Source organism: Bubalus bubalis, chromosome 1, assembly GCF_019923935.1.
Source record: "Bubalus bubalis isolate 160015118507 breed Murrah chromosome 1, NDDB_SH_1, whole genome shotgun sequence".
NCBI lineage: Eukaryota > Metazoa > Chordata > Mammalia > Artiodactyla > Bovidae > Bubalus > Bubalus bubalis.
The window spans coordinates 10,458,573-10,602,751 of NC_059157.1; the positions used below are offsets into that span (position 1 = coordinate 10,458,573).

At 42.1% G+C, this 144,179-nt stretch overlaps 2 protein-coding genes across 10 annotated transcripts; both read right to left on the reverse strand.

Annotated features, from left to right (window-relative positions):
* Positions 1-45,201: 45,201 nt before the first annotated feature.
* On the reverse strand, positions 45,202-112,672 carry IDO2 (indoleamine 2,3-dioxygenase 2). Of its 9 annotated transcripts, XM_044929517.2 has the most exons (11): positions 112,392-112,668; positions 96,326-96,470; positions 88,095-88,190; positions 81,190-81,309; positions 77,738-77,856; positions 76,479-76,493; positions 74,458-74,557; positions 72,925-73,042; positions 56,360-56,411; positions 48,535-48,683; positions 45,202-45,922 (listed from the first exon to the last, which is right to left on the reverse strand). In XM_044929517.2, exons 3-11 carry the CDS (start codon positions 88,158-88,160, stop codon positions 45,567-45,569), a joined length of 1,095 nt encoding a protein of 364 aa, XP_044785452.2. In that variant the 5' UTR covers positions 88,161-88,190; positions 96,326-96,470; positions 112,392-112,668; the 3' UTR covers positions 45,202-45,566. The 9 variants fall into 9 exon arrangements, with proteins under 9 accessions (XP_044785452.2, XP_025133887.3, XP_025133922.3 ...); XM_025278102.3 differs by lacking the exon at positions 96,326-96,470 and having other exon boundaries at positions 112,392-112,667; XM_025278137.3 differs by lacking the exons at positions 48,535-48,683; positions 96,326-96,470 and having other exon boundaries at positions 45,202-45,876; positions 112,392-112,672.
* Positions 112,673-120,117: 7,445 nt separating this feature from the next.
* Positions 120,118-133,478, reverse strand: IDO1 (indoleamine 2,3-dioxygenase 1). The gene is made up of 10 exons (XM_006078617.4): positions 133,314-133,478; positions 128,660-128,755; positions 128,425-128,544; positions 127,840-127,958; positions 127,108-127,122; positions 124,466-124,565; positions 123,808-123,925; positions 122,527-122,578; positions 121,926-122,074; positions 120,118-120,914 (listed from the first exon to the last, which is right to left on the reverse strand). The coding sequence occupies exons 1-10, from the start codon at positions 133,410-133,412 to the stop codon at positions 120,562-120,564; spliced, it is 1,221 nt and encodes a 406-aa protein (XP_006078679.2). The 5' UTR covers positions 133,413-133,478; the 3' UTR covers positions 120,118-120,561.
* Positions 133,479-144,179: the final 10,701 nt, after the last annotated feature.

Consider the following 144,179-nt stretch of genomic DNA (forward strand, 5'->3'; position numbering starts at 1 on the left):
CTTTTCACCTTCTGCCATTAGAGTGGTATCATCTTCATGTCTCAGGTTGCTGATATTTCTCCTGTCAATCTTGATTCCAGCTTGTGATTCTTATAACCTGGCATTTCACATGATATACTCTGCACAGAAAGTAAATGAGAAATTAAATTAAATATATAGCCTTGACTTACTCCTTTCCCAATTCTGAACCAGTCAATTGTTCCATGTCCAGTTCTAACTGCTGCTTCTTGACCTGCATACAAGTTTCTCAGGAGACAGGTAAGATGATCTGGTATTCCCATGTCTTTAAGAATTTTCCACATTTGGTTGTATCCACACAGTCAAAGGCTTTAGCATAGTCAACGAAGCAGAAGTAGATATTTTTCTGGAATTTCCTTGCTTTCTCTATGATCCAGCTAGTGTGACAATTTGATCTCTGGTTCCTCTGCCTTTCCTAAGCCCAGCTTGTACATCTAGAAGTTCTTGGTTCACATACTGCTAAAGCCTAGCTTGAAGGATTTTGAGTATAATCTTACTAGCATGTGAAAATAGTGCAATTGTACCGTGGTTTGAACATTCTTTGGCATTTCCTTCTTTGGGATTGAAATGAAAACTGGCTTTTTCCAGTTCTGTGGCCACTGCTGAGTTTTCCAAATTTGCTGAAGTATTGAGTGCAGCATTTAACGGTATCATCTTTTAGGATTTGAAATAGCTCAGCTCGAATTCCATCATGTCCACTAGCTTTGTCTGTATAATACCTCCTAAGGACCACTTGGCTTCACACTCCAGGATGCCCTTCTCTAGCTGGGTGACCATACCATTGTGGTTAGCTGGGGCATTAAGACTTTTTTCGCATAGCTCTTCTGTGTATCCTTGCCACCTTTTCTTAATCTCTTCTGCTTCTGTTAGATCCTTATTGTTCCTGTTCTTTATCATGCCCATCCTTGCATGAAATATTCCCTTGATATCTCCAATTTTCATAAAGTGATCTCTAGACTTTCCCATTCTGTTGCTTTCCTCTTTTTCCCTTTCCTGGATCATAATCTTGCCATTGCAGAGGGCTTACATAATTGAATATTACCTTTATGGCTATTTCTTTGATTAATTAATTTATTGAATATTTACTCTTGCCTGTGTCAGGCTATAGTTGCTGCATGCAGGCTTACCTCTATTGTGTTCGTAGACTCCAGCTGTGGCATGCCGGGGTGCGCTGTGGCATGTGAGATCTTAGTTCCCTGACTGGGGATCAAACAGGTGTCCCCTGCATTGGAAATCAGATTCTTAACCTCTGGATTACCAGGGAAGTCCCTGTAGTTACTTTTTCTTTTTTTTTTTAAAGAGAAGATCAGAGAGATGTCTTGGGGTTCCCAGGTGGTGCTAGTGGTTAAGAATCCACCTATCAATGCAGGAGGCATAATTGGAAAGATCCCCTGGAGGAGGACACGGCAACCCACTTCAGTATTCTCGCCTGGAGAATCCCATGGACAGAGGAATCTGGTGGGCTATAGTCCATAGGGTCGTACAGAATGGGATGTGACTGAAGCGACTTAGCAGGGGCACACACAGAGTGATGTCTAGGAGAAGTGAATTAGAAGGAGAAAATGCAGGTGATGGCTATCCGTGGGAGCTTGTCTAGGGAAGGACCTGGCAATATGGGATTTAGCTCAAGCTGCTCTGTGACATTTTCATGGTCATCCAAAAATAACTAATTTAGCCTTCTGTGCAGCAGGTCATGTGCACAGGGACTTCCTATAACCCACTGAGCTGGGAAGATAGGGAAAGCAAAACACTAGTCAAATCTCAAAATAACAAGGGTGAGTTCTTGGACTTTTTCTGACTTAACAAGTCTTTTTGGTTCAACATTAGAAAAATGGATTTTCTCTCTTTTCTCACTATCAGCAAAAAATTCTGGGAGACGGGAGTGAACAAAATCTTACTTTTACATTCCTCTGCCAGTAATGTCAATAAATTGTTATTAATTGGAAAAACAAATGTGAAAGGGCTGATAATTAAATGAAATCTGTATCAATAGTTTGGACTAAAGACATACCATTTAGAGTATGTGTAACTAAACTTTCTTGGTAGCCAGGTGGAGGATATCCTGTACACACATATGTGTAGGCATTTAGTTCTTTCAGAAGGCTACTGATTCCATCACTTACACACCTCACACTCACCTATTGTCCAATTCTGGGGGCTTAATTTGGAAACTCATTATCTCTTGCTTAGACAATGTCCATCGCTGGCTAAGGACTACAAATCTCTTCCTTTACCTTGCAATCTGTCTCTTACAGCCCAATGCATGCAAAGCAGACTAAGCTGCTTTCCTACTAAAAAACATTTTCAGTTTCAGTAAAACAATCAACTTTGACTCCTCAGCAGGCTAAAGGAAACTTTGTCTGTGTCTACTTACATTGTTCAGTGAAATTTTAACTCATTCTGGGCCATGCACTAAATTTACCGCCTCACTTACTGCTTTTTCTTCAGCATGTTGTAAATGTGTGTGAACTCTGTCACTGGAAATACTATTGCTTTAGCAAAGACCTATCCTGAAGCTGTCCTGTGTGTGCTGTGTTAAGTTGCTTCAGTCGTGTCTGACTCTGCAACCCTATGGACTGTAGCCCCCTGGGCTCCTCTGTCCATGGGGATTTTCCAGGCAAGAACATTGGAGTGGGTTGCCATGCCCTCCTCCAGAGGATCTTCTGGATCCAGGCATCAAACCCTAGTCTCATGTCTCCTGCGTCAGCAGGTGGATTCTTTACCACTGGTGCCACCTGGGGCACCTGGAAGGTACCCTACCTACGACAAAACAGAATGTCAGCCCACTACAGCTATTTATGAAGTGTCTACTATGTCCCAGGCAATGTGCTATATGATACATATATATTCTATTTTTTAATTCCCACAACCTTCTGAAACAAATATCATTAAGGGAATTGGACAGTGAAGAAACTGATGCTTAGAGATAAGGAATAAACTCACCTAGCATCACACAGCTATTAATAATAGATCTGAGACGTCACGTAGGCCCTGTGCTGACTCTAAGTCCATTAACCACTATGTGGTACTACCTCATACCAAGCTCAGATGCTAACTCCTGTCTCTATACTGCCTTTCTTGGCACCTAGAGGCAAAGTCCAGGGGTCGCTAAGAGTCGGACACGACTGAGCAACTTCACTTTCACTTTTCCCTTTCATGCATTGGAGAAGGAAATGGCAACCCACTCCAGTGTTCTTGCCTGGAGAATCCCAGGGATGGTGGAGCCTGGTGGGCTGCCATCTATGGGGTTGTACAGAGTCGGACATGACTGAAGTGACTTAGCAGAGGCAAAGTTAGCCATACATTTTGACCAAAATTCTCTTATTGAATGTAATGCTGCTGCTGCTGCTAAGTCACTTCAGTCGTGTCTGACTCTGTGCAACCCCATAGACGGCAGCCCACCAGGCTCCCCCATCCCTGGGATTCTCCAGGCAAGACCACTGGAGTGGGTTGCCATTGCCTTCTCCAATGCAGGAAAGTGAAAAGTGAAAGTGAAGTCACTGAGTCTTGTCTGACTCTTAGCGACCCCATGGACTGTGGCCCACCAGGCTCCGATACATTATAGCTATTTGTTACACATCTCTCTCTCTCTCTCTAAGTAGACTATGAGTTCTTGAAAGTAGGTAATACATTGTGTTAAACTTTGAAATTTCTTTTTGGACATCACCATTGAGTATCGTGGTTAGGCAAGAGAACATAACAAGTGCTTGGGAAAAGAAAAGTGGAGAAAGTGTGAGAGCAGAAGTCTGTTTGCAACACACAGAGAGAAAAAGAAATATGCACAATTTCAAAAAAATTGTACAAGCACTATAAATCTTTGGGTATGAAGACAGTGTTTTATAGGGACACTCTGTGTTCTCAAAGGAAGAAGATGTAATGTAGAGATGAGAAATGACAATATAGGAAGTTACAGAGTTGACACACTTGGGCATTCTTTGACTTGGACTCTTTTTAAAAATATTTATTTTTATTTATTTGTCTGCACTGGGTCATAGATAGAGCATGAAGGATCTTTGGTTGTGGCATGCGGGATCATTAGGTGCTGCATGTGGAATCTATTTATAGTCCCCTGACGGGGGTATGAACCTGGATCCCCTACATTGGGAGCACTGAGTCTTAGCACTGGACTCTTTTTATAAATACATCTTTGCAGATGGTATAGCCTTCAATGGTTGCCACTTTAATGGAGTTCTGCTAGTCAAAATCATAAGTAGATTCAAAACAGGTATAAACAGAAGAGTCATGGACTCATTCCAGTAGTTATATATGGATATGAGAATTGGACCATAAAGAAAACTGAACATCAAAGAATTGATGCTTTTGAACTGTGGTGTTGGAAAAGACTCTTGAGAGTCCCTTGGACTGCAAGGAGATCAGTCTATCCTAAAGGAAATCAGTCCTGAATATTCATTGGAAGAACTGATGCTGAAGCTGAAGCTCCAATACTTTGGCCACCTGATGCGAAGAACTGACCCCATGGAAAAGATCCTGATGCTGGAAAGATTGGAGACAGGAGGAGAAGGGGATGACAGAGGATGAAATGGTTGGATGGCATCACCGACTCGATGGACATGAATTTGAGCAAGCTCCGGGAGTTGGTGATGGACAGGGAGGCCTGGCGTGCTGCAGTCCATGGGGTCACAAACAATCGGACACGAATGAGCAACTGACCTAAACTGAACTGAAACAGAAGAGATTGCCAATGAAGCAAGTCAAACAGGAGAACATAAATTTAAGATTCAGAACTAAGGGTGCCAATAACTCGCAGAGGGAAATAAATAATAACATATTGATTCCTAGCAAAGTTTCTTTGGATAAATCATTAGTCAAGAGAGCAATTCGAGTAATTTAAGGATGACATTAGATACCTCAGGAATGTCTGTGTGTGTGTGTTAGTCACTCAGTCGTGTCCAACTCTTTGTGACCCCATGGACTGTAGCCTGCCAGGCTTCTCTGTCCATGGAATTCTCCAGGCAAGAATACTAGAGTGGATTGCCCTTCCCTTCTCCAGAGGAACTTCCCAACCCAGGGATCGAACCCTGGTTGCCCAAGGAGTGTTTTCACAACTGGAAGTCTTTCCGTCACTGAATTGTTGTTTATTTGCTGACTCACATCCAGCTCTTTGCAACCCCATGGGCTGCACCAGGCTTCCCTGTCCTTCGCTGTCTCCTGGAGCTTGCTCAAACTCATGTCCATTGAGTCGGTGAGGCCATCCAACCATTGCATACTCCGCCTCCCCTTTTCATCCCACCTTCAATCTTTTGGGTCTTTTCCAATGAATCGGCTCTTTGCATCAGGTGGCCAAAGATTCAGCATCAGTTCTTCCAATGAATATTCAGAGTTGATTTCCTTTAGGATTGACAGATTGGATCTCTTTGCTGTCAAGGGACTCTCAAGAGTCTTCTCCAACATCACAGTTCAAAAGCATCAATTCTTCAGTGCTCAGCCTTCTTTATAATCCAACTCTTGCATCCATATATGATTACTGGAAAAATCATAGCTTTGACTATACGGACCTCTGTCGGCAAAGTGATATCTCTGCTTTTTAATATGCTGTCTAGGTAATGACACCCCACTCCAGTACTCTTGCCTGGAAAATCCCATGGATGGAGGAACCTGGTAGGCTGCAGTCCATGGGGTCGCTAAGAGTCAGACACGACTGAGAGAATTCACTTTCACTTTTCACTTTCATGCACTGGGAGAAGGAAATGGCAACCCACTCCAGTGTTCTTGCCTGGAGAATCCCAGGGACGGGGAAGCCTAGTGGGCTGCCGTCTATGGGGTCACACAGAGTCGGACACAACTGAAGCGACTTAGCATGTTTGTCAGAGCTTTCCTTCCAAGGAGAGAGTCTTTTGATTTTATGGCTGCAGTAGCCATCCACAGTGATTTTGGAACCAAGAAAACAAAATATGTCACTGTTTCCACTTTTCCCCCTTCTGTTTGCTATGAAATGATGGTACTGGATGCCATGATCTTAGTTTTTTGAATGTTGACTTTTTTTTTTTTAATTTAATTTTATTTTTAAACTTTACAAAATTGTATTAGTTTTGCCAAATATCAAAATGAATCCGCCACAGGTATACCTGTGTTCCCCATCCTGAACCCTCCTCCCTCCTCCCTCCCCATACCATCCCTCTGGGTCATCCCAGTGCACTAGCCTCAAGCATCCAGTATCGTGCATCGAACCTGGACTGGCAACTCATTTCATACATGATATTATACATGTTTCAATGCCATTCTCCCAAATCTCTCCACCCTCTCCCTCTCCCACAGAGTCCATAAGACTGTTCTATACATCAGTGTCTCTTTTGCTGTCTCGTACACAGGGTTATTGTTACCATCTTTCTAAATTCCATATATATGCATTAGTATACTGTATTGGTGTTTTTCTTTCTGGCTTACTTCACTCTGTATAATAGGCTCCAGTTTCATCCACCTCATTAGAACTGATTCAAATGTATTCTTTTTAATGGCTGAGTAATACTCCATTGTGTATATGTACCACAGCTTTCTTATCCATTCATCTGCGGATGGACATCTAGGTTGCTTCCATGTCCTGGCTATTATAAACAGTGCTGCGATGAACATTGGGGTACACGTGTCTCTTTCCCTTCTGGTTTCCTCAGTGTGTATGCCCAGCAGTGGGATTGCTGGATCATAAGGCGATTCTATTTCCAGTTTTTTAAGGAATCTCCACACTGTTCTCCATAGTGGCTGTACTAGTTTGCATTCCCACCAACAGTGTAAGAGGGTTCCCTTTTCTCCACATCCTCTCCAGCATTTATTGCTTGTAGACTTTTGGATCGCAGCCATTCTGAATGGTGTGAAATGGTACCTCATAGTGGTTTTGATTTGCATTTCTCTGATAATAAGTGATGTTGAGCATCTTTTCATGTGTTTGTTAGCCATCTGTATGTCTTCTTTGGAGAAATGTCTATTTAGTTCTTTGGCCCATTTTTTGATTGGGTCATTTATTTTTCTGGAGTTGAGCTGTAGGAGTTGCTTGTATATTTTTGAGATTAGTTGTTTGTCAGTTGCTTCATTTGCTATTATTCTCTCCCATTCTGAAGGCTGTCTTTTCACCTTGCTAATAGTTTCCTTTGATGTGCAGAAGCTTTTAAGTTTAATTAGGTCCCATTTGTTTATTTTTACTTTTATTTCCAATATTCTGGGAGGTGGGTCATAGAGGATCCTGCTGTGATGTATGTCAGAGAGTGTTTTGCCTATGTTCTCCTCTAGGAATTTTATAGTTTCTGGTCTTAAATTTAGATCTTTAATCCATTTTGAGTTTATTTTTGTGTATGACTTTTAAGCCAGCTTTTTCACTCTCCTCTTTCAGCCTCATCAAGAGGATCTTTAGTTCTCTTGGCTTTCTGCCATAAGGGTGGTGTCATCTGCATATCTGAGGTTTTTGATATTTCTCCCAACAATCTTGATTTCAGCTTATGATTGATCCAGCTTGTCATTTTGTATGATGTACTCTGCATGTAAGTTAAATAAGCAGGGTGACAATATACAGCCTTGATGTACCCCTTTCTTAGTTTTGAACCAGTCCGTTGTTCCATGTCCAATTCTAACTGTTGCTTTTGATTCGAATACAGGTCAAACATCAAGAAGAGAGACTAAATAGAATATTCATTAATTTAAAGACATCCTAGCAGTGAGAGTATGTACCAAAGCACACCTAACATGGAAAGCTAGGGCAGAGGTATCCTCTATACAATTTGCTGAAAGATTCCAACTAGAAAGTTGGCACTTGCTGTGGGCATTTGCCTTCTACCTCTACAAGAATTCAGTTAGGTGCCTCTGAAGTTGCTGACCTTCAATGTCCCTGAAAGCAATTCAGGGTGGAGAGCAGAAAGGAGGCACTCTGTGCTCCGGGAAAAACTGGCAGAACAGGGCTTTAGATAGTCAGATATTTTCAGGAGCTGATTTTATGAGCCCAATCCTTGTATCTCCTCATATCTAGAAAAGCATTAAAATCCTTCACAGTGATGACTGTTCGTTGTGACTAACAGGAGGCCTCACGAGAAGAGCAGAAACTTTCTGGAAAAACATGTGCTTGATTGCATGTACTTTCCCTTCACGAAAATCACATATATACTGTCCTTTCCCCCTGTCTCTTTGGAGCCGTTTCTCAGAGCTATCTGCGGTGTTGTCTCTCAGGCTGCAGTCCTCATTTTGCCCCAAGGAAAACTTAACCGGCAACTCTCATGTTGTGCACTTTTTTCACGTTGAGAGACAAACCAACAATAAAGCCAGAATCATCTGGTGCATCCACCCAGTCTGGTTCCAGGAAATTAACCAAATGTGATGGAAACAGTTAAAAGCAGGAAGCATCTCCAATCCAAGTGTTTTCAACCCAGTTCACTTTCAAATAATCATGACTCTACAAGTGAAAAAGAGAAGCAGGAAGATGTCTTTGTTTTGTGCAGACTGGCTTCAGGGACCATGGAATACCCCCCAAGAAGGCAAATGGCATCACTGTGAGGATCAGACAGCTACTTTAAGCGGTAGGGACCATTTCAGAAGCCCTGGGTTATGCTTGAAAAGGAAATTTTGCTTTGTGGAATTCTCCGCAGGGGGAAAGACGTCCAAGGTTAGGCAGAGCCGGTTGGAGAGAAATATTAGCTGAGCATGTGAGGAGAGAGAGAAATGCCTAGAGTCAGCAAACATCCCAGACTTTTCAAAGGAAGCTTTTTTAAAGCTCAATTTGTGCAAACTTTCTCATCTGTTTTGCTACCAAGTAGAGTGAAAAGAGAAGGCAATGGCACCCCACTCCAGTACTCTTGCCTGGAAAATCCCATGGACGGAGGAGCCTGGTAGGCTGCAGTTCATGGGGTCGCTAAGAGTTGGACACGACTGAGCGACTTCACTTTCACTTTTCACTTTCACTCATTGGAGAAGGAAATGACAACCCACTCCAGTATTCTTGCCTAGAGAATCCCAGGGACGGGGGAGCCTGGTGGGCTGCCGTCTATGGTGTTGCACAGAGTCGGACACAACTGAAGTGATTTAGCACAGTGAAAAGAGGGCTTCCCAGGTGGCGCTAGTGGTAAAGAATCCCTCTGTCAATGCAAGAGATGTGAGACACTGGTTCGATCTCTGGGTTGGGAAGATCCCTTGAAGGAAGGCATGGAAACCCATCCAGTATTCTTTCCTGGAGAATCCCTTGGATGAGGAGCCTGGTGGGCTACACACTTCTAGGGTCACAAAGAGTCAGACCTAACTGGGGTGACTCAGCACACATGCATGCAGAGTGAAATGAAGGCCACCAGCTTTCTTTTCCTAATGCAACACCCAGGAAATCAATTTTGTAACTAAAGGAACACCTGTTAGGCATTTTCTGAATTAATACAGTTTGATTTGGTTGATTATGCTTTAACACCAGATTGTAAATGGCTCAATAAAACGTATTTACTGAAGAGGACCCACAATGCACAATCAGTAGGTGCCTGCAGTAAGAGCCAGAGTTTGATGTGCATGTTTAAGAATATGTTGTGGTGGGTAATTTTATCACATTACCGGGCGTATTAGTCTTTCTTCAGAAGAAGTAAAATGTGAATGTTAGGTTGTAAAGGAACTTTTCTAGTTCTCAACCTCCTGCAGCCTCATTAAAAAACACACAAACACTTCTGTAGTGTGTTTTCTTGCTGACTTTACTTCCTCATCTCCAACTTATTCTTTTTTTTTTTCAACTTTTCTTTTATCTTTATTTTATGATAGAGTATAGTTGATTTAGGGCCTCCCAGGTGGTTCAGCTGTAAAAAATTTTCCTGTTAATGCAGAAGACATAGGAGATGCATGTTCAATCCCTGGGTGTGGAAGATCCCCTGGAGGAGGGCATGGCAACCCACTCCAGTATTCTTGCCTAGAAAATTCCATGGACAGAGGAGCTTGGCAGGTTACAGTCCATGGGGTCACAAAGAGTCATACATAACTGAGCACAAATGTTTTTACTCAGTTTTTCCCTTATTTTTTTCTTCTAGAGTTCTTATTAGATACAATTACTTTTATTCTACCTGCCATGGCATTCAATCTTTACTTTTTCCATATCCCACTGAGTTATTATTTCCTGTAGTAATTGCTGCAGACTATTTTTTCAGTTCACTGATTCTTTAATCATTTGTGTGCAAGATTCTTTATTTAATTGTGTTCAACATGATGTTTAACCAAAATTTTGGACATCTAATTTTGCTGATTATATTTTTGTTTCTTAAAATTAGTTTTGTTTTTCTTTCAGAAAATATTATTTTTAAAATGTTGACCTTTATTATAATTTTATTATATCTTTAAATCTTTAACAATTTTAAGCATACTTTATGGTTTTTCTGTTTCTTGTAGCTCTTGAAAATTTATTCCTAGTATTACCTTTTAAGCAGATTCCCTCTCAGGATAGATTATTTTCTTGAGTGGTTTGTAATTTTTGTGTGTTCCTATATATTTAGCTGACATGTGTATATGTGTGTGTGTGTATGTGTGTGTGTGTGTGTGTGTGTGTGCGCGCGTTTGCATATTCATGCTGGGAGAAAAATCCTCCCAAATAACAGTTGGTTTAGTTATCTGCTTTAGCTACCTTTTGGGGCCAAAGTTAGCTCAGACGGTAAAACGTCTGCCTACAATGCGGGAGACCTGGGTTAGATCCCTGGGTTGGAAAGATCCCCTGGAGAAGGAAATAGCAACCCACTCCAGTATTCTTGCCTGGAGAATCCCATGGACTGAGGAGCCTGGTGGGCTATAATCCATGGGGTTGCAAAGAGTCAGACAGGACCGAGGGACTTCACTTTCACTTTAGTTATCTACTTAAATCAGGATCTTAGTACATCTTTATGGGACCAATATTTATGCCAGCTTTTTCTCCCATTTTTCCTAGAGCATAGACTGGGGCTTCCATTTCCCAAAGAGTATTTTTTCCCAGTTATATTTCCAGGAAGAAGTCAAGATCTTTGCTCCTTTAAGGATGGATATGTTTTCATTTTCCTTTCAGTCAGTGAGCAGTCAGTCAGTCCTCCCCTGTTCTGGACTTTGCTCAGGAGTCTGAAAGACATACTGCTTTTTCAAACATGCCTGAAGTCAGGAACCCCTCGGCCAGGCGGGCGCCATTGTCCCAGCACCAAGATTGACTCAACTCTGCATTGCGTTCCCTCCCGGCCGCCAGAGCGGCACTCACGTGCTTTGCCTTTGTTGACCCCACCCCCAGCCTCTCCTCCTCTCCCCAGATTTACAGTAAGGCTGCTATTCTCACATCACTCCAGTCTTCTTTCAGGTTCTCATGCTTTTTCCTTCCTCCAGGTCCTCAGGATGTGGGTTCCTGGGTCTGGAATGCTTTTCCCTCCTTCCTTTGCCCACTAACTCCCACTTAGTTCTCCAATATCCGCTTCACCATACCTTCTTCAGAGATGCCATCTCCGATCTGATGAAGGAACTACAAAACCTGTATCTTCATTGTGTATCACACAATGGGCAACTCTTGTGTCTCCTTTCTTTTTAAAATGTCAGTCCCATTTATTAGGGGAAATGTCTACTTCATGCATCATTATTTACTCAGAGCCCAACATGTATTAGGTACTTAATAAATACATATGGCCAGATGAATGGCAAAATAATTTAATACATAAGATAGCTGACTTCAAGAGTCGAGTTGAACCATTAAACTGCTGATTATCTAGCTTTTCATTTCTAGAAACCCTGCTTTATCACCCTTACTTTTGAACCTGTCACTTTGATCTTTAATGATGGTCTGGGATGTGCACACCAGAAATCATTCTTAATCTTGTGTTATTCTGATATATATTGTCCTAGAGAGAGCTCTCAGAGGAGTCTAGGGGATAACTTCCAGATTCTAGGACTCTACTGCTGACCAAGGGTGAATGACATTATAAAACTGAAGAGATGGAATGTCCCTGGTGGTCCAGTGGTTAAGACTCTGCCTTGCAAAGCAGGGGATGCAGATTGGATCCTTGGTCCCACATGCCATGGGGCAACTTAGCTCATAGCAACTAAGCCCCAACTACTGAGCTCGAGGACCACAACTAGAGACTTGATGTGCTGCAACGAAGATCCCGCACGCTGCTACAAGACCTGAAACAGCCAAATCAATTCAATAAAGAACTGTTGAAAACCAAAAAAGCTTAAAAGATCACAACAAATTATACTTCAGATCAGCAAGCCCAGGGAGGCTGTGCTGCTGCTGCTAATACCAACAACATCTTCATGTATTGAGCACTGCCCATGTATCAGTCATTTTCTGTATAATTTCATGCACTTCTTTTATTTCATCCCCTTACTTCAGCTAACTGTGAGTTAAATAGTGTGCTGGAGGTTTTTGTTTTCAGTGTTACTATCTGAAAAAATGAGGAAAACAATACCAGATGATACAGCTGAGCTTCAGAGCAGCTGATTGCATGGTAGGATTTGAACAGAGAGGGATCTGACTCAAAGGTTCATGACCCTTGACTTTAGGACACTGTCCAGTATTCTAATCCAGGTCCTGCCCTAGCTGCCTACACAGTCACACAATATATACACGTATGACAAGCATCTAAAAAAGGCTTGCAAAATAAAATTCATATCTTTTAGCAAAACAAGAAGAAGTCAAACATAAAAAAAGATCTCTGGCCTTTGGTCTCCTCTCTCACCCTACTGCACATCATATATCCATATTAGGCATCACCAAACCTCACCCTTTGGCAGAAATATTTGGTCAATCATAAAGAGCAACATTCTCCTGCCATCAACAAGACAACTCCTTAAAGATAACATTCCTTCTTGAGCTTGTAAGGAGGGGGGTCACATGACCCACCACCACGCTGCTTAGGTCTATATTATGTGAACCATCAATCATACATCGTTTGATGTACAGCCCTCTGTCTCAGAACACTTGCATAATGGGCAGAAGAGTTCTCAGAGCCTTCTGAGATGCTCTCCCTGGGTTATAATCCTCAAATTTGGCTCCAGTAAAATTTCTCATTTCTTTCTTAGATCAGCTGATTAATCTTTCATCCACAGGCTACAACCTAGGGGATATCATAAACTCTCTAACATATGACTTGTCACATCTGTTACTAAAAGAAGCCTCATCTGGAATTGTGGGAGGAGAAAATCATTTCTAAGTCTCACCACTCTTTGTTCTTCCTAACCTGGCTCCTTTTCAGAGCCTGGAACTATTGACATGCTTCATTGCATGTTGTATATTGCAGCAATATATTACGATTCTGTGCTCAGAAGAGGGAATTTTGAGGGAATGGAGCATTTTCCTTTTGGAGACTTCAGGAAGATATCTGACATTCATTTTCCCTTTCTAAGTGTCTCTACTGAGGTCTGGGAACGGAAAGCCCCATGCTTCCCTGAACGAATATCACAGTTAGCTGGCCCTTCCTGAAGCGAAAGGCACTCCGGTGGAAGAATCACCAGGCTGAGTCACCTGCTATTTGCACTTTCTAAAAGCAAGTAAGTGACTGCAGACAAGTGCCTTCATTTGCAGAAACCTTTGATGTTTGTTTTGGAGACTTCTTGCTCTCGAAACTTTGAAGAAAATACGCCTTGGACTAAACACTCTAATGACCTGTTACAGTTTCTGCTACACTGACTTCTGGATCTGAGGGCTGTGGTTTTGATGTGTGGTTTTTTTTTTTTTTTTTTTTTTTTTTTAATGTTGAAGTTGGAGTGACAAAGTGGCCACATGTTTCCGCCTTGCAAAGTTATTTCCCAAGAGTTGAACAAAGCTCCCCTTGATTTGTTTCTTACCTTAGAGACTAAGATTTGCTAACCTTTCGAGAAAGTTCATTAACCCACACATTTTGGTTGTGTGATGGTGATTTCTGGTTCCATCAAACATTGACAGAAAGTAGACTAATGTTTTCTAGAGCCTGAAAGTATTTTTAAACTATTGCATCGAGTTTGCAGGATGCCCATCTCCAAATAAAATCATGTATTTTATATTCTGACAACCAAGTACTATGTTTAAATGCCTCATTCCATGAAAGATTCAAGCCATTTGCCAAATTGCAAGGGAAAGTTTTGATAGGAATATAAGATTGAGCTTGTGGGGAGAGTTAAAAGACAGTCTTGTGGGTTATGGGAGAGGTGAATGTGTTTTGGCTAAAAAGCCTGTACAGAAATGAGGCAGGATCTCTGAAAAACCCTCCCCAGGCTTTACTGGACTAAGGCAGGACTATGGGAAGGGTCACCTTCTTTTTCTCTTCCTCTGCACCCCAAATGTGTGTCCCAAATTAATGAGATGACTTTAGGAGCCTGTGTCAAGGGGCCACATGAGTCCTGAGTCACCCAGACCTGGGCTATGCCTGCAGCAAGGTGGGTGGAGCCCCCTTCATAGCCTTCTCTGCCTCAGGTCAGGGGCGTCAGGATGCCCCCAGTTGGCTCAGTCCTGATGTCCCAGCCACCTCACTCATTCCCTTGCTGACTCCTAGACCTGTGAATTCAAAATAACTCACTAAACGCCTATAAGAGTAATAGCCACTATTTTTTTTTTAACATCACTGTTTAGGTGTTGAGTTCCTAAACTACGTTGGTTATAAACATATTGCATAATTACTGTTGTGTACCTGTGCTGCATGCTAAGCCACTCAGTCATGTCCGACTCTGTGTGGCGTTATGGTATGGACTGCAGGCCACCAGGCTCCTCTGTCCATGGCATTCTCCAGACAAGAACAATGGAATGGGTTGCCATGCCCTCCTCCAGGGAACCTCCCTGACCCAGGGATGGAACCCATGTCTTATTTCTCCTGTATTGGCAGGAGGATCCTTTATCACTAGCGCCACCTGGGAAGCCACGTCACACTTAGTTCCTCATTTCAGTTCAGTTCAGTTGCTCAGTCGTGTCCGACTCTTTGTGACCCCATGGACTGCAGCACACCAGGCCTCCCTGTCTATCACCAACTCCCAGAGTTTACCCAAACTCATGTCCATTGAGTCAATGATGCCATCCAACCATCTCATCCTCTGTCATTCCCTTCTCCACTTGCACTCATTCTTTCCCAGCATCAGGGTCTTTTCAAATGAGTCAGCTCTTCGCATCAGGTGGCCAAAGTATTGGAGTTTCATCTTCAACATCAGTCCTTCCAAGAATATTCAGGACCGATTTCCTTTAGGATGGACTGGTTGGATCTCCTTGCAGTCCAAGAGGCTCTCAAGAGTCTTCTCCAACACCACAGTTCAAAAACATCAATTCTTCGGCACTCAGTTTTCTTCACAGTCCAACTCTCACATCCATACACAACCACTGGAAAAACCATAGCCTTGACCAGATGGACCTTTGTTGGCAAAGTAATGTCTCTGCTTTTGAATATGCTATCTAGGTTGGTCATAACTTTCCTTCCAAGGAGTAAGCGTTTTTAAATTTCATGGCTGCAATCACCATCTGCAGTGATTTTGGAGCCCCCCAAAACAAAGTCAACCACTGTTTCCCCACCTATTTGCCATGAAGTTATGGGACCGGATGCCATGGTCTTAGTTTTCTGAATGTTGAGCTTTAAGCCAAATTTTTCACTCTCCTCTTTCATTTTCATCAAGAGGCCCTTTAGTTCTTCCTCACTTTCTGCCATAAGGGTTTTGTCATCTGCATATCTGAGGTTATTAACATTTCTCCTGGCAATCTTGATTCCGTCTTTTGCTTCATCCAACTCAGCATTTCTCATGATGTACTCTGCATAGAAGTTAAATAAGCAGGGTGACAATATACAGCCTTGATGTACTCCTTTTCCTATTTGGAACCAGTCTTTTGTTCCATGTCCAGTTCTAACTGTTGCTTCCTGACCTGCATACAGGTTTCTCAAGAGGCAGGTCATGTGGTCTGGTATTCCCATCTCTTTCAGAATTTTCACAGTTTATTGTCATCCACACAGTCAAAGGCTTTGGCATAGTCAATAAAGCAGAAATAGATGTTTATCTGGAACTCTCTTGCTTTTTCAATGATCCAGTGGATGTTGGCACTTTGGTGTCTGGTTCCTCTGCCTTTTCTAAAACCAGCTTGAACATCTGCAAGTTCATGGTTCACGTATTGCTGAAGCCTGGCTTGGAGAATTTTGAGCATTACTTTACTAGCATGTGAGATGAGTGCAATTGTGCGGTAGTTTGAGCCTTCTTTGGCATTGCCTTTCTTTGGTATTGGAATGAAAACTGACCTTTTCCAGTCCTGTGGTTACAGCCTCTTTATTTTAAAGAACAATAAGCTAAGACTTCCCAGGTGGCTCTGGGCTTCTCTGGTGGCTCAGATGGTAAAGAATCTGCCTGCAATGCAGGAGACCTAGGTTCGATCCCTGGGTCTGGAAGATCCCCTGGAGAATGGAATGGCTACCCACTCCAGTATTCTTGCTTGAAAAATTCCACAGACAGAGGAGCTGGGCAGGCTTCAGTCCATGTGGTCACACAGAGCCGGAGAGGACTGAGTGACTAGGAAGCTGAGACTTAAAGAGTAAGATGACTTTTTGAAGTGAAATGAAGTTGCTCAGTCATATCCAACTCTTTTCGACCCCATGAATCGCAGCACGCCAGGCCTCCCTGTCCATCACCAACTCCCGGAGTTAACTGAGACTCACATCCATTGAGTCAGTGATGCCATCCAGCCATCTCATCCTCTGTTGTCCCCTTCTCCTCCTGCCCCCAATCCCTCCCAGCATCAGAATCTTTTCCAATGAGTCAACTCTTCGCATGAGGTGGCCAAAATACTGGAGTTTCAGCTTCAGCATCAGTTCTTCCAAAGAAATCCCAGGGCTGATCTCCTTCAGAATGGACTATCTCCTTGCAGTCCAAGGGACTCTCAAGAGTCTTCTCCAACACCACAGTTCAAAAGCATCAAATCTTTGGCACTCAGCCTTCTTCACAGTCCAACTCTCACATCCATACATGACCCCTGGAAAAACCATAGCCTTGACTAGAAGGACCTTTGTTGGCAAAGTAATGTCTCTGCTTTTGAATATGCTATCTAGGATGGTCATAACTTTCCTTCCAAGGAGTAAGCGTCTTTTAATTTCATGGCTGCAGTCACCATCTGTAGTGATTTTGGAGCCCCAAAAAATAAAGTCTGACATGCTTTCCACGGTTTCCCCATCTATTTCCCATGAAGTGATGGGACCAGATGCCATGATCTTCGTTTTCTGAATGTTGAGCTTTAAGCCAACTTTTTCACTCTCCACTTTCACTTTCATCAAGAGGCTTTTGAGTTCCTCTTCACTTTCTGCTATAAGGGTGGTGTCATCTGCATATCTGAGGTTATTGATATTTCTCCTGGCAATCTTGATTCCAGCTTGTATTTCTTCCAGTCCAGCATTTCTCATGATGTACATGTCCATTGAGTCGGTGATGCCATCCAACCATCTCATCCTCTGTCATCCCCTTCCCTTCCTGCCCTCAATCCCTCCCAGCATCAGGGTCTTTTCAAATGAGTCAGCTCTTTGCATCAGGTGGCCAAAATATTGGAGTTTCAGCTTCAACATCAGTCCTTCCAATAAGCAATCAGGAGCGATTTCTTAAGCCTCCTTTATGCTCCTATTTGCATTCCTATAGCACCTTGTACTTATCCCTTGATGGTGGCTACACTCCCATTATCACTACTCTTCATTAAACTTGCTCTTTTTTTTTCTATATCCCTCAATAGACTATTAGATTTGTGAGAACAGGAACATCATTGGTCTTATTCACTTTGCTATCTTTAATGCTTGAGACTTCCCTGGTGGTTGAGCATAGGTCTTGACCTCCAGTATGCAGGCATCTGATAATATTGGTGGAATAAAGAAATTCAGGGTATAATACTCTTTTCATGTTAGTTTCTCAGTTGTGTCTGGCACTTTTCGACCCCATGGACTGCAGCCCATCAGGCTCCTCTATCCATGGGGTTTTCCAGGCAAGAATACTGGAGTAGACTGCCATGCCTTCCTCCAGGGAATCTTCCCAACCCAGGGATCCTCCTGCATTGCAGTCAGATTCTTTACCATGAGTCAACATTTGCTTCTATGCAAATATCTGCACAAGCACTTTCTCATTTTGCTCTCTTAAAACTTCTGCCAGCAAGATGGAACCGATCTTGCAGATTTGGTTTCACAAATATGCAGATTGAGATCTCTAAAAATTCAGGCAACCGTGGGGGGCCACAAAGAAAGTGATGGGGTGACCTCTTATTGGAGCCTTTGTTGATGTCACAAGGCCTCACGTCTTGGCTTCCTCTTTCATATAAAGGAGATTCCTTCTCTCTAGGCATGTCTTCATTGATTTCTCTCTAAATGCAAACACTGTGTCTGTTGACTGCGCCTGACACGGCTGATGCCCTACCCCTTGTCCGCATGGTCCACCCCTGAGTCTGCCTGTGGCGCCAATAGACAGCTTCCAGAATGTGGGGAACTTCCCACCTCAAGCCCCTCCAGGAGGGTGGGGTGAATCAGGAGATCGGGATTGACATGTATATACTGCTATGTATAAAACAGATAACTAATAAGAACCTACTCTACGGAACACAAAACTCGACTCAGTTATCTGCAGAGACTTACAAAGGAAGGAAATCCAAAAAGAAGGGGATATAAATACATGTATAGGCTTCCCAGGTGACTCTAGCGGTAAAGAACCTGCCTGCCAATGCAGGAGACATGAGAGATGTGGGTTCAACCCCTGGGTTGGGAAGATTCCCAGGAGGAGGACACGGCAACCTGCTTCAGCATTCTTGCCTGGAGAATCCCCATGAACAGAGGAGCCTGGTGCGTTACAGTTCGTGGGGTCGCAAAGAGTCGGACATGACTGAGGCAACGTAGCGCGGCTCGGCATAAATATATATACTTCCTGTGATTCACTTTGCTGTACTGCAGAAACTAACACATTGTAGAGCAACTATACTGCAATAAAAATTAATTTAAAAAAGAAAAGCCCCCAATGCCTCTTCCCCTCTGCTCCGGGTTTTCCCAGAACAACCTGTACCTGCTCCCCTGCACGCCAGTGCAACCCAGCAGTGTGGGGAGGGGGTTTTGATGACCTGGGAAGCAGTCCCTGATGAATGGGAACGGAGGTTGCCGGATGAGTCACACCACACTCTCCAGTAGCACAGGTATGAGGTAGGTTCCCTCCTCACGGTTCCTCGCAGGGTCTCCATTACTGGGGAGCCCCAGCTTCCTGCAGAGCTGGGCTGCTCAAGAGCACAGCTTGGAATGGATTTCCTCCCTCCCTGATCCGCTGTCATCACTCTCTCATTTGTGCATGGAGAGACAGTATCACAGGTAAATTGCTCCCACCCCAGTCTTTGTCTCGGGAACTTCTTTTGGAGAAGATATTGACAAACCCATAACAAGTAGGAAAAGCCAGGGAAAGGAGGCCACTCTCCTGCCCTGTTCCCCACTTGCCTCCTCACCCAATGATCCTTTAAGGTCCCTTTCATCTTCAAGAAGTCTCCCATGCTACCTTGGGGCCTCCCCACTTTGTCCACCAAATGCCAAACTTGGAGAAAACTGTCCTTCCCAATGCCGGGTTCTTATAGCTGCTCAGGGCACTGACCTGCAGCAGCCTGGTAACTGGCACTGAGCAAGCAATTTCCAACCTTTGTGCCAGTTCCCTGTATCCTTTGTTTATCAGAACTGGCTGGAATTACTGCCTAGAAGCCATGAAGGGAGGATAGACATTGCAAATAACCTCGGCCATCACCAGTTCATGAGCTGGGGCAGACAGAGCCAGCAGCACAAGACAGCGTTAACTTCCAGACATGCACATTTAATCGCAGACAGTCTGTGAACAAGAGTGGAGACTGTACAGGAGAAAAAACCATCCCACACGGCAAAACGCCCAGGAACGGCACACCAACCGCCCCAGGTCAACTCTTGCACAACGGGTTTCTGAAACCCGTTCTCCCAGAGTTGCTGAAATGTTTGTTTGTTTAAGGGGCATTTCTCTAAATTCCAAAGGTCAGTTCCACTGATGCATGTCGGTGCTACCTCTACCCTGATATGTGTGCTTCTGATTCCAGTCCTCTCAGCTCTCCCCCAGGAGAAGGGTGGCTCCATGCTTAGTGTCCCTGGGCAAGACTTAACTCTTTTCCTCATTCTCTATGACCTTAGCCCGACCCCCAGAATCCTTTCCCACCACCCCATCAGGAAGAACTCACAGGTGCCAAAAAGCAAATATGTTTCACAGGCAGTAGGTTACATTGGATCAAACTTTGGGCATCTGAGTAACTTTCTCTTATTTATCTTCATATCCCTTTCCTAAGTAGAGGGTCTGGCTCTTAGGAGATGCTCATTAAATTCGCATTGAGTCTGTGGATGCACACAGGAATGGATTCATGAATGTATGCCTAATTCTTTCAGTTTGAAGGATTGAGGCTAATGCAAAGCATATCTTTCCTGAATAATTAGCTTTGTGCATAGTGGATGCTCTATAAATGTGAATTAATGGATCAATAATGTGCCTAGAAAAGAATAAATCTCTATGGAAGCCAGAGGATCTGCCTCCTACCTTGCTGTTGGTAGATTTTATGCTGTAATCCCTGAGTGAGTGTAGTCTTGTAGAAGTGATTTTTGTGGCAGTTTGCACTCCTGAGGCTGGTAAGACATCATTTTAATTGTGCTTTTGCTTTTGGCATATGCCCTTTTCCCATATTCTGTTTTATATTAGTCTTTTGATGCATCTAGGAAGAATTAGGTAGTGGGGGAGAAGATCAGAGTTATAATTAGGTTCCAGATAAATTCCATAATTGAGTAAGAGTTTGTCTGTGATCTTAAGTGTAGGCAAATAGTCCCCATGGGCAAGTACCAGCTCTGTTATCTATAGTACACTGTGGGCATGCAATACATTTTATAAGACCATAATAGAGTAATAGGGACAATCAGTCATTGTTATCTTTATCCATTTAAAGCTGTTTAAAAGCGCTATATCAAATAAAGCTTATTTTTTCACTTTAGAATCATATTGTAGAACTGAGACAAATTTTCCTACTCTCATATAGCACTGACTATTTCCAGAAAGTTGTATAGCTTGAGTCAACATCTCTTATGTAATAATAATAATAATATAATAATAGTGGGAATAGTTACCATCTTTGAGCATTTTCTATATGTTAGTGTGCATACGTGCATGCATGCTCCATCATGTTGGACTCTTTGTCATCCAGTAGTCTATATATAGTCTGCCAGGTTTCTCTGTCCATGGGATTTCCCAGGCAAGAATATTGGAGTGGGTTGCCATTTACTACTCCAGCGGATCTTCCCGAACCAGGGATGAAACCCATGTCTCCTGCATTGGTGGCAGATTCTTCACCACCGCACTACCTGGGAAGACTTCTAAGTCTTAGACTCTGTACTAAATGCTTTATATGCGTAATCTTATTTATTCCTTGAATTAAGTTTCTGAAGCATTTGTTATTTTCAGTTCATGTTCAAAGAATGGGAATTTAGAGAGGTAAGTAATTTGATCAATGTCTTATAGATGGTAAATAGAAGTCTGTTTGATTCACATCCTTTGCTCTTAATTACTTTACTAGCATGCATGAAGGAATACTCTACAGAAGGCTGAAATTAGGACCCTCATTTAAAAAACTGAGACTTGGACTAATAGCAGCTACCTTAAGATGCTATGTTGTAATATAAGTTGTCTCATGTAAAATTTAGGCTGTGTACCTAATAAGTTAGGTATGCTAGCTCCTTTATACAGATGAGAAAATCGGAGCTCCTAAAGGTCGTGTGATTTGCTATAGACAATCAGCAGCTAGGTGGTAGAACTCTGACCAACACCCACTCTGTCTGAGCTTGCAGCCAGCTGCACAACACACTGCTTACACTCTACTGCATCTAATAAGGTGGAAACTCCCAGGGCTAATACAAGTCTACCATTACCTTGTCTGCAAGGCATCTGTTTCCCCCTTCTTATCAGCATCTTGATTTGGCATTATTTGGGAGGGGAGTTTTGGGAGGGATTACCTCTTCTCTTGTGTCTGGAGTTGGGATAGTGAACCCCATGGTTCTACCTTTTACTAAAGAGACTACAGGGATCAGATTTTACCTTCAGTTGACTCATGTTGACAAAATGCAGACCAACCATCTAACTTGACAATTAGATTTTATTTATTTTTTCCATAACTTGAATCTTTTTTATAATTTTTTTTAATTGGAGGATAATTGCTTTACAATATTGTGTTGGTTTTTTCCATACAACAGCATGAATCCACCATAAGTATTCATGTGTCCCCTCCCTCCTGAGCCTCCTTCCCACCCCCCACCCCATCCCATCTCACTTCTCTAGGTTGTCACTTGAATGCTGACGATCTGAGGCAGGTGGTGGAGATATGATTAGAATCTGTTAATCTCAGTCTCTTCCATCAGGTTCTCTTGCTATGAGATTATACTTGTAATTCCCACATCACTCTAACCTCACTCAGGCATAGTCCTGAATCGTAATGAAGAAAGAAACTTCTTTCATGAGCCAAATTCTAAAGAGTGCATTTCACCACCTTTGCATAGGAGAGATGGTCAGAGACAAGACCTTCCCTTCATCCTGGGCAGCAGCAGATAGTCAGCTTAGATGATGAGGATCTTAGAAGAATCCTGATGAAGGAATTGATGACAAGGATGTTTAGAGAAGTATGTGGCTGGATCCTGATGAATGGATCCTCATATATACATATTTAGGATAAGTTTCAGCTTACTACAACAGAAAATCCTACAGAACAGTAACTAAACAGGATGCAAAGTTGTTTTTCGGTTTGCTTTGTTTTCTTTTCACGTGTAAAGAAGTTGTAGCTGTGTATGCAGGACTGATAGAACTACTCCATGGTCGTCCTGGTTACTTCCTGGTCCAAGATGTCTGCTGGAACTCCACCTATCATGTCAGAAAGGAAGAAGACAGGAAGACAGAAGCAAAAAGTGGAGCACCTCTCAGCTAAGTCAGAAATCTTCTTGAACATTCCATATGGTACTTCCATTTACAACTCTTTGGCCAGAATTTAGTTACATGGCTGTGATTAGATACAATGCCAGCTAGGAAGTAGAGCTTTATTTTTTTTAGGTAGATGATTTGATACTCTAAATAAACTCAACCTTCTATTTCATATACAATATCACCAGCAGTTCAAAAGGGAATCTTAATAATCAGGTGGACAAACATGTCTGGTACTAAAGAGAGTTACAGAAAAACATCTATTTCTGCTTTATTGACTATGCCAAAGTCTTTGACTGTGTGGATCACAGTAAACTGTGGAAAATTCTGAAAGAGATGGGAATACCAGACCACCTGACCTGCCTCTTGAGAAACCTGTATGCAGGTCAGGAAGCAACAGTTAGAACTGGACATGGAACAACAGACTGGTTGCAAATAGGAAAAGGAGTACGTCAAGGCTGTATATTGTCACCCTGCTTATTTAACTTATATGCAGAGTATATCATGAGAAACGCTGGGCTGGAAGAAGCACAAGCTGGAATCAAGATTGCCAGGAGAAATATCAATAACCTCAGATATACAGATGACACCACCCTTATGGCAGAAAGTGAAGAGGAACTAAAAAGCCTCTTGATGAAAGTGAAAGAGGAGAGTGAAAAAATTGGCTTAAAGCTCAACATTCAGAAAATGAAGATCATGGCATTTGGTCCCATCACTTCATAGGAAATAGATGGGGAAACAGTGGAAACAGTGTCAGACTTTATTTTTCTGGGCTCCAAAATCACTGCAGATGGTGACTGCAGCCATGAAATTAAAAGACGCTTACTCCTTGGAAGGAAAGTTTTGACCAACCTAGATAGCATATTCAAAAGCAGAGACATTACTTTGCCAACAAAGGTCCGTCTAGTCAAGGTTATGGTTTTTCCAGGGGTCATGTATGGATGTGAGAGTTGGACTGTGAAGAAAGCTGAGTGCCGAAGAATTGATGTTTTTGAACTGTGGTGTTGGAGAAGACTCTTGAGAGTCCCCTGGACTGCAAGGAGATCCAACCAGTCCATTCTAATGGAGATCAGTCCTGGGTGTTCTTTGGAAGGACTGATGCTAAAGCTGAAACTCCAGTACTTTGGCCACCTTATGCGAAGAGTTGACTCATTGGAAAAGACTCTGATGCTGGGAGGGATTGGGGGCAGGAGGAGAAGGGGACGACAGAGGATGAGATGGCTGGATGGCATCACCAACTCAATGGACATGAGTTTGGGTGAACTCTGGGAGTTGGTGATGGACAGGGAGGCCTGGCGTGCTGCAACTCATGGGGTTGCAAAGAGTCGGACATGACTGAGCGACTGAACTGAACTGAAGCCAGGTTGTGTTAAATTTGACTTGTGTTCTTTTTGCTGAATACAATGATACATTTTACACACACCCCCTCACTACCAAACCCCATCAAGTGCCGCCCTTCTTCATCTGTTCTGAAAATCAGAGTCATCTTTACATTTGGTAAGGAGACACTACGCTTCCCCCCCCCACACACACTAATTTTATAGCACTTGCTGAACATATTAATACATGGTTGCCCAGGGCAGAAAGTCACCAAGCCAGGTAAGCACCAGGAGTTTAGTTGGGAATATTAATTTCTTTCTTGTAGAGTAGTTTGAGAAAAGGGCTTTCCATAATTATTCAAAATCAGGATCTACAAACTGCATGTTTTGACTCAAAGTGGTTTTTCATGGACTTTCTTTGAAATAGTCCAGTGTTCCTCCTTCAGCCTGAATCAACTGTTGAAAATGCAGGTGTTTCTCCCTGGCTTTTTTGCGGTCGCCTGTTTGACTCTGGCTCCCAAGAGGACAGAGTAACACAGTATAAAACATGCCCCATTGGTAGTGGGGATTGTAGGTGGAGCAGATTTCCTTAGAAGGGGATGTGAACTGAACAGGAAATGACCAACATTGTGAGTGTGGCTTTGCCCAGAGGAGCCTGGGAAAGCTTCCAAATCCGCTGACCTGTCTCACGGCTTGATATCTCATCGGCACTCCTTTCCAGTGTAACACATCTTGGGTTTCAGAATGCAGACGTCTGGCTAAAGTACTAATATGGACATGCTCCTTCCATTAGGGTATTTTCTTTTCAAGGGTTACCTGATACTCTGAATGGGGGTTCAATCCCATCTGTCTATACATAGATATGATCTGTGTGCTTTCAAGACAAGTAAGAAAAGCAAAGACAATTAAGATGAGGCAGAATGTGGATACACTGGTGGGCTTAAATGGGCTGAGGTCACGGGGACGAGTGAGACTGTAAAACTTACTTATGAAGCAAAATCAAAGCCAAGGGCATGGTCAGCAGGAGAATCCTGCTTACCTCAAGTTCAGTTCAGTTCAGTCACTCAGTTGTGTGTGACTCTTTGTGACCCCATGGACTGCAGCACGCCGGGCTTTCCTGTCCATCACCAACTCCAGGAGCTTATTCAAACTCATGTCCATGGAGTCAGTGATGCCACTCAACCATCTCATCCTCTGTCGTTCCCTTCTCGGCCTGCCTTCAATCTTTCCCAGCATCAGGGTCTTTTCAAATGAGTCAATTCTTTGCATCAGGTGGCCAAAGTAATAGAATCAAAGTAACAGCATCAGCCCTTCCAGTGAATATTCAGGACTGATTTCCTTTAGGATGGACTGGTTGGATCTCCTTGCAGTCCAAGGGACTCTCAAGAGCCTTCTCCAACACATTTCAAAACCATCAGTTCCTCGGTGTTCAGCTTTCTTTATGGTCCAACTCTCACATCCACACCTGACTACTGGAAAAACCATAGCTTTGACCAGATGGACCTTTGTTGGCAAAGCAATGTCTCTGATTTTTAATATGCTATCTAGGTTGGTCATAGCTTTTCTTCCAAGGAGCAAGTGTCTTTTAATTTCATGGCTGCAGTCACCATCTGCAGTGATTTTGGAGCCCCCAAAAATAGAGTCTCTCACTTGTTTCCACTGTTTCCCCATCTATTTGCCATGAAGTGATGGGACTGAATGCCATGATCTTAGTTTTCTAATGTTGAGTTTTAAGCCAGCTTTTTCACTCTCCTCTTTCACCTTCATCAACAGGCTCTTTAGTTCCTCTTCGCCTTCCGCCAGGGAGGGCATGAGATCTTATCTGTAAATCTGTGAGTGTGAAATTCTGTTGATAGCTTTGAGGTCACATCTAGCCAGGTTCACATTCCAGAACAGGTAACACGATGAGGACAAATGGTCATAGACAACAGTTCATTGTGTCTAGGCTCTTTTTAAAAAAAAAAAAAAAATGAATGTACTTTATTGGCTTAGGTAACAGGAAAGCCCAATGGCAGAGTTCGCCTCAGTGGCTCTGTCTTGGAAGGTGTTTTCTCAGCTGGTTCTCTTACCCTGCCCTGTCTTTCACGCCCCATCTCTCCCACTCTCGACTCCGCTCCCTTTTTCTGTTGGTTTTGTCCTCAGATTAGACTCTTTACACAGTCATCCCTAAACAGACTTTCCCATGGATTTCTCTCAGCACCCAGATATCTGAAATAAGAGTCCATTGACCCGATGGTCCCTTGTTTATCCCTATGGCGAGGGTAACAAAGCACTCTGTTTAAATGCGATGATGTCACCTACTCACCTTGTGAACAGAAGAATTGGAACTGGACCCACTGCAATATCTGAAATGGAAAAAAAGCCATTCTCACCTTGACCCTAAAGGACTCAGAGGACTGGAAGGTACTCTTACAGGTAAAATGAGCTAGGCATGTGAGGAATTAGGACTTGGGCATAAAAGCATTTGCATGCTTGAAGGATGGCATAAAAGTAAACATAGATTCAGGAGGGTGGTGCAGACAAGAAGCATTTACTTCAGAGTTTTGTCAGAAAAAATGTGCCTGGGAGGAGATCACACATGGAACAATTTTAACATACAGATGCCACATTGGCATAGCGACATGGAAGGTCAAAGGAGGAAACATGGGAGCTTCTGAATTTCCCTGTATCTACACCAGGCTGTCTATGCACTTAACAGTTGTCCCTGCTGCTGCTAAGTCACTTCAGTCATGTCTGACTCTGTGCAACCCCGTAGACAGCAGCCCATCAGGCTCCCCCATCCCTAGGATTCTCCAGGCAAGAACACTGGAGTGGGTTGCCATTTCCTTCTCCCAATGCATGAAAATGAAAAGTGAAAGTGAAGTCGCTCAGTCGTGTCTGACTCTTAGCAACCCAATGGACTGCAGGCTCCTCCGTCCATGGGATTTTCCAGGCAAAAGTACTGGAGTGGGGTGCCATTGCCTTCTAGGGAGTGCTTAAGTGGAGTAAAAGTCATATAACTCAGGAAGAAATGGAAAATGGATGTGCTAAGCCAGTCTGGAATCCTCCTCAGCACTTGAATGAAAAAAATGGAAAATCTGGGCCCTGGAATAGCTTTTGGTGTTGGTGGTTTAGTTGCTAAGTTGTGTCAGATTCTTGCAAGCCCATGGACTGTAGCCTGCCAGGCTCCTCTGTCCATGGGATTATCCAGGCAAGAATATCAGAGTGGTTGGCTATTTCCTTATCTAGGGGATCTTCCTGACCCAGGAATCAAACCTGAGTCTCCTGCATTGCAGGCAGATGATTTACCAACTGAGCTATGAGGGAAGCCCCAATTCAGTTCAGTTTAGTTGCTCAGTCATGTCTGACTCTTTGAGACCCCCTGGACTGCAGCATGCCAGACCTCCCTGTCCATCACCACCTCAAACCTGGGTCTCCTGAATTGCAGACAGATGATTTATCAACTGAGCTATGAGGGAAGCCCCAATAGCTTTTGGCTATACTTAAAACACAAGGAGAAATAGCATAGCAACAGTCCAGGGATATAGCTCATAGAGCAAGTCCTATTGAAATACTTAAGTATTCATAGACTGATGGATGTTTTGAAGCTTTTCATCTGGTAGCAGCACCATAGGCTAAAATATCATTTTATGCCTGAAACTCATGGTCTTTAGATACCAGGAAAAGGACAGAGTTAGTTCTTATGTTTTGAAAGGTGCCCCATAACACTTGCAGTTGATCCACACTCTTCATCTGACTTTCTGGTAGGATCACAGTGCTTTGAAGACATGCCTTGAGACCATTGTATATGTATAGAGTATAGAATGTATATAATCTAGTGCTTGACATATAAAATTTTCTCTAAAATTTATCATAAGATGGTTTAGAAGTGAATACTCTAAAGACAGGAATCTGAAGTATGTCCTTGGTTTGGAAGCATAAAATCTAGTGTCTATTGCTTTTATCCCATTTTGAAATCACTAAATGATTTTGCTGGCTCTCTATGAAAGATTATATGCAGTCACTTAGCTGTAAGCAGAACCCACATCAGACAGCTCTTTGACTGTTGCTGAGAATTCTGTCTAGGATCTATTCTTCTATGCTCAGGACAGGAAATCAGATGTTCTTTCCTCTCTGGACAAAAAAATCAAGGTATATAGCTTTTCAAAAACACTTTTGAAAAGTATTTCAAAACTAACTAATACATTAGGGTTTCAGAAATGAGCACTAAATGAAACCAAGCAGGACCCTGTGGGGCTTCTGGGCACGGAAGCCTTTCAAGCTGTTGCTAATCAGAGAAGGGAGGGGATGCAGAGACAAAGGAGGGGCAGCCAAGAAACAGCAGTGCAGCCTGAATATTCACTGGAAGGACTGATACTGAAGCTGAAGCTCCAATACTTTGGCCAGCTGATTCGAAGAACTGACTCATTGGAAAAGCCCCTGATGCTGGGAAAGATTGAAGGCAGGAAGAGAATGGGACGACAGAGGATGAGATGGTTGGATGGCATCACTGACTCAATGGACATGAGTTTGAGCAAGCTGGGAGTTAGTGATGGACAGGGAGGCCTGGCGTGCTGTGGTCCATGGGGTCACAAAGAGTTGAACACAACTGAGCAACTGAATTGAACTTAAAGGGTGTCCCTAGTGGCTCAGACGGTAAAGAATCTGCCTGCCAAGGAGACCTGGGTTCGATCCCTGGGTCCGGAAGATCCCCTGGAGGAGGGCATGGCAACCCACTCAAGTGTTCTTGCCTGAGGAATCCCCTGGATGGAGGAGCCTGGCAGCCACAGTCCGTGGGATGGCAAAGAGTTGGACATTACTGATAAACGAATGGAAGATGTTTCAGAGAGAAGGTCATAGTTTGTTAACCTCAAGGGATGCTTCAGGAGACCACGTGAGGCTGGATAAAAGGGCTATCAGCCTTGTGCACCCAGATCCCTGTCAGCAACCTGTCCTTGAAGCATTGCTATTATTATATGTATCAGTGAAGTCGCTTAGTCGGGTCCTACTCTTTTGTGACCCCAGGACTGTAGCCCGCCAGGTTCCTCTGTCCATGGGATTTTCCAGGCAAGGGTACTGGAGTGGGTTGCCATTTCCACCTCCAGGGGATCTTCCTGACTCAGGGATCGAACTCAAGTCTCCCTCATTGCAGGCAGACTCTCTACCATCGGATCCACCACTGCTACAGATCTCACCACATCCTCCTGGGCTTGGAGGCACACGGTTTTGAGAGGCACCACCCCACCGTGTCCCCCTTTGCCTGGCAAAACGTTAAAGCTGTTCTTTTCTGCTTCACCCAAAACTCTGTCTCCAAGATTCAATTTGGCACCGGTGTGCAGAGGCTGAGTCTTTGGCATTATAAAGAAGCCTCAAACCAGATCATCTTCTGCTTTCTCTACTCAGGGCAGCTCTGCTGAAAGCTGGGGAAGATATTTCAAAGCCACATCCGTGGAATTCCTCTATCCTTGCTTCAATAAAGGGTGACTGATGAGGATCCCTGCCCCTGGGTACATCCCAGAGCCAGGAGGACAGACTGCAAATGCATTTTGTATTACTCCTTCTCTCACCATCGAGAAGTCCTGGAGGCAATTGTGAGGATGGGCATGATGGAGAAGATGCTATATTAACGGTGATCTTCAGTGAGAACAAAAAGGAACCTCTGCATCCATTTCCTGTTCTCTTTTCTCTCTGTGAGGGGACTTCTGGCAATTGGTGTTGCCATTGCTCCTGGCTTTGCTCTTGCCGTCGTTGCTGGCTTTTTAATGAAAGACTTCCGAAGTGACTGGCGCTGTTTATGGAACATGAATTAGAGATGGAGTTGAGTGGCCTGACTCACTGGTGATTGACAGGAGGCTCACTGCAGGGGACTCACTCCCCAAAGCGCTTGGTGCAGAATCATCAATTAGGGCCATCACGTTGAGACCTGTGTCTTTGTGCTTCTGCAGCCAAAGCAGCAGACTCTCAGGGATGGACACTGGGACAGGAGAAAGCTCCAGAAAGCTGAGGCTAAAGGACTGAGTCTGGTGACCACTTGGGAGGGAAGGAGTCAGACTGGTTTACAGCTTGCTCTTCCTTCAACCTCCTCCAACCCCCAGGCAACATACATCCAGTTTTTGAAATCACTTATCTTTCATGAAAGAACTACTCCATGAAAGAACCATACAGAGACCATTGCATTTGGAGCCAAAAAATCTGGGTTGAACTTCCGGTTCAATCAGAGCTTGAAAAGTGAAACTGTTAGTTGCTCAGTTATGTCCGACTCTTTGAAACCCCATCAATTGTAGCCTGCCAGGCTCCTCTGTCCATGTGATTCTCCAGGTAAGAATACTGGAGTAGACTGACATTTCCTTCTCCAGCGGATCTTCCCAACCCAGGGACTGCCTGGGTCTCCTGCATTGCAGGTGGGTTCTTTATTGTGAGCCATCAAGGTAGCTTGATTAACTTCTTTGAGTGGCCTTTTCCTTACTAGCCCAAACTGGGAAAACAGTAGCATCCACCTTACCAGTCTGTGGTCAAATCTCAGTGAAAGAATGTTTGTGAGGGCATCTCAGGAATCACATCCGGTTATCATCATTGTTGTACACCCTGAACACTTCTAACCTAAGCCCTCACAGTGTTGGTACAAATTCAAGTACGATTTGATGGGTTTGAACGTGTATTGAGAGAAAGACTCACAAAGTAATTTGCCCCAAGATACAGATTCTAGAATGATAAGTAGACTCCTATTTCTGGGAAGGGCATTTTCCCCCTTAGACCAGATGTTCAGACTGTGTTTGCATCACTGGCTGCCTCGAGTGGGCTCTCTCTACAGTCTCTCTGAGCTTCTTCATTCATTCCTTCATTCATTCCAAGAATATGGGCATGAGGGACACAGAGGTGAATTCAGGGGGCTCATAGTGGAGTGGAGGATATGGTCTCAGGTGGCCTTGGCTTGAAGCAGGGCTTGGGTTCTCAGCCAGATATTGAGAACCCAGTCAATTTGGTGAGAACACCAAATCCTGGCCATGAGACCAGTGGTCAGTGACGAGCCCCAGCCCTTGGGCTTTGCAGAAAAGAATTTCCACAGAGATGGAAGGTAGTGAAGCAAGTAAAGCATTTATTAGGAGGAGAAAGAGTACAGTACCTGTGGATAGGCACATGGCAGACTCAGAGAGAGTCCCTGAGTCACACCCCCGTGGCGGTTTAAATCACTTACATGGGGTACATCTTCCAGGTTTCCTTTGGCAAATCACTTTGATTTGCCTGGTTCATAATCTGTATTTAGCATCTCTCAGGACCTTCCATGTATGTGTGTGTGCGTGCATGCCTCTCTTAGACAAGATGGGTTCTACCACAAAGGCCTATGGGTAGCCTGGCATTAGTTAACATCACTCGCCTTTGACCGCTGTGGAACCTTTCTGTGCATGTGTGGTCGGGGAGGTCTCCTGACATCGAGAATGTGAAATACGTGGTGGTTTGGGCAGGGCCCAGCCTCCTCCCCCAGTTGTCCTGCTATTCTCTTCTTGGAATTTCAGTCACAGGGAATGAACCTCCAGTCACTTTACCATGGTGGGGGGCGGGTGGGGAAGGGGGAGGAATCGACCTCCTGCCTCAGAAGCAGCTGTAGAACAGAAAATTACAAGCAAATCCAGCATGAGGGCAAACCCAAGGTGTTAAGCAACACATAGGCTGGTGGAGCAAGGAGGCGGAGAAACAAGAGCTGGTAGCTGATTAAGTCTCTGGGGTTTGTAGGACCTTATCAGGAAGAGGCAGGAGGGGAGGTATCCAGGGAGTGCCAGGCTCTCCCACTATGTGGGGTGGAATGACTTGGTTAACTATCCTAAATTATGAGGCGTTCAGATAACGTGATTTAAAATAGCAATAACCATGCCGATGTGCTCTGATATTGTTTGGAAAGAGCAGACAGCCATGGTCCAGGGAGGGCTTATTCCATGGAGCTGGTGGTCATGGGGGTGGGCAATTTTGGGTAAGAAAAAAAAAAATGGGTTTCTCGGGCACCTTTTGCTGTTCAAATAGGATTAATTGGTCTATTATTTCACACGCTATTTTTGATAAATATTGCCTGTGTTTATTGCAAACAGACAGGGGCTAGCCCAAATGGCAACAGCTTCGAATACGTGTCGATTGATCGCAGAAAGAGAGTTAATTCCACATGTACTCAGCACCGACTCATCAACCACACACTCATCAGAGGATCACTGAATGTTAGAAAAGAAAGAAATCTCGCAGAGCCTCCAGCCCAGCTCACTCTCTTCAAGACTGAAGATTCTGAGTTTCAGTGAGGAGGTGTGAACGGTCTACAATGGGCAGGCAGAGGAAAGGAACACAACCATCCCACTGTTCCGTTTTATATTTGTTTGCAGAAGAATCCAGATTTGTATGAAACATTTTTCCAGTGCTCTCTTTTCTCACGAACTTTTTAAAAAATTTTATTTGATGTTGGAGTACAATTAATTTACAATGGTGAATTTGTTTCAAGTGTACTTCCTGGAGGCTCAGTTGATAAAAAATCCGCCTGCAATGCAGGAGACCTGGGTTCGATCCCTGGGTTGGAAGGATCCCCTAGAGAAGGGAACTGGCTACCCACTCCGGTGTCCTGGCCTGGAGAATTCCATGGACGGTGTAGTCCATGGGGCCACAAAGAGTCGAACGTGACTTTCACCTTTTTTCAATTGTACAGCAAAGTGATTCAATTAGACATGTGAAAGTCAAAGTCCCTCAGTTGTGTCTGACTCTTTTTGGTGTGCATCACTTAGAAATATGCAAAACCATACAACGTAGCAAATCAACTATATTTCAATAAAAATTAAAAAGAAACACACCAAACTAGTTTCAAGTCCCAGAAACAGTCTCCCCTCAGATAAAATCCTGGTTAGTCAGCAGCCTGTTTGGAATTTTGCCATCTGTCTCCTTTCCTGTGTCTTTTGGCCCAAACCTTCCTGAATTTTTTAGTATGTCCTTCGTTTAACAGTAGTAATGTTGCTGTTTTTTCTCCTGAAACCTGAATTTGTGTTCTATTTCAGTTGAAACTTACTGATCCAAGAGAATGATCAAAAAGAAGTATTTCCTTTTGTAATAAAGACAAACAATTTTATGCAAGTTTTTGGAGAGGGATGGGTAGGCAGGCCTTCAAAACAGCCTTAGACTTTTTTGCTTCATATTCAGATGATAATAAAGAGCTTAAGTTTTCTCCTCCAGAAAGCAAAGCTCTTTTTCATTGAATGTGAGGTGAATAATAGGTTATGTCTCATGGTATCCTTGCTAACATGAGAAAGAAGAAAATGCCATGAACCAGTGGATCTCAAACTTTAGCTTGTAATGCCATCACCTGGGAACTTGTTAGAAAAGCAAATGTTCAGGTCGACCCTGAAAGCTACAAGTCAGAAATTCTGGGAGTTCTCCAACCTGTGTTTTATCAAAATCCAGATAATTCTGATATAAACCTAAAGTATGAGATATAGGTTGCTGGAAACTTAAAGAATGCAACCCATTTAAGAATTTACTACTGACTATGAGAACAGGTCGAATTTCTTCCAGTCTGAGAGCCGCTATTTTGACCGAGGCAGGACCGTTCCCATATCACTGTGGCTGCAAGTTGAAGATAACAGTGTTTAGAGCAGGCTGCCCTGCACAAGGTGAGGAGTAAGTTGCCCGTGTGATGTGATCTTATACTCTGCTCCCATCAGCCTCTGCTCCCCGCATTTGCCTCTCCCCTTCTTGAAATTTCACTAATAATGCTTAATAACTATACTGAAGGACTTAATCCTATTATACCTCAAATTCCGTAGGCAGGTTAATACTTTCATCCTTTATCAGTCTCTTATACAATGGACTGAGTTTTAGATTCCTTCTGGAGGAAAAGTTTTGAGAACCATGAAAGGCACGGAGAAAATTAGACTATTTAAGGAAGGTACAATAAAAATTTGTTTTGTTGCCTACCTCAAAATGCATACATGGCCTTCTTCTTTTTTTTTTTTTTTTTTTTAACAGAACTCTATTTTTTGCTAGGGGCTTCCCTGGTGGCTCAGAGGGTAAAGCATCTGCCTGCAATGTGGGAGACCTGAGTTTAATTCCTGGGTTGGGAAGATCCCCTGGAGAAGGAAATGGCAACCCACTCCAGTACCCTTGCCAGGAAAATCCCATGGACGGTTGCAAAAGGTCAGACACTGCTGAGAGACTTTACTTCCACTTTCACTTTCATGGCTATTCTGCCTCCATTGTAGCTAAGAAAGCTATGTGATTAAGATATAGTCAGTAGAAAGTAAAAGATATGCAGAAAATTTTTTGGAAGCCTTCTAAAATAAAAACAAAATTGTCTGTATTTCCCCTTATCTTCCCATCACTGGAAGGCAGATATAAAGGCTGGCACTCCAGCAGCCATATTAAGTCATGAGGTAGAAGAAACTTACTGAGATGCCAGGGCAGAGAGAGAACAACTTGAGTCATTAGTGACTGATGGGAACCACCTTTCTATTCCCAGATATTTTAAAACATGAGAGAGAAACAAGCATCTTTCCTTGGCATTTTCTTTTTTTATTATATAAAATGCAGCATTCTCCTGATAGAAGAGATGGCACCAAGATGGGGGTGGACAGCACAGAAAGGGGATATTAGAAGTGTGGAAGCTGAACTTCCCTACTTTACAGCTTAACCAATCCTGTGAAGCAGCAGAATAATACATTCTTTCTTCCAGATAGTTATCCCGCTTCCTGACACACTTATGAGTCCTTAGTGAGTCTTTGGTTCCAGTTTTTTTTTTTTTTTTTTTCCTGAAATCTATAGTATCTCCATTTCCCTCAAAGAGTGTTGTAAGGTTTCACAACAACAATGACATGATTTTAGTTACATATTTTAGAACTGGTCATTTTATAGTGTTTAGAATCTAGAATTGGAGACGGTCTTTTATAGTGAACAAGACAGTAATCAAGCAATGTCAGAAAAATATTTCTCTAAGAAGATGACCATGTAATATTATAGAAATTTCTCAGTTTTCCCCATGGCCTTCCTCTGGGGTTCTTAGAGTATAAATTCCCTTCTAGGTGAAGCCTGAGAGGACAGAAATGAGCCGGACTCTTCTTGACTTTATGCCTTAGGTTTAGGAATGCATGATTGAAATTCTATACACTACTATGTGTAAAACAGATAACTAATGAGAATCTACTCTATAGCACAGGGGACTCTACTCAGTGCTCTGTGGTGACTGAAATGGGAAGGAAATCCCAAAGAGAGAGCATATATATATATATATGTGTGTGTGTGTGTGTGTGTATACACACACACACACACATATTCACTTTGCTGTACAGCAGAACCTAACACAACATTGTAAAGCAACTATACTCCAATAAAATTTTTTTTAAAAAGGAGTTTCCGTCTACACTGTTCAATTGTGTGTCTACCAGTCTCTGGAAATTACTGATAGTAACAATCACAGCAGTAAATAGTTTCATAGTGTTTGATCTTTGTAGTTACTGGTCTAAATGATGTATATATATACATTAATATTAGCTCACATAATCATCATACCCTGTAAGGTAAGTATCATTATCAGTCTGAGAATGACCCACAAAAATGTCACAAGTGTATTGACTAGAAGAGCTGGGATTTGTACCCAGACCAGTGACATAGAAAGGAGGATTCTGTGAGTAGATTTCTGGGGGCTTCATGCTCTGTGTTGAGAGTGCTAATCCCTAATTTGTGTAATAGTGGCTACAGGGCATTTTTGCAATGTAGAGTCTACATTTATTGTTTTCATTCATTTCATATCAGGTTTTTTAAATTCTCTGTTTTAATTTCTGTATCGGAAATTAATGGACTAGGGAGATGATAAATAAGGATGCTTTGCGTTTGTTTTCTTTTTAGGCTTGTTTTGTATTTTAGAAGAAGGTTGAAAGTGGTGATGATGAGCAGATGGGTGAGCTGTTACATTGCCTGTTCTTTCTCATGCCTCCGTTCACCAGAACGCTCCCCTTCCAACTATGAATACGACTTCAGTGGTTGCCCTGGTAGGACATCTTTATGCGGACCATCTGTTTGCAAGTATGGACTCCACCACTAACCTCTTCCCATGGCAGGAATTCCACAGGAGTCACTTACGGGTGAGGATGCAGCGGCTCTGAATGGAGGTGCCCGGGGGAATGAGGACAGAATTATTTATCAGTGATGACATCTGTCTTTTCTTTTAGGTGAAGCCCCAACTAATGTCTTTCTAAGCCCAAGGCAGTACTTGGCCTTTCCTGTTTGTAGTATTTATGTGCTCTTTCTTTTCCATCTTAAGTTCTGTTACCAATCTTCTTTCACAATTTGCCAGCATTTAAGCTTCCCTGACAGTAAAGATTCCCAGATAACACTGGTCACTGAGGCAGGAGGAAGATTTCCTCTCCAACTTTTAAAACAACAGGGATCAGTGTTTTTCTTTTTAATAAGGAAAGCTCTAAAAAAGAGGAATACAAGTTATCCACAGCTCTACCATCCAAAATATCCTTGTTAACATTTACAAATAAGATAGGATTTGCTTTTAGACACAGACAGATCTATCAGGATGGATTACTGTGATTCTGTCTGGAAGAAGAGTGATAACCTCTTCCTGGGTGATAACCTCCCAACATTCCTCAGTCCTACCACAAAGAAAGAGATAATTCTATTTCTTTTATTCATCAGAATACTTTTATTAATACTCTGTCATTTATGTAGAAAAGTTCGACATTTCTCCCAAGGAAGCAATCAGTAATTCCCCAGCAGTCCAGTGGTTAGGGCTCTGCACTTTCACTGCTGAGGCCCCCATGTTCAATCCCTGGTAAAGGAACTAAGATCCTGCAAGCCAAGTGATGCAGCCAAATAAAACTAAATTAAAATTTTAGAAAATGAGCAGGAATCACACCACTAGAGAGATAATTCTGGAAAACAGAAAGAACATTTGACCTGGGAGATGATTGGGAAGCTACATCTTGCTTAGGCGGGTGCTAACCTGCAGGTCACTGTTGCCCTCTAGTGGTGGCAAAGCAGACTTGCAAGCAAAGGTAAAACGCAAAAGTGTTCCGCAATACAACTTTTCTTTTTATAATGTGCTATTTAATGTTTTGTGTATCATGAAAACTCATGAATCTGCTCAAATTATGACCCCTAATCTCAAGAAAAAAGATATGTCTTCTTATGCAAATTCTGAAAATAATTTTAGGAGATTCACTGATGCCCAGTCACTCAATCATGAACTCTTAAGTTATAGTCTCATGATATTCTTGATTGGGATAATGAAAAAAAAAATTACATGTGAAGAAATAAAGAAAACAGAAAAAAAAAGCCAGCAAAACACACACACACACACACACCAACTTCAGGTCTAAAGAAATCCCTACCCCTGATTCTGCCAGGGCCTTTCCTTGTAAATGAACATCCACTTGCCATGTCTGCTGCTGCTGCTGCTGCTGTTAAGTCGCTTCAGTCTTGTCCGACTCTGTGGAACCCATAGACGGCAGCCCACCAGGCTTCCCATCCCTGGGATTCTCCAGGCAAGAACACCCGAGTGGGTTGCCATTTCCTTCTCCAATGCATGAAAGTGAAAAGGGAAAGTGAAGTCGCTCAGTTGTGTCCGACTCTTGCCATGTCTACACATGTTTAAAAGCAATAAATCAAGAGAGCAAATTATTAAATATAAAGGTGTTCCATCATCACACCTAGGAAAAAAAAAAACTTTTGTAATAACCTGGAAGCCCATCATCAGGTTAAACTTCCCAGACCCCTGAGAATCCTATATGAAAGCTAGAGGCCTGGAGACAGTGGGATTCAGGCATAGCTCTCAATTCCCAGGTCTGCTCTGTTGCACACCTCCGGGCACCATGCCCTCCTGCCCACAACACCCCAGTCTCCTGGCAGAGCACCAGCCACGTCCTGGCTCTGCAACAAGGAGCCCCCGCTCCCCACACACTTGCTGTGGGCCCAGGGAATGAATAGCACAGGCTCCAGGAGAGCAACTCCAGGAGAGAGGGCTGTGCAGGTTTCAGAAGCCAGCTTGGGACTATTTGTGCAAGGATTCTGGGCCCCGAGTACCCAGAGCAAGATCTAGAAGGTGGTGGTGGTGGAGGTGGTGTGAGCTCTTGCGGGGTTAGTTAGGGTGGCCCGACTGGGCTGCTGCATTCTGTCCTGCTCTCAGCAAAGGGGAAGTTCCATGTCTTGGGAAACCCTTCGTTAGGACATAAAAGATCTCACTTTTCAATCTTGTGTTCATAGATTACTGGAAAAATGCAAAATCCTCATGACAGACCCCCAAACAGGAGCTGAAAGTAATAGTGTTTTCAGTGTCAAATGGATGTGATACAGGATTTCCTGACTGGTCCGCTTGTTAAGACTCTGCCTTCCAGTGTAAATGGGCGTGGGTTGGATCCCTGACTGCGGTACTAAGATTACATATACCTCGGGGTGTGGCCACCCTTTTTTAAAAAAAATAGATCTAATGTAGATTACCTCTCTTCCATAGTCATGGCCACTGGTCCCCGATGTTGGCAACCGTGGTTTGTGGTCCCCCACTGATGCTCACCCCAAAGACTGCCTTTTGCTCCCAAGTTCACAATCTCTCCAACTTTACCTGTGGGTTGACTATGGTGCTTTCTTTGTATGGAGACAGTGCAAGTTTGATTTTTCGCTTTGTGACTATTGCGATCATGTCCGACCCCTTTTGAAAAGTTCAGATGATTAAATTGAAGACAAGAACATGGTGTTGGTTTACTTAGTCCTGTTCTTAACCACTACTGATGCCAGGGTTAACTAGTCAATTGTTTTATTTAAATAATAGCATTTGTGTAACAGAAAAGTAAAGCCGAATATAAAAATATAATGTCAAGTAGAGATTTATGTTTTAATATTTCAATGATAAATTAATAACACTATGTGGATAATTATTATTTGTTTTCATTATTAGTTTTATCACTGTTGTTATTTGTCTGATGAAACACCATAAATCAAACACCATAAATTACGGCAGGGAATGGAATCTAGCTTTCTGAATGACTACCAATGGCTGGAAGTTAGTTTGAATTTGACCCCATGGGAAACAGGACATAACAGACAGCCAGGCAGAAAAACATATCCTCCTCTCTCTAGTTCATGGAGAGAGGGCTGTGCAGGTTTCAGAGGCCATCTTGGGGCCGTTTATGCAAGAATTCTGGGCTCCAAGTACCCAGAGCATGATCTAGAAGGTGGCTGTAGGGTAAATGGTTGTGGGTTCTTGGGATACAACTAGGGTGACCCAAATGGGTTGCCCATTTGGTTCTCTAGATATTTGGTTACCCTGAAGGCCAACCATGCTTGTTCCAGTTCTCCTTTCCTTGTGAGGTGGGAGGTGGCCTGTGAAAGGAAGTCTCACGTTATACTGAAAATGCTTCCCCAAAAGACGCAGCCCATTCTCCTACTGATACCTTTAGGAAGGAGAAGAAGAAGAAGAAGAAAAAGAAAAAACCTAGTTATAGACAATGAAAGGAAAATACATAATCGATTTTGGTTTGGAATCTATATACAGCTATAGAACCATGTGAACCAACAGATTTGTGAGTTTACAAAGGAAATGACTTTGCAAAAAAAAAAAATCATTTCTTTTTGGCAATGCTCATATTCAAGAACTCAGTTTTTTAATGTTGCTGGCAAACGGATGCTAAACTGCAAAAATTAACTAGCAATGGCATTTCAGAAAGCGATGATACCCAGCTTCTTAATTAAGTTTTCTGTTAAGTGAACAAAGAAAGAGAAAACCATTTCTTCCATTAGCAAAGCAAATAGAACATCTGTGCACAAGAAAATGAAACACACAATTTGGTGGGTGCAATCCAGTGTTGTGGAAGGAATAACTGGTTTGTAGGTGCAGAAAGTTCTCTGTCCCAAATCTTAAACTGGATAAGATCTCCCAGGTTTTAAGCATGCTTTTGTTGTGGTGGTTTTCATTTTGACTTTAACCCTGGTTTGGAAACTACAGAAAGTGAATTAGAAACTAATAGTGAGAAAGGGGAACCCCGTCTCTGAGCTCTGTTGTGCTTGATGTCCTATAAACGGAGAGGTCTTTGTGTTCAGGTTTGATTTGAAGGCAGCTTGGGAATCAGGATGGTGTGAGGCTTGCAAGCCTACAGAGAGAGCATGACACGTTAGCTCTGCCATCTCCAGGTTTTTCCTTTGTACTTTTTGTTTGTATTCTTTTAAAATCATCCAAGTTTTCAAGTCCTCCCCAACTTTTAGGGCACTGTTGCAGCTCTTTCTTCTGTAGAAGGTGAAGAAAACTCAGTCTTGCCCCGGAGAAATGCATCATTTTGAGTAAAACAGTGACTAATCCCTCATGCCCCAATTGTGCTTAGTTGCTCAGTCCTGGCCAACTCTTCGCCACCCCATGGACCGTTTAGCCTGCCAGGCTTCTCTGTCCATGGGGATTCTCTAGGCAAGAATACCAGAGTGGGTAGCTTTTCCCTTTACCAGGGGATCTTCCCAACTCAGGGATCAAACCCAGGTCTCCCGCATTGCAGGCGGTTTCTTAACTGTCTGGGCCAGCAGGGAAGCCCTAAGGCCTTGTCTGAATAAACTCATTTTTCAAAAATAAAAAATAAAACTGTCATGACAAAAATAAATAACCAGCTCCCCCGCCCCACCCCCCGGAGACAAAACTTCCTATAGTCTGAAAGCCTGAATCTTTAAATTCTTGGAAAAATTACTAAACTCATCCTAGCTGGACAAGAGCAGAGGGTAGAAAGGACTCCATGCTTCCTTGTCACCAACAGTGGTGGGTGGTGGGGGCCCCCAAGGAGAAGGTGAATCTACAGGGTTTCGGAACTTAACACCTTGTTCCTCCTTCTCAGGTAGGAACAAGGAAGAACTTCTTCCTTGGTAAAGAAACCAATATAAGAAGGAAGACTTGTTCTACATTCTCAGCCTCAGAGCAGTGGGATTTTATTGCTATTAAGAGACATAGTGGTTCCTTTGCACATGGATCCCCAACATAATGAGCTTTCAGATGTGAACGAGGTCAGCTTTTTTGGTGGGCCTCCTTGATTTTCCTGGTGGCATCTGCTCCTTCACTACTTCACCCCTTCCCTGCCTCTCTTAGAGGATGGCTCAACTTTGTGCCATTTTTTTACCTCCTTTCCATCGTTACAAAGGAAGATTCTTCTGCTAGTGCAGAGCATGGGGAGAGTGTGTGTTAGACTCTAACTTCTCAAAGAAGTTTGGGATGACTAATTTAATTGATCCCTTTGGCCAGATGCCCAGATATTTGGTCAAACACTATTTTATGGATGTTTCTGTGAGGGTGTTGGGGATGAAATTAACATTTAAGTCTGTGGACTTGGAGTAAAACCGATTGCCCCACCCCAGGTGAGGTGGGTGTGTGCTAAGTTGCCTCTTTGTGACCCCATGCACTGTAACGCACCAGGCTCCTCTGTCCATGGGATTCTCCAGGCAAGAATACTGGAGTGAGTTGCCATGCCCTCCTCCAGGGGATCTTCCCGACTCAGGAACTGAAGCTGTGTCTTTTACATCTCCTGCATTGGCAGGCAGGTTCTTTGCCACTGGTGCCACCTGGGAAGCCCCACCTTAGGTGGGTGGGTCTCATTTAATTAGGTGAAGGCCTGAATAGAACCAAAAGGCTCATCCTCCCCTGAGAAGGAAAGAATTCTCCAGCAGACAGCTTTCAGACTTGAACCACAGTATTGGCTCTCCCTGGGTCTTCCTCTTGGGATAGGTATGGATGTAGATGTAGGTATAGACATAAGTATAGACACATACAGATACAGAGAGAGTTTCTGAGCCTACATGTCAAGCCTATACTTTTACTTTTCCTTCAAGCTTGTGCTAACATCCTCATACCATCATCATCACATCATTTCAATCATACAATAAGTCATTTTCCCCCACTAATGTGGACACCCTTTATCTCTAGAATTCTTGGGGGGATATGTGTTCTTTTTTGTTATGGAAGCTTTGTTTTCCCTACTCTGCCATAAAGCTGAAAATGGAACTCACTTGGCCATAGACATCAAACCTTGAACATGAATTAGGAGTTGGTTCCTTGGCAAAGAAACTCTTTGGTTTGCACTGATTTCATCCTTGTATAATGAAAACAAACAAAACATTCTGAAAGCTTTGAGGGTCACACTTTGTTCACTTCCCTTCCAGCTTCCTTCAATCTACCTGGTTTTCTAGTTATTCAACATTTATTGAACACCTGCTGAGAATCAAGCCCTGTGGTCTCTTTGTGTGGGCTTGGATCTGTGGAAAGGATTCCAGGGAAGACGAGTCTTTGTGAATCTGGTCACTCTCAGGGGAAAAACATTTTTTCATTGATAAAAGCCTAGATTTAAAACCTAGGCTGAACTGGTATTCTTTTTTAAGTTCTCAAAGCCCTTCATTACTCCCCACTCAGGCCTACTTATTTCAAGAAAATTCCAGGTTCTGTCTCACTTTCCTTGCCTGTTTTGAGGCCATGTTATCTGTTTCCTTTACCAAGTGCAGGATAGAGACAGGTCCAACTTTCCTTCTAGGAAGCCATAGCTTCCTGAGAACTAGACATGGCTCCCCCTAGTTCAAGGTCACATAATAAAATACCATAACCAACAGTTTTTCACTCACTCTCTAGTTTAGCTCCCCTCAAGTGAGTGAACTATGGCTCTGAAAGATTAAATAATTTATTTGCCTGTCATGAAATGTAACAAAACTGGAATATGGACCCAGGTTTTTTCCTCTCTTTAAGTCCACACTTTGGTCACTTTCTACTTCCTAGGATCCCTAAATGATAAATGGTCATTTTCATTGCCAAGCAGACTCTGAATCCAAGAAGCTGGAGGAATACAGTGTTCTCTCTTGTACTGGTGTCTGTACGATGCTCTGAGCCTCACCCCACAACCACGCAAACTTTCATTAATGTTTCCTCCATGACAAGAACTATAACGTCTGTGACTTATAACCACCCTGAGACCAATCTTGATTATGAAAGATCATCTTGACTGTGTAAGAAACAGGAATTGAAACTATTTACAACAGCTAGGATACAGAAGCAACTTAGATGTCCCTCAGCAGATGAATGGATAAGGAAGTTGTGGTGCTTATACACAGCAGACTATTACTCAGCTATAAAAAGAAATGCCTTTGAGTCAGTTCTAATGAGGTGGATGAAACTAAAGCCTATTATACAGAAGGAAGTAAGTGAGAAAGAAAGACAAATATCATAGATTAATGCATATATATGAAATCTAGAAAGATGGTACCAATGATTCTATATGCAGGGCAGCAAAGGAGACACAGACTTAAAGAACAGACTTTTGGACTCAGTGGGAGAAGGAGAGGGTGGGATGATTTGAGAGAAAAGCACTGAAAGGTATAATTGCCATATGTAAAATAGATAGCCAGTGGGAGTTTGATGTGTGATGCAGGGAACCCAAGGCCAGTGCTCTGTGACAACCTGGAGGGATGGGGTGGGGAGGGGGGTGGAGGGGGCTTCAGGATGGGGGGACACATGTCTGCCTATGGCTGATTCATGCTGATGTATGGCAAAAGCCATCACAATATTGGAAAGCAGTTATCCTCCAATTAAAATAAACAAATAAATTTTTTAAGGAAAGAAAGTGCATTAAAAAAAAAAACAGGAAGCTGAGAATGAAGGATATTCTAAATTTGGTCAATGTATCTATATTGACCCATAGATATATGTATAACAGAATCACATTGCTGTACACCTGAGACTAACACAACATTGTAAATCAACTCTACATCAATTAAGCAAACTAAATTTTAAAAATGGAGAAGTCAGAATTCAAAGACAGAATTCAGACATATTTTAAATGTTACTTTCCTTTTGAACAAGAATGACAGCAACAATGGGCGATGTTTTGAATCACCAGCTATGGTGTTTCTACTTGATCTGCCTCCTTGGACCCAGTGTACAAGCAGTCTGGATTTATTGATACCAAGTTAGAGCAGTTAGGAGAGCAGATCAAAGAGAAATAAATATATCCAAGTACAATTTCATAAGTTTTACAATCGACTTGTCAAACACAAGGATGGTATATGGAGAGAAAAGGCTTTATGAGTGATGAGAGCCTCTGTCTTCTGAGCTGAGACTCTGACCTAAACTGTAGACAGAGAGGACACCATCAGAGTTTTTCTTGGTCCACTCAGACCACAGGCTCTTGGCTTCATCATCCACACCTTCCTTTTTTGGCAAGACCAAGTCCTTGGATGATGTAGGGACTTCCTGGCACCCCAAAGATTGTACTGGTTTCTTATTAAGGGTCTTGGGCATTGAGGAGAGTCCATAAGGATCAATTCATTCACTTTACAAATACAAACTTTCAGCATAAGAAGAAAGAATCATTCTTTTAAAAATAAAGAAGGAAACCAAACTAGAAAGTACAAACTTCTGAAGCGTGTGGCTACGCCTCATCTGTTCCTGTAACATTAACTACCTGTTTCCATGCTGGTGATTTCAGTCTTGTCTTCTACTTCCTCTTCCCTCCTCATATCCCCTGGAGCGTTTCCAATTTTCTGCCCCCAAATTCTGCACATGCAGGGAGAGAGTGACAGCCTGGGGCCTGAAAAAGCCCTGCTGTAACTGCTAAGCCAGACTTCCCTGGTAGCTCAGCTGGTAAAGAATCTGCCTGCAATTCAGGAGACCCCGGTTTGATTCCTGGGTTGGGAAGATCCCCTGGAGAAGGGGATGGCTACCCACTGAAGTATTAATGGGCTTCCCTGATGGCTCAGATGGTAAAGAATCTGCTCATAATGTGAGAGACCTGGGTTCGATCCCTGGGTTGGGAAGATCCCCTGGAGTAGGGCATGGCAACCCACTCCAGTATTCTTGCCTGGAAAATCCCTATGGACAGAGGATCCTGGGGGGCTACAGTCCATAGTCTTGCAAAGAGTTGGACATGACTAAGCAACTAAGCACAGCACAGCACAACCCCTAAGCCAAGACTCAGTAGGAACTTAATAAATTGGTGAGTAAATGAATGAATGCAGGAAAGTTTTGTTTTTGTTTTTTGAGAAATCAGCAAGGTGATCCATGCATAAGCAATTTTATTTGATTAGTGAAATGTAGATTGGGTTTCTATATTGGGTTTCTATATTGCTCCCGGGGGCGGGGGTGGTTCTAAAGGGGTAATCCAGAGCTGTTTGCTATAAAACAGTAACTAGAGATGGAATAATAAGTTTCAGGCCATGAAAACTCTCTTCTGTGAATAGCTCTCAGTAAAAGAGAAGGTGGTGTTCTGGGGAGCAAGGACGTGAATGGCACTGAGGTCCCTTTCAGATTATTCCAGACAGAATAGTCCCATTCTCCAGGTCTGCCCACTGTCCAGCGAGAAGAGGACAAGGACAGACCTCCTGTGATTGCTGGGTTTGCGTTGCCGGTGAGAGGGCGGTCTCTTAGCCGCTTGGGTGGAGCAGTGCCTCCAGCGTCTTGTCCCTGACACTCTTCAGGAAGCTCACGACGGCCGTTCCCCCGGTGCCCCTCTCCTCTAGGGCCTGAGGGGGCCTTGGGAGGTGGCTCGTCCTCTGGGCCTTTGCTTTGGATGCAGCTGTGATGAGGTACTTGGTCACCAGGGCCAGGTGGTAGGTGCGCAGGGCTGCCAGGCTCTCCACACACTGGTTATAGGCCGTCAGAAGCTGGCGGTTCCCAGAGGACAGGACGTGGGTCCTCAGGGAAGGAGCCAGGCGAATTTCTTCTACGAAGGCCCTGTGGGAAGGAGGCATGTAATCCCTCATCCTGTACAGAAAATCAGCTGAAAGAAAGATGGCAGAACAAGGGGGTAACTCCCTGTGGAAAGATAAGCAAACCAGTCTGCCTGTCAAGACATTATGCCGCCCTGATCCTCACTACTCATCCTAACAGTATCCAGTCAACTTGGCTGGCTCTTGTGCTTACAGATATCACATCCTCCAAAGCCTTTTCTCTTTTTTAATTTTTTATTTATTTATTTTTGATATTTTGGCTCCCTCACTCAGCATGTGGGAACTTAGTTCCCTGACCAGAGACTGAAGCTCTACCCACTGTATTGGAAGCACAGGGTCTTAATTACCAGGGAATTCCCAAAGCCTCCAAATGTTGATTGGAAATAAGGAAGGGAAAAGAAACAAGCCCCATTACCGATAACTAACCTGGAACCAGCTGTACCAGCCACTGTATAAATAGTTATCATCTCTGAAATGTGGGCAAAATATCTCGCTAGTCACACGACGTGGATCCACAAAGGTAAGGCACGGACCCTTAAACAGAGGAGCTAAATATTCTGCTGAATTTTGTCTCTAAAGTCTTTCATTTTAGAGGGAGTTCTAAGGAAGAGGAAAGTGATATAAGTTTCTGAGGACTGAGGAAGATAAAGAATGAATAACTGTTTTAGTAATAGCCTCGAAGTTTAAAAATCAGGTCAATAGATAAGTATGGGAAATATAGATAGAAGAGAGATCATTTATAGGAAATTCATTATGGGATTAATATTAATCATGGTACATCATCAAATCAGAAGCCCATGGAATATTACTCAGTCATGAAAAAGAACAATATTAGATCATTTGCAGAGATGTGGATGGGCTCTGAGTCTGTCACACAGAGTGAAATAAGTCAGAATGAGAAAAACAATATCATATATTAACACATATATATGGAATATAGAAAAATGGTACAGATGAGCCTGTTTTCAGGGCAGGAGTAGAAACACAGACATGTGGACAAATTGGGAGAGAAGGACTGACGTATGTAGATTACTGTGTACAAAATAGATAGCTAGTGGGAACCTGCTGTAGAGCACAGGGAGCTCAGCTCGGTGCTCTGTGATGACCTAGAGGTGGGATGGGGCAGCGAATGGGAGGGAAGTCCAAGAGGAAGTGGATATATGTGTGTATATGGCAGATTCACTTCATTGTACAGCAGAAACTAACACAGCATTGTAAAGAAATTATACTTCCCCCTGCTGCTGCTGCTGCTGCTAAGTCGCTTCAGTCGTGTCCGACTCTGTGTGACCCCATAGACAGCAGCCCACCAGGCTCCTCTGTCCCTGGGGTTCTCCAGGCAAGAACACTGGAGTGGGTTGCCATTTCCTTCTCCAACGCATGAAAGTGAAAAGTAAACATGAAGTCGCTCAGTCGTGTCCGACTCTTAGCGACCCCATGGACTACAGCCTACCAGGCTCTTCCGTCCATGAGATTTTTCCAGGCAAGAGTACTGGAGTGAGGTGCCATTGAAAGCCCATGAAAATTGATCATAGTTCTAGAGAATTGCCTTTTGTGGGTGAGACTAGATTCTTCCCTGGTGGCTCAGACGGTAAACAGTCTGCCTACAATGCCTACCATGTGGGAGACCTGGGTTCAAACCCTGGGCCGGGAAGATTTCCTGGAGAAGGAAATGGCAGCCCACTCCAGTATTCTTGCCTGGAAAATCCCATGGATAGTGGAACCTGGTAGGCTACAGTCCATGGGGTCGCAAAGAGTCGGACACGACTGAACGACTTCACTTTCTTTCTTTCTAGACTCTATGACCAAATTCTAGTCTGTTTTTTTCTTTTTCTTTTTTCTTATTCCAGCTTGGAAACTTTGCACTAGGAAATGTCTTTTTGCAGCTGTTGAGCATTTGGCTTGATGATGGCAGGTAAGGAAAGGCACCCTTTCAAGCTTGCAAGATGGCAGAACCCTGTTCGGGTCTAGAGGGGTGTGGGTTGAGGCTGCACTATTTTTATGGGGACAGGCTTCAGTGGAGGAACCCACATCTATCAGCAGCTACATCCTGACTTGTCAACACAGTGTCTGGGCCTCAGTCTCCAGACCACTCCCCCACTCTAGAAAAAGCAATCTACTGCCTGCTGCTGCTGCTGCTAAGTCGCTTCACTCGTGTCCGACTCTGTGCGACCCCATAGACGGCAGCCCTCCAGGCTCCCCCGTCCCTGGGATTCTCCAGGCAAGAACACTGGAGTGGGTTGCCATTTCCTTCTTCAATGCATGACAGTGAAAAGTGAAAGTGAAGTCGCTCAGTCGTGTCCGACTCTTCATGACCCCATGGACTGCAGCCTTCCAGGCTCCTCTGCCCATGGGATTTTCCAGGCAAGAGTGCTGGAGTGCGGTGCCATTGCCTTCTCCAAATCTAAGGATCCAAATAAAGTTACAGGGGACTGCTGGAAATTCAGCAGTGTTTTCAAGTTTGGAAGTAAAACCCAACATTCAGCTGAGCTCTGATACGAATTGGCTGGATACAATCACAGATGGCAGGCACACAGTCTCCTGGTTAATCGGGAGGAGTGTAGACTTTCTGACTTATAGTTGGACTTACCAATTGGTAAAAGCAGCTCTGCTCTTCCTCTCTGATAAGGAAAAAAACAAGAAAAAAGAAAAATGGCTGATTTACCACTCTCCTTGCTGTGACGGACGCCCAAGAACTCATCAAAGGCATGCAGTATTGTGCTCTGAGCAGCGCTTCCTCCAGAGTAACTCAGGGGCTCTTTGGAGACACCTTCGTATACCAAGCCCACAGGCAGTGCTGGGTTATCCTTCCATCTAGGTAAGAACAAAAGTCAGATGGAAGTGCATACTAGGATTTAAGAGTATCTTTTCTGATCAGGATACAGATCAAGCAAGAAAGAGAGCACCCTTTCCTATCTTCTTTTCTCTCCTCTTCTGTCACCCTGATTCCATGTCCTCATCTTCTTGTCTGAGTCTCCCTCTTTCTGAGTCCCCCAACCATTTTACTCATTTCACTGTCTGATATTTTAGAGGGTCTTGAACACTCTCGGCGTGTATGTGGGTATCTCCAGAATGAGACAGAATCAGCAGCCCCAAGAATACGCCGTGTGTGTGTGTGTGTGTGTGTGTGTGTGTTAGTCGCTCAGTCATGTCCAACTCTGCGACCCCATGGCCTGTAGCCTGCCGGGCTCCTTTTTCCACGGAATTCTCCAGGCGAGAATATAGTTTACATATCAAGTTCACCTCCATTTTCTCACTTATTCTTCCTGGAGTAGATCCAGGTGTTTTAAAACCCATTTAATAGAGAAGCAGTCTCAAGGCACTGTCTCCAGGACCACCATTCTTAGTCCAGCAACTAGAACTTGACCCCTAAATTTGTAATTCTCTAGTTTCATTTCCCAAGGCCCCACCCACCCACGTGTTAATTTCTTTTGCTGAGAACAAAATATTCTCTTATTGCCGGGAACCCTGTTGTTAAGGCTTTAAATAGCAGATGGCAGACTTACGTTGATGTCTGCCGTCCTTCTTGTAATTCTAAAAATCATTTTGCTCAAGAGAAGGGAAACACACACATCATGCACATACAGAAGCCTCAGACAGACAGCTCAGCTGGCATCCATGACCTTTTTCAAATAACTCTCTGAATAGGAAACGCTCTTATTTTCTTTGGGGGCTGTTTTGCATCTGCTGTTCTGCAGTTTTGCTGGATGAATATCATAGTGGCCTTTGCATTTGGAGAAATATCACCACACAAGGAGATGCCACACAGAAGAGCCGGGCGTGAATAGGAGGAGCCCAGGGAGGGTCTGAGTCTAAGATCAAAACCTGCTGTGGCTCTTAGGAGAGAGGACTCTGTCTTAGGCAGATGTGGAATTGAGTCTCAGCTTTAATACTTAGTAACTCTGAGCCTTGGCTGAGTTAATTCACTTCCCAAGCCTCAGTTTCTTCATCGGAATAATAGTAGTATCAATCTTATTGGGTTGTTGGGAGAACTAATTAAAATAATAGCTGCTCAGTGTCTGAAAAATATTGTGTTCAATAAATATTAGCCATTTTATCATACTATTCACACTGAATTGTAACCTCAGCTCCCTAATTTCATTTTTTGGTAACTTCATACAAGCCCTTCTTACTCTCAGTTCTCCTGACCTGTGTATATGAGCTCAGTCACTCAGTGTCAGACTCTGCAACCCCATGGACTGTAGCCTACTCAGCTCCTCAGTCCATGGGATTTTCCAGGAAAGAATACTGGAGTGGGTTGCCATTTCCTCCTCCAGTGGATCTTCCTGACCCAGGGATGGAACCCACATCTCCTCTGTCTCCTGCCTTGGCAGGTGGGTTTTTTACCACTAAACCACCTGTGAAGTCCCTCCTGACTTGTACCTAGTACCTAGAACGGCTGAAAGCATCAAGTGCATTCCAGAAAGTTCTGATGTTTGGGACACTGGTCCAATAAAACTTCTAAACAACATTTTATGGGGCAGAAATGTTGAAGCCCGGACTGCTATTGTGTGATAAGTGGACCAAACATTGGCAGTATTGGTTTGGATTGTTCTCTGTAATCCTGTTGATGGTCTCATTTGGTCTCTGGGCTCCTTCCCTAGCCCCTTCCCTTCATGACCGCTCCTAAGTGCTGGACACTCTCAGAACTTAGTCCATGCACCTCTCACTACTCTTATTCCCACATCATCTCATCTCACCTCGTGGATTTCAAAGCCAGCTATACTGGGACTATTGACAAACGTGCACCCGGACCTCAGCCTCTTCCTTATATTCCAGATACATGTATTCAGCTGCCTACTAGACATCTCCATAGGAACGGCTTCACCCCAAACTGACCTCTCCACTCCCCCTTCCTTTTGCCAGGTCGGCGCCTCCCATGTCTCTACCCTCGGAGAAAAGCCAATGGCAGCTCCATCCTTTCCACGGGTCCAGCCATAAACCTAGAGTCCTTTCTGATGGACCTCTTTCTCTTCCATTCTATGTGCAATCCAAGAGCAGATCCTGTCAACCTTTCCTTCAATCCATATCCATTCAGAACTGACCATTTCTCAGTGTCTCTACTGCCCCCATCCAAGCCCAGGCCACCACCCTATCTTGTGGTCAGAGCTTCCTAAGTGCATTCCTGAGCTCCTTCTATTCCCCCACTCAGAAGATAAGAGTGATGACCTGAAACTTCAGACAGCTCATGTCACTTTTCTCAGAACTTGCCCGTGCTGTTCATCACACTCAGAAAGGAAACCAAGGAACCTCTACACGGTCTGGACCCCCATCACTTGTTTTCCTCATTCTCCCCACCTTTCCTCCGTGAGAGCGCTTCTGGGCTCAGGGCAGCTCTTCCTTCAAAAGTCCTCCCACGCCTGGGTCACTGTGACATTGCTCCTTTTGCACGGAGCAGGTACTTGAGTAGCTTACTCCTCACTTCTTTCATGCATCTTCTAAAACATCCTTTAGGAACATGGCATTCACAGACCACAATAAATAAATAAGAACTTTGGCCACCACTCCTAACATTCCGTAATGCTCTTATTCTACTTTAAAGTTTTCCATAGCTTTTATTGCTTTAACACATAGAGTATGATACTTGCCTTCCTTATATTTATTTATTCATTCATTAATTCATATTAATAAAATAAATGTTTATTTTATTCATCAAATATAAATTTATTTATAATTATAATAAATTATAATTATTCTATTTATTCATTAATTATTCACATATTAATAAACATGTGCTATGATTAACATGTAAGCTCCGCAGGAATGAACTGGTTGTTTGTTCTACTGCTTCATTCCCAGCACCTATTAATAGAACCATGCCTGGCATTGACATAGCCCTCACTAAGTATTTGATCAATGAAAGGATGAAAAAATAGCATTATATAATTAAGCATTAAATATCTAGAATATGTAAAATGTTAGTCACTCAGTCGTGTTTGACTCTTTGTGATCCCATGGACTATACAGCCCAGCCCACCAGGCTCCTCTGTCCATAGAATTCTCTAGGCAAGAATACTGGAGTGGGTTGCCATTTCCTTCTCCAGGGGATCTTCCCGACACAGGGATCAAACCTGGGTCTCCTGCATTGCAGGCAGATTCTTTATCGTATGAACCATCAGAGAAGCCCCAGAATATGTAAATCCAAGTGTACTTCTTGAAAGGACCTGGCCAGCTTAACAGAAGATAATAGATAAAAGAAAAACAGCATGAAATTTAAAAATAAATATAAAGAAGGCATCTATTTTCAAAACCCATATTCCCCATCTATGATGAGATTAATCTGAGGAAGAAAAACTGGGTTCCTCTCAATAGCCCAAGAATTGCTCCCATGCATTCTTAGGCCCAAATTGTTCTTGGTGAAGAAAAGGAATTATTTTCAAGTCTCTATAGGCAAGTTTATTTTTAGCCCTTTTTGTAGCATATTCCTAGTAAACCTCAGAGAAGGGGATGTTTAAACAGAAAAAAAGAAAGAAATGCAATGACATTTTTTTCCAAAGGGACTGATACCTTCCCTGAGAAATTTAACATGAATGAGAAATAAAGGAAACTGTTCCATTTACAGATGGACTCTCTCAAAACTTTTAAGTAATTTTTTTTAAGTCAACAGAAATAATAAATCAAGCATAGGACAAATCAAGAACACAGGGACAGATTTAGATTTTTCAAGACAAGTCTACTAGGAACGTTCAACAATCCAGATGTTCTTGGCCACCAGCATGTTTAGGAATGGCTCCTGGCCACTTGGTTTATTTGACTATGTGGGGAATAATTTTGAGGCTCAGAAACAGAAAGCAGGCATTTATGTAGATCAGAGACAAAGGGCACCACTGACCCAGCAACTTATTTTAATGAAAATGAAGTTACCCTCTGGTGTCCATTTAATCATGACATAGGAAGTCCTCTACATAGGAACCCTGCAGTTACAAACTGTCAAAGACGCTGCAGCTTTCCCTCTGTTTCCTATTTGCTGATGACCCTTCAGTTCTACCATCCCCTACTTCCTCTCTTTCCCCCAGTCAGTAACTCTTCTTACCTGTTCACTGGATGCCAGCCCCTGGGTACCAGCTGCTGTGCTGTACTACTGTACTTTTCAAGGTACTATACTGAAAGATTAATTTTTTTTTAATTTAGTGTGTGTGTTTGTTATGTATTATCTGTGTGAAAAGTATTATAAACCTATTCAGTACGGTACCATATACTGGATGGTGTTAATTGGGTATCTAGAGAAGGCAATAGCACCCCACTCCAGTACTCTTGCCTGGAAAATCCCATGGATGGAGGAGCCTGGTAGGCTGCAGTCCATGGGGTCGCACAGAGTTGGACACGACTGAAGTGACTTAGCAGCAGCAGGAAAACTTTATTGGATTTAGGACTGGATTCTCAGAATGGACTCGTTCATATGTAGGGGACTTACTGGAGATGGAATTCTAAAAACATTGCCCCAAGATTCCCATTCTAACTCCAAGAACTGTTAATGCTGTAAGACAGCATGCCTGTGGATATGATATATGGCAAGCAAAAGGAACCCTAAAGGTGTAATTAAGGCCACTAACTAGTGACCTTAATATAGGCAGTTATCCTGGATTACCTAGAGGAGATTAATCACACAAGACCTTAAAAGCAGGGCGTTTTCTCTGGCTGGTGGCAGAAGGAGACCTCTGAGAGGTCTGAATTATGAGACGAGTCAGGAGTGCCATTACTAAATAGCAGGGGCCTTTTGCTACTTCCCAGGAGGTGCAGTGGTAAAGAATCTACCTGTCGATACAGGAGATGTAGGAGATGAGGTTCAATCCCTGGGTCAGGAAGATCCCCTGAAGAAGGAAATGGTAATCCACTCCAGTATTCTTGCCTGGAAAATTCAGTGGACAGAAGAGCCCAGCAGGCTACAGTCCATAGGGTTGCAAAGAGTTGGACACAATTGAGTGACTGAGCAAGCACAAAAACACACATGTGTGACAAGGGACTCCTCTGGAGGCTTCTAGAAGCTGAGAGCAGACTCTGCCAGGAAAGAAAGAGACCTCAGTTCCCAAACCACAGTAAGCTGATTCTGCTGAACACTTGAATGAGTTTGGAAGTGAATCTTCCTCAGATTCTCAGGATCAGGGCTCAAGCCCAGCAGACCCTCTGACTTCAGCCTTTTGAGGTCCCAAGCAGAGAAGCAAGCTGAGCCTACCTGGCCTTGTGACCCATAGGAAGGTGCCTTGCTAAACTGTGTTAATTTGTTAGGGAATGGTGGAGACCAACACAGACTCAAAGGGAAACGTGAAGCACAAAGAGATTTTCCAGAATTAGGTCTTCCTAAATCCCAGGCTATTTCAAACATTTTTTTTTTTTTAATGGCCCTTTCTTCTCCCTTCTAATCCTACCAAAGCTTCTCCACATGTTTTGCTTAATATTTATTGCTGGAATCTATTCTACAATCAGATCTTTGTCTTAACCTTTGTGTGTGTGTGCTCAATAGCTCAGTCACGTCCAACTCTTTGCAACTTCATAGAATTAACCTTCGGAGAAGGCAATGGCACCCCACTCCAGTATTCTTGCCTGGAAAATCCCATGGACGGGGGAGCCTGGTAGGGCGCAGTCCATGGGGTCCCTAAGAGTCGGACACGGCTGAATGACTTCACTTTCACTTTTCACTTTCATGCATTGGAGAAGGAAATGGCAACCCACTCCAGTGTTCTTGCCTGGAGAATCCCAGGGACGGAGGAGCCTGGTGGGCTGCTGTCTATGGGGTCGCACAGAGTCGAAAACTACTGAAGCGACTTAGCAGCAGAATTAACCTACCAGGCTACTCTGCTTATAGGATTTTCCGGGCCAGAATACTGGAGTGGGTTGCCATTTCCTTCTCCAGGGGATCTTCCTGATCCAGAGGTCAAACCTGAGTCTCTTCCTACATTGGCAGGTGACTTCTTAACCACAAGTGCCACCTGGGAAGCCTCCCTGGTGATGCTACATGCTAAAGATGGAGAGCAAGAAAAGTCTTCAGCTGTTAACCAAAAGATTGGTGGTTCGAGTCCACCCAGGGATGACTGTCCCTGTGACCTCTTTAAGGACATAGTTTAAGGGTTTGCAGTGGCTCAGATGGTAAAGAATCTGCCTGCAATATGGGACACCTGGGTTTGATCCCTGGGTTGGGATGATCCCCTGGAGAAGGAAATGGCAACCCACTCCAGTATCCTGGCCTGGAGAATTCCATGGACAAAGGAGCCTGGGTACAGTCCATGGGGTTGCAAAGAGTGGGACACAACTGAGTGACTGAGCAGACACAAAAACACACTGTGTGACAAGGGACTCTGGAGGCTTCTAGAAGCTGAGAGCAGACTCTGCCAGGAGAGAAAGAGACCTCAGTTCCCAAACCACAATAAGCTGATTCTGCTGAACACCTGAATGAGTTTGGAAGTGAATCTTCCCCAGATTCTCAGGAAACTGAGCCGCTAACACTTTCACTTTCCCAGGATGGATAATCCCTTTGTGGGGGTTTCAGGAGTGAAGGGTACACAGGGAAAGTCTAAATTCTGAGATACACTCTCAATTCCATTCCTTTGCTCTTCCCCTGTCCTTCTCTTTTCCCCATAATCCAGGTACCTGCTACTCTCAAATTATTCTCTAGAAAACTTGCTTTCACCCTCTGTCCCTACAGTGAGGGGTCCACACCCAGGCTGGCCTTCCCCGAAACTGTCTCACAGCACACACTCATGCAATCTAGAGAAAATACTTAATACACATGGTGACTCCATGCACTAAAGCTATTGATGAATCAGTACATCTATTGATGTTGGTATTAGGTATGACTCTTGCTACACCCAGACACAGCTTAACATTCTACCAACAGTGCTTCAGGCACCTTCTAGTTATCAAGATGGTCTCTAGGTGATGACTATTTTACATTTACCTCTTTCATCCACTGCTCCCACCTTTCACTCTTCATCCTTAAAATCTTCCTTTCTCTCAGTTGATGTGAATAGGAAGCCATCTCATTAAAATATGTCAAATTATGGCTAATATATTATAAATAAGAAATGTATCTAATTGTGAAGAATACCAAGAATATGAAAAACTGTCATGGGGTAGCTATTTCAGGAATGTTAGAAGGAAGCTTTTCAGCTAAGGCCTTTGCTTTCACCAGCCTGGATAATGGGGAGGGGGGAGGGAAAAGGGATATAAATAGTCGAGCTTTGGGGTGGCACGATGAGCTTTTTCTCCCTCCTCCCTCCAGGTGGTTTTCTAAGAAAGGTGAATACAAATTGAATCTAAAGGGATGGCCTCAGGACAATTACTCTAAATAGTCACACTTCAGTGTCATTTGCCATGCAGATGGCACCCCATTCCCCATTGCTTTTATCCAAGAGTGCATCCCTGGGTGATTCCTTTGTTAGGGAGAGTTATTTGGTGTCTTTCTTTCTCTGGGAAGTTTCTGCCTGTTTCTCCCCTCATAAACCTGGGAAAGGCTACAGACGTCTCAAGCCAGAGAAGAGCTCAACTGTACTTACCCAGAGAGGAAGATCCGGATGACTGCATAAAATATGTCTGGATCTACGTAATCTAGAGGAGCAATCAAAATGTGAACTTTACTACAGGCAACGAAAGCAAAATAGGTTCCATGTGCTCAGGCTCCGAAGCCCTCCCGGGCACCTCCCCTATCTGATCTGCAGAGAAATCTGGAAGGAGCCCCTCAGCAGGAGCGGGAGGAATGTCCCCTTCTGTCGCCCCCCTGGCTGGTGCTTCCAGGAGTGTTAAACAGCTGCATAACTGGCCTTTTCCATCTGTGGTTCTTCCCTGAGCTGAACAACAACCAAAAAGGGAGATCAAGCCCATCTTTAAAACATCTAGTGTCATCTTTTTAAAGAGACATGATATTTGAAAGAACGTGGGAAGCAGAAAGGAGAAAAGCAGAGAGGATCTGCTCTCTGACCCCTCGGTGTCCGGGCAGAGCGTGGAGAGCTTCCCCTCAGGCTCTGCCGCACCTGGCCGGACACAGGCTCGCCGGCCTATATTCACTAGTCTGTGCAGTTTGCTCTGAAGCGAAGTCAGGGAGTGGTGCTCACTGATTTCATTAGTTCATTAACTGGTAGGCAGGAAGCACGTCCTCACATTTGCACTGAGCTCTTTCGGGTTTCTTTTCTATCCACTTTATTTTTATGTGGACCATTTTTAAAGTCTGTGCGGATTGGTTGCAATATTGCTTCTGGTTTATGCTTTGGTTTTTTTTTTTTTTTTGGCCGAGAGAGACATGTGAGATCTTAGCTCCCCAACCAGGGCACCCACACCCGCTGCACTGGGAGGCGAAGTCTTAACCACTAGACCTCCAGGGAAGTCCCTTTTGTCCATCCTCTTTCGACCTTGATTCTCTCTTCTTCATGCTTGTGACCCTCTGGGATCTGACATGTTTCTTTCTCTGGTTCTGTCATCCAGATTCCTGTCTATGTTTCTTTGTTTCTGAGCAAAAAAAAAAAAAGGGAAACTTTTTTTTTTGATGAGACCCAAATAATGACATCAGTTTGGGTCATCTGTATATCAATGACATCTGTATATCATCAATTTACCTTTTCCACGGTCACACCTGGTCTCTGGTCCTCTATCTCCGCTTTCTCTGAAGACCCCTGGGCCTAGGTAACTCATGTCTTGGATCAGCCTCAGGGCTCCCCAGGGCTTCTGAGGGCTACCACAGCCTCCCTGCTCATCTGCAACAAGGTGCCATGTGCTGGACTTTTCTCTGGGCCTATTTCTGGGTCTTCTCCATTCGGTGCTCTGTTCCCACAGATACGCTAAGTACTATGCAAAACTTTTTGCTTAAGCAATAATGACTGGAGGTAGTTTAATGTGTTACCCATCTCATCATATTTAAGGAGGGAAAGTCAAATGAGTATTTCAACAACATGACATAATTTGTTTTTCTGTTTCTCACTATGCCCCACAGCTTGTAAAATCTTAGTTCCCAGACCAGAGATTGAACCTACATCCTCTGCAGTGAAAGCACAGAATCCTAGCCGCTGGAACATTAGGCAATTCCCAAATGTGAGATAATTTTAATATAAAAATTGTCAAGATATAAATAATCCATTCATGATTAAAACAAACACAAAAATTAGCTAATTTGGAATAGGCAGGAAAATCCTCCTTAAACTGATAAAAGGAATCCACAGAAAGCCTTCGGGACATATTATACTTAATAGTGAGATATTAACAATGTCTTTTAAAATGTGAGACAAAACCACGTATCGGCACTTCCGTTCAACACTATGTTAGGCACCACCTCGCCTGAAGAATAAGAATAAAAATTAAAAGAAAGAAATGTTATAAGGATGGTAAATGAAAAACCAAAACAACGTTATTCTCAAATAATATGATGTCTATGCAGAAAACCCAGATAGTCAACCAATCATTATTAGAATTAATGAGTGGTTACCAAAGTGCTAGATTCAAGCTTCATATTAAATACCAATTTCATCCTAAACCAGGAACAAAGAGAGATCCAAAGATACTATCAGTTCAGTTCAGTTCAGTTGCTCAGTCATGTCCGACTCTTTGCGACCCCATGGACTGCAGCACGCCAGGCCTCTCTGTCCATCACCAACCCCTGGAGTCACCCAAGCCCATGTCCACTGAGTCAGTGATGCCATCCAACCATCTCATCCTCTGTCACCCCCTGCTCCTCCTGCCCTCAATCTTTCCCAGCGTCAGGGTCTTTTCAAATGAGTCAACTCTTCGCATCAGGTGGCCAAAATATTGGAGTTTCAGCTTCAACATCAGTCCTTCCAAAGAACACTCAGGCTGATCTCCTTTATGATGGACTGGCTGGATCTCCTTGCAGTCCAAGGGACTCTCAAGAGTCTTCCCCAACACCACAGTTCAAAAGCATCAATTCTTTAGTGCTCAGCTTTCTTTATAGTCCAACTCTCACATCCATACATGACCACTGGAAAAACCATAGCATTGACTAGATGGACCTTTGTTGACAAAGTGATGTCTCTGCTTTTTATTATGCTGTCCAGGTTGGTCATCACTTTCCTTGCAAGGATTACGTGTCTTTTAATTTCATGGCTGCAATCCCCATCTGCAGTGATTTTGGAGCCCCCCAAAATAAAGTCAGCCACTGTTTCCCCATCTATTTCCCATGAAGTGATGGGACCAGATGCCATGATGTTCATTTTCTGAATGTTGAGCTTTAAGCCAACTTTTTCACTCTCCTCCTTCACTTTCATCAAGAGGCTTTTTAGTTCCTCTTCACTTTCTTCCATAAGGGTGGTGTCATCTGCATATCTGAGGTTATTGATATTTCTACCAAATCTTGATTCCAGCTTGTGCTTCTTCCAGCCCAGTGTTTTTCATTATGCATTCTGCATATAAGTTAAATAAGCAGGGTGACAATATACAGCCTTGACATACTCCTTTTCCTATTTGGAGCCAGTCTGTTGTTCCATGTCCAGTTCTAACTGTTGCTTCCTGACCTGCATACAGGTTTCTCAAGAGGCAGGTCAGGTGGTCTGGTATTCCCATCTCTTTCAGAATTTTCCACAGTTTACTGTAATCCATACAGTCAAAGGCTTTGGCATAGTCAAGAAGGCAGAAATAGATGTTTTTCTGGAACTATCTTGCTTTTTCAATGATCCAGCAGATGTTGGCAATTTGATCTCTGGTTCCTCTGCCTTTTCTAAAACCAGCTTGAATATCTGGAAGTTCATAGTTCACATTTTGCTGAAGCCTGGCTTGGAGAATTTTGAGCATTTACTTTACTAGTGTGTGAAATGAGTGCAATTGTGTGGTAGTTTGGCATTCTTTGGCATTGCCTTTCTTTGGGATTGGAATGAAAACTGGCCTTTTCCAGTCCTGTGGCCACTGCTGAGTTTTCCAAATTTGCTGGCATATTGAGTGCAGCACTTTCACAGCATCATCTTTTAGGATTTGAAATAGCTCAACTGGAATTCCATCACCTCCACTAGCTTTGCTCATAGTGATGCTTCCTAAGGCCCACTTGACTTCACATTCCAGGATGTCTGGTTCTAGGTGAGTGTGAATGATCACACCATCGTGATTATCTTGGTTGTGAAGATTTTTTTGTACAGTTCTTCTGTGTATTCTTGCCATCTCTTCTTAATATCTTCTGTTTCTGTTATGTCCATACCATTTCCATCCTTTATTGAGCCCATCTTTGCATGAAATATTCCCTTGGTATCTCTAATTTTCTTGAAGAGATCTCTAGTCTTTCCCATTCTATTGTTTTCCTTTATTTCTTTGCATTGATCATTGAGGAAGGCTTTCTTATCTCTCCTTGCTATTCTTTGGAACTCTGCATTCAGATGCTTATATCTTTCCTTTTCTCCTTTGCTTTTCACTTCTCTTCTTTTCACAGCTATTTGTACGGCCTCCTCAGACAGCCATTTTGCTTTTTTGCATTTCTTTTTCTTGGGGATGGTCTTGATCCCTGTCTCCTGTACAATGTCACGAACCTCTGTCCATAGATCATCAGGTACTCTGTCTATCAGATCTAGTCTCTTAAATCTATTTCGCACTTCCACTGTATGGTCATAAGGGATTTGATTTAGGTCACGCCTGAATGGTCTAGTGGTTTTCTCCACTTTCTTCAATTTAAGTCTGAATTTGGCAATAAGAAGTTCATGATCTGAGCCACAGTCAGCTCCCTGTCTTGTTTTTGCTGACTGTATAGAGCCTCTCCATCTTTGGCTGCAAAGAATACAATCAATCTGATTTTGGAGTTGGCCATCTGGTGATGTCCATGTTCTTTGCTATGAGCAGTGGGTTCTCTTAGCAAAACTCTATTAGCCTTTGTCCTACTTCATTCTCTACTCCAAAGCCAAATTTTCCTGTTACTCCAGGTGTTTCTTGACTTCCTACTTTTGCATTCCAGTCCCCTATAATGAAAAGGACATCTTTTTTGGGTGTTAGTTCTATTTAACTTCAGCATCTTCAGCATTACTGGTTGGGGCATAGACTTGGATTACTGGATTTGCCTTGAAATGAATGGTTGGCCTTGAAAAAAATAGAGATCATTCTGTCATTTTTGAGATGTATCGAAGTACTGCATTTCAGACTCTTTTGTTGACTATGATGGCCACTCCATTTCTTCTAAGGGATTCCTGCCCACAGTAGTAGATATAATGGACTATATTATATCAAATTCAAAGATAATATTCATTAGCAACAAAAACATAGAGTAATTATGAATAAGGTAGAAGATATCTAAATGTCTTATATCTTGAAAGAATTCAAAGAAGTTTAAGAAATGTCTTTGTTGATGGGAAAGAAAACCTGTATCAACATCTAGAAGAAGAAATGTATCTAAAGAAGAGTTCTCTGAGTAAATTTTAGGCCCTGTGACAATAGAGGAATACACAGGGATATAAAGATATGAATGGGGAGCACATTAATGCAGGGGTCCCCAACCCCTGGGCCACAGGTGCAGGTCAGTGGCCTCTTAGGAACCGGGCTCCATAGTAGGAGGTAAGTGGCAGATGATCCAGTGAAGCTTCACCTGTATTTATGGCCACTCCTCATTGCTAGCATCTCCCTGGCCTGTGTAAAAATTGTCTTCCATGAACCAGTTCCTGATGCCAAAATTGTTGGGACTGTTGACATCATGTGTTCAGTCTCCATCTCTCCACCTGCCCTGATCAGAAGGACCAGAGAGGACATCAAAATCATGTAATTTTTCTCCAAATTATAGAATATAGGTTTAATGCAATTTGATCAAAGTCCTTAACAGGTTTTTTAAAAATTGGGGTCTGACAAGCTGATTCTATATTTATATGAAAGGCAAAGTGTCAAAGATAAGACAAGCATCCCTGGAGAAGAAGAGCAAAGGTGTGGGGGGTGGGGTGGGGGAAGGGAGTAGTTCTTTACCTGAAAATGAGAAATATTGTGAAGCTACAATTCTATTATGACAGGTGGTTTTGGTATGGGGAAAGACAAAGAAACAATGAAACAGAATAGGGAGCCTGGAAAGAGATCCATTCATTTAAGAAAATCTGGTGTACAATGATGCTAATATTGCAGATTAGTGATGAGTCACAGAAGGGAAATTGAAAGTATTTCCTATGTTATACTCTATAGAGATAATCATTAAACGTGTATTAAGGGCTGAAGGGTGAAAGATAAACAATTTCAGAAGAAAACATAGAAAAATAGATTTATGACCTCTGATTATTAAATTATATCTTACATAAGACTTCCTAAAAATAGACTGCTGTAAAAGAAAGGGCAAATATTCTGGCTTATTTAAATTAAGAACTTCTGCTTTCAAAAGGCAGAATAAGACAATCCAAAACATTTGCAACACATAACTAACAAAAATCACCCTCCAGAGTGCACCCAAAAGCTGACTAAAAGCAATGAGTAAAAGATAAAAGGACATTTCCAAAATTAAGGAAAGCCATGCATTTCACAAAACAGGGACATGCGCAGTGAACACACAAAAGCACGGGCCCCTCCACCCCTCCACCCCAGATACACAGAGAGTTAACTCATTACAAATCAGGGAAATGCAAGAGTGATGCCATTCTCATGGCTGAATAAGAGTTTTCTTCTCTCTTCCCCACAAAGAATGATGATTTACACAGTCACCCATGGATAAGATGGGCTTCCCAGGTGGCTTGGTGGGTAAAGGATCCCACTGCAATGCAGGAGACCCAGGTTTGATCCCTGGGTGAGGAAGATTCCCTGGAGAAGGAAATGGCAACCCACTCCAGTATTCTTGCCTGGAGAATCTCATGGACAGAGAAGCCTGGTGGGCTACAGTCCACAGGGTCAAAAAAGTCAGACATGACGGAAGCGACTGAGCACACACGGTACCATGGACAAGACAGCCTTTGCACAAGTCTAGGAGTCCTTGGAGGTTCTAGAGCACCATAGGAGCAAAAATTCTAAGATTGGATGCATTGAAGAGGATAAGAAGAAGATTTCACTTTATCCACAACATCCCTTCCCAAGGGTAGCTCAGCTCAGGACCAAGAGAGACCTTCTTGGCAACACTCCTGAGGGTGGCAAGAGTGGGCCCAGGTAGTGAGCAGGTGGAGTGGGACTCTGTGGTGCTGGGAGAAAGCAAACACACTCCACCATTTAGCTAAGGGGCTTCCCAGGTGGTGCTAGGGATAAAAAATCCACCTGTCAATACAGGAGATGAGGGTTCCATCCCTGGGATGGGAAAATCCCCTGGAGGAGGAAATGGCAACCCACTCCAGCATCCTTGGCTGGAGAATCCCATGGACAGAAGAGCCTGGCGGGCTACAGTCCATGGGACTTCAGAATGTCAGACACAACTGAGCAACTGAAGGGGCACACACACACACACAGAACCTAAAGAATATCAGCTCCAGGCCTGGCTTTGGGAGATCAAAAGAAGGCAGGCACAATGCTAAAGGAATTCTGCCACAAGAGGGAGCAAGAAGACTGGAGTAGGTGTATCCATAGCCAATGTGGAAAAGCCTCAGAATCCCTACCAAGGCTGATGGACGGTATTTCTCTCTACACCAGATGGAGACCATCTGTTAACACGGGACTGGTGAGGGATGAAAGCCATGTAAATAGTCTTACTTCTGGACCATATGTGCGTACACTTGCGCGAAGAAGGGTAGTTCCTGAAAGCCAGTGACATTATCCTACAGGGAGCACAGAAGATCCAAGGACACAGCTGAGTTAAGCCTCTCCCGTGTCCTTCCCTGTGTCTTCCTAGAAGAGTAGAGATATGACCCGTGGACTGCAGCTTCTGCCTGTTGGCCAAGCTCAGGTGTGTTTAGTGAATGGGGGTGATGTTTTTCAAAGCTCACAAACCATTTTGGTTGAGTATCTTGTTCTTTTGCATTTAAGTGAATCTGAAGAGAAATACAATGTCTGTGCTTGATTAGTTCGTGCTCATTTTGTGAAAATTTTATCATATTCTTGTTTTGCTTGGAAAACCAAAGGGAACTTGCTATTTCAATGTTTCAGAGGCAGAGGATTTAGGTTTTATACTGAGAAGGGGCCTTTAAACAAAACAAAATTCAGCAAATCCCTGCTTTGGGTCAGTACCAAAACCACAGACCCAGAATCACTGCAGCATTTTCACACGACATTATTAATGCTCATGATGGTCCCACACAGGTCAGTAAGGGGCTTCCCAGGTGGCACTAGTGGTAAAGAACTCGCTTGCCAATGCAAGATATGTAGACCCCAGAGACGTAGACCTGAGAGACTTTGGTTCAATCCCTGGGTCAGGAAGATCCCCTGGAGGAGGACATAGTAATTCACTCCAGTATTCTTGCCTGGAGAATCCCATGGACAGAGGAGCCTGGTGGGCTACAGTCCATAGGGTTGCAGAGAGTCAGACACGACTGAAACAACTTAGAAAAGAAAGCACCTGTTACCCACATCTAAAACAAAGCACTGTAGATGCATAACTGAACTATCCATCTGAACTGTATCTTTTTGCGTGTGCAATTCCCACAGGGATCGAACTCACGTCGCCTGCATTACCGGGTGGAATCTTTATCGCTGAACCACCTGGGAAGCCTGATGGTCACTTGTAGTTTTAAATTTTCTACTAGAGATACTTTGAAAGGTTAAAAAAAAAAAAGAAAAAATAATACCAATACCATGTTTTAGTTAATATTATCATTTCAAATGTGTCCAACACAAAATTATTAATGAGGTTTCTAAAAATAATTATTTGAGATTCTGTGTACATTCTTATAGACTTAAAATTTATTTTATACTTAGAGTGTATTTTAATTTGGATGCTGAATTTTCAACAATTAGGTGAAAGTCAATCTTTCTAACATTAAAGCTGTGTCTAATAGAAAAGTATTTTATACTGATTCAGTTTTTTTGAATTTCAATTTCAATTAATTAAAATTAAATGCAGCTAAAAATTTAACTCCTTGGTTGCACCAGCCATGTAGCAAGTGCTCAGTGGCCATGGGTGGCTACAGGTTGCCATATTGGACTGTGCTTGGAGAGAAACTGAAGAGTTTTTAGAACTAAAGTGACACAATCTGATTTGCACTCCTAAACATCGATTCAGGCTTCTGTATAGAGTGTGGATTAGACTAGGAAAAAGGCAGTTGAGAGACAAGATGTAGAAGGCTACTGCAGGAGTCCTGGCAAGAGATGATGACAGCCAGGTGCAGAGAAAGTGATGGCAGAAACACAAGGGAAGGAAGAGATGCAAACAGTCCTCTTGAAAAAGACTTCCCTTTGTGGTAACAGAATGCTGTTTTACTTGGACCTATCCTTCCACTGAAAACAAACAAACAGGAAAAGCTGGATAAATATGAAAGTAACCAAAAGAAAATTGAAGAGCCAAAAAGACAGCAAGGAGCCACTAAGCCAAAATGCAAAGAAAGCAGAAACTCAGGGATGCAGAAAACCGAACTGGAGAGACACTTTTCCCTGAAAGCATTTGTCAATTCAGATTCCTCCGGGCTCTGATTTAGCGGCTATGGTAGGAGCCCTGGTTCCAGCCTTGGTGAGGAATTTTACTCCACACTCTCCTCATCTTATCCAGGGAGCCCCAGATGCTATACCCTCAACTTCTGTATGAGTCAGGCCCTCAATTCACCCCTGCTTGCCACAGGAGAAGGCATCAGAGCTAACTTTGGCACCAAGAAAAACAGGACTTAAAAAAATAAAAGAAAAATCTGTTCCTGAGAAGTTGGGATCATTGTTTTTGTACATTTTTAGCCCAGGTTCAACTGTCAGATCGACACATGGGTCTTTACTTGCTCAAGTTGATCTAAGATGATGATCCAGAATTTTAGTGCTCCCAAGAGCCAGAAAGAATCATATACAAATATTTCTCTATTCTAGTCCCAAAAGCCTGCCTACAAATGATACTGCAAGAACAGTGAACATTACAAAGTGGAAAAACAAAACAAAACAGGTCAAACATAGAAAAAAAGAGACACGACAACCACTGTGAAAAAAGAGAAAGGAAACAGAGGTGCCAAATATTAAAACTGACACTTACCACACCTACCGATTATATGTCACACTTATCACACCTACCGATTATAAAAAACCACACTTATGCACATTTCAGCTTGGAAACATTTATAGGAAACAGAAAGTTACAAAAATAAAACAGAGTTGAAAAGAATAACAGCTTCTGAAAGTGAAAAACCAAGCAACCTACTCAGGGTATGTCTTTAATAGTATGTAAGAAGCAGTTTGAAGAGTAAAGGATTTAATTAGATCGGAAGAAGTAATCCAAAATGCAGCCCAAAGAAAGAGATGGAAAACAGCAGCAAGATTTTAGGAAAATGAAAGGCAAAGAGGAATGGCCTAAAATCCGGAATTAAAGTTCCGGTAGGAAGTACATGTAGAGAGTAGACTTGTGGACACAGGGAGGGAGGGAGGGAGTGGGATAATTGAGGAAGTAGCATCAACAGCGATACACTGTTAGGTGTAAGAGGGCTGACAGGAAGTTACTGTGTAGCACAGGAAGTCCAGACTGGTGCTCTGTTATGACCTGAAGAGATGAGATGGGTGGTGGGGGAGGTTAGTGAGGGAGGGAGGGTATGTATGCATTAATATAATTGTAGCTGATTTGCATTGTTGTAGGGCAGAAACACGGAGAAGGCAATGGCACCCGTACTCTTTCTTGGAAAATCCCATGGATGGAGGAGCCTGGTAGGCTGCAGTCCATGGGGTCACTAAGATTCGGACAGGACTAAGCGACTTCACTTTCACTTTTCACTTTCATGCGTTGGAGAAGGAAATGGCAACCCACTCCAGTATTCTTGCCTGGAGAATCCCAGGGATGGGGGAGCCTGGTGGGCTGCCGTCTATGGGTTGCACAGAGTCGGACACGACTGAAGCGACTTAGCAGCAGCAGCAGCAGGGCAGAAACAACACAACATTGTAAAAATTCTTTAGATATATTTAAAGAAAGGAAAAGAGTTCCAGTAGGAGGCAGAAAGGGAGTGAGGTAGGCAGTTGGTGAGGGTTTCATGGCTGAGGATTTTCTAGGGTAATGAATCATAACAAGTAAAGAAGCATAATATAGTCAAGGGGTAATAAACTGAACAACACAGAAAATAGGCAGACAAAAGAAGACAAGTAGACAGGGAGAAGCCTTCCCAGGTGGCTCAGTAGAAAAGAATCTGCCTGCCAAGCAGAAGACACGGGTTCAATCCCTGGGTCAGGAATATCCTGTGAGGAGGAAATGGCAACCCTCTCCAGTACTCTTGCCTGGAGAATTCCATGGACAGAGGAGCCTGGCAGGCTGCAGTCTACAGGGTCACAAAAAGAGTTGGACACGACTGAGTGACTAAATGACAAGACAGGGAAGAAGACAGGAGACAGACTTCTCAGAAGCAACAATGGAAACTAGTACTGATCTATTCAACACCTAAGAATATAGTCACTAGCAAAAATCAAAGATATAAATAAACATAAAAATAATAAAATATAAATAAATAAAAGGAAAAATAAGGCATTTTTTAGATGAGTTTCCCAGCAACAGAGACTCTCACTAGAGGAAATCCTACAGGCAAAAAAATAAATGTATACATAGGAGTGAAGAGCAAGGGTTATAAATATACAGTCCAGTGTTTAAGGCTCCACACTTCTAGTGCAGAGGCCTCGGGTTCAGTCCCTGGTTGGGAAACAGATTCCACATACAGTGCAACCAAAAAAAATTTAAAAAAAAAAAAAGAAAAAAAAAATATATATATATATGCAAGTCTGAGTGAGCTTTCACCATATAAAACAGTAATGATAACTGTAGATTTTTAGGTATCTTCGATGTATGATGTGCAATGAATGTTTCTGCTTACAGCCCTAAGAAATCTTCTGTGAAGATTTGTAAAACTGTTTAATACCCTGTGATATATGTGTACGCTTGCCTTCAGATGTGCTGCACTCACAGGATGAAATTAGATTTAAGGGAAGAGATGATGGCTCAGATAATTTGGGTTTATTCAGATTACTGTGTGTCACTAGTCCATGAGTGAAAACAACTTTAGAAATGTGAACTTGGTCCCTTGGTCATATAATTGCATGCTATTTGAAGAGAAGATTGCCAGTGTTCATTCTCTTCCAACTGGATTTAGACAAAGTAAGTTCACAAGTTGACGACCTAGAGGACTAGGATAGGTGGGTAGAGGGAGGCTCAAGAGAGAGAGGATATATATACATTGCTGTTGTTGGGGCTTCCCAGGTGGCGCTGCTGCTAAGTCGCTTCAGTCCTGTCTGACTCTGTGCAACCCCATAGATAGCAGCCCACCAGGCTCTCCAGTCCCTGGGATTCTCCAGGCAAGAACACTGGAGTGGGTTGCCATTTCCTCCTCCAATTCATGAAAGTGAAAAGTCAAAGTGAAGTCGCTCAGTCATGTCCAACTCTTAGCGACCCCATGGACTGCAGCCTACCAGGCTCCTCTGTCCATGGGATTTTCCAGGCAAGAGTACTGGAGTGGGGTGCCATTGCCTTCTCCTCTCAGGTGGCACTAGTGGTAAATAAAAAGTGAAGGAACATGTGATATCAGTGATGGTGAAAGTCGCTCAGTGTCCGACTCTTTGCGACCCCATGCACTATACAGTCCATGGAATTCTCCAGGCCAGAATACTGGAGTGGGTAGCCATTCCCTTCTCCAGGGGATCTTCCCAACCCAAGGATCGAACCCAGGTCTCCTGCATTGCAGATGGATTCTTTACCAACTGAGCTATCAGGGAAGCCCAAGTGGTAAAGGACCCACCTGCTAATGCAGGAGACATAAGAGACACTGGTTCAATCCCTGGGTTGGGAAGACCCCCTGGGGAAGGGCACGGCGACCTACTCCAGTATTTTGCCTGGAGAATCCCATGGACAGTGGAACCTGGTGGGCTACAGTCTATAGGGTTGCAGAGTCAGATACAACTGAAGCAACTTAGCATGCACGCACACTGTTGTTGTTTAGTTGCTAAGTCATGCCTGACTCTTTTGCAACCCTATGGACTGTAGCTGTGGGATTTTCCAGGCAAGAATACTGGAGTAGCTTACCATTTCCTCCTCCAGGGAATCTTTCTGACCCAGGGTTTGAACCCACATCTCCTGCATTGCAGGTGGATTCTCTATGGTTAAGCCACCGGGGAAGCCCATATCTATATATAAATAATTATGAATGATTGGTGGTGTTGTACAGCAGAAACCAACATAACACACTCTAAGGCAATTATCCTCTAATTTAAAAATTAAGTAAATTTTTAAAGTATAAAAATTAAAAAAATAAGTTCAGAAGTTAAGAAGGAAAATATCTTAGACAAAACTAAGTGAAGTAATCAGAAGTAATCAGTAATGTGAAGGGCTTTCACACTTACCAAACTGTCAGAAGCAAACATTTTGACCCCTCATCTCTAATAAAAGAACAATCCCTACAGCTACTAAGGTGTCGACTAAAAAAAAATGTACAACTAGAGAGTTGTGAGTTAAGTTTTATTTGGGGCAAAATGAGGACTGCAGCCAGGGAGGCAGTACCTCAGATACCTGAGAGACTGCTCCAAAGCGGCAGTAGGGGAAAGTCAATATATAAGGTTTCGGTGAAGGGGGAGTTCAATGCCATGAAGCACCCATTTTACAAAAGGTTTTTTGTTAGTCATGAGGATCTGATGTCATCATGAAGGGATTTAGTGCTTCTCTAGATATGAGAGAGAATATGCGATGACCAACCTAGATAGCATATTGAAAAGCAGAGACATTACTTTGTCAACAAAAGTCCGTCTAGTCAAGGCTATGGTTTTTCCTGTGGTCTTGTATGGATGTGAGAGTTGGACTGTGAAGAAGGCTGAGCGCTGAAGAATTGATGCTTTTGAACTGCGGTGTTGGAGAAGACTCTTGAGAGTCCCTTGGACTGCAAGGAGATCCAACCAGTCCATTCTGAAGGAGATCAGCCCTGGGATTTCTTTGGAAAGAATGATGCTAAAGCTGAAACTCCAGTACTTTGGCCACCTCATGCAAAGAGTTGACTCATTGGAAAAGACTCTGATGCTGTGAGGGATTGGGGGCAGGAGGAGAAGGGGACGACAGAGGATGAGATGGCTGGATGGCATCACTGACTCAATGGACGTGAGTCTGAGTGAACTCCGGGAGTTGGTGATGGATAGGGAGGCCTGGCGTGCTGCGATTCATGGGGTGGCAAAGAGTCGGACACGACTGAGTGACTGAACTGAACTGAACTGAACTAGCTTTGAGGAGATACAAGGATTTAGATCATAAAATCTGTTCCTAAAAACATCCAACTATCTAAAGACCTGTCTCACTAGATTCCCTGGGGCACAGAGTGCCTCACTCCACCCTGAACTCCCTTTGGGGTTGTTGAAGGTCAATAGCTGTAGCAGCATGGGGTTCAATCTCCATAGAGGCAGATGTCAAATGCCTTTTTTGTTCACTCTTTGGCAATGCTCTTGGTAACTGCCAATTTGTAATTGACAAAGGGTAAGCCAGAAATGGTGTTGAGTCAGAAGGAAATACAAGGCAACAGTTTCTACAGCTTTTCAGAGAGAATAATTATCCCTCAGCTTTTCTGAGAAAATAAACTCAGAGAACAAGGGCCCTTAATAATCACACAGGCTTGAAATCCAGACTTACTCATATTTTGGATGCCTGGAAATCCCAGCACAGTTTAGCCTTCCAACAGAGCCCAAAGCTCTGACCTGGTTGATTTGCTTGTTTACCACCAAAACAGGAGAGATGAACTCGGGTCGTGCGGGTGTGCAGTGTGAAGATCCACATGTGTGATGTGGTGATGGACTTCTGTTTTGGGGGGAGTCAGGCTATGAGAATAGAATTGTCTGGGTTTGATTTCCAGTCAGCAGTGAGAACTGGGTAAAACTGTGAAGTGGAAATCCTGTGTGAGCTGGACTGAGACTACGTGACAAAGTTCAGCGCAGGGTGGTTCTCTTATGTCAACTGCAGCCCTAGAGCAAAGAGGCTCTGCCTTGGCCCTGCCACCTCCTCTGCCTTGGGCACTCCTTCAGGCATGACTCCAGACCAGAAAATTCCTGGAAAGGAGGACTTTGTGGGGAAAAGGAAGAAACAATTCGTGCTAAAGCTGAGCTCAGAAAGAAGGAATCTTGGAAAGCTCCATTTGGGGGAGGAAAGCAGTGAAGCTGAGCTCTATTATCAGGCAGACGAAATTCAACTCCCAAAGAAATTCAACCAATGACTAAAACATTCATGTGATTCCTTATACCTTGAACTTCCTATTATCTATCATTTTTATAACGTCACTTTTCTGGTTACCATGGTTAAGTAACAAACCACTCAGACTCAGTGGCATAGAATAATCATTGTATTGTGAGCATGGCCCTGCAGGGCAGGAATCAGGGCCAGACTCAGCAGAGATGGCTGTCTGCTTCACAGTGCTTGGATCCTCAGCTGAGGAGATGGAACTGAAGGTGCCTGGGCAGTGGGAACTTAAGACTCTCCCAGGGGCTTATTCACCACTGTGCCAAGTGCCCAATGGGGCCCCTATACTTGGCCTCTCTGTGTGGTCTGACATCCTCTTTGATGCCCTTGACCCCAGTTGACTTTTCTCGTTGTGACTCAGAGCACACTGTGGCAACTGCATCAGATTTTCTCACCCTGCCTGGGAAGTCATGCTGTGTTACTTCTGCTGAGTTCTACTGGTCACAGGCATGCCACAAGCCCACATACAGGCTTAACCCTTTGATGAGAGGAGAATTCAGGCCACATGGTTAAGGAGCATAGAGGGTGGAAGATGCTGTTGGGGCTGCTTTTGAAAGTTGCAGGCGGAGACGGTCATGTCTCTTACTGCAGTGACTAGTAGTCACTTTTTATAGTAGACACCTGTATAGGATGTCTGTGTGGGCAAATTTGCCTTGGGGTGACACAAGAGAAATCATCCCATCACCTTCCCAGGCCATCAGACCTCCTGCAGAGTACGAGGAAGAAAGCTAAAGGTTGGCCCAGGCTGTAGAAGTGACTTGGAGAATGAGAACTAGGGAAATGTGTGAGAGCCAGACAGAGCTAAGGCCACCTTGCCGGGACATACCTGTGACAGGGTGGAGGGCCTCCCATGACCTTCTGAACCACTCACTTCTGCTCATTCATATGATCTGGACACCTGCAACGTCTCTCTAGTGGTCCTGACATCCTGAGTAACACACTCTGGGCACCTTGGCAAAACTAAAATCCATCTCACTAAGCTGGGAGAGCTGGTTTGGCAAAAGACCTAGTCATGTGATTGGGAGGGCTTTAAAATTAAAATGGCAAAACCAATACAGTATTGTAAAGTTAAAAAAAATGAAAATAAAAAAATAAAATTTCTTTTTCCAACTTAAAAAAATTAAATTAAAATTCAGGGAAATGGGGAGATGTGACTCTGACATGTAAAAAGAGGCCTTTGAATGAAAGAGTATGTAATCAGATGAATTTCGCAGAGTCTGCAAGGACAATCTATCCTTTTAATGAAAGGATAAAACTGAGCTCCATCCAGTTTCCAGCTCCCTCCCTCCTGCTCCATTTCTTATAAACACTCTCTTTTACTAGAATCTATTTTGTTTTGCAGAAGTAACAGATATTCATCTGCTTTTCCTTTATTAAAAAGATCAGGCCCTTTTCCATTTCAGTTTTGGAGTTTTTCCTGAGAGAGGAAGTTGAGTAGCTGCCCAGAAATTGCCAAGTGATGTGATCACCAGAATAATACTTAAGCAGTTAGCGAAGGGTGTGACCTTTAAGTGGCCATTCCTAGGACAACCTATCCCTTCGCTGGCCACAGAAAAGAACTGAAGAAGCCAAGATCAGTCATGTTCTCTGGGACCAGGGTCATTGCTGGATAAAGCAGGTATAAGCCATATGTGTGTCCCTCCCCTCTTCCCAAGCTTCACATGAGACCTCAACACACAGAAACGTGACGGCCGAAAATAGGAAATCACCCTAATTGCAAGTAAATGGAAAGGAGGGCAAAAGCATGAAAATATCCCTGCCAACCGAGAGCTCATTTTCCAATAGTCTGAACAGCAGTTACCTTAAAACCAGGCTAACACAGCAGCACCATCCCCCGGATGCTGCCCAGCCTGCAGGCCCTTTTCCCCACCAGGACAGCCCTCAGGCATCAGAAGCATGTACCGTGCATTTGTCCCAAGGCTCCAGTGATGTCCTGGATGGAGACCCTCAGTTGCTGCAGGGCTTGAAGCAAGGAGTCTGGGCTGGGCTGCAAGATGGCATTCACAGCCTGAACCAGGGCCTGGAGACAAGATTCAGTCCCTCAGTGCACGAGCATTCACTTACGGTCCACTGAGGTGGGGAGTCCAGGAAGGGCAGCCCTCTGCCTGCTCCCCTGGGGAGCGCTCCTGACCGGATTGGCCGTGAGATCCTCCTGACAGGACAGTCTCTCTGGTCATCAGCTGGATGGACCTGGTTAGGTCTTTCTGGATCTTTCCACTGGCTGCTCCTTCTTGTCCCTCTCAAGGGCCTCCCTCCCTCATTTCCCTCCTTCCTTCTTCTGGAGTTATCACACATGAGCATCCTTCCTACTTCTATGCCTTGAATTGGGACACCTTCACTCCTCAACTCTGTCTTACAGAAAATCAGAATCTGTGGAGCTTCAGCTCCAGAGCCCCCTTCATTAGCAGCCTCTGCTTTGTCTGAACCCCTTACCAGTATTTTATTTTGTTTCCATAATAAACACACAGAATAAACACATGGATGAGGAGTAAAGTGACCACACAGTTTTACAGTGAAGGAGGGAGCAGTAATAATGGTAGCCCAATCTGGTCACCCCACTCTAGACACAGAAGGCACCCAAAATATGCTTATCAGGGAAGGTGGTGAAAACAGAAACCTAACTCCAACATCTCTAGGCAAGACATGGATGCTTTGTGGACATCTGACCTTCTTGGGACCTGCCTGAGCCTTAAAGGGATTCAAGCTTACAACCCCAAAGGGCTAAGTGACCTCAAGGATGATACATTTTTAGTTTAGCTAGTTTTTTTTTTTAATTTTTTTGACTTTTCATTTTATATTGACGGTATAGCTAATTAACAATGTTGTGATAGTTTCAGGTGGACAGCGAAGGGATTCAACCATACATACACATGTATCTAGTTCCCTGTGCTATACAGTAGGTCTTGGTTGGTTCTCAAGGATGGTTCATTTGAACTCAGAGCCTTTGTATGGCGTCTCCTTCTGCCAGAGATCAGCCTCTGTCTTTCTGTCTCTGTCTCTGTGTCTACATTACTCAGGGATTAACTTTCAGATCTGTCATTTCCTGTGGGGAGTTTTGCCCAACCTGTCGAGTCTGAATTAGATTTTAGATGTCTTTCCATGAAACTCAGCATTCTTTTTCTCATTACACCCTATATCAGCCCACCTTCCCCCACTGGATCCTGAGCGTCAGTTGGAGGCCAGAGCAATGTCTTTCTTATTCCCCCAGATCTCCCATTGCCTAGAACAATGCTTATTTGTTAATGGACAAGTGGTCAATTCTAAGCTTTATGGTAGTTCAGGAAAGGGAGCTAGAACGTCTATCTCTTTGCTTAACTAACCAAAACAGGAGTCTATGTTGATTCAGTCACTGCAGGGAAAGGGTCTGGGTGGGAAGGAAAGCTCAGACAGATCTCTCATTTAGGAAAAAAAAAAGTGCTTTGGGTGGAAAGATACCTTAATCCCAGGCACAGCTGCTTTCTCCACCAGAACAGTCACCAGTACAAAACCACGCAGGCTTTCTCCCCCAGGGAATGAGACGATGGTGTCCAAGTTCCTTGGGAAGGAGAGATGACCACGTGGTTAGAGAGGTTTGGGCACGGTGAGTATGCGGGGCCCAGAGGTGGCCTCGAGTCAGGTAACTGCTAGTCCAAGGTGGAACCAGCAGCCAACCTTCTCAGCTCTGCAAGATGACTGAGGACAAGCATCTCTTCAGCAACATTCAGGAAGGAAAGGGAAACATCTGCTCCAGCCCAAGTTCACCTGAGCTGAGCTCCCAAAGTCTGGCACAGCCTTGATGGTCCCAGACCATCACTTCCACCTCAGGAAACCACTAAAGCACGAGTGGATGAGTAGGGCTGATTCTTCACACACCCTTCCTGTTAGGAACACAGAGTCATAGAGCTCCAGGGAACATAAAATGATAGTTGCTCTGTCATGTCCGAATCTTTGGGACTCCATGAACTATGGCCTACCAGACTCCACTGTCCATGGGATTTCCCAGGCAAGAATACTGGATTGGGTTGCCGTGCCCTTCTCCAGGGGATCTTCCCAACCCAGGGACTGAACTGAACCTGAGTCTGCCACACTGCAGGCAGATTCTTTACCATCTGGGCCACCTGGAAGGCCCAGGCCATGGCTAACTCCACACCCCTTTTCTACAGACAGAAAAATATGGCCCAAAGAAGCAAACTCACTTGCCCAAATTCATCCAGTTGCTTAGTCATTGGACCTGTTATGAAACAGAGCTGTTTCATAACTCAGGCTGGGACTCTCTCTAATCAGTATCCACCCCCACCACCCCCCACCCCCCGCATCCCCCACCAAATTCTGTATTATAGTAGTGAAAGCTGAAGACTAATAGAGGATCATTCTTAAATGACCTATTATCACATGGATTCAAATACCCCAGAGCTGGATCCAGTCTATGAAGCATGCAAACTTCATTCAATAAATCACCTCTGCCTCTAACATTTTAAAAACAAGAAAAATGAAAAACACAAAAGAAAACTAAGTCAGGGACCCCCATAGTTTCAGCAGAGTCACATTTCTGTGCAAAATGGGGTCTTCACCCTTCATCTCTCCATCTTCCGAGCTAAAGCTTTTATGCTGAACCCCTTATTGAGCTGAGGTTTGTTGATTAGAAAGGCAGTGTCAACTTAGAGCTTAACTGTGCTCTCTAGTGAAAGAGGAGTTTAAAAATGTCTCAACCAGACTTGTCCTGCAAGCTCCAGTCTCTGTAATATTTCAAAGGGATTCTGTAGCTGTAGCAGCCACAACCTGCCCTTTGTCCTTTCATAGAAGTTATGGTGAGACCAGAGATCTTTTTCAGATTTTGCGTGCATGTGTGCTAAGTCAGTTCAGTTGTGTCCGACTCTGCAACCCCATGGACTGTAGCCTGCCAGTCTCCTCTGTCTGTGGGATTCTCCAGGCAAGAGTAATGGAGTGGGTTGCCATGCGCTCCTCCAGGGCATCTTCCTGGCCCAGGGATCAAACCCATGTCTCTTACTTCTGCATTACTGCATTGGAGGCGGGTTCTTTACCACCAGATCATTAGACTTGAAAAAAATCACAGAGAATTAGAGAACTGGTGAAGCTTTGGTGTTTAGGGGGTGGTGAGGAGTGGTTTGTTTGTTTGCTCTTCTTGCATTGCCTTTTACTTTTTTTTTTAAATGTACAAACTGGAAAATGTAGCAAAGAAAATTAATTCCTTAATTTACACATAGCAGAGACAACTATTGTTAACTTTTGGGCTGTTGATTTGAGGCATATGTTCTTCTAGTCTTTTTTGTGTGTGTGCATTTCTATAATTTATATATTATGCATGCAATATGGGATGCTTTCTTTTTTGTGTGTTTATTTTATTGTAAGTTTTTACAGTTAGTGAAAATCTAAAGTGAGTATGGAGTCTCAAAGAGTCAGATACAACAGAGTGACTGAACTGAACTAAAGTGAGTGAAGGATTTCTGATAGCTTACCTGATTTCCAGGGGTCTAGTCCAATTTCAGTGATTGATAAAAGAAAAAGAAAAGACAGGAACAAATCAGTTTGCAAACTTGATATGCCTTCCAGGGTCATGTGTACACAAGTCATGTGCCTTTGTGAGCAAATGAACCGCAGACACACACACACACACACACACACTACACAGTTTGGATGTCAGGGGCTGTGACTAGACTATGGACCTGAGGGCAGCAGAATACACCATCCCAAATATACCACTTTGGTGGATTATTTTGAATTAAAGGTACTTGAGAAACAGCAGATGCCAAAAGGACATGCTGACCTCTTTGTGCCCCTGAAAGGAGGGAGTAAATCTTCCAGGTGAAGGGCGTCCTCCCTGTACCAGGACGTAGAGAGATAGTCTTATCAACAGAGACAATGATTCAGGGCTTCAGGCATGTCTCTCTGTTTGTAACCCTATGGACCATAGCCCACCAGGCTCCTCTGCCCATGGGATTCTCCAGGCAAGAATACTGGAGTGGGTGGCCATGCCCTCCTCCAGGGGACCTTCCTGACCCATGGGACTGAATTCGCATCTCTTATGTCTCCTGCACGGGCAGGCAGGTTCTTTACCGCCAGCACCATCTGGGAAGCCCCCTCTGTTCATCTGTCTTGTGTCAGTTTGATGAATAGACTAGCCAAGGAGCCTAGATGTGAAGAAGGGCAAAGTTTTCTTCCCTACAGGTCTTGGTGTAACAGAGTGAGCCAAATCTCAATATATATATCAGACTCAAAACACTGAGCCTGTGGCCATCCAGAAAATTTATCTTGTTCCTTTTATATCTTTGTAACAACCTGTCCCAGTGTGTTCAGAGTGGGTGGAGAGGAAACTCCTGCAAACTGTGAATTTTGAACTTGTGTTTAAGTTCACCCCTTCTTTGGCACCACAAATGTGTTAGTCGCTCAGTCGTGTCTGACTCCTTGCGACCACATGGATTGTAGCCTGCCAGGCTCCTCTGTTTATGGAATTTCCTAGGCTAGAATACTGGAGTGGGTGGCCATTTCCTTCTCCAGGGGATCTTCTGGACCCAGGGATCAAACCTGGGTCTCCCACATTGCAGGCAGATTCTTTAATATCTGAGCCATGAGGGAAGGCCCCAGGTAATAAATATGAGCATCCCTCATCCAAAAGAGCTGACAAAGTTTGGACTTTTCCTGCAGCAAGAGAAATCACAAACCTCTCCCTTAGCCGGTTTTCATTTGTTCAGATCCCAAGCACCCTCTCCTGTCTTACCCTCCTGGGTTCCTAGTAGTCCAGTTGGCCAGCACCAAGTCCGAGTGAACGAGGATAGGAGGGAGTCCCAGGTTCCTGGAGACCTCAACAAAGGGCAGGGCAAGGTTTCTTGGCAGAATCTTGCAGAAATAAATGCAGACAGTTAGCACATTATAGAAAGAATGCAATGGAGGAAGCAGTCTGTCTCTTTTCTTTTTATTGGCATATAGTTGTTTTACAATGCTGTGTTAGTTTCTGTATAATTAGCTCCTGTGTAGTTAGTACAGGAAAGTGAATCAGCTACATATACATGTATACATGCATCCCCTCTTTTTTGGATTTTTTTTAGGTCACCACAGAGCACTGAGTAGAGTTCCCTGTGCTATATAATAGGTTCTCATTTGTTATCTATTTTATACATGGTATCAATAGTGTATGAGCTTCCCAGGTGGCACTAGCAGTAAAGAGCCTGCCTGCCAATGCAGGAGGCATAAGAGATGTGGGTTCCATCCCTGGGTCAGGAAGATCCCCTGGAGGAGGGCATGGCAACTCACTCCAGTATCCTTGCCCAGAGCATCCCCGGGACAGAGGAGCCTGACAAAGCCCCAGTTCATGGAGTCTCAAAGAGTTGGACATGACTGAGCAGCTATGTCAATCTGTTTTTAATTCCTAAAAATCGTGTGGTAAAGAAACAACCTGAGAATAAAAATGGAAATTATATGAGTGATCCATATAATTAATCCATGTAATTAATGTATATAATTAATTAACATATATCCGTATAATTAATACAAATATAACACACAATTCACTCTCATATTTATTCTTTAACAACCTAGTGGATGTATTATTTATGAGTATGGTCTGAAATATATGTGAAAAGTACAAAATTGGAACATGCATGTATGTATATAGTATAAAATCATCTCTGAAAATTGTACAATGCAGAGCATGAACAAATGTTGAGGCGTAAGTGGGGATTGAGTTCATGAGCAGTGGGAAAATATCCCCCTCTCTCTCTGTATATATATGTATTTATATATATCCAGATACATAATGTAGATATCTGCATACAAGTGTTTTGTGTACAGTCTTAGTTTTAGGAACAAATATGTGTATATGTTTGTATATATATGTGTGTGCGTGTGTCCTTTTCTCAGAGAGATGGATGGGAAGACTAGAACATTTTATCATACCCAATAGCAACTTCAACTAAATCACCTTAGGACAGTCCCCATTCAATCCCTGAGTAATCTGAGGGCCACTCTAAAGAACTCTATTTGTCCAAATATCCAGAAAAATTACCAGGACCCATGGGGATGGGAGTGGGGGGCTCTAACCATCAACAAGGCTAAATAGATCCAAAAGAATTCTTATGCCTCCTCTTTCCCACTTCCAACTTCCCTCCCCCTTAACGTAAAAATATATATTCACAGAAAGTAGAGAGGAGCCAAAGAGCCTCTTGATGAGGATGAAAGAGAGCTGGCTTAAAACTCAGCATTCATAAAACTAGGCTCATGACATCTGGTCCCATCACTTCATGGCAAATAGATGGGGAAAAAGTGGAAGCAGTGACAGATTTTATTTTCTTGGGCTCCAAAATCACTGCAGTGGCTGCAGCCACAAATTAAAAAGACATTTGCTCCTTGGAACGAAAGCTATGACAGGGGTAGACAGCATATTAAAAACCTGAGACAAAGGTCCATATAGTCAAAGTTATGATTTTTCAGTAGTCATATATGGGTGTGAAAGTTGGACCATAAAGAAGGCTGAGCACTGAAGATGCTTTCGAACTGTGGTGCTGGAGAATACTCTTGAGAGTCCCTTGGACTGCAAGGAGATCCAACCAGTCCATCCTAAAGGAAATCAGTCCTGAATATTCATTGGAAGGACTGATGCTAAAGCTGAAGCAGTCCTTTGGCCACCTGATGTGAAGAACTGACTCACTGGAAAAGACCCTGATGCTGGGAAAGGTGGAGGGCAGGAGAAGGGAGGGACAGACAGTGCAGAAATGAGGTGTCTCTATAGTAAGAAAAGTTTAAAAAGTTAAAGGAGGAAATACAGGGAAAGTAGAGATGGTTTGAGGTTGCATGTGGGAATGGGCGTAGGTCATAGACACACCAGAAGCTGGTGTCTTCCTCCCTTGTCACCTACTTCATCCCTTCCACAGTTGAGGATGCTGGTCTGGAGAACAGAAAGAGGAGGAAAAATCCATTGGGGTGTTCCATCATGTGTGCCTAGACTTCAAACTTTCCAACATCAGACACATGACTCTTTGAAGTTAGACATCCTGACATTAAAACAGCCTGCAGCCCCTCTCTGCTTACTTCCTGTCTCCTAGCTCACTTTGCTTTGCTTTGCTTTCATCACTGGGAGTCTCCTCTATTTACTTGAGATACAAATGGTAGAATAAACCTAGGCAAACAAAGTAAGAACAGGTGGCTCACTCAAGCTTCGAGAAGCAAAACAAGGGTAACATCCTGATTTCTGTAAAAGGTCCATTTATAAAAAAGTGAAACCAATAGTAATTTATACTGAGGTAAGTGAAACTCAAAGACTTCATGTTCTGAGATTCAGATAAAAACTGTAAAAAGTTATGCAAGGAGTCAGAAGAGATTTGCATGAAATTTTAAGAGACAGACCAGCATTTGGTAGATAACAAGCAACATCAAAAAAATAAGCATAGTGTTATAAATGGTAATGTGTGTCTCTGGGGAATGAAGGCTGCATTAGGGAAATCAGAAGGTCTGGGTTGTGACCCTGGATTTTCCACAAACTTGCTACCTAGCCTTGGGCCAGAAACTTAACTTCTGTAGTCCCTGGCTGTCTGTAAAATGGGTACAGCATTGCTATACTTAGTGTATGAGATTGTGAACACTGTGGTTACTGATGTGTGTAAGAGCACAAAATGCTGTAAAATGGAAGTCATTCAGTGTTTCCTAATATCTTATGACTTGCCTTCAGATGCAACAGTTTAAAATTCCTAGAAGAAGGTGAGTGTCAGAAAGAAAAATAAAAAGAAAATTCAAAAACAAATGAAAGGGCTCCCAGTTCGAAAGAAAATTAACTGCCTGGCCAGGTGGGGAGAAATGGTCTTTCATTTAAATGGGCCTTTTGCACTTCATTTTACTGCTGCTCTTGGGTAATAGCTAAGTCATATCTGACTCTTTGAGACCCCCATGGACTGTAGGCCCCAAGTCTCCTCTTTCCTGGGCTTTCTCAGGCAAAAATACTGGAGTGGGTTGCCATTTCCTTCTCCAGGAGATCCTCCCGACCCAGGGATTGAACTCATCTCTCCTGTATTGCAGGCAGATTATTTACCACTGACCCACCTGGGAAGCCTTTGTGCTTCCTTCATCTCAGACCCAAAGGGAAGAACATGAAAGGACCCATTTACCAGGAAAACAGTGTAGAGTGTTCTCCAGGTACAGGGAACCTGCCATATGACAAGACAGGAGTCCCTTTGTCCCTACCTCTTTGGGCTGTGTCTCTCCATCCTGCCAGACATACCCCATGGTGATAAAGCTCAGGACTAGGCGTGCCAGGCGCCACTCTCGGTAACCTGTGAGGAACTGGCAGTTCAAGAGCGGCATCTGTTCAGGAGAAATGTCCAGAGGTTACCAGTTGCAACTGGTTCCAAATAGGAAAAGGAGTACATCAAGGCTGTATATTGTCACCCTGCTTATTTAACTTCTATGCAGAGTACATCATAAGAAATGCTGGACTGGAAGAAGCACAAGCTGGAATCAAGATTGCCGGGAGAAATATCAACAACGTCAGATATGCAGATGACACCACCCTTATGGCAGAAAGTGAAGAGGAACTCAAAAGCCTCTTGATGAAAGTGAAAGTGGAGAGTGAAAAAGTTGGCTTAAAGCTCAACATTCAGAAAATGAAGATCATGACATCCGGTCCCATCACTTCATGGGAAATAGATGGGGAAAGAGTGGAAACAGTGTCAGACTTTATTTTTGGGGGCTCCAAAATCACTGCAGTTGGTGACTGCAGCCATGAAATTAAAAGCCGCTTACTCCTTGGAAGGAAAGTTATGACCAACCTAGATAGCATATTCAAAAGCAGAGACATTACTTTGCCAACAAAGGTCTGTCTAGTCAAGGCTATGGTTTTTCCTGTGGTCATGTATGGATGTAAGAGTTGGACTGTGAAGAAGGCTGAGCACTGAAGAATTGATGCTTTTGAACTGTGGTGTTGGAGAAGACTCTTGAGAGTCCCTTGGACTGCAAGGAGATCCAACCAGTCCATTCTGAAGGAGACCAGCCCTGGGATTTCTTTGGAAGGAATGATGCTGAAGCCGAAACTCCAGTACTTTGGCCACCTAATATGAAGAGTTGACTCATTGGAAAAGATTCTGATGCTGGGAGGGATTGGGGGCAGGAGGAGAAGGGGATGACAGAGGATGAGATGGCTGGATGGCATCACTGACTTGATGGACGTGAGTCTGGGTGAACTCTGGGAGTTGGTGATGGACAGGGAGGCCTGGCGTGCTGTGATTCATGGGGTCGCAAAGAATCGGAATCGACTGAGCGACTGAACTGAACTGAACTGAACTGAATGGCCGTGGGAGTTTTGTGGCTTGAAGGGTCCTTTGGGTGTAACTGGTAGGTTATCTTTTAGTTAAGGTGATCCTCACACACTCATTTCTGCCCTGATCTTAGGATACTGCAGTAAGAGAGGTCTTTCACATTATATTGTTCATGAAATACCAATACCTACATCCCATGCAAGCCCCCAAATTGTCCCCATGGTAATGCCTGGACACTGGTCACCATTACTGAAGTGGCAGCTTGATTGGCGTGTTCTATAAACAGAATAAAGTAGTCCCAAGACTGACATCATGTATCAAATGTGGAGTCTCCCAGGGCAACTTTTACAATCCTGCCTTATCAAACACCTTCTGCTTAATGGGTACCATTGTACCGTTAACAGCCCAGCTGCTGTGGGCGTGACTCTCTCGGTGTAATTCCTAGATGAAAAGGTAAATGGAGCCCAACGGAATTAGGAATCCACCCAACAAATTCCCTCCCAGGAGGTGGTTGCGGGAGCCCAAAGGCTGTTCGGTCCTTGTCCTAACCCTCCAGGTGACCCTGGGTGGGTCTTTCCACTTCTCCACCAGCTTCCTCTTCAAGATGAGTCATAGGGAAGTGTGAAGGCCATGTTGCTGTTGAAATCAACACCCTGTACACAAATATGTTATCACTGACAGCCCTGCCTGTGCAAACAGTACCAGTTTCTCGGTTTAGTTCTGGCCAGTCCTGCCTTTTTCGGTGGACACCAACAGCCTCTGAGCTCTAATTTCCCTGCACATCCCTGCTGGGTTTCCTCGGTCCCCCCAATCCTGCCCCTAGTTCTAGATACAGTCAGATCTATATCCTTCCAGGTGCCCCTCTCTGGGATCCCAAGCGCCAGAAGGGCGGCAGTGGACGTGGCATGTATTCTTTGAGAGAGGAGTGGGATGGGACCAGGGGTCCTATCGCCCACCGCCTCGCAGAAGCTTCTGCCCCCGGGATGGGACTCTGTCCTCCGCGGTCTGCTAGGGGCAGCCTTTCCCTGTCTTCTGCTTTGTACCAGATTCCACATTTCACCCTAAAAATTGGCTGAGATACAATCTTGAAAGTTCTGTGCGTTAGGGGGGTGTGGGCGGGGTAGGGAGGGAAAAGGGGAAAGGCGGGGTTGGGGGGACCACTGAGATATTGCATTTTAACAAGAACCAGCCTGAAAATTACAACCACAGTTATTTATTCAGTACTTATGCTAAGGCAGTTACTAAACTGTCCAAGCCTTGATGCTAAAAGCTTCTCACTCAGGTTGGTATCCCGTTTTCTCCCAAGACCCATAGGCCAGAACTGAGGATCAGCGAGGGTAAGATATTCGCCCAAGGTTACAGAGCCAGGAGGGACTGAGCCAGGGTTCCAGTTCAGTTCTGCTGGCCACCGCCCTGTGCCAGATGGAAATCTGAAAGCCATATGTGTCATTTTACATTTTCTATCAGCCACATTTTAAAAATAGGAAGGAAAAAACAAAAAAAAAACCACTAAAGTGGAATTAGTTTTAATAACATTTTATCAAGGTTAATATATGCAAAATGTTAACACACGATCAATATTAAAAATATTGAGATATTTTACACTCTCCTTTTATAGTAAGTCTTCAAAATCCAATGGATATCTGACATGTTAATTTGTCCCAGTCATATTTCAAAGGCTCAGTGGCCATGAGTGGTTACTGGCTACCTATCCTGCAGCCTCAAGGTAAAGGAATAAAGTCCCAAGGTGTTCTGGGGTCACCTTCTGTTTTTCCTAGCTCAGGATTTATAATCAACTCTTTCTCCAAGGAGCCCTACTTCCGTTGATTGGAAAAGAGTTCAAATAAATGGGCACTGGGTTTGCTCTTTGCTACTGGAATGCCACAGTTTCTAGATCCTCACAGTGGGCAAAGTTAGGGAATAGTGCATGTGTATGGGCTTGGGGGTGTGCCCTGGTGGCTCAGGAGTAAAGAATCTGCCTGCAATGCAGGAGACCTGGGTTCCATCCCTGGGTCGGGAAGATCCCTTGGAGGAGGGCATAGGAATCCACTCCAGTATTCTTGCCTAGAGAATCCAATGGACAGAGGAACCTTGTGGGCTACAGTCCACGTGGTTGCAAAGAGTCTGACACGACTGGATGAATAAGCAGCAAGTTGTGTGTGTGTACACCTGTTATGCTGCCGCTGCTGTTTAGTCCCTAAACCTTGTCCAACTCTTTTGCAATCCCATGGACTATAGCCTGCCAAGCTCCTTTGTCGATGGTATTTCCCAGGCAAGAATACTGAAGTGGGCTGCCATTTTGTTCTCCAGGGTATTTCCTTACCTAGGGATAGAACTCGCATCTCCTGCTTGACAGGAAGATTCTTTACCACTGAGCTACCTGGCAAGCCCGTACACCTATTATATACACTGTTTATCCACATAAATTTATTTGTCCATCTATGTATCAGTGTGCATGTGCGTATATATAAGGGCGTCCCAGGCGGCACTAGTGGTAAAGAACCCACATGGTGATGGTGGTTTAGTCGCTGAGTCATGTCCGATGCGTGCGACCCCATGGACTGTAGCCTGCCAGGTTCCTCTGTCAGTGGGATTCTCCAGGCAACAATACGGGAGTGGGTTGCCATTTCCTTCTCCAAAGAACCCACATAAATGATGCTAAAATGCTAAACATATCAGATGTCTCCAACTCTAACCTGGTGTCACAGGTTGATCTTATTTTCCTCCCTTGCTAATGTATAACTTGCATCTCTGACAGTGAAATACCATCCACAATTCATTTGTTTATTTGCTCAGCCTAGTGTGTGTGTACACACACACACACACAGCAGTTTCAGAATTGTTCAACTGTACTGCTTTGCAAAACAAATTCACCAACTTGAGCGCAGTGATTACAAATGGTTCTTTTTTAATCCAGCACCAGTCACAGCATCACTTTCCTGAGTAACCTAGGTCACCTCCTTTTCCCTACCCTCTTCCCTAAAATGATGTCACGCATCTGTAGGACAGCTAGATTCACCTAGGTGTTATTGTCTGCATTCCATTCCAGCATCTCCCAACATTCTGGTTAATATTTTAAAATTTGCAGACACTTCACTATGTGATATACAATTCTATGGGTTTCACAAATGCATAGAATCACATATCAACCACCAGAACACCATAGATAACGGTTATGTTATCCTAAAATCCTCCTTTAGCAATCATTCCTCCTCAGTCCCTCATCACCATTGACCTGTGTTCTGTCCTTATAGTGTTCACCTTCTCTGCAATGTCACATGAATGGAATTGGGATGTGTAACCTTTTGGTTGTGACATGTTTCATTTAGCAAAATGTACATAAAGTTTATCCATATTGTTGAATAAACCAATAGCTTATTCATTTTCGTCGCTGAATAGCATTCCATCATATGAAGACAACTCAATGTCTTCCAGACTGCTGTAACAAAGTACCACAGGCTAGATGGCTTATGAACAATGGAAATTTAATTACTTTGATTTTGGAAGCTGGCAGTCCAAGATCAGGGTGCCAGCATGATTGGGTTCTATTGAGAACCATCTTGCTGTCTTCTTGCTGTATCTTCCCATGACAGCAACAGAGTGTCATAGAGCCCTGGGATCACTTTGATAAGGGCACTCATCCTATTTACAACTATCCCCTTCTTCTCTCATGATCTGATTACCTTGGGTGATGGTTGATTTGATGCATCAGTTTGACTAGGCTAAGAGAAGCCCAGATGGCTGGTAAACATTTTGGGGTGTGTCTCTGAGAGATTCTGGAAGAGGTTCTGGAAGAGATGTGGAGACTGAGTAAGGAACCTCAGCTCAGGTGGATTCCACCAGCTCAGGTGGAATCACTGCTCCGTTTAGGGCCTGAATAGAACAAAATAGTGGAGAAAGGGTGACATTGCTCTGTTTAAGCTGGGACAGCCGCTTCCCCTGACCCCCAGCATTAGCACTCCTAGTTCTTAGATCTTCAGACTCAGACCGGAACTTGCACCACCACCTCCCTGGGTTCTCAGCTTTCCTGGGCCTCCTCCAACTAGCAGGTGGCAGATTGTGGGACTTCTCAGCCTAGGTAATCATGTGAGTCAATCCCTCCTAATAAGTCTCTTTCTACATAGATAGGAAAAAAAAAAAAAAAAGACTCTTTCTCAGGAGATCTCTGACTAATCACCTCCAAAGGCTCTGCCTCCTAACACCATCACATTGGGGATTAGGATTTCAATGTATGAATTTGGGAACCACACAAATGTTCAGGCCTTTGTACTCAGTTTAAAATTCTCCTGTTGAGGGACATCTTGGTGGTTTCTGGTTTAGATAATCACTTACACATCAGCTTTTGCATGAACACAAAATTTTGGTTTACTTGGGTAAATATTTAGTAATGTGATTGCTGGGTCATATGGTAATTCTTGATCTGAATCTGCCACCTGGATGGAAGGGGAGTTTGGGAATGGACACATGTATGTGTATGGTTAAGTTTCTTCCCTGTTTACTGCAAACTATCATAACATTGTTAATTGGCTATGAGTGAAAGTGAAAGTGTTAGTCGCTCAGTTGTGTCTGACTCTTTGAGACTCCTTGGACTGTAGCCTGCCAGGCTCCTCTGTCCATATAATTCTCTAGGCAAGAATACTGGGAGTGGGTAGCTATTCCTTTCTCCAGGGGCTCTTCCCAACCCAGGGATAAAGCCTCGGTCTCCCCCATTGCAGGCAAAGGTCTTTCTGAGCCATGAGAGCCATACCCTAACACAAAATTATAAGTTTCTTTTTTTTTTTTAAAGAACCTGCCAGGGTAGTTGTGATATTTTGCAGGCCTTCTTCCAGGGTAGCTGTGATATTTTGCATTCCCATCAGCAATGTGAATGAGAGTCTCTTTGCATATATCATCACCAGTGTTTGCTATCTCCAGATTTTTAAAAAATGTTAGCTGTTCAAATAGGTGTTAAATTACCTTTTAGTACTTATTATCATAGATAAATAGTCCTATATTCCTCTGTAAGTCCCCTGCTGCTAACTGCTGCTAAGTCGCTTCAGTCATGTCTGACTCTGTGCGACCCCATAGATGGCAGCCCACCAGGCCCCATCGTCCCTGGGATTCTCCAGGCAAGAACACTGGAGTGGGTTGCCATTTCCTCCTCCAATGCATGAAAGTGAAAAGTGAAAGTGAAGTCACCCAGTCGTGTCCAACTCTTAGCGACCTCATGGACTGCAGCCTACCAGGCTCCTCCATCCATGGGATTTTCCAGGCAAGAGTACTGGAGTGGGTTGCCATTGCCTTCTCCGGTAAGTCCCCTAGTTTCGTTGTTATTCCTTCCTGATTAAGGCTTATCAATGATTTCTGAAGAATCTGCTAACACTGGCTGTATAACTGAGAAAGTCTCTTGGCTCAACTCTTTTATAGGACTCCAACAATAAATCAGTGTGACTTCATGCAGAGGGAGAGGAACCCTGACCATGGGGCTTGGCGTGAGGACACTGAGAATTCCATGCCTATTCTGACCCAGCTACATCTTATCCATCAATTTCCTGACAATTCTCAACCAGATTGCCTTCTTTATTTAAAGAACAAATATTTGTTGAGTGCTTAATATAATATAGTCCAGGAATTTTTCTGTGTAGGCTCTGGAAATTTTAGGGAAACACACATCATACCAGAAGCAAGTGTTATTCCACTCATCACCAAGGGTGAGATTGTTTTAGCTCTGTGGATAAAGTCACCATAGTGAGTGGTCAGCTGACCCATGTCTACAATGTTGAGAAAGGAAAGTGGTGAGAGGATGAAAATAGGGTAGTGAGAAAGGGTCAAGGAGAAGAACACAAGATGTTGTACCTCGTTTACTTGAGCTCGAAGCTGGCGGCTCTCAATCAACTGGGGAAGTCTGTTGGCAATTTCCATCCAAGGACTATAGTGACCAGGGAGTTCTCTCTGCATTCAGAAAATTCAAATGTCTCAGTATTTTACACCTTTTTGTGAAGCAGCCTCATTGCTACTTTCAGATTTCAGTCTTAAGGCAGAATTCAGATCAATTCTATTCAACAAATACTGAGAATTCACTGAATCCAATGTGAGGCAGTACAGATACACAGGTGACTAAAATGCGGTGCTTGCAGTTAGGAGCACGTGACTCCTAAGGGATAAGTAAAGTGTCATCAGACGTAACCATGAAGTATAATATGTTTGATTATGGATGTGTGTAAGCTTAAGAAAGGGCTCCCCCGGGGGCTCAGTGGTAAAGAATCTGCCTACAATGCAGGAGCCGCAGGAGACGTGGGTTTGATCCCTGGGTTGGGAAGATCCCTTGGAGAAAGGCATGGCAACCCACTCCAGTATTCTTGTCTGGAGAATTCCCATGGACAGAGGAGCCTGGAGGGTTGCAGTCCATGTGGTCACAAAGAGTTGGACACTACTAAAGTGACTTAGCATGGCACAGTAAGCTTAATAACTAGGAGAGGAGGGAGTGGTTAATTCTGTCTGTTATTCTAGAGGATTAAAGGGAAATGGTCATAGAAACATGACTGTTGGGGCCAGTAATAGGGTCTGAAAGTGACATTTCTAGTTGGCAATTTGAAGATGAGAAGGCATGTTTTCAAACAGAGCAGATGATGGATAAATCATCTGTTCTTGGGATTATAGATCATTCAGTATTACTCAAATCTAAAGTTTAAGAGAAATGACAAATTAATGACAAATGACTGTAACAAATGTGAGTCACTCATTCATTAGTGAGGTGGATGAACCCAGAGCCTGTTATACAGAATGAAGTAAGTCAGAAGAGAAAAAGAGCTATCATATATTAACTCATATATAAGAAATCTAAAAAGGTGGTACTGATGAACCCATTTGCAGGACAGAAATAAAACCACAGAGAATGGACCTGTAGACACAGCAGGGGAAGGAGTGGGTGGGACGAATTGAGAGAGTAACACTGATATTTATACATTGCTGCTGCTACTGCTGCTGCTAAGTCGCTTTAGTCGTGTCCGACTCTGTGTGACCCCATAGACAGCAGCCCACCAGGCTCCTCTGTCCATGGGATTCTCCAGGCAAGAACACTGGAGTGGGTTGCCATTTCCTCCTCCAATTCATGAAAGTGAAAAGTCAAAGTGAAGTCGCTCAGTCGTGTCCAACTCCTAGCGACCCCATGGACTGCAGCCCACCAGGCTCCTCCGTCCATGGGATTTTCCAGGCAAGAGTATACATTACTCTGCATAAAATAGAAAGCTAGTAGGAAGCTTCTATATAACACAAGGAGCCCAGCCCGGCACTCTGTGATGACCTAGGGGGTGGGATGGGGCGGGGGCGGCAGGGGGGGAGATGGGAGGGAGGTTCAAAAGAGAGGGGATATATGTATGCTTATGGCTGATTCACATTGTTATACAGCTGAAACCAACACAATATTGTGAAGCAATTATCCTCCGATTTAAAAGAAATTGGGGGGGAAAAAAAGTAGAGTCAGAGAGGATGATTTCCATGTTTATGGATCAGGTGACTGGATGAACTGGTGAGAACACCATGAATTGAAACAGAAATACAGGTGGAGTCACAGACAGGGCATATAATACTGAATTTATTTTTAGATCTGTCTAAAAAATCCATGGAATGTCACCTAAAATATCCATGGAATGTCAAGATATGGCTGTATACTGGGCAGCTGGATATATAATTGGGAGTTCAGGAGAAAATTAACGTTAGAAATGTGCACTTGGGAGTATCACAGTAGTGCAAATTCCACTTTGTGGTTAAAATGGCTAGAGTATACAAAGATAGTTCAGGAGAAGTTGCAAAGTGAAAAGAGAAGGCTTAGATCAATGTACTGGGGGATCTTACAAGGTGGCTAGAGGAAATAAATCCAGCAATTCAGATTATGAAGACATGCACAGAGGTTCAATGAGCCAGAAAGGAACCACCCTATGGAAGTCAAGACATTAGAGGGTTTCTTGGAGAGCCAGACATCTTTTAAGACTTCTTAAGAGAACAATGCAAAGAAATATAGGAAAACAATAGAATGGGAAAGACTAGAGATCTCATCAAGAAAATTAGAGATACCAAGGTAACATTTGGAGAAGGCAATGGCACCCCACTCCAGTACTCTTGCCTGGAAAACCCATGGACGGAGGAGCCTGGTAGGCTGCAGTCCATGGGGTCGCTAGGAGTCGGACACAACTAAGCGACTTCACTTTCGCTTTTCACTTTCGTTCATTGGAGAAGGAAATGGCAACCCACTCCAGTGTTCTTGCCTGGAGAATCCCAGGGATGGGGGATCCTGGTGGGCTGCCATCTCTGGGGTTGCACAGAGTTGGACATGCCTGAAGCGACTTAGCAGCAGCAGCAGCAGCAAGGGAATATTTCATGCAAAGGTGGGCACAATAAAGGACAGAAACAGTATGGATATAACAGAAATGGGATATTAAGAAGAGGTGGCAAGAATATACAGAACTATACAAAAAAGATCTTTATGACCCAGATAGCCATGATGGCATGATCACTCACCTAGAGCCAGACATCCTGGAGTGTGAAGTCAAGTGGGTGGGCCTTAGGAAGCATCACTATGAACAAAGCTAGTGGAGATGATGGAATTCCCACTGAGCTATTTGAAATCCTAAACGATGATGCTGTTAAAATGCTGCACTCAACATGCCAGCAAATTTAGAAACCTTAGCAGTAGCCATAGACTGGAAAATGTCAATTTTCATTCCAATCCCAAAGAATATTCAAACTACCTTACAACTGTGCTCATTTCACATGCTAACAAGGTAATGATCAAAATCCTTCAAGCTAGGCTTCAACAGTACACCAACTGAGAACTTTCAGATGTACAAGCTAGATCCAGAAAAGGCAGAGGAACCAGAGGTCAAATTGTCAACATCTGTTGGCTCATAGAAGCAGCAAGCGAATTTTAAAAAAGAACCTACTTCTACTTCATTGACTATGCTACAGCCTTTGACTCTGTAGATGACAACAAACTCTGGAAAATTCTTAAAGAGATGGGAATACCAGACCACCTTACCAGCTTTCTGAGAAATTTGCATGCAGGTCAAGAAGCAGCAATTAGAACCGGACATGGAGCAATAGACCAGTTCTATTGGGAAAGGAGTATATCAAGGTTAAATATTGTCACCCTACTTGTTTAACTTCTATGCATTGCACATCATGTGAAATGCCAGGCTGGATGGAACACTAACTGGAATCAAGATTGCTGGGAGAAATATCAGTAACATCAAATATGCAGATACCACGCTAACAGCAGAAAGCAAAGAGGAACTAAAGAGCCTCTTGATGAAGGTGAAAGAGAGTGAAAAAGCTGGCTTAAAACTCAACATTCAAAAACTAAGATCATGGCATCCGGTTCCATCACTTCATGGCAAATAGATGGGGAAACAATGGAAACAGTGACAGACTTTATTTTCTTGACCTCCAAAACTACGGCAGATGGTGACTGCAACCATGAAATTAAAAGACACTTGCTCCTTGGAAGAAAAGCTATGATCAACCTAGACAGCATATTAAAGGCAGGGGCATCGATTTGCCAACAAAGGTCTGTATAGTCAAAGCTATGGCTTTTCCAGTAGTCAGGCTTTTCTGGATGTGCGAGTTGGACCATAAAGAAAGCTGAGAGCCAAAGAATTGATGCTTTTGAACTGGTTGCTAGAGAAGACTCTTGAGAGTCCCTTGGATTGCAAGGAGATCAAATCAGTCAATCCTAAAAGAAATCAACCCAAAATAGTCATTGGAAGGCCTCATGCTAAAGCTGAAGCTCCAATACTTGGGCCACCTGATGTGAACAGCTGACTCATTGGAAAAGACCCTGATGCTGGGAATGACTGAAGGTAGGGGGTAAGGGGGGCAACAGAGGATGAGGTGATTGGATGGTATCATTGACTCGATGGACATGAGTTTGAGCAAACTCTGGGAGATAGTTAAGAACAAGGAAGTCTGACTTGCTGCAGTCCATGGAGTCTCAAAGAGTCGGACATGACTGAGTGAGTGAACAACAACAGAGATTTATCTATCAGGTGGCCAAATGCATCATTTTAAGTAAGGTTACCTATTTAAAATAAAAATTGAAACATCACTAACACATATACACCAATTCATATCGGGGTCATGGAAACAGGGTTTGAATATAGTGTGCTGAAGAGGTAAGAGCATAGAGATTGTATATGTGAATTACTTTTTTTGGAGCACCATAAGACATTAGGGCTTCCCAGGTGGCTCAGTGGTAAAGAATCCGCTCTTGTCTGGAAAATCCCATGGACAGAGAAGCCTGGTAGGCTGCAGTTTATGGGGTCGCTAGGAGTCCGACACGACTGAGAGACTTCAATTTCACTTTTCACTTTGATGCGTTGGAGAAGGAAATGGCAACCCACTCCAGTGTTCTTGCCTGGAGAATCCCAGGGACGGGGAAGCCTGGTGGGCTGCCGTCTATGGGGTCGCACACATCTATGGAGTCGGACCTGACTGAACCAACTTAGCAGCAGCCAATGCAGGAGACCCAGGTTCGATCCCTGGGTCAGAAAGATCCCCTTGAGAAGGAAATGGCAACCCACTCCAGTATTCTTGCCTGGAATATCCCATGAGTAGAGGAGCCAGGTGGGCCCCAGTCCATGGGGTTGCAAGAGTCAGACATGACTTAGCGAAGAAACAACAACATACGGCATTAACAAGGGGGAAGTTTGTGCTTGAGAGCTGTTTCCACTGAAGAATAAAAGATCTGAGTGGTTTACAGCCTGCTACTCAAGAGGCACAGACTGAAGAAAAAGGAGAGAGGAAATAAGAAAGAAAAGAATCATGAGGAAGGGGAGGAGGAGAGAAAGAGCCCTGATGGAACATATTTAAAGAAATAGGAGGGCTGCCCTGGTGGCTCAGTGGTAAAGAATCTGCCTGCCAATGCAGGAGACAGAGTTCTATCCCTGGTCTGGGAAGCTCCCACATGCCCCACAGCAGCTAAGTCCACGTGCCACAACTGTTGAGTCTGTGCTCCAGAGCTGGGGAGCCACGACTACTGAGCCACAGCAAGAGAAGCCACTGCAATGAGAAGCCTGTGCAAAGGAGACAGTAGGCCCCGCTCACTGTAACTGGGAAAATCCCGAGCAGCAATGAAGACCCAGCACAGCCAAAAATAAAAATCAATAAATAATTGTTTTTTAATAAAGAGAACAAGAAAGTCTGAAGTATGAAGGAATTAATTTCTTATGAACTTAATTTCTCAGCAAACAGTAGTGAAGAGTCAGGTTGTATGATCTGAGGAGAGAGGTGCGTGTTAAATTCATTATAGGAGAAGGGACAGGAAATTAAACACAAAATACAGATATATCACAATGCATAGTAGGTATATTATAATGCATTATCATGACTTAGAAAACCCAGGGAAGTTTGAAAACAGTTAGTTTGGAGAGCTGTAGGTCTATAAGTTACCAATAAGCCACTTATTTCTCAGAAAGTAAAATAAAACTGGGTGAATCCAACATCCAATGCACAACCTGTGAAAGTTACAGACTTTATTTAATCCTCTGCTTTCTATCTTCTATCAGTTCAGGACAAATTGGGGCACCCTTTTGGAGCTTTCTTAAATTATACCAGATTATCATAATTTCATAATTTAAAAATTTTAATATAGATATTGTCCAGGGGGAGAAATTTTCCCCTCTACCTTTCCTAAGTTCTTGAGTCTGGACTCATAATAAATTGACACAAAACAGATTAATAGAAAAAGAAAGGAATGTTATTAATAGCTTGTGCATACAGACTTGGAGAAGGAAATGGCAACCCACTCCAGTGTTCTTGCCTGGAGAATCCCATGGACGGAGAAGCCTGGTGGGCTGCAGTCCATGGGGTTGCATAGAGTCGGAAACGACTGAAGCGACTTGGCAGCATACAGACTATTAGAAATGGGACCTAAGAAATGGGACCTGAGAAGTGACCATAGCAGGCAACTTTTATTCTTTTTAGACAAAGAAACAATAAATCTGTGATAAATGGACAAGACAATGAACCTTGGGCTTCAGGATTTAGTGAAGAATCTATACAGTCTTGTCCTGGGGACATCAATTAAAGAACTAACAGGGTTTTATTTACTTAGGCTCCTAGGCTCACATTCCCTACCTATGGTGATACGGGTGTCTTCCTGTCTCCACATGCAAGCAGGGCATTTTTCATAGGAGAGATTTATTTCCTGCTTCTAGGGAGACAGAAAAGAGGGTCAAAGTTCCGTTTGAATTTACTGTTTCTTTGTTTTTAAATGGCCTTTTTATTTTATTTTTTAAAATTTATTTATTTTTAATTGGAGGATAATTGCTTTATAATATTGTGTTGGTTTCTACCATATGTCAACATGAATCAGCCATAGGTATATATATATATATATATATATCCCTTCCCTCTTGAACCTCCCTCCCACTTCCCACCCTGACTGTTTCTTTAGTAACTTTAGTTCAATATAATCAATATGAAGGACTTCCCTGCTGGTCCAGTGGTTGGGATTTTGCCTTCCAATGCAGGTGGTGTGGGTTCAATCCCTTGTTGAGAAATGAAGATTCTACATGCTTTGTAGTCAAAGAGTCAAAACGTAAAACAGAAGCAATATGATAACAAAAGTAAAGAAAGACTTTAAAAGTAGTCCACATCAAAAAAAAAAAAAAAGAATGTAAAGAACAGAAGACAAAATAATCAATATGATTGAGGCATATTCAGGGGTGACTTTCCTAGGGCCCCAACAATATGGGTATTCACAAAGAAGAAATTGTACCATTTTCTCCTCATGTATTCTTCACTCAGTCCCTCAATTTCTCAAGGTAGAGTCCACTACACTCCCCTAGTCTCCCAGAGTAAAAGTCATTTATAAGCATAATAGTCATTTCCCCTAGCAGTGATGCAGAGTTGAAGAAAGCTGATAACTGACCCAAGTTTGGGGATTTACAGAGTGGTGGCGGGGTCAAGCATGCTCACACTCACAGGGGCAGAGAGATTTACAGTTAACTGACTCTGAACTGGCAACTCGTTTTTCTGCTGTTTTACAAACAGCAATTGAATGCAGCAACAGAGACAAGGGAATATAATATTTTCAAAGGAAATCACAGAAGGAGACTCATAATATTCAGGAGGTCTTTTTAAAATGGGTTTGAGAAAAAGCTGTAAGTAAGTCATCATCTCTGGCTTTCTTTCTTTGGTACCTAGAAAAGGGATCATATTCTGAGAATTAAAGCACCCTGGGGAATTTCCTGTGGTTAGGACTTGGTACTTTCACATTGGTGGCCTGAGTTCAATGCCTGATATGGGAACTGCTGCTGCTAAGTCGCTTCAGTCGTGTACGACTCTGAGCTACCCATAGACGGCAGCCCACCAGGCTCCCCCTGTCCCTGGGATTCTCCAGGCAAGAATACTGGAGTGGGTTGCCATTTCCTTCTCCAATGCATGAAAGTGAAAGTGAAGTCGCTCAGTCGTGTCCGACTCTTAGCGACTCCATGGACTGCAGCCTACCAGGCTCCTCCATCCATGGGATTTTCCAGGCAAGAGTACTGGAGTAGGGTGCCATTGCCTTCTCCGATATGGGAACTACAATCCCACAAACCATGTGACACAGCCAAAGGATTTTTGTTTCTGGGCTTGCATGGAAATCTTTAAATACTCCAGTGTTCCTCAATCTAAGCCACCCTCTATTCTTTAATATCTCCTTTCCCCTTAGACTCCTAGATGCTTCTTACCCTTCTTCCTCTTTTTCATCCACTCCATTCTTTAAACAGTTCAAGTGTTTGGACTCAGGTATCACACCGCAAATATAAGAAAACAGTGAGCTTTGAGAACCTCTGGGTTCTCCAAGTGCAGTCCCCATCCGGCAGCATTGGGATGATGTGAAAACTTGTTAGATATGCAAATTTGGAGGGCTTCTCCCCAGACATGTTGAACCCAAAACTCAGGGCTGGGGCCCAGCTTCTGTGTTTTAGCAAGCCCTGTAGGTGAAACTAATGTAACCAATAGTTTGAAAAACACTGACATGGGGACCTCAAAAGCAAAGGGAGAAAGGATGTTAAAGCTAGTTCACAATCCATTAAAAATGTACCCACCAGGGTTTCCTTGGTGGTCTAGTGGTTGAGAATCCACCTGTTAATACAGGGGGCACGGGTTTGATTGCTGATCCGGGAATATTCCACATGCTGAGGAGCATCTGAGCTGGTGCCCTGTGACTGCTGAAGCCTGGGTGCCTAGAGTCTGTGTTCCGCAACAATAGAAGCCACCATGATAGGAAGTCAGCACCCTGCGAGGAAGGATAGTTCCCCACTCCCCGCAACTAGAGGAAGCCCACGCACAGCAATGAAGACCCAGAGCAGCCAAAAATAAAACTTAAATAAACAAATAACTCTTTTTTTTTAAGTACCCACCCTTCCTGTGGGCTTTTCCTCTAGGAGCTGAATAAAATATTGAATTATGTTCATTGCTTTCTGACTGCCAGATTCTTTTTTAAGTTACAGTGTCGGGGCAGGACGAGCTGATGAGTATTTCTCTACACAGCATCCCTTTCGGTGTTAGCTAATACTTCTCTATCACATCTGTTTCAACACCTGCAGACAATCCTAATGTGCTATGAATGAATATTGGTAATTGCTTACAATTTTTGGCTATCATTAACAAATCTGAAATAGTCATTCTTATACATGCATTTTTAGGTATTATCTCATTAACAGGATAAATTTATAAATATGGATTTATTGAGTGAAAGATTTTTGCTTGTGGAATGGTTGAGAGCTACTTCTTGGTTTTCTTACAGAAAAGTTACATGAATTGATAGTTGCATTTATATAATATGTAACATATAATGGGAGTGCCAGTTTATTTATGATTCTAACAAGGTTGAGCATTACCAAACTTTTTTGTTGTTATTTTTAAAGATACATACATTGGATTCTTTGCACTAAAATTCTATAGTTATTTTAATATTCAATAATAAAATAAACATCCAAAAATATTCCTGTCTCAAAAATGATGATTAAAATAATGTAGTCAATGTTGATGGCAAGACAGTCAAAAAGCACAGAATTTGGAAGGTGGAAAGTAAAATTACTCTTGTTCTCATCCTCTCATCTAGCAGAAATGACCCTCAGAAGTTTGTGTGGTTTTCCAGAAATTTTGTACGTTATCATTGTATTGTTTACATTTCTGTGATTTTTGATAAGTTTGAATATCTTGTCTTATGCTTTGTCATTGCATTTTGGGTGCAGGTGTGAAACTGCCATTCGTATCAGGGTAGTCAAATGAGCCAGCATTTTCATTTATGCATTGGGTTTTTGGTTATACTTAGAAAGATTTCTTGTCCCAATATTACTTCTTTTTAGAATATTTCTAGTTTAACTGTTGATGCTTACTTCTCTAATCTATCTACACTTGTGTTGTGAGTTAGGATAGATTATCTCATCAGTGCTCTTTCAAAATAGAGGAAGTTCAAGCCAGAGAAATTAAGAAACTTTCTCAAGGTTACACATCTCGTTGGTAGTCAGGCCAAACCACTTCTGACTCAAAGTTCAGTGTACTTTCCAGCACCTCCTGAGAGTAAACACACAAGTTCCTTCAAAAGCACTTGATAGACTGAAGTGTTTAGAATTTTTAAAAAACGAACGCTAAAAAATTAATTGCTATGTTAAAAGACATGGTAATGGGTTAATGTCTTATGTGGCACAAACATCACAAACTTTAGGGTTATATTTTCTACTCAACAGAAATCACTTGCAGCTCTTTTGAACAAAAATTTGCAAGTTAACACATAGTTTCAGAGATTCAGTCCTACTCAATAGTAAGTAGCATGTCAAAAAAGGAGCATAGTTCTTAAGGAAGGTAATTAAGTAATCCTAAAGTGAAACTGCTAGTTAGACAGGGCTCCAGGCGATATTGACTAAAACTCAGCCCTCCTTTTGCTCTGCTTTGGATAGTTCTTCTCAATACATTTATAATCTAAAAAAGAACAGATTTTATAGAAGTCATGTATTTTATAGAAACACTAAACTGTATTATACTGGTTCATGAAATCAGCTTCTGCTTAAGAAAATAGTACAGAAAGCTAAAAAAAGAAAAAATCAAAAGTTTAAGTGAAATTAAACCAGTCAAATGTCAATAAGGAAAAGTTGGATGATAATGTTAGTATCATAAAAATTAGAATGTGATCTATTGGACTGAGTAGAATTTGAAAGAGATGATTTTTAGGGAAATAAAAGACTGGAAAAATGGAAAGAGGCTGGTGTGACATAGCTGCCAATAAAGAGGAGACAGAAATATTAGATGACTTTGAAGAGATGGGTAGGCAGCATGAGCAGTCCCTAAGGATACACCAAAGTATAGGATTTTGTTCTAAAGAGAGGAGTTACGTGGTTTGATTTTTTTTTTTTTTTTAAGGGTCACTCCGATTGCCATGCAGGGAGTGTATTATAGTTGGAAAAGAGGGGAAATAAAGACAGGTTACAAAGCAACAGTCCAGGAAGAAATGGTGGTGGATTGCACTAGGGTGGAAAAGAGAAAGGTGGGCAGCCAAGAGATAGATTTCAGAGACAGGGATGAATTCATTCATAGGAGTCATTAGAGAATAATAAAGATTACTGCAAGACTCAACTACAAAATATGTAGTTAAGGTTAACACAGGTCTAGTACAAAGTGAACACTGACTAATAGTTAATAACTATATATTATAAAGGGGTTATTATAGGAACTAAAAAATTCCATTCTTAATGAAATATAGAAGAATGATATCAATTAATTTTGCTTATATTTTGAAAATCTGAATTGAAACCCCAATTGAAAAACTGTAAAAGGTCATTTTTTGCTTGTTCTTTTTTCACCTAGAATTGTGAAATTTTCTAGGTGAAATAGGCTTCTAGGCCAATAAGCATAGAGGAAATGAAAAATATAATTAAAAACATATCACCTAAAATCTGTCCTTTCTTAAGAATGATGATATATTATCTGTTCCAGAGCACAGATGAAGATGAGAAAGCACTTTATGCAATTTGTGAAGATAACAGACCCTCAGGACTAACCCCTGAAACTGTAACACTACCGTGGTGTATGAATACAAAAAGGTAATTCTTAAATAAAATGTTATCAAACTGAATTCATTCGTATAAAAGACCAACCCATGTTTGGCATTACTGTGAGCATATTTTGACATTGGAAAGTTGTTTTTGTCTTTTAGTTAACTGCTAAGACGTATCCAACTCTTTTGCAACCCCATGAACTGGAGCCCGTCAAGTTCCTTTGTCTGTGAGATTTCCCAGGCAAGAAGACTAGAGTGAGTTATCGTTCCCTCTTCCACGGGATCTTCCCCACCCAGGGACTGAACCCACGTCTCTTGCATTGCAGGTGGATTCTTTATCACTGAGCTGCCAGGGAGGCCCCTGGAAAGTTGTTACAATACATAAAATCAGAAAAGCCAAGAAAAAGTATAGAAAAGGTTTAGAAAGAATATTTTGATAAGTTGTTTGAGGGCATGCCAAAGTAACAAGGTGCTGTGCTTAGTCGCTCAGTCGTGTCCGACTCTTTGCCACCCCCTGGACTGTAGCCCACCAGGCTCCTCTGTCCATGGGGATTCTCCAGGCAAGAATACTGGAGTGGATTGCCATGCCCTTCTCCAGAGGATCTTCCCAATCCAGGGATCAAATCTAGGTCTCGCACGCTGCAGATGGATTCTTTACCATCTGAGCTACCAGGGATGCCCCCAAAGTAACAGTAAATGGATGTTAAAATGCCCTCCAAGGTGGAACTTAGCAATAATAAATTTTCTTTTTCTTTTTTTTTTAACTGTTTCTTTTTGTCTTTTTTTCTGGAGGATGTAAACAGAGTTTGGACTAAGGTTCTGTAGCTTTGGGCAGCAGCTGCTACAGAGAGGAGTTCACCATCTCTGCCCACCTGTCTCCATTTAGAATAAGAGCGCAGGAGTTTCTATGATGAAGATTGGACAAGCATTAAAAATTTTCATTGGTGACAAATTGATTCATCCACCTAGGGGAACTACATCTTTTGTTCTGGTCTCATCCTCTATCAAAATTGTTTTATAGGCTGGGAGCAGAGAGTTCACATTAATTCACATCTGTAAACTAAGTGTTCTGAAACATTAAAAGTAGTGCAAAAATATGCAGTGGACTGAAACGATAAAAAAAATTCCAGCAAAAAAATTGAAGAAATAGCGAATCAGGGGAGGTACATTAATCTGACACTAGAGAGAGTGAATGCCCAGAGGTTAGAATGAAGAATGGGGAAGCATCCTAAGCAAACATCCTCAAAATTAGCTCGCGATTACAAGTTAATTTTAGGAACAAGATAAGCAATTTTTGTGGGACTGACTTGGTTGGTTTGAATTAAACCATCAGAAGTTTCATATATTGGTTGTATTTATAGAGGGAAAATTAACCAAAATGTCTAATGCCATTAAATTGGAATGTTTTATCATGCAAATAGGATTTAATGAAACCATTAAAATTATATTGTTAAGACTGATTAATTTCAGGCAGTTTTATTTTATAGCATTGAGTTAAAAACACACAATGTAGGTTTGGATATGCAATAGAATTACAACTTTGCAGCTTTGCAAACACATAGACACACATATATACACAGACAAATACATAGCCAAACATACACACCCTTAGATAAATTATCCCCAGATACCTAAGGTATATTGATTTTATGGTAGAGTTATGAATAATCAATTTCCTACTTTTAAGAATCTTCCAATGTGAACTTGATATGAATTTATTAAGCTGGTAACAAAATAGTCACATTTAGATTTTTTTCATAAAAAATTTTGTCACTAATGATGTGCCACTGAATTTTAGTAGTCTCCTAATTTCTAAAGATTAATAATAAAATAAATATTCAATAAAAGGAGTTTGAAGTAAGATTTCAAGCAGAGGATGGTCAATTTATAGTACACATTAACCTGATATTATATATAATTGAAAAAAATTTTTAAATCAATAATGGGGTCTTAAGTTGTGATTACAGAGAAGGCAATGGCACCCCACTCCAGTACTCTTGCCTGGAAAATCCCATGGATGGAAGAGCCTGGTAGGCTGCAGTCCATGGGGTCATGAAGAGTTGGACATGACTGAGCAACTTCACTTTCACTTTTAACTGTCATGCATTGAAGAAGGAAATGGCAACCCACTCCAGTGTTCTTGCCTGGAGAATCCCAGGGACAGAGGACCCTGGTGGGCTGCCGTCTATGGGGTCGCACAGAGTCGGACACGACTGAAGCGACTTAGCAGCAGCAGGAAGTTGTGATTAAAAGCAGTTGGGAGACAATTACGGTAATTATATACTATAAAATCAAATTAGGACATAATTTGATAAATATTGACATAATTATGGTATGAAATGTCATAACATATTCCTTCTCAAATTGGTCATGATTTAGAAAATCTATATTATATAGTTATAACTTATTCTGTTGTTAATAGGACCTGGACCTGGGCCTGGCTTAGTCTTTAGTTTCAGACTGAAATCACAGAGTGTCAGCATAATGAGGGGTTTTCTTAATTTGATCCTCCTCATACATGACATGTTATCCTCACACAAGTAAAGTAGGTAAAAAGAGAGCAAATATGACTTGCTAGTTTTAAAACTAGTAAGAGATTTATCTAGACTTCAACTTCAAATCAATGTGGCTATTATAGTGTTGTCAGTGCTGTGAACCAGAATTTGTAATATTAATCATATACTGTTTCTCAACTAAAGGAATATACAAAATTGCCTTTAAGGAATAATTTTCATGAATCCCAGAGAATAATTTCCCAAAGATTCAAAAACCTGAGTTGGAAAAAAGAAGGAAACTAAAATCTTTTTTATGGAAAATGTTTTTTCATTGCACGTTATCTCCATGATATAAAACATTTCTTTCTATATCTAGTCAAAGATTAAAAACACAATATTAAACATCTCAGCATTTATGCATCCATAGGAGCATATCTTTACTCCTCTTTCATCTCCCCACTCCACAGCCCACAGTTTCAGAAACATGATTCTAGATTATCCTTTTAGATTTATACAGGTCAATATTGGAAAAACAAAAAAAAATTCAATTAAAAAATGAGTGGAAGACCTAAACATACATTTTCCCAAAGAAGACATACAGTTGGCCAACAAAAACATGAAAAGATATACATTGCTTATTATGAGAAATGCGAACAACTACAATGATGTATCACCTCACACTGTTCAGAATGGCCATCATCAAAAAATCTGCAAACAATAAATGCTGGAGAGCATGTGAAGAAAAGGGAGCCCTCTTGCACTGTTAGTGGGAATGTAAATTGATATTGCCAAAATGCAGAACAATATGGAGGTTCCTTAAAAAACTAGGAATAAAACAACTGTATGATCTAGCAATCCCATTACTCAACATATACCCTGAGAAAATAATAATTCAAAAAGACATATGTATCCCAATGTTCATTGCAGCAGTATTTACAATAGCCAGGACATGGAACCAGCCTAGATATCCATTGACAGATGATGGATAAAGAAGTTGTGGTACATATATACAATGGAATATTACTAAGCCATAAAAAGAAACAAATATGAGTCAGATGAACAGACATGCAAGAATATAGAATCTATTATACAAAGTTAAGTAAGTCAGGAAAACAAATATAGTATATTAATACATATGTATGGAATCTAGAAGAATTAAGAAGAGACGGCAAGAATACACAGAAGAACTGTACAAAAAAGATCTTCACGACCCAGATAATCACGATGGTGTAATCACTGACCTAGAGCCAGACATCCTGGAATGTGAAGTCAAGTGGGCCTTAGAAAGCATCACTACGAACAAAGCTAGTGGAGGTGATGGAATTCCAGTGGAGCTATTCCAAATCCTGAAAGATGATGCTGTGAAAGTGCTGTACTCAATATGCCAGCAAATTTGGAAAACTCAGCAGTGGCCACAGGACTGAAAAGGTCAGTTTTCATTCCAATCTCAAAGAAAGACAATGCCAAAGAATGCTCAAACTACCGAACAATTGCACTCATCTCACACGCTAGTAAAGTAATGCTCAAAATTCTCCAAGCCAGGCTTCAGCAATATGTGAACCGTGAACTTCCTGCCTTAGAAAAGGCAGAGGAACCAGAGATCAAATTGCCAACATCCGCTGGATCATTGAAAAAGCAAGAGAGTTCCAGAAAAACATCTATTTCTGCTTTATTGACTATGCCAAAGCCTTTGACTGTGTGGATTACAATAAACTGTGGAAAATTCTGAAAGAGATGGGAATACCAGACCACCTGATCTGCCTCTTGAGAAATTTGTATGCAGGTCAGGAAGCAACAGTTAGAACTGGGCATGGAACAACAGACCGGTTCCAAATAGGAAAAGGAGTTCGTCAAGGCTGTATATTGTCACCCTGCATATTTAACTTATATGCAGAGTACATCATGAGAAACGCTGGACTGGAAGAAACACAAGCTAGAATCAAGATTGCCAGGAGAAATATCAATAACCTCAGATATGCAGATGACACCACCCTTATGGCAGAAAGTGAAGAGGAACTCAAAAGCCTCTTGATGAAAGTGAAAGAGGAGAGTGAAAAAGTTGGCTTAAAGCTCAACATTCAGAAAATGAAGGTCATGGCATCTGGTCCCATCACTTCATGGGAAATAGATGGGGAAAGAGTGGAAACAGTGTCAGACTTTATTTTTCTGGGCTCCAAAATCACTCCAGATGGTGACTGCAGCCATGAAACTAAAAGCCGCTTACTCCTTGGAAGGAAAGTTATGACCAACCTAGATAGCATATTCAAAAGCAGAGACATTACTTTGCCAACAAAGGTCTGTCTAGTCAAGGCTATGGTTTTTCCTGTGGTCATGTATGGATGTGAGAGTTGGACTGTGAAGGAGGCTGAGCGCCGAAGAATTGATGCTTTTGAACTGTGGTGTTGGAGAAGACTCTTGAGAGTCCCTTGGACTGCAAGGAGATCCAACCAGTCCATTCTGAAGGAGATCAGCCCTGGGATTTCTTTGGAAGGAATGATGCTAAACCTGAAACTGCAGTACTTAGGCCACCTCATGTGAAGAGTTGACTCATTGGAAAAGATTCTGATGCTGTGAGGGATTGGGGGCAGGAGGAGAAGGGGATGACAGAGGATGAGATGGCTGGATGGCATCACTGACTTGATGGACGTGAGTCTCAGTGAACTCCAGGAGTTGGTGATGGACAGGGAGGCCTGGCATGCTGTGATTCATGGGGTCGCAAAGAGTTGGACACGACTGAGCGACTGATCTGATCTGATCTGATGGAATCTAGAAAAATCGTACTGATGAACTTATTTTCAGGGAAGGAATAGAGATACAGATGCAGAGAATGGACTTATGGACACAGCAGGGGAATGAGAGGATGGGACAAACTGAGAAAGTAAGACTGACATATATATATACTGCTATGCATAAAATAGATAGCTAGTGGAAGCTGCTGTATAGCACAGGGTGCCCAACCCGGTGTTCTATGATGACCTAGAGGGCTGAGATGGGGGCATGTGAGGGAAGCTCTAAAAGAATGGACATATATGTATACACACACACACACACATATATATACACACACATATATATATGTATAATTTGCATTTTTGTACTGCAGAAACTAACACAACATTGCAATGCAATTATATTCCAATACAATATTTATACAGGACAGTTCAGTTCATTTCAGTTGCTCAGTCATGTCTGACTCTTTGCGACCCCATGAACTGCAGCACGCCAGGCCTCCCTGTCCATCACCAACTCCCAGAGTTTACCCAAACTCATGTTCACTGAGTTGGTGACGCCATCCAACCATTTCATCCTCTGTTGTCCCCTTCTCCTCCTGCCTTCAATCTTTCCCAACATCAGGGTCTTGTCAAATGAATCAGGTCTTCTCATCAGGTGGCCAAAGTATTGGAGTTTCAGCTTCAACATCAGTCCATCCAATGAACACCCAGGACTTATTTCCTTTAGAATGGATTTGTTGGATCTCCCTGCACTCCAAGGGAATCTCAAGAGTCTTTTCCAACACCACAGTTCAAAAGCATCAATTCTTTAGTGCTCAGCTTTCTTTATAGTCCAACTCTCACATACATACATGACTACTGTAAAAACCATAGCCTTGACTAGACAGACCTTTGTTGACAAAGTAATGTCTCTGCTTTTTAATATGCTATCTAGGTTGGCCATAACTTTCCTGCCAAGGAGTAAGCGTCTTTTAATTTCATGGCTGCAATCACCATCTGCAATGATTTTGGAGCTCCCCCAAAATAAAGTCAACCACTGTTTCCAAGGTTTCCCCATCTATTTGCCATGAAGTGATAGGGCTGGATGCCATACCTTAGTTTTATGAATGTTGAGTTTTAAGCCAACTTTTTCACTCTCCTCTTTCACTTTCATCAAGAGGCTCTTTAGTTCTTCTTCACTTTCTGCCATAAGACTGGTGTCATCTGCATATCTGAGGTTATTGATATTTCTCCCGGAAATCTTGATTTCAGCTTGTGCTTCATCCAGCTTGACATTTCTCATGATATACTCTGCATATAAGTTAAATGAGCAGGGTGACAATATACAACCTTGACGTACTCTGTTCCCTATTTGGAACCAGTCTGTTGTTCCATGTCCAGTCTGTTGTTCCAACCAGTCTGTTGCTTCCTGACCTGCATACACGTTTCTCAAGAGGCAGGTCAGGTGGTCTGGTATTCCCATCTCTTTCAGAATTTTCCACAGTTTATTGTGATCCACACATCAAAGGCTTTGGCGTAGTCAATAAAGCAGAAATAGATGTTTTTCTGGAACTCTCTTGCTTTTTTGATGATCCAGCAGATGTTGGCAATTTGATTTTTGGTTCCTCTGCCTTTTCTAAAACCAGCTTGAACATCTGTAAGTTCACGGTTCACGTATTGCTAAGGCCTGGCTTGAAGAATTTTGAGCATTACTTTACTAGCGTGTGAGATGAAAGCAATTGTGCGGTAGTCTGAGCATTCTTTGACATTGCCTTTCTTTGGGATTGGAATGAAAACTGACCTTTTCCAGTTCTGTGCCCACTGGTGAGTTTTCCAAATTTGCTGACATGGAGACTGCTTTCCCATATAACTGTGGTCATGTAATTACTGTGCTCACATTTGAAAAACAAGGCTGGACTTTGAGCTCATGTGGGCTAGCTTAGCTGTCTACCCTTTGCTCATGAGGTGTTTTCTCATATTCCAGCTTTTCTCTGATCTTAAAGCTACAATTTTCAGCAGAGCATGTGAATACTCTTCAGTTTTTTCAGAACATTGAGATCATAGAGTGGTGAACACAAGTTAATAATATGCTGACAAAACCGGTCAATATTTAACAGTCCCCTTGTACTTCCTTGATCATTTTGTGCTTTGCACCGTCACGTTTTATTGCCCTTTACCCTCCTGTCTGGTCAGCTCTGGGGGTCTCAGGGCAAAACAAACGTTTGGGGCTTCCCTGGTGGCTCAGTGGTAAAGAATCCACCTGCCAATGCAGGAGACATGGGTTCAGTCCTTGGTCTGGGAAGATCCCATATGCTGTGACACAGCTAAGCCTGTGCACAACTGTTGAGCCTGTGCTCCAGATGCTGTGGACTGCAAGTACGAAGCCTGAGCACCCTAGAGCCTGTGTTCAGGTAGCGAGGCCACCGCAAGGAGAAACCCACTTGCCACAGCTAAAGAAAAGCTCTCACAGCAGTGAAGACCCACTGCAGCCCCCCAAAAATCAATTGATCAATAATTATTAAAAAAAAAAATTAACAAGGCTTTGGTTTCCATCTCCCAGGATCTCCGTTTCTCTAACTGTTCATCTTTCTGCCTCACTTCCTATAGTGAGCCTAATGGCTTGTGCCAACCCTTTTCTCCCCAAAAGACATGTCTGCTTAGAAACTGTGAATGTGACCTTAATTGGACATGGGTTTCTGCTGATATCATTTAGTTAGTCACCACAAGATAAGAACACCTTGGATTAGCATGGATGTGATGATGTGTGCTAAGTCGCTTCAGTCGTGTCTGAGTCTTTTGCGACGATGTGGATGGTAGCCCGGCAGGCTCCTCTATCCATGAGATTCTCCAGGTGAGAATACTGGAGTGGGCAGACTGCCATGCCCTTCTCCAGGGGATCTTCCCAACCCAGGGGATCAAACCCACGTCTCTTATGTCTCCTGCATTGGCAGGCAGGTTCTTTACCACTAACGCTACCTGGGAGGCCTGGATGTGATGACATGTGTCTTTATAAGAGAAGACAGAGAGAGAGGGAGGAAGATTGCAGAGCAGAGAAGAAGGCCATGTGAAGATGGAGCAGAGAGTGGAGTCCTTCTGCTGGGAGCAAGGACACTAGGAACCACAAGAAGATGGAAGAGGCCAAGAAGGATTCTCCCCGAGAGACTTTGCTGGGGCAGGAGTGTGCTGCCAACACCCTAATTTCAGACTTCTTCCCTCCAGAAGTCTAAGAAAGTACATTTCTCTTGCTTTAAGCCACCAACATATTTTTGGTAGTTTTGACATCAGCCCTAGGAAATTAATTCACTTCCAGAGCCTCATTTTGACTGAGAATAGCAGATATGTAATTTCCATGGTGCATGATTTTTTCATCCTTTCTCAGCTCAGCTCTCCCCGTGTTGTCTTAAGCTTTTCTACAGCTTCGATACCCTGAGGGTGAAAAACTCTGAGTGGATTCATTGTTTCGGATTCCAGTTTCTAGGACCATCTTGGCCTCTTTTTCTCCATTTTTATCCCCATTGTCCAACCACTTCCCCATTGGCTTGCCTCACATTTCTCTTGGTTTCTTAACTTTGGCACGGAAATCCACATCCTGTCCAACCCTCCCCACCCCCAAACTCACCTTTCTATATTAATCTACACTCAGGGTTCTGAAATCTGATCTCTTTGTGTGTATCTCTGCAATATAGTAGATAATAATAATAATATATCTATTGGTAATATAACCATTTATATGGCTATGTAGTAAGTAATAAACCATGTATATATATGTAATATAATATTTAATAAATAAAATAAAGCATGGATATGTGTTTGAGCAAGCTTTGGGAGTTGGTGATGGACAGGAAAGCCTGGCATGCTGCAGTCCATAGTGTTGCAAAGAGTTGGACATGACTGAGCGATTAAACTAAACTAAATATAGCCATCGTTGCCTCAAATCTCATTTGACATGGTCAGGCATATAGCTCAGATACTAGTAAATAATGGTAGTTTTTTCTCAAGGAAATATTAGATTTCTTCCTACCTCTACTTTTCATTTGAAAACTATAGTCTTCTGTGTTAATAATTTTTCTACTCTTCCTTCTAAACAGCTGGAGTCCACTGCTTCTCACAAGTGCTTTGAAATTTTACAGGAGAGTATAGGTATATTTATTTTTCTTAAAAGACCTAGGTTTGGTCCCTGGGTCCAGAAGATCCCCTGGAGAAGGGCATGACAACCCACTCCAGTACTCTTGCCTGGAGAATCCCATGGACAGAGGAGCCTGGTGGGCTACAGTCCATGGGGTCGCAAAGACTCAGACACGACTGAAGTGACTTAGTATGCACGCAAGCCCTTCTCACCGTTTCTCATAGTTAGGAACACATTTCTTTCCAAAAACAGCCTTCAAAAACTCTCATTGCTCATATGAACCTCCACTGTCTTTTATAGATTCTGTTACTTACAAGTACTGAGCTAGTTAGCCTAGAGGTTCCGATTTAACTACTGGTTAGGGTTCTGGCATCAGTATTTATTTAGGCTCCCCAGCTAATTTTAGTACACAATCCAGGAATCACTGTCAGAATATTGCCTGCACTTAACCTTCTGCTAGGAGTACATTCATACGCCATTGCAGAAGACATTTACCAGATGTGTGAAATCCAAATTCCTGAGCCTAACATTTGAGTTCCCTTGGTCTTGCCCCAATCTAATCTACTATCATCTATCTTGGTCCCTCCTTTCCTGCCCAGCTGATTTGCTCAAATTCTTTAAAGAAAAATTTCTCCCCACCCACCCACCCAAACACATGCACGCACAGATTACATGACTGGCAAGCAATTTTTGTGGCTTTCCTATGGGACTAAAAGAGACACATTTTCCTTACTGAAATGTTAGACCCTACAGATGTTTGAGAGTTTATACAAACAGTAGGGTAGAGTATGTTAAACCAAGTCAGCCCTTTCCCACAGAGCCAGAATGATTGCTTATTCATTAGTTTGACTGTGCTTTCTTTTCTTCTTTGTTATTGATAAAAATCAGAACCATTTCCTGTATTTATTAGCTTTACCTAAAAATGCTATTACAATCATTGGAACATAATGATCTTTACTACCTGTGGTACATAATTATACTCACATGCTCTAAGTATTTATGGTAAACAACCAAGCTTGCCGGAAGGGCATATTTGGTCTGATTTACATAATGGAATAGCCACCCGATCACTTTCCTAAAAGCAAACAAAGCCCTTAGCAAAACCAGGCTGATATTTCTCGATTTGTGATCTGTTGTGACACCACGGCTATTTATTTGGTGGTGAGTGAGGGATGAGTGAGGGATTCTCTTCTGATCAGCTGAATAATGTGAGACAGATTCTGGGGTCAACACTCTTCCCCTACCTCTTCCCAGAAAGGGAGGTGTTTAGGAGACAGAACTAAAACTGAAACAAAGACTTGCAATCTTTAAAACTCGGACAAATGACTTTGAGAACAGGTCCAGTTTGCCAGGAAATTTCTATCTGAGTTCCAGAATGGAAATTTCTTCAAAGGAGTATGCCTCAACCAGACCACAGGGCAGATGGGGTCTTGTATTTTCTCAGAAAGTCACAACCACTTGATGTTGTTATTTTTTCTCATCTGGTTTTCTTATTTATAAGAAAGGAAACTGCAAAGAATGGGAACACATCATGGTGGCCCCACCCAATGTTCCCACATAAAATGTTATCAAAAAACCCGAAAAAGCTTTTCAGCCAACACAATAATTTTAATATTATTTTTCTCAGTTCAGTGTATATATTTAATCCCAATAAGAGAGTGTTGGCCTGTAGATTGGCTCTTTCTTGTGAACTAGAGATGATCTGAATGTGCCTGAATCAAGTTATATACACATAAAGAAATTTTGAATAAGCTCTGGACTGAGGGTCAGGCAAATTGGCTTCTAGCAGTCCATTGGATTTATGAACGTGCTTCCATGCTCCATAGCAGTCCAGTGGGAGTGGGGCTAGATCTCTTCCAGTGCCTGTGAAAACTGAGGGTCAGGCAATGCTGATGATTCATTGTAGGTCACAAGAGTTAGTAAGTAAAACTTTGGATGACTCAAGTATCTGGTTTGTTCAGGACTTTCCTGGCTTAGCATAGAAAATCCTGCTTCTTGGAATCCCCTTTGGCCTCTAGCAAATGGACATTCTTGGTCAGCCTAGTGGCAGGGTCGGGAACACAGTCCAGTGTTCGGGGCCGCAACTGTCATCTAACACCCTGGCGTCATTACTGTTACTGCTCAAGTTTCTTGCAGATCTGTGGCTTGATTTCAAAACTAACAGCTCTACAGAGTAGCACTGGGGATCAGCAAATAGATCCTATCTTCATCTGTATTCCTCTATCACACTCAGAAGTAGGAATTCCATAAAAGTTCATTAAATTCTAGGTCAATCATTAATCATGATTAAATCACCAATTAGGTCCGTAGAAGGAAAAACTGGATCTAATAAATGATTGCAGTGATTGTAACATTGGATCTCTAGATTTTTAGCTGAGTAGTCTTGGCCCTATTTATAACATAGTAGAAAAAAAGAAATCAAGAGTCCTGAGTACTTCTGCTTTTTCCAGTAATACGACTTTGGGCAGACCACTTCTGGTCTTCAGTTTCTAAGAACTCTTGCAGTTTTAACGTTTTCGATCTCAACCACATTCAAAGATTTAAACAGTGTTGAAAAGGAACTGCATTAAGAACAAATAAGAAATAGTTTCAGTTTGTTCTCAAAGGTTTTTTCCTCTTCACAGCAATATCTGTGAATATCTAATCCCTCCTGCTATCCTCAAGGACACCTGAGGTCCACTGTGTTCTCTTTTCTCTACCACTAGCCAGGCAAGATCAGAGAAGGCAATGGCACCCTACTCTAGTACACTTGCCTGGAAAATCCCGTGGGCGGAGGAGCCTGGTAGGCTGCAGTCCATGGGGTCACTAAGAGTAGGACACGACTGAGCAACTTCACTTTCACTTTTCACTTTCATGCATTGGAGAAGGAAATGGCAACCCACTCCAGTGTTCTTGCCTGGAGAATCCCAGGGACGGGGGAGCCTGGAGGGGTGCCGTCTATGGGGTCGCACAGAGTCGGACACAACTGAAGCGACTTAGCAGCAGCAGAAGCAGCCAGGCAAGGTAAACTGAATTTCTTGCCTTAGTGCTTAGTCACTCGGTCATGTCTGACTCTGTGTGACCCCATTAACTGGGGTAGCCCATGAGGCTCCTCTGTCCACGGGACTCTCCAGGCAAGGATACTGGAGGGATAGCCATTCCCTTCTCCAGGGGATCTTCCAGACCCAGGGATCATATAATTGATCTTTATCTAATTCTCTCTCTCTTTTTGATAACTGCACAGTTGCTCTCAAATCACTGGAATGACTGGAAATCTATTTGAAAAACAAGCAAACAAACAAAAACATGACATTAAAACATTTCACTTGCTCTCTCGCTGCTGTAGGTCTCACTTGCCTTTGCTGGTAATCACCCTGTGCCTTATTTGTATTGTTGGTAAAGAATCTGCCTGCAATGCAGGAGACCCTGGTTCAATCCCTGAGTCAGGAAGACCCACTGAGAAGGGATAGGCTACCCACTCCACTATTGTTGGGCTTCCCTGGTAGCTCAGCTGGTAAAGAATCCACCTGCAGTGCGGGAGACCTGGGTTTGATCCCTGGGTTGGGAAGATCCCCTAGAGAAGGGAGAGGCTACCCATTCCAGTATTCTGGCTTAGAGAATTCCATGGACTGTACAGAGTTGGACATGACTGAGCAACCTGCACTTATTTGTATCATCCATCCCACATCACAGACTTGGCATTTATGTTGCATTTCTCTTAATGACTACATCATTAAACAAACAAACACACAAATCAGCATCTCAAGAAAACTACACTGATTTGCTCTAAAACCCTAGCCTTACCAGAGGACTTGGGAGAAGAAAGCCATAATCTTCAGAAATGTGAAATCTTCCTAAAGTCAAGAATGGTGCTGTCTTCAAATCCTGACTTTGAGGCTCCATAATGTTGTTTGAAGTATCTGTGCCGAGACTGCTGCTGAAGAGACAACGGCTCCAAATATGTCAAAGACACAGGGAGCTTCAGAATAGCATCTCTTCCTCGCAGTTAGTTGTCCGGTTGTCTCAGGAACAGGGGAGAACCTTGTTCTGAGGTTAAATTCCACACTACCATGGACTTTCTCTGACACAAAGCTGAGTAAACAGTTAAAGACTGCTGGTTAAAACAAACAAGGCAAACAAAATCACGTCACACACACACAAATTCTTTTCATACATGTGAATACAAGAAGATTGATTTTAAACCCAGAGACAAATCTGCTCTTCTTTAGAAAAAAGGGAAATAAACAAGAGTTTTTATTGATCCAAAACACTCTGACAGAACCTGGTCCATGATGATCTTTAACAACTGGGTCTTGGGCATAAACTATTAAAACCAGAAGTTAGTTACTTTCAGACAGACATGTCAGTGATTGCCATGAGTAGAGGGGGACAAGGACTCTGTGGGCATATCAGAACCTCTGAAGGGTTCTGTGTGTAGTTTGAACAGCATATTCCAAGATTATAATTACTTTGAGTGACATTAAGAAATACTGTTTAATTTTTTTAAAAACTTCAATGACACTCAGAGAATATATATTTCATGAAGTTTGATAAACAAGGTAGCAGATATTAACAAATTCAAGAAAAACCTAATGTATCATCTGTTTAACCCTCTATGTTTATTAAACATATTTTGAAAATCCACCTCTAAAATGGGTGACTTTACCTATGAACCAGGTACTACCAGATCTACTTTACAGATTAGTAAACTGAAGTACACACATGTAAATAACCCTGTCCATTGCCTCTCCACTAATTATGGACTAAAGCTGAGCTATCTTTATCTCCAAGCTATTTCTCTGTTCACCTGATCAGGCTGCAAGGCTGTCTGTAAAAGGTGCCATGATGGTTTGAATTCACTGAAACAAGGAGCCCAGTAATAAGTTCCAGATGATAGATTTGCACTGTGAAAATTCCAAAGATTCTACATTTTGGTCCAGTTGGACCCTGAACTTAGGTCGCCAGGTTGTCAACAAACTTATTTGGAGGCTGACTTGTCCTTACACATCTTCTCCTCCCTCCGTTTCTCTATGATAAGTCCAAAAGCTGAGAGTAGGAAGTGCTCTGATAATTCATGTAACAATTCCCAGAAGATCCCATGTGCCTCAGAGCTGTTAAGCCCATGAACCACAACTACTGAGCCTGAGTGCTGCAATTACTGAAGCCTGCATACCTTGCTGCTGCTGCTAAGTCGCTTCAGTCGTGTCCGACTCTGTGCGACCCCATAGATGGCAGGCCACCAGGCTCCCCCGTCCCTGGGATTCTCCAGGCAAGAACGCTGGAGTGGGTTGTCATTTCCTTCTCCAATGCATTAAAGTGAAAAGTCAAAGTGAAGTCGCTCAGTCGTGTCCGACTCCTAGCGACCTCATGTACTGCAGCCCACCAGGCTCCTCCCTCCATGGGATTTTCCAGGCAAGAATACTGGAGTGGGGTACCATTGCTTCTCCGCCGCATACCTTACAGCTCTGCAATAAGAGAAGTGTCTGCAATGAGAAGCCTGCGCACCACAGCAAAAAGTAGCTCCTGCTGGCAGCAATTAGAGAAAGCCCGCAAGCAGAAACGAAGACCCAGCACAGCTAAAAAAAAAAAATTAGATGAATAAATAAATTAAGTAATTTTTAGAAACTATTTGACTTCCCTGGTGGCTCAGATGGTAAAAGCATCTGCCCACAATATGGAAGACCCAGGTTCTATCCCTGGGTCAGGAAGAAACTCTGGAGAAGGGAATGGCAACCCACTCCAGTACTCTTGCCTGGAAAATCCCACGGATGGAGGAGCCTGGTAGGCTACAGAGTCGCCAACAGTTGGACACCACTGAGTGACTTCACTTTCCTTTCCTTTAAAACTATCTACTTCCCTGGTGGCTCAGACAGTAAAGTGTCTGTCTACAATGAGGGAGACCTGGGTTCGATCCCTGGGTTGGGAAGATCCCCTGGAGAAGGAAATAGCAATCCACTCCAGGACTATTGCCTGGAAAATCCCATGGACAGAGGAGCCTGGTAGGCTACATTCCATGGGGTCACAAAGAGAAGGACACGACTGAGCGACTTCACTCACTCACTTACTTCCTCTTAGACCAATATCCATCCAGTTTTGAAGATCAGTTTCTTATGCCTCCTAAATGCAATTTATCAAATTGTATATGTTGAATCATCTTCTTGTTCTTTCGTTCAATCTCAGATTAAAAAGAAGGAACAGGTTTTTGTTTGTTTTTTATGCTGGTCTAGCTATTTTTCATCCATTCTCTCTGTATTCTCATAAGAATTTATTGTAACGTTATTCAAGCTTGGCATCAAAATGCCCAAAGTGAAAAGAACATTATAGACTACATAATCTAATTCAAACTCTCAGGAAACATAAGAAATCCTGAGGTTGGTGGGAGGGAAGTGACTTAGCATATGTCATTCTGATGGGGCTGCCATCAGAATTGGTCTAGAATTTGGACTTGCTGCCTCTCAGCCCAGAATTTTTCACTCTGCCCAATCGCCAGGACTCCCTGAGTGGGAATTTCTATCTCATCTCTTATTAGCTTGTGTGGCTATTCTAACAAGTGGCTTAGAATTCTAAGCTTCTGTTTCTACATCTGCAGGAAATAGTAGTGTTAATCTCAGTGGGTTAATGAGGAACATTAACTGAAGCACTTATCAGATGGGTAACAGTAAATGCTATTTTCTTCATGTTCTCCCCCCTTTCTAGAAATCCATTTTTCATATGATATTTTTTGTAGCTTTTTTCCCTCTCTTCCTGACTGGATCTTTTCTTTTTTAGTTGCTGACTTCTTTTCCCACTTCAGACCAATGTGTATAGATATTTGCAGTATTGCTGTAAGCACTTCCCCACCTCAGTATTCTTACGAATTTCCACCTGATCTTAACCATCAGTTCTATGTGCATGTACTCCAGTCTGCATGGTCAATCTTGACCTTTCTTACTTCCAAGGTCTAGGCCCATGGAACCTGTGGGTCACTGAACATCTCAGGTTCTGCCGCAAAATCATTAAGAACTCCTCATTGTAAGTCAAAGTTCAAATGCCCTTGGCCTGGCGTTCAAGGATGTCCTTCACCTGACCTCTAAATACCCTCTAGCTGTGCAAAATTCTACTATCACCTTGAACCTCTTTTACATCATGTTTCAAGCATCATGGCAAACCTGGTTTGACAGCTACTAACATCCAAACACTGTATTTATCTAATCTTTTCTATCAGATTGTAAGTTCCTTGACCAAGCCATATTTAACCCAACTTTGTATTTTCCTTTAGCAGCAAGCCCGGTGTCTAGAGTTCAATAAATGTTTATGAAATGAATTATCTCTCCTGGCATCTCATTTTTGGATTTGGTGTCTTGATGCCAAGTAGAAGTTTGTGCTGTTCTGTAACTCCACTGAAGTCCCAGACCAGAGGTGTACTCTGAAACAGGGAACACAGTGACCTCATGAAGATTTGTTTGATATGTTTCTTATTTACCAAGAGGAAACTGTGTTTAAGAACTTCCTTTCCTAATAGTAAGGCTTGCCATTTCAGAGTCCTGGGTTCTAGAATCAGCTTTTGGGTGAATTATTATAATTTCAGTATACAACAAAGTTACCCCTTTTCTTAAACTGGGTATTAGGGTCTTTTGGAAATGCACCAAGAAATGTTCAGAAAAAGAAGAAGAGCATTCACAATGGAAGTATTTAGGATATCATTTACTTGTTTTCTGGTACAATTTCAGTTATACTTAGTTTTAGTTTCAAGTTGATTAAGTCTAAAACCTGAGTTATCAAACTCCATCAGCCCAAACAACAGTACACTGAGGTTATTCTGTACAGCTCATTAATTACTTCTTTGTTCATAAATTCAATGGAACTTCCTAGTCCTTTCTGATTAACAATTAACAATAACATATTCAAGCATATGGCATTTTGCTTTACTAATTTTTTTAAAGCTCTCTTCTCCTTTTGAACTTTCTTATGAAATGCTTGCTCCTTGGGAAAAAAGCTATGACCAACCTAGATAGCATATTAAAAAGCAGAAGCATTACTTTACCAACAAAGGTCCATCTAGTCAAAGTTATGGTTTTTCCAGTAGTCATGTATGGATGTGAGAGTTGGACTATAAAGAAAGCTGAGCACTGAAGAATTGATGCTTTTGAACTGTGGTGTTAGAGAATACTCTTAAGAGTCCCTTGGTCTGCAAGGAGATCAAACCAGTCTATCCTAAAGGAAATCAGTCCTGAATATTCACTGGAAAGACTGATGCTGAAACTCCAATACTTTGGCCACCTGATGCAAAGTACTGATTCATTGGAAAAGACCTTGATGCTGAGAAAGATTGAAAGCAGGAGGAGAAGGAGATGACACAGAATGAGATGGTTGGATGGCCTCACCGATGCAATGGACATGAGTTTGAGTAGGCTCCAGAAGTTGGTGATGGACAGGGTAGACTTGCATGCTGTAGTCCATGGGATCGCAAAGAGTTGGACACGACTGAGCGACTGAACTGAACTGAATGAAAAATATCCCTTCTGGTTGGACTGTATTTAAAACTAAAAAGAAAAAAACTGACAGTTAACACTCAGCGATTGTTTTTGTCTGTTCCAAGTCCTAAGGTAAGCATCGTCCATAGAGTATCTGATTTAACCTTCCCAAACAGCCCTGTAAGTCAGTCACTAATATTCCCATCATTCAGTTGAGGAAACCGCAGCATGGGAAAGTTAAGTAAGAGCCTAAAGGTCATACTTCTTTGTAAGTGTTTGTGTCAGGGTTGGAGCCATCTGGAGCCAAAATCGTTGCCTTTAACCATGAAGGCATGGCTTCCCTTTTTGGGTTTTTCTCTCTTGTTGTTCTAGTTAGTTTACCACTGGTGATCTCCCTAGCTCAGGTCCTGATTTCCCTCTCCTTGGGTGGTCATCTCTCTTCAGACTTCAACCATCATCTCCAGCTGAGGACTACCAACATTTCATTTCTAGTTGTATCTCTCCTGTCACCTACTAGACATCTTTACTGGACTGCTGTAGAAGCTTCCTAAGAAATACCTTAATGCATCCAACATGTGCCGTATACTTTTCATGAAGACCCGGGAAAACACTTAGAAAACCTGCATCAAGGTTCAAGGGCTTGAGCAGAGAACCTACTGCCAAGAGATAAATTCAAGGCTCGCTGCTGCTGCTGCTGCTAAGTCGCTCCAGTCGTGTCCGATTCTGTGCGACCCCATAGATGGCAGCCCACCAGGCTCCCCCATCCCTGGGATTCTCCAAGCAAGAACACTGGAGTGGGTTGCCATTTCCTTCTCCAATGCATGAAAGGGAAAAGAGAAAGTGAAGTCACTTGGTCGTGTCCAACTCCTAGCGACCCCATGGACTGCAGCCCTCCAGGCTCCTCCGTCCATGGGATTTTCCAGGCAAGAGTACTGGAGTGGGGTGCCATTGCCTTCTCCAATTCAAGGCTTACTTATTACTTATTCTCTGATGATAAGAACTAGGCTCATCTTTCCCTCCTATTCCATGTTTTGGTGAATGGTATCTTTCAGAACTGGTGGTATAATTTGTGGGGCCCAGAGAAGAATAAAAACATAAGGACTCTTGTTCAAAATTATTCAGAATTTCAAAAGAGAAACAGTTGAGCATGAAGCCAAGAGTGGACCCTTCTGCAGACAAGACCCTATCTGACAACATGGGCTGAAGGTCCATGAAGATGGCTCTAGCTCACCAGTTGGAGACCTGAAAGTTGTCTCTCCATCTTATCCAATAGAACTCTGGTCTTGCTCCTCCTACTGCTGTAATATTTCTTATGTTTCCCTTATCTCCAATTCCACTGCCATCATTTTCAATAGCCATTTACTACTGAAATATTATATATTCTAATCTTTAAACTTTGCCCCAAATCTAACCCCAGAATACTTTACCATCATTGCAGGCTTGGATGAATTTTACAAGCTCCAAACTCATCACCATGCCTTTATGATCACTCCCCATTTTATCCTACCCCTACAATTTTTTCCCCAACTACTACCAGAGTCTTTTAAATACTTATTTCTTTACAATGGGCTTCCCTTGTGGCTCAGATGGTAAAGAATCTGCCTGCAATTCAGGAAACCTGGATTTGATCCCTGAGTTGGGAAGATATCCTGGGGAAGGGAAAGGATATCCACTCCAGTATTCTGGCCTGGAGAATTCCATGGCCTATATAGTCCATGGGGTTGCAATAAGTTGGACACGGCTGAGTGACTTTCACTTTCCTTTATAGTGGGCAATGCTTCACTTAAATAGAATTCAAATATAAAAATATAATAGTCATTTCTCTGCTTAAAAGTATTCATTTTGTTTTCACAATAAACTGAAATTCTTTTGTTGCATGGCCCTGGAAGCCAGTCATAATTTAGCTTAATCAACCCATCACCATTTTTCTTCTTTTATGCTTCAGTCATATTGAGCTGTGTGGGCTTTCTAAGTAGACCTTGCTATGCTGCTATTCTTAAACACTCTTCTTTCTCTTCCTGCATTTTTCTAGTAGTTTCACTGAACTAAACATCCTCTGTGTTCCTCCTGGTCATCACTCCCTCTGTCCTAACCTCTGGCCATCCCTGATCCTTTTCCTGCCTCCATGGTTTTTACCTTTCTCCAGAATGTCTTATAGCAGGAATCTCACAGTCTGTAGCCTTTTCAGAGTGACCTCTTTTACTTAGTCATATGCATGTTGTGTTTCTCCATGTCGTTTCATCGCTTGATCACTCATTTATTTTTTTTTCTTTTTAAAAATATTTTTAATTTTATATTGGTGTATGGTTGATTTACAATCAACCATAGTTAGTTTCAGGAGTAGAGCAAAATGATTCACTTATACGTAATACCTATTCTTTTTCATATTCTTTCCCCCAATAGGTTATTACAGAATATTGAGTTGATTTTCCTGTGCTCTACAATAGTTTGAGGTTGATTTTCTATTTTATATATAGTAGTGTGTATATGATGGGAGAAGGCAATGGCAACGCACTTCAGTACTCTTGCCTGGAAAATCCCATGGACAGAGGAGCCTGGTAGGCTGCAGTTCATGGGGTTGCTAAGATTTAGACACGACTGAGCGACTTCACGGAGAAGGCAATGGCACCCCACTCCAGTACTCTTGCCTGGAAAATCCCATGGATGGAGGAGCCTGGTAGGCTGCAGTCCATGGGGTCGCTAAGAGTTGGGCACGACTGAGCGACTTCACTTTCACTTTTCACTTTCATGCATTGGAGAAGGAAATGGCAACCCACTCCAGTGTTCTTGCCTGGAGAATCCCAGGGACGGGGGAGCCTGGTGGGCTGCTGTCTATGGGGTCGCACAGAGTCGGACACGACTGAAGCGACTTAGCAGCAGCAGCAGCAGCAGTAGTGTGTATATGTTAATCCCAAACTCTTAATTTACCACCACCACCACCCCCGCCCCCCACACACCACCTTTCCACTTTGGTAACCAGAATTTGCTTTCAAAGTCTATGTCTGTTGGTATTTTGTAAATAAGTTCATTTTCAACACTTTTTACTGAACTGGGAAGAAATACACCACACTCATTTCTTTTTTATAAAATTTTTAAATTTTATTTTTAATTGGAGGATGATTGCTTTAAAAAATTGTGTAAGTTTCTGCAATAAATCATCATGATTCAGCCATAGGTATACATATGTCCCTGCCTCTCAAATCCTCCTCCCACCCCATCCCACCCCTCTAGGTTGTCACACAGCACTCATATCTTTTCAGCCTTGAATAATATTCTATTGTCAGGATGTACTTCGATTTGTTCATCCATTCAGCCATGGAAGGACATCTTCCGTTTCCAAGTTTGGGTGATTATGATAAAGCTGCAATAAACATCCCTGTACAGCCTTTTGTATGGACATAAGTTTCATTTTCCTCTCCTCAAATGATGAATGTCAATGCTATTTCTGATATAATGGACAGTGATAATTAACATGTCAAAATAAACAAAATACACCAAAAATTTACTTTCTTGGATTACAATTATTCTTCCTTCAGCAGGCAGTTCTGAGTTTTACTTCTTACAGTCTTCAGAAACTCCATGATATTGGTGCCTCCAGTTCCTCTATTTTCTTCTTCCGAGTTTCCTTCCACCTGGGGTTGCTGGCTTGCAGGAATCAAGATGTATTTAGCTACTATTTGCAAATGGTAGTTTCTCAAGAAGACCATAGCTTGCACGCACTTATTGTAAATTTCCTGCAGGGTAGCATTGCCTTCTGAAAGAACAAACTCACGGACCGAGGGCTTTGACTTTAATGAGAGGAGAAAGCTCTGGTGAGCTGGTGGCATGTATGTTCTCATCTCCTGGAGAAATTCAGCAGCAGAGTCTGAAGGGACTGAAGACAAAGATGAGTTAGTAAGGAATCTGAAGCAGTCTCCTGTCCAGGGAGGGAGGGCCAAGTGGGGCCAGAGTGGGTGGCCATGAATTTATAATCATCAAGTCAGCATCCTACTAATCTTGCTACTAGTAATGGTAATTACTGCAAAATACACTTAATTCTAAAAACCATATGAGCTAAACTCATTCATTATATTTTTGTTTTGCTTCCTTTCTGATGTTCCTAGTGTATTTGATCCTTCTAAGGACAGGTAGATGTACTATACTTGATAGACCATGATGCTGAGTCCAAGAGAATTAAAGGGATCATTTTAAAATAAGAGAATGAGCTCAGAAAAAAAAAAAAAAAAAAAAAAAAAAAAAAACTTACTGTCATGCAACCCAAAGCTTTCCCCTTAGAAATTTAGGAAAATAGAAGTTTAGGAAAGAAAGAAAAGCAGAAAGAAGTTCTTCCTGGAGCCTCTTCCTCTGCTCCCTTAATCCCCTAGAAGGAATATAATGAACGTGGCTCATCTTTAAACTTTGGTGCACGTGTTGGCCCTGGGCTCCCCGGGTGGTAGGTCGGGGAACTAGAACAGTGCCAAGCCTCTCCACTCTCCAGCTTCTGCTTGTGGTCTCATCTCATTCGCAGACTTTCTCTTTCGCAGATTCTCAGATTCTCAGAATTCGCAGATTCTCCTAAATCTGACCTTACATGTTCAGGACATGCGATATTGGCTTCACCACTCAATCAGACCTCATAAACATGTTCAAATATCAAGATCAAGATGGTGTTGAACTTGGTCTGAGTTCTGGTTTCCCTGCTTTTTAGTTGATTACCAGGGAGTCTGTTTATGAGCCTCTTTCAGTTTCTGCTTCTTCATGGTGTAATAAGATGATTGTAGTAAAGTCTCTACTGATTCTTATAAAAGTGTCTGATAAGCTCAGTTAAGATGCTGATGGGAAGGTACTTTTTAGAAACTATACCATTAGCCTAAGCGATGCTGGTCATTTGCCATTTGTCGCTCACCTCCACCAACAGTGTGCTGAATGCCCAGGAGAACATCAAAGCACTGAAAGATGCTGCTTTGGGCTGCGCTGCCTCCGGCAAACTTCTTTGGGGTGTCCCAGACGCCTTCATACAGCAGACCCTCTGGCAGCAAGCGGTTGCCTTTCCAACTAAATCAGGAAGGGAAGAATAATCAGTATTTTATCAATTGCCAATTTTTTGTATGTAAAATCTTGCAACAGAGGATGAGTGGAAGGTGAAATGAGCTAGGCTTCATGATACTTCTCCCATACTCCCACTTCTACTCATGTTCAAGCAAGAGAGTAATAATTAATATGGTTCTGAGCAAATTCAGCATAAGGATTCTATAAGTCTAATCTTATCTTTCACTACCAAAGGTTATTTCACTCTCTTTAAAATGACTAGCTTTCTTGTCCATACTCCAGTGTGTGCCTGCCTAAGTAGTAACCAAGAGAATAGCCTACTGTTTCTTGCAACATGTAGTTTAGGATATAAATTGTTTCTTAAACTGGATTGATAGTGGGGACCATCCGTGGAAATTTGTTGTCTTCTTTTTGTTAATTGTCTAAGTGAAAACAGAACCAAGCATAAGGCTACATACCCAGACAAGTATATTCGAAGAACATTGAAAAATAGGTTTGGGTCCACATATTCTAAAAAAAGAAAAACAAAACAAAAAAGATGAGATACAGCTAATTAAGTAGCATCAGATATATTGGGAAAAATCAAGGTGTTATAAACAACTGATCCTGGATTTCAGTATAGGACACAAGAAAGGTGCCATGTCAGTCTGTGCAGAAAAATTTCCTGAGGTCAAGCTTCACTCACCTGTCCTCTATCATCACCTGTGTACACTGAATGGGATCTACTATGGGAGCAACACACATTTTGTGACAAAGAGCCCGGGCCCATTTACCGCTTATCCTCAGGAGACCAATTAAACTGCCAACATTTACTTAAGGATGCTTCATATGTTTACTGGGCTTCCCTTGTGGCTCAGCGGAAAAGAATCCACCTGCCAGTGAAGGAGATGCGGGTTGGATCCCTGGGTCGAGAAGATTCCCTGGAAAAGGGAATGGCAACTCACCCTGGTGTTCTTGCCTGGAGAATCCCATGGACAGAGAAGCCTGGTGGGCTATAGTCCAAGGGATCGTAAAAGAGTCGGACACGATTTAGAGACTAAACAACAGCAACATGTTTCTCCTGGGGCATAACTGATAAATTACTTACATAAAGAAACCCCAAATCTAAACACAAAAAATAAAAATAAAACCTCCAGGAGCCCTAGGGACCACATCTCTGGGTGTCCCTCCCCAAAGCCTGCTAATGTCTTTGGTTTGAAGGCCAATCTTCTTGCCAAAGCCCAGTGATACACAGTCACATATTTGTTAGGCACATCCAGTAGGGGACATTTCCTTTTGCAAATTCTTGTTTATGTACTCTTTTTGTTATTGTTTTTAGCTGTTAATTTTATGATAACTTTCGAGCCCCATGGCTGTTTTAGATGGCTTTCTAGTTAACTTCCGTAAAAGCAGAATTCATAGAGAGTTCTTATCAAGCAGAAGCTAAGTTTTTCAGAACTTAACATATCCTGCACCTTTGGCAAGTTTTTCCATTAATTTTAGTGGAATTCTGTCTTCCCTATTTACTACTTATATCATCTTGGGTCATTTATCTTCTCTCTCAAAATTTAGATTCTCTGAACATAATAAAACCCACCATTATATGGAAAGTACATATAATAATTCCTTGAGATAAAAGAAAGCACAAACACACCCACTATATGAGAGTTGGTTTTGCTTCCATTTCTCTGCAAGTCTACATCTAGATAACCAGAAACATCTGAGCATGGTCTAGCATTTGCAAGGCACACGATACTTGCTATGAATTTGGGAAAACGCTTCCAGGGCTTCTTGCAGGCTGGAAGATATTTCAAGCAGTGCTTTCTGCAAAGTATCTGAGTCTTTACGTTGTACTGCATCAAATATACTGGGGATCACCTTTAAAAAAATGAAGACAAACACTTCAGATTTCATAAATAAATATTGGCATAGAATAAAGTTCTTCTAAATCTTAATGCCCAAATTAAATTTGGTATTTCCATTTCTTTCTTAGATTGGATACCCTTGGATTGTTTGACTAATTTCCATATGTTTAATTAAACTTGGGTTTGTCTTTATTAATTTATCACTTAGAGATAAGTTTATATAGTTTTGTGTATTTCTATCTCTAAGGCAAAAAATCATTAGCTTTTTGTCACTGTGAGACAAATTTCCAATGGCAAGTTGTGTTGAAAGTATTTCTCTCTTATTTTAGGGCTTCAAATTTGATTCTACTTATATGGCTCTTACATTTTATATTTTAGAAGAGACAAAAAAAATAAAGTATTTATTTGTACCGGGTGATCCCTTATCTCCAATTCAGTCATAAAATCCTCTATTCAGTCCGGATCAAGTTAGTTTATGCATAATAGCATTCTGCTGTTAAGTACTTGTTCTGCTTAAGTGAATCAAAATTCACATTTTTCTGAACTGACATACTTTGATTGCAGAGGCAGCTGCTATTTCCACCAACAGAGAAACCAGAAAGAAGCCTTTGCCGCAGTCCCCACCAGGAAATGAGAACAGAATGTCCATGTTCCTAAGAAAATTAATCCAGAAAGTCAAGAATTTAGTAAAAATAAAAGAAAGAAAAGCTAAAAAGAAGAAAAAAAATTTAGTAACAATATTGATCTATTTGTTGGATTCTTATTCATTTTCAAGACTTTTATTTACCCTCCATTTTCAAAATAATCTTGTGAGATAAGTATGGCAGGTTTACTATATCCATTATGTAGTTAGGAATATTAATGTTAGGAAAATTAATATTAATATTAATGTTAGCTGGAACTTGAAATTCCATTCTAGAACTTGAAACTAGAAACTTCAAGAGCATTTCTTTTTCTATTATCCCATCAATTTTTCATAGATTTATAAACTCAAGGTTTATAGAGATATCTGTGAGATATGATTTACAAAAGTAGATTTTTGAATAAAAGAAACATAATATCCATAACTTTATCTGTGAGCCTGACTCAATTTCTCAGTGATATATCCTGCCTTACAAAGGAATTGATTGGGAAATTCAAATAATTTATTACACCTTATTTTCTTTTGCACTGAAGTTTTGTGTTGATGCAAATATGGTCTCAGCATCAGTACACCTCTGAGTTTCATGGCAGTTAAATGTATGGTCTCAAACCATTTTCGCACCTAATTTCCTGGGGCTCATTGAATAAGATATTTCATCGGTTTCAGCCTCAATGGGGCTGGCGATATCATTCTCCCATTTAAAAACCTTCCATACATGTGTTCCCCCTGGGTCATCCCAGTGCACCAGCCCCAAGCATCCAGTACCGTGCATCAAACCTGGACTGGCGACTCGTTCCATATATGATATTATACGTATTTCAATGCCATATTTGGCAAAACCAATACAATATTGTAAAGTTTAAAAATAAAATTAAATAAAAAAAAACAAAAAAAATAAAATAAAAATAAAAACCTTCCATAGCTTCCCCTTTAAAGACACTGTTTTAACCCCTTATCAGAGCCCAAAGTCCTATGTAATATTTCTATAGTTTATTTCTTCATCTCCTTCCTATACTGTTACCTTCCTTATTTATGATGTATCAGTGACACTAGCCTTCCTTCAATTCTGAAAATGCACCAAGATTTTTGTCATTTCAAAGCCCTCATTCTTGCTGTTTCCTCCACTGTGAACATGCTCAGCTTTTCCTTCTTCTTCCTTTACTTTTTCTGGCCACATGACACATGGGATCTTAGTTCCCCAACCAGGGATAGGGAACATGCCATGCACTGGAAGTACAGAATCTTAACCACTGGACCACCAGGGAAGTCCCAGGTTTTCCTTCTTCTAACCTATGCCTAGTCACTCTTCCAAATCCAGCTTAAATTCTTTGCTGTAGGATTCTTTCCTTGTGCCTTTTGTTTCACTTGAACTCATTGTCCTTTAATTCCTTAATTCTTCTCTTGATCATATAGCAATTTACATAAATCTTCTTTCCTCCAAATTAACCCAGTTTCATGAGGGTAAGCTTATTCCTGTATTTACTTTAGCTTCCCTAGCTCTTAGCCTCTGTTAAGTACCTAGGCCAAAAATAGTAAGAATTGGGTCAAAAAGAATAGTTTTATTACTTCTGGCCACTGAGATCATAGGGTCATGGATACACAGATGTATGTGCATTTTGTATATATGTATGTATGTTAATTATATTTATCTACAGATCTTCTTAAACTTACAATGGTGTTATATCTCAATAAATCCATCTTCAGTTGAAGATAAGTTGAAAATTCACTCAATATACCTAACCTACCAAATATCAGATATTAGCCTATCAAATATTAGCCTTGTGGTCCTGCTGAGTTGTGTCTGACTCAAGTTGTGTCTGTCTCACTCACTGTGACCTTGGGGTCACAGTCATTGTGATCCCAAGGACTGTAGCCCACCAGGCTCCTCTGCCCATGGGGTTTTCCAGACAAGAATACTGGAGTGGATTGCCATTTCCTCCTCCAGAGGATCTTCCCGACTCAGGACTCGAGCCCACTTCTCCTGTGTCCCCTGCATTGGCAGGCAGATTGGATTCTTTACCACTGGCCCGCCTGGGTGCCCCAGAGTTTAGCATAGCCTACCGTAAATGTGCTTAGAACATTTGCATTAGCCTAGATTTGGGCAAAATCATCTAGCACAAAGTCTAGTTTATAGTGAAGTGTGGAATATCTCTTGTGATTTATTGAATACTGAAAGTGAAAAACAGAATGGTTGTCTGGGTGCATGATGGTTGTAAGTGTATCAGTGGTTTACCCTCTTGACAGTGGGGCTCCCTGGGAGCTGCACTGCCCTGCCCAGGATCGCAGGAGAGTATGTACTGTACATCTACTTAGGGAAAGACCAAAATTCAAAATTCAAACTGAGTTTCTAGTGAACGTATATCACTTTTGCACCATCCTAAGGTCAAAAAATCCTAAGTTGAACCATCCTTAAGTCAGGTATCATCTGTATTTTTGTATTTTTTGCCTAAAATCAATTGGTCTTTTAAAAGAATACACTTGGAGGGTAGTGATACATCCTTATTTACTTTGAGTAACAGTAATTCTTCGAATGAAAAAGATGGAGTACTTACTCATAAGTCATAGGCCTTAGGAGAGCAGCCGTGAAGCCGTGGATCAATTGGAAGATGGAAAGGAAACCAATGTAAAAATTAAATGGTTTTGAGTTATTTCCTTTAATACTACTGATCTAGCAAAGGTAAAAAAATACATAAAAATGTAAAAGTGTGTTTTTTCAATATTTGTCAAGTAGGTGTAACAAACATTTAATTTAGGACTTTATAAGTGAAAGAAACAATTAAATATGCAAGGAACACACGTGGATTGTCAAAACCAGTTGGAAACCTTGTTACTAATAAGAAATTTTCAAGATCAAATCATGTCATTTGGCGGTACTCCCACATCTAGGACACGCCTCTTCGGATACACACCTAGAGCCTCCGACCCTTCATTGTAGCAGATCCGTTACTCAGTGCTTAGGAAAGGCCAGGATTCTAAGCAGACTCTTTTGAAAGCCCAGACGTTGCCACCTCTACTGCCAAAGATGTTTTGATTCCACTCAATAGTTAAAATTGAAACGTCGAATCTCGAAAGAAGCCAGTCAAACTGATCAAACTGAACACTTAAGATACGTACATTTCATTGTATGTTGACAACACACCTCTCTCTCTCACATGCATGTATCTTTTACATCTTAACAACAGAGAAGAAAGCCATGCTGCCAAAGATTAAACAAATGACCATTTCCCTTTTGATTAAAATACTGTGAACACCTTTAATTCCTGTTATAATCACTGTTTACATACCCATTGGGATCCTTTTTCTTCCAGTTTGCCAAGACACAATCTGCATAAAGTAGAATAGGAGGCAGTCCCAGCTTCTCAGACAGTGTGCAGTAAGGAACAGCGATATTACTTGGCAAGACCTAATGAAAACACGACTTTTAGTATTAACCTTTGAAATGTCTCACCTTCGCTTCTGCTTTCTGGGTGTCAAAAGATTAACTGTTCTACATAAGGGCCCTGTGAAACCAAACCAATGTCATTGCCTCTTCCTCATTTCATAACTTAAGCCCAGTACTTATTAAACCCTTACATTTGAGATTTGTGATGATGTGGACGTAATCTGGGCATAGAGAGAACAAAGCCCACCTAAAGGGCCAGAGGAAATCAGGGCTGTATTCTTGACTTTCTAATGGCCTGTGAATCATTTGCAACCATTCGCTCAAGCATCCATCCATTCCCCCAAATATTTGTTAGGCAACTCCTCAGCACAAGATCCTCAAGCTTCACAAATGCCTCGACAATACCCTTAGAGTTCGTTTACATTAAATGTCAACTGGATGTCAGTCTGTTGTGTTAGCATAAAAGAATATATGAAAATCTCCAGACCTTTCGGATGTCTCCATCGCCTCGACCCCACACATACGCCATCGTGATGTATCCCAGAACCAAGTGTGCCAGGCGCTGTGCCCTGTGGCCTCGGAGGCCATCAATGTTGAGCATTGCTAACTGAGAATAAATGGAGAGATGGACTCAACTCAGAATGTGTGATGTGAGTGCCACAAAACCAAGTTAATGCTTTTAAGAAGCTGAAATAGAAAACATGTAATATTTTTTTCCAAACCTTCTCAACTTCCACACGTAGTTGGTTGTTCTTGATCAGTTCAGGCAGATTTCTAGCAATAGAGATCCAGGCATCATAAGGATGAGGTAGGTCCTCCTTAAACAGAAGAAACAGGGCTTTGATTCACCAGTGGAAGGTCTTATCCAACAGTGGTGCCTCCACTGATGGTCCATGTTGCCTCTGTACCGATGCCATGCAATGCCAACACACACTCAACCTGTCTAGGGCCACCAGGCCACGCATTGTCACCTGCACACGAAGAGTGCAGGACCTTCTCTGTGCTCCTCTTCTTCCTCTCATCTGCCTCCTTTGCAAAGATCCCTTGACACATTTCACTGAAATCTTCCTGACTATTCCATTCTATAGGTATGCCTCCGATGAGGAATCTTATGAATTATACCCTTTCACATTAACTGATTTGTTATTGTTGTGTAGTCACTTAGATGTGTCCAACTCTTTAAGACCCCATGGACTTAGTCTGCCAGGTTTCCCTGTCCACGGGATTTCCCTGGCAGGAATACTGGAGTGGGTTGCCATTTCCTTCTCCAGGGGATCTTCCCAACCCAGGGATCAAACCTAAGTCTTCTGCATTGGCAGGCAGATTCTTTATTGCTGAGCCCCCAGGGAAGCCCTAAGTAATTTATTGCTGTCTGCTATATTTTTACCTTCTCAGCTAGATGTTAAATTTTTTTTGTTTTTGTTTTTGAATAGAAGGAAAATGAGATTTATTAAATGTCAGTAATGAGGCAGTTTTGCTTCAATTTTTCATTTAATTATTTCTTGTTTAATTATTATAATGGCCCCCAAAGTTATCTCCATGTCATAAATAAGACAAGCAAGGCTCAGGAAGATTTATGGCTTGTTTTGTGCACATAGTTCATTATAATTCAAACATAAGGATTTCCAACTTCTAAAAGATGTTTTCTCTTTTTACATCTCACTATCTGAAGGCAAGGATTTTATCATATTTTTAATTCTGTATTTCTTACCACAGTACTAGATATGCAAGAGATGCTGTATATATGTTGTATATATGTGCATGTATATATGTATATATGATATATATATATGTATACATGTTGATTGTTTCCTTTGGTACAACAGGCAAATTTTTGGTCAAGTACATAAAAATGAAATCCAAATAAAAGAGTGTTATAAATAAGACTGCTCAGTGTTATGTGGCAGCCTGGACGGGAGGGGAGTTTGGGGGAGAATGGATAAATGTGTAGGTATGGCTAAATCCCTTTGCTGTCTGCCTGAAACTAAAGGAAATCAGTCCTGAATATTCATTGGAAGGACTATGCTGAAGGTGAAACTCCAATAATTTGGCCATCTGATGCTGAAGAATGACCCCGATGCTGGGAAAAATTGAATGCTGGAGAAGCGGACGACAGAGGATGAGATGGTTAGATGGTATCACGGACATGATGGACATGAGTTTGAGCAAGCTCCGGGAGCTGGTGATGGACAGGGAAGCCTGGCGTGCTGCCATCCATGGGATCACAAAGACTGAGCAACTGAGCTGACCAACTGAAACTATTATAAGAATGTTAACTGGCTATACTCCAGTACAAAATAAAAAGTTTAAAAAGAAAAGACCCAATAACCCGGAATGGAGTAACTTAAGTCCCATGTCACTAAATGGAGACATACTTAATTACAATTTCTGCCTCTCCCAGAGTGGAATCCTAAACCAGTCAATCTGGAATCCCCTGGCCAGCAGTAATGAACTGATCTGCTCATAGAACCCTGCTTTTCTCTAAAGAATGTGACCTCGATACAACCAATTCACTCTCTGCGGAGATAATGACTGCCTTGTTTCTGCTCTCTTCTGCCTATAAAAGTCTTTCATGTTTGTACAGCTCCTCAGAGTACTTTTCTTCCTGCTAGTTGGCATGATGCCCATTTCATGAATCACTGAAGGAAGCCAATGACGTTTTAAATTTTACTCAATTGGGTTTTGTTTTTAATAAGTGCCTCCCTGGGTGTTGTTTCTAATCGTGTCTTAAGGGAAAATATAGAAACAAAAATACTAGGTCACAGCCTGAAATGAGATTCAGAGTCCTGAAAACTCCCCAGGCCTTCTTCATTAAGCTCCTTCCAGATGTGCTCTTGGGGGCATCGATACTGAATTAAGGGGAGAGAGCATAAATTGAGTTTACCTGAAACCAAGGTGAGTGAGGCTTTAAGTTTCAAAACCAAGTTAATATTATAAGGAAGCTATAAAATATGAAGACAAATGTAACAAAAACTTCAAACCTGTTCAGGGGCTGCAGGGAATTGGCTAGACTTACTTAGTCAGGGAAAATTTTTAGGAATGAAAGATCCAGGCAGTATATTCACTAGATAATCACTTTTCTTGTATTTGCTCTGAATTTTTTCTCCCTAATCACAAAACTACTGTGCTCTGATGATTTTAGTAATACATACATATTTTCTTTATTCTGTGTTTCATGTGTGTCATGTGTAGCATGTCCGAAATTTTTATTGGGGCTACTTTCCCCAAATAACAGAAGTACTTTATTATGTGTCCAGATTAGTGTCTTATTGGACAGAACTTTCAACAAATGTAAAATTTAATCAATAATATTCCTTCTGGTTCAAAGGATGTCTAAATGATATATTATAAATTAATAAAGGGTAACACAGAGGGCCATTCAACTCCTGCTAGATGAGAGAATGCATTTTGCATCTACATGAAATCAGAAGACAAATTATTTTGCTTTACAATTGGAAGGTGATAGATTATGAGATGAAATGGACATTTTTGAACCTCTAATTTCCAGGAAAGATCTCCTCTAATTTTGTTTTCATCCTGTTTCAGGATACTAAATCTAATTTCATAGGCATCTCAAGTAGCAACATTGTTTTTTAAATAGCTCAGGAAGAGTTTTATTTTGCTTTAGTTTTGGGGTTTACCCCTTTAAATCTGTTTTAGAGGTCTACAAAATTACTTGTGGCTTCCTTGGTGGCTCAGATGATAAAGAATCTGCCTGCAATGTAGGAGACCCAGGTTCAATGCCTGGGTAGGGAAGATTCCCTGGAGAAGGGAATGGCAACCCACTCCAGTATTCTTGCCTGTAGAATTCCATGGACAGAGGAGCCTGGCGGGCTGCAGTCCATGGGGTAGAAAAGAGTCAGACACAACTGAACAATTTTCACTTACTCATTCACATAATTATTGTGATTATTTTCTTTTATAAGAGAACCAACTTTATAGGGAAATAGAGAATAAATTTGATATGACACTTTGTAGTTTCTGAAAAAGATTTTTTTTTTGTGTACCATTGATAAATATTTCCTCAAAACATCCAGTCTTGGCACTTATGCACTTTTGTGAAGAGAGAGTAAGTCTGAATATTATTGATTTGAAAATATAAAGTAAGCCAGTTGCTTTTAGCAATAAAATTAAAACATCTGCTTCATTTTCTTCACTTAACTTAATCATGTGAAGAGGAAAATTAGATTGCGACAAAGAATTTGCTTTAGATTTTCCTATATTAACCAAGGTATTTACTAGATGTGATTTCTAAGTATAGTTAGATTCTGACTAAAATATGTACTTGTCACACTTAAAGGTTGTCTCTAGAGTCTGGATTCTGTTTCAGTCACAAGTAAACAGATACCTCCTGGTATACAGCATCGTCACAACGTGTTACTGGCTCCTAGAAATCCTCTCCTGGAATCTCATGAATTTCATTAAAAGCAAGAGTAGGAAAACAAACAATAACCAAAAACGAAAATAATGTCTTGTGTTCTCCCCTTCTCTTGAGTTAGGCACTGTAGCATAATAGATAATGGTTTTCAGACCATGGATTCTGGAACCAGACTGATTAGACTCACTTCCTATCCCTGTTATTACTAGCTGTGTGAGTTTGGCTGATTACTTAAATTCTGCATGGCTTACTTTCTCATCAGGAAAATAAGATTAATAACATACATACCTTTCAGGATGGTTGTAAAGATGGAGTAAGTTAATATTTGTAAATTGCTAAAAATGAGATAAAAGTGTGTGATGATTAAGATATTAAAGATAAGATGCTTTTCATAGCATTCTTGGGAAGATAACTTAGGAAACTGTAGTCTTAAGACACACTTTTATTCTAATGCCTTGCCCTTTATAGCAAAACCTGTGAAAAAAGCATGCAGGTCTAGCAGGTCTAACTCTCTCTAAGCCTGAAACTCAGGCTTAGTAAATACCAAACAATATTAATACAACACAAAGTTGCTTGATTCCTCACCTCAAAAACATCAAAGCAGGAACACATGCTTTGTGCAATCTGAGGTTTATCAGCTGAGAAAGGGGGTCCCTTTGACTCATGGGTCATTTATTACTTTTTAAAAATTTTCTTCAAAATACCCCCTGAAATGTGATTGTCTTAAACTAAAATACCTCTATAGTTACCTTATCTCATCACTCTCTGTACCTGTGTAAGATGAGTAAGAAGTGCCTCTAAGGCTAAGTTTCTAGGAAGAAAATTTTAAGAAAGTTAACTGAGATCCCTTTATTTAAACTCTGCCTCCAATTTTGGTACCTCTATATCTATTTGTTCAGTAGAAATTACTGAACCACATTTATTCAGTAGAAGCTAACCTGTCCAGGTAAGTCAAGACAAGAAAATAATTTTGCCCAATTTCCAGTGTCCTCCCTTACCAGTGGATGTGGCAGAGCAAAGCCCACGTCTTCATCAATGTGGTATTCCTTAAAGATGGTCCATGGATTTTCCACAGGAGATGACATGTCAGCTGCCATTCTTGCAGTCTACTCTGTTCCTCCTCTGGCTAGAGTAGCTTCAGAGCATCTATTTATTAGAGAGGTTGCCATAGCCAACAACCACAACTCACCACACAGGCGGTAAGAAATGACTTCCACTTTTGGAATAGTTTCATTTTCCATTTTATTTATTTGTAGTTTGATAAAAAGTAAAACTACAGAAGCATGACTGTTTATTACATGAAGAAACTGAAAGTGTATATTTCATATCAAACATTTCTGGGAACATCATTTGCTTACTGCCTAAGGGGAATTGGAAAGGGCCTGAGTGAAATAACAAAAAAACATGAAAATAGGTGGCCAGAAAGAACATTTTTATTTTATGGGGACTATTGAAACTTTGATTTAAAATAATGAATTTAACCAAGCCTAATGACCTAAGCCATCTTTTAGTGATTGTAGTCAATGGCTTTCTTTTAAACTCCCAGGGTTCTTTGAAAATATTAGTGTCTTGTTTCAGCAGCCATGAAAAAAATTTTTGGTACCCAGAGTTAGTGCCTCTGAAATAGAAAAAAGAAAAAAGGAAAAATGCAAGCACATGAAGAGTTTAGAAGCATAGCATCTCTTCACCCCTCTAGTCCCATTTTTCTTACCCAGATTCTATAAGTGTTCTCACTACTGTTCTTTTTAAAAAATTTTTTAATTGGAAGATAGTTGCTTTACAGCGTGGTGCTGGTTTCTGCCATACAACAATGTGAATCAGCTATATGTATACATATAACCCCTCCCTCTTGAGCCTCCTTCCCAACCCACCCCCCATCCCATCCCTCTAGATCATCACAGAACACTGGCTTGAGCTCCCTGTGCTATACATCTACTTCCCACTAGCTATCTATTTTACCCTGGTAGTGTATATGTTAATATTTCAATGCTACTATCTCAATTTTTTTCCACCCTCTCCCTCCCCAACTGTGGAAGATTTTCTTGCATCTCTACTGTATACGATTTCTAAGGGACTAGTAAGGCAATAGTCCACATTTGGAGACTCTAGAATATGCTTAAAGTTGAAATAAATTATAAAAATCTATCTTGAAAATAGTTCTTTCAAAACACAAATTAAGGTTGCATTTGGTAAAAGCTTTCAGGGTGTCTGGAGGTCTGTGGTCACTTACGTATAAGATCGTTTGATCTTATACACAAAGCTGAAGCAAGAGAAGAAGCCATCCTGTTCATTATGATGGTCAAAAGGAGAAAAAAGAAGTGAGTGTTCAGTACATTAACAGACAATGCAATGTTGTCATCCAGATTTCAGTACTTACAACAGATTTTAACAATACATTGCATTGGAATGACTCCATTCTAGAATGGTTCTCACAGTATTCTTCCTAATCACGTGATGGCTTTTGATAAACACCATTCTTCCTAATTACATGATGGCTTTTGATAAAGATGTAGTTTTGCAAGAATAGGTTTCCTTTATTGTAAAGGTAAAGGAAATTGAAACTAAAATTACACAGCCAAGAGAACACAAATGGCTATGCTTCTTTAAAATTCATCCTCCTACACTGCTGGTAGGAATGTAAATTGGGACAGTTAATATGCAAAAGAGTATGCAGGTTACTCAGAAAACTAAAAATAGAGTTGCCATATAATCCAGCAATCCCACTTCTGGGCATATTTCCAGACAAAACTCTAATTCAAAAAGATACGTGTACCCTTATGTTCATGGCAGTGCTGTTCACAATAGCCAAGACATGGAAACAGCAACGTAACTGTTCATTGACAGATGAATGGATAAAGAAGACATGGTACAATGGAATACCACTCAGTCAAAATAAAGAGCAAAATAATGCCATTTGCAGCAACATACATGCATCTAGAGATGATCACACTAAGTGAATTTAGAAAGATAATGACAAATATGATATCACTTATATGTGTAATCTAAAATATGACACAAATGAACCTATCTATGAAACAGAAACAGACTCACAGACATAGAGAACAGACTTATGATTGCCAAAGTAGAGGGGGGAGGTAGTTGGGGGAGGGATGGAGTGGAGATTAGGGTTAGCACATGTAAGCTTTAATAGGGATAATGGTTAAGGGACAGCGTTTTACTGTAAAGCACAGGGAACTACAATCAATTTCCTTTGATAAACCACAACAGAAAAGAATATTTTTTTAAACAAGAATGCTGCTGTACAGCAGAAATTAACACAACATTGTAAGCCAACTATACTTCAGTAGAAAATAAAAATAAAAATGAACGGTTCATGAGACTAAGACTGCTGAAATCAGATCCAAGGGAAAACGATTACAAACAAAAAAATATGATGCTAGCCTATCATATTCATGGATTCACCACAAGTTGACTTTTTTCAATTCTTTGGCTCTCAGCCTTCTTCATGGCCCAACTCTTACATCCGTACATGACTACTGGAAAAACCATAGCTTTGATTATATGGACCTTTGTTGAAAAATGATGTTTCTGCTTTTGAATATGCTGTCTAGGTTTGTCATAGCTTTTCGTTGAAAGAGCAACTGTCTTTTAATTTCATGGCTGCAGTCACCATCCACAGTGATTTTGGAGCCCAAGAAAACAAAGTTTGTCATTATTTCCCCATCTGTTTGCCATGGAGTGATGGTACCAGACACCATGATCTTAGTTTTTTGAATGTTGAGTTAGGCCAGCTTTTTCACTCTCTCCTTCCACTCTCATCAGGAGGCTCTTTAGCTCTTCACTTTCTGCCATTAAAGTGGTATTATTTGCATATCTAAGATTGTTGATATTTCTCCCAGTTCAGTTCAGTCGCTCAGTTGTGTCCCACTCTTTGTGACCCCCAAAATCGCAGCACGCCAGGCCTCCCTGTCCATCACTAACTTCAGGAATTCACTCAAACTCATGTCCATTGAGTCGGTGATGCCATCCTTGCATCTCATCCTCTGTCGTCCCCTTCTCCTCCTGCCCCCAATCCCTCCCATCATCAGAGTTTTTTTTCCAATGAATCAACTCTTCGCATGAGGTGGCCAAAGTATTAGAGTTTCAGCTTTAGCATTAGTCCTTCCAATGGACACTCAGGACTGATCTCCTTTAGGATGGACTGATTGGATCTCCTTGCAGAGAATCCTTAAGGGAGTCTCAAGTGAAGTGAAGTGAAGTGAGGTCGCTCAGTTGTATCTGACTCTGCGACCCCATGGACTATAGCCTACCAGGCTCCTCCGTCCATGGAATTTTCCAGGCAAGAGTACTGGAGTGGGTTGCCATTTCCTTCTCCAGGGGATCTTACTGACCCAGGGATCGAACCTGGGTCTCTTGCATTGCAGGCAGACGCTTTACCATCTGAGCCACCAGGGAAGCTCTCAAGATTCTTCCCCAAAACCACAGTTCAAAAGTATCAGTTCATTGGCACTTAGCTTTCTTTACAGTCCAACTCTCATATTGATACATGACTACTGGAAAAACCATAGCTTTGACTAGACGGACCTTTGTTAGCATAGTAATGTCTCTATTTTTAAAAATGCTGTCTAGGTTGGTCATAACTTTCCTTCCAAGGAGTATGCATCTTTTAATTTCATGGCTGCAGTCACCATTTGAAGTGATTTTGGAGCCCCCCAAAAATAAAGTCAGTCACTGTTTCCTACTGTTTCCCCATCTATTTGCCATGAAGTGATGTAGCAAGGAGAGGTAAGAAAGCCTTCCTCAGTGATCAATGCAAAGAAACAGAGGAAAGCAATAGAATGGGAAAGACTAGAGATGTTGTCAAGAAAATTAGAGAAACCAGGGGAACATTTCATGCAAGATCAGATCAGTTGCTCAGTTGTGTCTGACTCTTTGCGACCCCATGAATCGCAGCACGCCAGGCCTCCCTGTCCATCACCAACTCCCAGAGTTAACTCAGATTCACGTCCATCGAGTCAGTGGTGCCATCCAGCCATCTCATCCTCTGTCGTCCCCTTCTCCTCCTGCCCCCAATCCCTCCCAGCATCAGAGTCTTTTCCAATGAGTCAACTCTTCGCATCAGGTGGCCAAAGTACTGGAGTTTCAGCTTTAGCATCATTCCTTCCAAAGAAATCCCAGGGCTGATCTCCTTCAGAATGGACTGGTTGGATCTCCTTGCAGTCCAAGGGACTCTCAAGAGTCTTCTCCAACACCACAGTTCAAAAGCATCAATTCTGCAGTGCTCAGCCTTCTTCACAGTCCAACTCTCACATCCATACATGACCACAGGAAAAACCATAGCCTTGACTAGACGAACCTTTGTTGGCAAAGTAATGTCTCTGCTTTTGAATATGCTATCTAGGTTGGTCATAACTTTCCATCCAAGGAGTAAGCGTCTTTTAATTTCATGGCTGCAGTCACCATCTGTAGTGATTTTGGAGCCCAGAAAAATAAAGTCTGACACTGCTTCCACTGTTTCCCCATCTATTTCCCATGAAGTGGTGGGACCGGATGCCATGATCTTCGTTTTCTGAATGTTGAGCTTTAAGCCAACTTTTTCACTCTCCACTTTCACTTTCATCAAGAGGCTTTTGAGTTCCTCTTCACTTTCTGCCATAAGGGTGGTGTCATCTGCATATCTGAGGTTATTGATATTTTCCCCAGCAATCTTGATTCCAGCTTGTGCTTCATCCAGCCCAGTGTTTCTCATGGTGTACACTGCATAGAAGTTAAATAAGCAGGGTGACAATATACAGCCTTGATGTACTCCTTTTCCTATTTGGAACCAGTCTGTTGTTCCGTGACCAGTTCTAACTGTTGCATCCTGACCAGCATATAGGTTTCTCAAGAGGCAGCTCAGGTGGTCTGGTATTCCCATCTCTTTCAGAATTTTCCACAGTTTATTGTGATCCACACAGTCAAAGGCTTTGGCATAGTCGATAAAGCAGAAGTAGATGTTTTTATGGAACTCTCTTGCTTTTTCAATGATCGAGCAGATGTTGGCAATTTGATCTTTGGTTCCTCTGCCTTTTCTAAAACCAGCTTGAACATCTAGAAGTTCTCGGTTCACGTATTGCTGAAGTCTGGCTTGGAGAATTTTGAGCATTACTTTGCTAGCATGTGAGATGAGTGCAATTGTGTGGTAGTTTGAGCATTCTTTGGCATTGCCTTTCTTTGGGACTGGAATAAAATGAAAACGGACCTTTTCCAGTCCTGTGGCCACTGCTGAGTTTTCCAAATTTACTGGCATGTTGAGTGCAGCACTTTAATAGCATCATCTTTTAGGATTTGAAATAGCTCAACTAGAATTCCATCACCTTCACTAACTTTGTTTGTAGGGAGGTTTCCTAAGGCCAACTTGACTTCACATTCCAGGATGTCTGGCTCTAGATGAGTGATCACACCATCTTGATTATCTGGGTCATGATCATCTTTTTGTACAGTTCTTCTGTGTATTATTGCCACCTCTTCTTAATATCTGCTGCTTCTGTTAGGTCCATACAATTTCTGTCCTTTATTGAGCCCATTTTTGCAAGAAATGTTCCCTTGGTATCTCTAATTTTGTTGAAGAGATCTCTAGTCTTTTCCATTATATTGTTTTCCTCTGTGCCTTTGTACTGATCACTGAGGAAGGCTTTTTTTTTTTTTATCTCTCCTTGCTATTCTTTGGAACTGTGCATTCAAATGGGTATCTTTCCTTTCCTCCTTTGCTTTTCGCTTCTCTTCTTTTCACAGCTATTTGTAAGGCCTCCTCAGACAGCCATTTTGCTTTTATGCATTTCTTTTTCTTGTGGATGGTCTGGATCCATGTCTCATATACAATGTCACAAACCTCCGTCCATAGTTCATCAAGAACTCTTTCTATCAGATCTAGTCCTTTAAATCTATCTGTCACTTCCACTGTATAATTGTAAGGGATTTGATTTAGGTCATACCTGAATGGTCTTGTGGTTTCCCATACTTTCTTCAATTTCAATCTGAATTTGGCAATAAAAAGTTCATGATCTGAGCCACAGTCAGCTCCCAGTCTTGTTTTTGTTGACTGTATAGATCTTCTCCTTCTTTGTTTGTAAAGAATATAATCATTCTCTTTTTGGTGTTGGCCATCTGGTGATGTCCATGTGTAGAGTCTTCTCTTGTGTTGTTGGAAGAGATGTTTGCTATGACCAGTGCATTCTTTGGCAAAACTCTTTGGCCTTTGCCCTGCTTCATTCTCTACTCCAAGGCCAAATCTGCCTTTTACTCCAGGTGTTTCTTGACTTCCTACATTTGCATTCCAGTCCCCTATAATGAAAAGGACATCTTTTTTGGATGTTAGTTCTGAAAGGTCTTGTAGGTCTTCAGAGAACCATCCAACTTCAGCTTCTTCAGCGTTACTGATTAGGGCACAGAGTTAGATTACTGTGATATCAAATGGTTTGCCTTGGAAATGAACAGAGACCATTCTTTCATTTTTGAGAGTGCATCCAAGTACTGCATTTTGGAATCTTTTGTTGACTATGATGGCTACTTCATTTCCTCTAAGGGATTCTTGCCCACAGTAGTAGATATAATGGTCATCTGAGTTAAATTCAAGCATTCCTGTCCATTTTAGTTTGCTGATTCCTAGAATGTTAATGTTCCCTCTTGCTATCTCCCCTTTGACCACTTCCAATTTGCCTTGATTCATGGACCTAACATCCAGGTTCCTATGCAGTATTGCTCTTTACAGCATCAGACCTTTCTTCTATCACCAGTCACAATCACAATGGGGTGTTTTTTTTGTTTGTTTGTTTTTTCTCCATCCCTTCATTCTTTCTGGAGTTATTTCTCCACTGAACTCCTGTAGCATATTGGGCACCTTCCCACCTGGGGAGTTCATCCTTCAGTGTCCTATCATTTTGCATTTTCATAAAATTACTAAGGATAATCAACGAATATAGTAAAGTTGCAGGACATAAATTTAACACACAGAAATCCCTTACATTCCTATACACTAACAATGAGAAAACAGAAAGAGAAATTAAGGAAACAATTCCATTCACCTTTGCAATGAAAAGAATAAAATACCTAGACACAAATCAACCTAAAGAAACAAAAGATACATATATATATATATATATACACATATATATATATATATAAAACAGTGATGAAAGAAATCAAAGATGACACAAATAGATGGAGAAATATACCAAGTTTGTGAATCAAAATAATCAATATAGTGAAAATGAATATACTACCCAAAGCAATCTATAGATTCAATGCAATCCTTATCAAGTTACCAATGGTATGTTTCAGAGAACTAGAACAAATAATTTCAAAATTTGTATGGAAATACAAAAAAACCTTGACTAGCCAAAGCAATCTTGAGAAAGAAGAATGGAACTGGAGGAATCAGCCTTCCTGACTTCAGACTATACTACAAAGCTACAGTCAACAAGCCAGTATGGTACTGGGACAAAGACAGGAATATAGATCAATGGAATAAAACAGAAAGCCCAGAGATAAATCCACACACCTACGGACACCTTATCTTTAACAAAGGAGGCAAGAGTATACAATGGAGAAAAGGCTATCTTTTAACAAGTGGTGCTGGGAAAACTTCTCGACCACTTGCAAAACAATGAAACTAGAACAATTTCTAGCACCATACACAAAAATAAACTCAAAATGGGTTAGAGATCTAAATGTAAGACCAGAAACTATAAAACTCCTAGAGGAAAACATAGGCAAAGTGCTCTGACATTAATCACAGCAGGATCCTCTATGACCTACCTCCCAAAGTAATGGAAATAAAAGCCAAAATAAACAAATGGGACCTAATTAAACTTAAAAGCTTTTGTATAATGAAGGAAACTATAAGCAAGGTGAAAAGACAGCCTTCAGAATGGGAGAAAATAATAGCAAACAAAGCAACTAATGAAGAATTAATCTCAAAAATATATAAGCATCTCCTGCAGCTCAATTTCAGAAAAATAAATGACCCAATCAAAAAAATGGGCCAAAGAACTAAACAGACATTTCTCCAAAGAAGACATACAGATGGCTAACAAACACATGAAAAGATGATCAACATCACTCATTATCAGAGAAATACAAATCAAAACAACAATGAGGTACCATCTCATGCCAGTCAGAATGGCTGCCAGCAAAAAAGTCTACAAACAATAAATGCTGGAAAGTGTGTGGAGAAAAGGGAACCCTCTTACACTGTTGATGGGAATTCAAACTAGTACAGCCACTATGGAGAACAATGTGGAGGTTCCCTAAAAAACTGGAAATAGAACTGCCATATAGCCCAGCAATCCCACTGCTGGGCATACACACCAAGGAAATCAGAATTGAAAGAGACACGTGTACCCCAATGGTCATCGCAGCACTGTTTACAATAGCCAGGACATGGAAGCAACCTAGAAGTCCATCAGAAGACAAACGGATAAGAAAGCTGTAGTACATATACACAATGGAATATTACTCAGCCATTAAAAAGAATGCATTTGAATCAGTTCTAGTGAGGTGGATGAAACTGATGCTGATTATACAGAGTGAAGTAAGTCAGAAAGAAAAACACCAATACAGTGTATTAATGCATATAAATGGAATTTAGAAAGATGGTAATGATGACCCTATATGTGAGACAGCAAAAGAGACACAGAGATAAAGAACAGACTTTTGGACTCTGTGGGAGAAGGCGAGAGTGGGATGATTTGAGAGAATAGCATTGAAACATGTATATTACCATATGTGAAATAGATTGCCAGTCCAGGTTCAATGCATGAGACAGGGTGCTCAGGGCTGGTGCACTGGGATGACCCTGAGGGATGGGATGGGGAGGGAGGTGGGAGGGGGGTTCAGGAGGGGGGTTACATGTACACCCATGGCTGATTCATGTCAGTTTATGGCAAAAACCACTACAATATTGTAAAGTAATTAGCCTCCAATTAAAATAAATAAATTAATTTTTTAAAAAGGCATCCAAATAGAATATAAGAAAGCAAAATTATTTTTGTTCACTGATGACATGATCTGATGCATAGAAAACCCTACAGGTTCCACAAAAATCTGTCACAATAAATGAATTGACCAAAGTTTCAGAATACAAAATCAATATACAAAGATCAGTTTAACTTCTATATATTGATAGAGAACAATCTAAATATGAAATTTAAGAATAAAATACATAGAAATGAACTTAACTAGGAAAGTGAAAGTCTTATATATTAAACACTATAAATATTACTGAAAAGATTTTTAGAAGACACAAATGGAATGCTGTCTTGCTTTCATGGATTAGAAGACTTAAGTGTTGCTAAAATTTCTATAATACCCAAATCAATCTACAGGTCCTTAGCAATTACTATAAGATTTTCAATAGCAGTTTTTAGAGAAAAAAACAATGCTAACAATTTTATGGAACCACAAAGGAATATCCAGAAATGGTCTTGAGAAAGAAAAACAATGCTGGAAGCCTCAGAGGTCCTGATTTTAAAACATATTACAAAGCTGTAATAATTAAAACAGTATGATCCTAACATAAAGACAGACTTGTAGATCAATAGAATGGAATACACAGTCTAGAAATGAATCCACACATATCGACTGATTTTGACAAGGGTGTCAAGACACACAATGAAGAAAGTAAAGCCTCTTCAACAAATGGTGTTTTGAAAACTGGATATCTGCAAGCAAAAGAATGAAATTGTGTGCTTATTGTACATTTTCCATATCAATTCATCCACTGATGGACATTTAGTTTATTTCCACCTCTAAGTTATTGTGAATAATGCTGCATGGGAGTGCAATATCTCTTTATCTGGATTTCTATTTTTTTGTCTACCTTGACTGGACAGTGGGGTATGGAACACTATCAGAGTGGGACAGAAATGAGTATTAAGGCCAATAAACTGGAGGAGCTCTTCTAGTGTGTCTCTGCTCCAGACTGATGCCCAAAGTGTGGGTTTTGGGGAGCATCAGAGGTGCCTCTTTTGGCAGAGGAGGTGTAAGATGAAAATAGTGAGGGACCACTCTGCACCCACTCCAGTACTCTTGCCTGGAAAATCCCATGGACAGAGGAGCCTGGTAGGCTGTAGTTTGTGGGGTCGCTAAGAGTCCGACACGACTGAGCGACTTCACTTTCACTTTTCACTTTCCTGCATTGGAGAAGGAAATGGCAACCCACTCCAGTGTTCTTGCCTGGAGAATCCCAGGGACGGGGGAGCCTGGTGGGCTGCCGTCTATGGGGTCACACAGAGTTGGACACGACTGAAGTGACTTAGCAGTAGCAGTAGCACTCTGCTTCTCAGTAATGTGAACTGCAGCTGGAGGGACCTGTTTCTCTCTAGCAGCATCCAGATTTGTGATTGGGGACCTCTGTGACTGGTGGGAGAGAAGGAAGAGGAGAGGGCAGACAGGAATATCAGTGGGCATTGAAGAAATAGCTTTCCTGCCATCTGCTATGGGATTTCAGCAGGGAGCACACCCACAAAGTATCTCCAGGTGAAGTTCTTTCCACTAAGCCATGAGCATCTCCAGAATCTGAGGTTCTAGCCCAAACCTCCCACTCTGATACCAGCTCCTCATGTACACTCCAACACATCCCCAAAAGCCAGCTCCTGCAGGAGAAGCTAAAAACTTGAGTTTTAGTGCCACCTCCTGGAATAAGAAAAGAGTTCTAAATGTCATTCTGTTGAACTGTAAGAAACAATGTGTTCATGTGTATTCAACTCTTTGCCACCCCATGGACTGTAGCCCACCAGGCTCATCTGTCCATGGGATCATCCCGGAAAGAATACTGGAATGCAGTTGCTATTTTCTTCTCCAGGGGATCTTCCTGATCCAGGGATAGAACCTGTGTCTCCTGGCATTTCTTTCCCACTGAGCCA

What these genes read in the sequence shown, in the direction of transcription:
- IDO2 (XM_025278102.3), bottom strand. Translation starts at nt 112,490, where the DNA reads ATGGAGCCTCAAAGTCAGGATTTGAAGACAGCACCATTCTTGACTTTA. An exon ending in ATCCGGATCTTCCTCTCTGG is followed by an intron (nt 48,684 to 56,359) that starts GTAAGTACAGTT and finishes GTTCTTACCTAG; the next exon opens with ATGGAAGGATAACCCAGCAC. An exon ending in CCGTCACAGCAAGGAGAGTG is followed by an intron (nt 45,923 to 48,534) that starts GTAAATCAGCCA and finishes TCTTTCTTTCAG; the next exon opens with CTGATTTTCTGTACAGGATG.
- IDO1 (XM_006078617.4), bottom strand. Translation starts at nt 133,412, where the DNA reads ATGGCAGCTGACATGTCATCTCCTGTGGAAAATCCATGGACCATCTTT. An exon ending in CTTCGAATATACTTGTCTGG is followed by an intron (nt 122,075 to 122,526) that starts GTATGTAGCCTT and finishes TTCCTGATTTAG; the next exon opens with TTGGAAAGGCAACCGCTTGC. An exon ending in TCAGCACACTGTTGGTGGAG is followed by an intron (nt 120,915 to 121,925) that starts GTGAGCGACAAA and finishes CTTTGTCTTCAG; the next exon opens with TCCCTTCAGACTCTGCTGCT.